At 51.3% G+C, this 141712-nt stretch overlaps 2 protein-coding genes across 2 annotated transcripts; one reads left to right on the forward strand and one right to left on the reverse strand.

Moving 5' to 3' along the window:
* Positions 1-24876: 24876 nt before the first annotated feature.
* IGFBP5 (insulin like growth factor binding protein 5) lies at positions 24877-51426 on the forward strand. The gene is made up of 4 exons (XM_064165568.1): positions 24877-26176; positions 44753-44979; positions 45142-45261; positions 45570-51426. The coding sequence occupies exons 1-4, from the start codon at positions 25846-25848 to the stop codon at positions 45699-45701; spliced, it is 810 nt and encodes a 269-aa protein (XP_064021638.1). The 5' UTR covers positions 24877-25845; the 3' UTR covers positions 45702-51426.
* Positions 51427-53990: 2564 nt separating this feature from the next.
* Positions 53991-116772, reverse strand: IGFBP2 (insulin like growth factor binding protein 2). Its single transcript, XM_064165553.1, has 4 exons — positions 116253-116772; positions 59692-59915; positions 58112-58252; positions 53991-55405 (listed from the first exon to the last, which is right to left on the reverse strand). Exons 1-4 carry the CDS (start codon positions 116653-116655, stop codon positions 55238-55240), a joined length of 936 nt encoding a protein of 311 aa, XP_064021623.1. The 5' UTR covers positions 116656-116772; the 3' UTR covers positions 53991-55237.
* Positions 116773-141712: the final 24940 nt, after the last annotated feature.

A 141712-nucleotide genomic window follows, 5' to 3' on the forward strand; every position in this document is an offset into this window, starting at 1 on the left:
ACTTGGCAGAGTGAGATAATGGTTGGACTTAGAACCAGACAATCATAGAATAATAGAATAGGGTTTGGAAGGAACCTCCAGAGATGATTGAGTCCAATCTCTCTACAAAGCAGGACCACTTAGGGCAGGGCACTTAGGACTTGATGGTCTTAAAGGTTTTTTCCCATTGAAAGGATTCTGTGATTCTATAAAAGCAGTCTTCTTTCTACATCTGTCCCTTCTGCTCTCGTTGTGAGTTCTGGGGACTTTCCCACTCTGTGTCACTTCATCTGGTCAAAAAGCCACAAACTCACCACAGCCACACTTGCCAAATGCACTGTGTAAGGTTCAGCCTTGTGGGTTTCCTCCGCAGCAAGGGGACAACAAAGATCCTCTGTGGGAGCAGACACACCAGCCTGCTCTCTCAGGGTGCACACAAAGGGGCATTGGCCTCTTCATTTACAAGTAGTTACGACTTCAGCCTTAAGCAGGATTACAGAACAGGAGAAAGATGCTCAGAAACGCCTGAAAGTACTTGGAGGAAGTCATTTTAGTACTAACTCCCCAGCTAACAGCCCAGGGGTACTGCCAGGAGTGTATTCCAGCTGCCACTCCATCTATCACGGAGCAGGAGGCTCTGGGTAAGGTGCAGGTGGCTGGAAGCATCTAGTCTCACGAGAGCAAAAGGCCAAGAAGTCAGAGAGGCTCTATCAGCACCCAGCACCAGAGAGCCCGAGCAGGAGAGCAGGTTTGACTGCACACACTCCGCAGGCGAGGAGCTGAGGGGGAGCACTCAGCTGTCACCCTGAGTGTGGAAACTTCCTCCAGGGTTTAAGAAACACTTTGTGGCCCGGCAGCTGTGCCTAAACACCCTGGTTTAACATCAAGCAACATTTCTCCTCTCATTCTGTTAATGGCAACCAAGAGGGAAGTGTTTGGTGCTCTGTAGGAAGGCTTCTGTCAGCCCCAGGAATAAAGAGACACTTAGAGGCTGTAGCCCATCCCAGCCAACATTCAGCTTCGAGCAGCTGCCAGGTTTGTAGGAAACTGTATGAGGACAGGAGGGCAGCTGAGCTGGGTCTGACCATGGGTATGCCTTGCTCTGAAGCCTGAGGAAGGCAAGAGCAATACAAGTACACAGGCTGACTCAGCTCTGACCTTTTACCAATCTCCACCTCATTACTTTGTCACTAACTCCCAGCCTATGCACCCAGAGGGTGCACAGCAAACTCACTGCTCTGGACTTCAGGAGAGTATATTGCAACCTCTTCAGGGACCTCTTTGGCAGAGAGCCATGGAAAAAACCCTGGAAGGAAGGGGGGCCCAGGAAAGCTGGTCAGTGGTCAAGGATCACCTCCTCCAGGCCCAGCAGCAGTGCATCCCAAAAAAGAGGAAGGCAGGTAAGAGTGCCAGGAGGCCTGCACGGATGAATAGGGAGCTCCTGGACACAGTCAGATGCAAGAAGAAAGCCTACAGAGAGCGGCAGCAAGGACAGGGAACCTGGGATGAGTACAAAGCAATTGTCTGTGCCAGCAGAGCTCAGGTTAGGAAAGCCAAAGCACAGCTGGAATTGAGTCTGGCCAGGGACAGACAGGGGAGCAAGAAGAACTTCTTCAGGTATATTAGTGAGAAAAGGAGAGCGAGGGGGAATGTGGGACCCCTCCAGAAGGGAAATGGAGAGCTGGTGACAAAGGATGTGGATAAGGCTGAGGTGCTCAATGACTTCTTTGCCTCAGTCTTCAACAGCAGAGGATCCAATCACAATGTCTAAGTCCCAGAGGGCAAAAGCAAGGCCTGGGAGAAGGAAGATCTGCCCACTCTGATTGAAGATCATGTTGGTGAGCACCTAAGGGATCTGAATGTGCACAAGTCCATGGGGCCTGATGAGACACACTCACGGGTCCTGAGGGCACTGGCAGGTGAAGTTGCTAAACCACTGCCAATCCTATTGGAATGGTCCTGGCAGGCTGGTGAAGTTCTGCTGGCTGGAAAAGGGCAAACATAATGCCCAGCTTCAAGAAGGGGAAAAAGGCTGCCCCCCGGAACTACAGAGCAGTCAGTCTCACCTCTGTGCCTGGCAAACTGGAAGCACAGAGACTGGATGGTGGAGCACTGCTGGATAAGGAATTAGCTGGATGGTGGCATGCAGAGAGTGGTGATCCAGGGCACAATGTCCACCTGCAGACCAGTGCCAAGTGGCTACCTCAGGGGTCAGTGCTGGCACCAGTGCTGTGTAACATCCTTGTCAGAGGAATCAGTGCAGTCTCAGCAAGTCTGCAGATGGCACCAAGCTGTGTGGCACAGTCGACTTGCTAGAGGGCAGGGATCCATCCAGAGGGACCTGGACAGGCTGCAGAGCTGTGCCCAGGCCAACCTCATGGCATTCAACAAGGCCAAGTGTAAGGTCCTGCACCTGGGTGGGTGCAATGCCAAGCACAGCTCCAGGCTGGGTGGGGAATGGCTGAAAGCAGCCTGAGGAACAGGACCTGGGGGTCTGGGCTGGTGCAAAGCTCCACAGGAGCCTGCAGTGTGAGTGCAGCCCAGACACAACCCTGTGCTGGGTGCAGCAAGAGGAGTGTGGGCACAGGGCAAGGGAGGGGATTCTGCCCCTTGGCTCTATTCCCCTCAGACCCCTCCTGCAGTCCTGTGTGCAGTTCTGGAGCCCTCAGCACAAACAGGACATGGAACTGTTGGAGCCAGTCCAGAGGAGGCCACCAAGATGCTCAGAGAGCTGCAGCAGCTCTGCTATAAGAACAGACTGAGAGAGTTGGGGCTGTGCAGCCTGGAGAAGAGAAGGCTTCCAGGAGACCTTGGAGTGGCCTTCCAGTATCTGAAGAAGGCTACAGGAAGGCTGGGGAGGGACTATTGACAAGGTCTGGCAATGACAGGACAAGGAGGAATGGGTTTGAACTGGCAGAGGGGAGATTGAAACTGGATGTTAAGAAAGAGTTCTTTACAGTGAGGATGGTGAAACACTGGCACAGGTTGCTCAGGGAGACTGTGGATGCTCCCTCCCTGGAGGTGTTCAAGGCCAGGTTGGATGAGGCCTTGAGCAACCTGTTCTAGTCCCTGTCTGTGGTGGGGGGTTGGAACTGGATGAGCTTTGAGGTCACTTCCAACCTAAGCCATTCTACGATCCCCTGTACTTCTCCACCCATGACACCCCCCAGTCATGCATCTGACAGACCAACTGCACGCCACAGCTGATTCTCACCTGTCCCACCCAGCTCCCCATTTGATGCCCACCTCACAGGTGCCCACTTTGGCTCCCATGCATCCTGGTGGATGGCTGTGTACCCCACTGCCCCAGTACTACTGAGGTATGGCAGCTGTCACCTGGCAGTGAGCCAGGGCATTGGCAGTGAACGAGACACAACCCAATTCCTTGGCCACTCTGTCCCAGTGCCCCAGCCCCCCTCTTTCAGAGTTAATACTCCACATGGTCTGCACTAGACAGGTATTCAAGATAAGACAGAAATCAGCTGATGCATTTTGGAGTCATGAACTAGCTGGCAGTGCTGTTCTCTGAGACCTCCTTGTGTGCACCAGAAGAAAAGTCACTAAGCACGAAGGAAGGAGACAGCTCAGTGTGTCAGAGCACAACACCTGGTCCTGCTGCTGCTCAGCACAAGTGAGGAGGAGGCAGGAAAGTTTTCTCCAGGCTTTCCTAAATCAAAGTGTGTGACTAGATGAGGATGGGGAAGAAGTTGTCCCCTGCCAACACACACATGCACGCTTGTTTCTTTCATCCATGTCTCCTCAAGGCAACCCAGCTCCTGGTTAAGCCCAGTTCTGAGTCACTGGGGTGCAAATTCAACCAATATAAAACACCTCATCCTTTAGAACAACCAAAACAATAAAAAAAAGAGCAAATAAGCAGAAGAGTTGGAAGGGAGGGGGGAAATGACAGCCCCAGAGATGGCCATGCAGGAGGCATCTCAGCACCTTCTCTCTGCAACAGGCTGCCCTGGCAAAATCTGACATCCCACAGCAAACCCAAAAGGACTCACGACTGCTCCTCAGAGATGCTACCCAACCCTCCCCTCCTACGCACGCCAGGAGACTGCAGAGGGCTTTGCACCTGGCAGGGTGAGGCCTTTTGGGTCTTGGAGGGAACATCCCGCTTTATGGCTGAAGATGAATGGCAGCCATCTGAGCCTTGCCCCACGCTGTGCAGGGTGGCAGGGCTGCTGTCTCAGCTGCACTGGCCAGTTCTTACAATGGTGCCATTATCCACCAGCCATCTGGCAGGCGAAGCCTCTGTTTTTAATGCAGCCAGCCCTGTGCTGGCAGATGTTAGGTAGAAAAGGAGGTTGGCGGCAGGGACGAGATTTGACATCTTGTCCCCTCCGCCACTTGGTAACATTCCTTTGGCTGGTAAGTCTGACAAACCAACACCGGGAGAGGACTGCTAGCAGAGAAACGCTTTGCAAGGACGCGGGCTCAGGTGTTTGTCACCCACTGCGGCTCGGGAGCCCACAAGGAAGGGCCTGTCTGGTACAGCAACCAGGGGAAATCCGGGCTAGGTTAGTTGTTTGTAAGCAGGCAGGAAGGACACAGGCTCCCAAATAGCCTCGAGGGTCGCTGATATTCCTGGCTATTAAAAACCCTCTCACGAGTGTCAAGGGTGATGCCATGGGTGTAGTGCTGAGGGAAGGCAGAGGGGGAGTGAAGGCCTTCAACATGTTATCCTCACACAGGTCTCAGGCTGTCAGCAGCGGCTGAGCTGCTCCACAGACTTCTTCCCTGGAAGGAAGAGTGCATCCTTTCCAAATATGGCCTGATTGCCTCAGCTGATGATGCTGTTATTCATTATTTTAAGACTCAAAGCAGGGATTGAGGTCCCATTGTTCTCAGCACCGTATTAACAGAATGAGGATGAGACAAGCTCTGGTAACCAAACCCAGCAGCAGAGGGGCTCCCCTACACCCTCCTCTGGGTGGTCTCGGCAGCCCTTGCGCTCTCCAGGAGAAGCTGGGCTTGAGTGGCCAGCGCTTCTGCAAGCATCTCTGTGCTACAAGGCAAGACAAAGGGGGACGCAAGCAGGCAGAGGAGCTGCCCAGGGCACTTGCCTGCACCATGGAGCTGTGCTCCCCTCCAAATGGGCTCAGTGGCTTCTGCCAAGGGCAGACTCATCGCGAAGCTTGTCCAAACACAGCGTGTCTCACTCGCCGAGTTTAACGTGACGCCTTTTGGTCTGCAATTCCCCTAGCACCTCTCAAAGACTCATGGATCTGATTTTGGCAGCTCTTCAGTGGGCCACATGTTTGGCTGATCTGGATGATGTGATTGTTTTTGGGAGGACTTTCCAGGAACATTAAAATTGCCTGGAGGATGTGTGTAGCTGGCTGGAGTAGGCTGGTCTGAAAGCAGAAACCCATCCAACTGTGACTAGTTACAGTCCCAGGTGCAGCCTGTTGGTTGTATCCTGTCTTCAGCAGGGTGTGCCTGCATCTCCAGCTGGGACAGACACCCTGCACACAAACCCAACCTGGGAAGGGCGGCTGCAAGGAGACACTAGAGCCCTGCACCAAGTGTGTGAGACCTGATTTTGCACTGTATTATCTAGTACAAGAGAAGGAATGGGAGCAAGCCATGAAAAAGCAGCCTGGATCTGAATTCCCAGCCTGAGTGTGGGCCTGTAGCAACACTTCTCAGCTCACCTGCAGTGCTTGTGCGGCCAACAGCCCTGAGGTGCTAGTCCTGATATCTGTATATGTTGCTCTCCCTTTCCCTCAAGTCTTGGCTTTTGGACCTGGGAAAATGAGGCAGGCTTTGTCCCTGCTGCAGCCAGTTCAGAGAGGTGGCAGAGAGCTGCATGCCCCAGCACTCACAGAAGCCCAGAGGCAAGGAATATGGGGAATTCACTTCTGAGTCAGCTGGTGGTGAGGAAAATCAAGTTGTGCTCTTTGGGTTCCTTTCAGCAGGAAGACCTTGAGCCTGGACCTCAGCCCAAGGAGCTGTGATGAGCAAAGGCTGGATGTCACACTGGTTACTGGTGGCCAGAGGCACCAAGCCTCCCGGTCCAGCACTATCACACTGGCCTCATGGAGGATCAACATCGCTAATGAAAGATTCCCACTGCCATGCTTGGCTGATAAGGTGCCAGGGAAAGGTCTCTGTGTTGGGGTAGGTTTTCTGTCACTGACAAAAACCATTAAGAAAATAAAGGGCAGGCAGTACTCTGCCACTTCTCCAGATAAGATGGAAAGACTGATTTCTTTAAACTTACTTTTTGTTAGCAAGCTGTAAAATGACCAGCAAGCAGAGGATGTCTAAGTGGTGACATCAGAGAAAAATGAGCACAGTCCTTGTCCTCACTGCCTGCTCCTTCGTTCCAGAGTCAGTCCTTTCCCCAGAGGTCTTCTCAGCCAGCTCCCTCCCTCCGTCCCTCATCTCTCAGCATCCACTATGGGCCTGTTCGACTGTGCTCCTCACAGGAGTGGCACAGCCAAACCTTTTGGCAGAGAAATACCGAGCTCACGAGGGGACACCTTTCACAGGAGTCTTCCCACACAAACACTCGAAACTTCCTTGGAGCCTCACCACATTTCTTCCTTCTTTGTAACAGGCTTCAGCAAAACTCATTATCCATCAAATCCATGTGTCTAAGATCATGTAGTAGGAATCCTAGAGCATGTGTCAAAGTGGCTGCCTTTTGCTGTTGGATGTCTTAGCTAAAATGCAAATCAGTTGTCACTCTCTGTAAAAAGACATGGCACTAAGCTCTGCTGTGCCTCCTTCCTCTCCCCCGCGCTACAAATGCACAGGCAGGCAGGATGGCCTCTCCTACACACGTAGAGATGTTGATAGCTCAGTCAGGCAACAAGACTTGGCGAGGTCCTCATGTTTATAAGAGATTACAAATCTTGCAACTCAAAAACTGCCAGCCACATGCACATGCTGCTGAATCACTCAGCTCCGCATGGCTGGGGGAATCCACCAAGCCTAAGGACAGCATGGGGACCCAACAGAAAAACGGACACCAGGTGGAGCATGAAAAGTAGACTGATAGTCGGGGCGGGGGGGGGGCGCTGGCCAGCTAGAAATCCATTTGACATTGCTTCAGGAAGGAGCCACGGCACATTTCCCTACCAGTTTTTGCCAGAGAGACATAAGAATCTTATTTTTCTATGTCATCATGTTCTGGTTTTCGAACCACCAAAATCCAGGTACACTTAGGTTCTCCTCCAATGGGCTGCCAGAAGTGCACTCAAGAGCACCTGCCTCTTGCACTCAGACCTGACGGGTGGAAGTACTCTTTTATTACCAGCAGTTACATCAAGGGGAAAAGAATTACTTGTCGCAAGTGTGAGTTACAATAAGGCAGCTGATGCTGGATCTCCAGAGACAATCAATACAGCTCGGCTCGGAGAATAAGGCGACTGCGAGAGCCAGCAGCCAGCGGCAAGGCTGCGAGCAGCCTAGGGAACGGCAAAGCCAGCAGTCACTGCCTCTGCTGGCTGCTATCTCACGCTGAAAGAGCTGAAGACCTTTGGTCACTCTGTGGGCTTTAACCACAAACTGTGCTCTCAGCAGGAGGATCCAAGTCCCATGGGCTTCGCATGCCCTGCTCTAGTGCCACGAAGCACTCCAGTGCACTGCGGGCAACTGATCCGGACTGCTTGCCAGCATGTCGGCTACTCAGAGCTGATGCCTCAGACACGGGCACAGCAGTGCTGTCTGGGTGGAAGAGGACACTCCTCCGAGGTTCGCCCACCTCTGCAGTTCAACCCAACCACTGGCAATCGTCTGGGTATGGTATTTTCTCCTCCTCTGGCAGGAGAAGGTCTAACTGCTGGAAGGACGACCTGGGAGCCAGCACTAAAATCATCAGCGTGCGTGCAGATGGCTGCAGTGGGTCAAAAGTTCAGGCACTACTGGAAACAAAAAGTCTCCAAAGCCGGGGTTGTGTCGCACAATTGCCCAGCGCTTGATGGAGGAAAGCATCGTTCCCAGAGCTGCTGCTCCGTCTGCCCCGCTGCTTGTGTGCACGGTTTGCTGAAGAGCTCTGCTTTGCAGCACTAGGGCCAGGACCTGGGAGATAACATAAGGCAGAAGCAGCACACTGTACAACGTCTGCCAGGAACACCTGGCTGCGGGGTGGAAACTTCACCTCCTCACCGCTATAATGGTGTGCGTTTATTTCTCCCTCTGGGAAAAGCAAAAGCAGTTCAGAGCTGTGCAACAGTGACAAAAAACAAAACCAACTGTGATTAGTGATGTGGAAATGCTCCTCCAGGGAGGAGACTCTGGAAAACGTGGACTGGTTTAAAATAAAGCAGGTGCAATACACAACTCTGTCCAAAACAGAAGCCAAAGCCCCTTTCGAACAGGTTTTCCTCTCCTTAGGGGAAAGAAAAGATAACCACTAAGCTGCAGGGCTGCTCCCAGCGGAGACTACCCCCACCTGCTTCCTCCTCCCTGAAACTTACTGTCTTCAGTAGTCTCAACGGTCTTCCCATTCCCCACTCTCCCTCTCTGGTCACCTGTGTTGTAGCCTATGTGGCAGCTTCTCGAGTCCTCAGCTCAGCAAATATCTCAGCCACAATCGTGACCACACGGACATATCTCCTACGTTTTGCCACCACCTCTCTCTCCTCTGCCTGCTCGCCTGCTTTGCCTGCCAGCGTGCTGACCGTGTGGGGCTGGCCATCCTCATCCTGCCGTAAGCATCCCAGGGGCTTTCCCGTGCTGTCCAGCTACCGCAGCAGGCTTCACAAGAAGCTGTCACCAGGCTCTGCTCTCCTCACGTGATGCACATCCAGCAGATTAGCTGCAAGCACAGATGGCTCTGCACGGGCTGCTAATTAGGGATGATTCTTTTTTATCTGGCCACTGGGGCTTGTCCTGGACAGGGGCTGCCTGATTTCTTTCTCTTTGACTTCAGAGGGCTTTGTAAGAAGCTAACAGGCAGGACTCAAGGGCTGGCAGACAAGGCCTCGGTGAATGCCTCAATCTGCACGACCTGTTGGGGGATTTGTGACTGTGCAGTCAAGCACTTTGGTGGCTTTTTAAGGACCTCTGAACTTATCTGAACCAGGTGGAGCAGTTATGCCAGATGCACAGAAGTGGGACCCAACAACCCTCCAGTCCCCAGGCCAAGGATGAAAGTGTATTTAGAGTAGAGATGGCTGCTCCTCCCAACAGCTGACCCTCTCTGTCAAGCTCCTGAGTACCAGGGATGAACAAACAGGCTAGTGAGTGAGGAGCTACCTAACACCCATGCACCACTCTGCTCTGCTGCACTCCAGTGAGGGTGGTGCAAGGGACCACCTCAGGTCGGAGCAGCTTATGTCTCCTTACAGGCACTTCTTCATCACTGCCTGTCCACAGCTGTAAAGCACAGGCCAAGATGGTGTGCAGAAGTGACTCCTAGGTGCCTTTGAACAGCATTTTAGGCCACTACAGCTCCCACCTCCCTACTCTTCTTTCTTCCCTTCCTAATTCACCTTAGCCTCTCTGGTTGAGACAGATTAGAGCACAGTGATAGGGCAAATGGTAGGCAGAAGGAAAAGCTATTGTTCATCATCCAGATGGATAGTAAGACAAGGGTGGAGACTGGAGCTGTTGCAGAAGAAAAGCTTGCTTGAAAGCGAGGGGAGAACAAAGACAGTGCCTGTGAAGCCATAAATGTCACAGTGATGGAGCCTCCCACAGCAGGGGAGCAGAGAGAAGATTTCCAAGCAACAGTGGGCTCCAGCTTCACAGGAGGATCAGCTACATCAGTTCCTTCAAGCCTGTAGCAAGGACCAGGCTTTGCAAACTCTTCAGCACATGTGGCCGCGCTCCACAGCTCATCCCTCCACCTCCCTTCCCCTTGCGGACAGTCTGCTGGTGGTTCGTGGGAGGGCTGAGATCACAGTGTGATTCTTTCCTACATTAGCCTTCAAGAGGGAAAATAACCATCAACTGGGACATCCAACACCCAATAAAACTGCCTTAAAGAGACTTCTTCCAATATTCCCTGGACTTCACATTTCAGTTACACATAGGCACAAAATCATCTGGTGGCAAGGGCATTTTTTATACAGGTAAGGCTCTCAGTGAGCATTTCCCCAGGGGGAAACACCTTTGGCAGAGGAATGAACTGTCTGGTTGCAAAGCATCGTGCAGGTAGTCCTTAGATGGCCATGACCAAACCCCCTCCAACTTGGAAACCTGGAATGAAGTAGTCAAACTAACGGACCTTCGGCTCTGCTGTCGAGTAGCATCTCAGCAGGGGAGCATTCCTTTGCCCTTCCCTCGAGCATCCAGACATCATTAGCATCCCTTGTGTGCAGAAATCGTCATCAAGGACATGACCTCATTGTTTCAGCGGCTGCACAAATGCAGCTAAAAGATGGTCTCTGCCCCCAGAGAGCCCATAATCACGTGTAAAAAGCTGGATGGGAAACAGTTTGATTGAAAGAGAGTGTAAAGGAATAATAAGATAATAGTGTAATATGTCCTTGGCTTGCCTCCCTTTCCTCAGCGTGTTCCTCTCTCAGCCCTGATGATGTGATGTCTCATTTACAGTTCTCGACATGCAGGCAGTACACATCCCTGCATCCACCAGATCAGCTATCCTACTCTGGAGTCTGCCTGATAGAAGTCATCTCAGCTTGTCTCTCAGCTAAATTTCCTTTCCTTCCCCATGCTGTGGCAACCACCTCCACAACTCTTACTGGGAATGGCCCAGGGACATGCTTTCCACAGGCTAAGCTTAGAAAACGCAGGTATGAGCTGGCCAGCTAAACAGGGAATGTTTGTTATGCCCAGTGTACAAGGCTAAGAAGTCGGGGCTAAGACTTGCCTACTGCCACAGGGAAAACCAGTGTCACAGACAAGGGACAATGTCTCCTCTCTAAGAGTCAGACCAGAAGACAGAGAGAAGCACTTTTTCCAGGTCAGGATTATTCCTCATTACACATCTGCTGCTTTTTCTGACACATTATTCAGAATTAGTTGTCACCTAGGGGTCAGCCTGCAGGCATGTAAATCCTAACGTCCTGTGCTGTATGCACTTACAGGTCCTGCTGAGGTGTGAAGCATATTGGCTGCACATGCAAACAACCACTGCCACGCACAGTGAAGTCTTTTCAGCAAGCATAAAAGCTCTTTTTTCAACCATTACCTGGTTGGTGCTTGACAGAAATGGCCTGCAGCAAGTGCTTGCAGCCTTCAGCAGAGCCCTCTTAGCATAAGGTGCTTGAGCAGGACCAAGTTAAGTCCCAGATGTTTAGCCACAGCTGCTGATCCTTCACTCGCTACTGAGCTAGGGAGTAGTTGTTACTGAATCTTCACCAGTAGTGCCTTTGGCCAGCTCTGAATTTCAGTTTGCAGTTAACTCACTGGAGATACTTATCTGGGGGTATTTACCTCCAATGCCATGGCTTGCAGAATAAGGAACTTGAATCTGAGCATCACTGATAGCTCAGGGCTCTCCTTTGAATTAGGAGGAGCCATTCATCGCATGTGGGCTAAGCAATTATGATCAGCAACTTTAAGCTACAAGATCACATTGCCTAAAAATGAGGCTGAAAGGGCAGAAATGTCACTCTGTATGCCTGCACTTCTGTTCTGCCTCTCTGCTGCTGTAGGCTACCTGCAATGAGAGAGCAGAAAAGGGGGTTATTTTTTGGGGGTGGTAGATAAAGTGAGTGGGGACCAGTGAGAAGAGAACTGCTGATCTGCCCTTGAGCAGTGGGAGAAAGCACAACACAGTCTCTATAAAGTTTCCTCTTGAAGAAAAATAATAACAACAATAAAAAATCTTTTTGTTGCTCTACCAGAGAAGACTATAAAAATCTGCTCCTGCAAAGCTGAAGTGGATTTCACAGCCAAAGCGAGGTCATTCAGGAACTGGTGCCAGGTTAAGTTTTCACTTTGAACATTTTCACAGCTAAAGCAGCATCCAGAACATGTAAGAAAACACAGTCCCAGACTTTTCACTTTAAACTGCTTCTTACTTGAACTATAAGGTGCAAAGATGAGAGGAGGACCAGGGGGGTGGAGTGGTAGGGCTTGGGTGATTTGTTTATCTAGAAAATCTTTGCATCTGCTCTTTTGATTGAAGTTCCCAATGCTTTTTTTTTTCCACTCCAATTCCCAGCTGTGTAGCACAAAGCACAGGCAGGTCAACAGCCCTGACGAAGATCACAGAGCGAGTCAGTGGCTCTGGAGAGATCAGAGCCAGGACCCCACTGTGCACTAGGTCTTTGTGCTTCCCTCTGGTTTTAGAAGTCATTTCATCTCCAGGTGCTAAAACAAGGTGAAACAGGACAAAGCCCAGACTGTGACTTTGGCAGAGGCTTATGAAGGATGCAATGAAAATGCCACCACAAACGCTGTGACACCAAACACCACGGGCCAAACCCTGCTCAGTCAGATTCATGCTCAGGTGTACGGGCATTTTGGGTCCCCATGACTTTACAATGGCTTTTCAACTCACTGGTCCATTTCAACCCAGTCTGGCAGCACTGCAGGGTCCTTCAATATGTAGCATTTCTACAATCTTCATGAAAGCCAACAACCAGATAAAGGAGACAGCTGAAAATGGAGTACCTACTATAGGAAAAGGTAACTCAGCCACATCATTAGCCACCAGCAAATCCACCCAAGCCTGCCAGAGGTTTGCACAAACCAAGCACAGTTGTTGCATTTGCATGAGCAAGCCACAGAGGACAGGAGCTCAATCACCAGCACACACTCGTAGACTTGTAGGTCTCTTCCAACCTGCTTGTAGAATCAAGCAGGTTGGAAGAGACCTCCAAGCTCAGCCAGTCCAACCTAGCACCCAGCCCTATCCAATCAACCAGACCATGGCAGTAAGTGCCTCCTGCATGTGGCTGCCTGCACGATGTAACTGCTAGCACACTCCTCATCACAGCTGTCATAGCATCTTCTAAGCCTTGGGACAGCCATCACGCAGGCAAGCAACATACCCAGGCATGCCACCGGTGGCATCCCTCTCCCTGTGGCAGGGAGGAGATGACAACAGAAGTAAATCCCATAGATGTGAGCTGTGCCATGCCTCAGGACTCGGATGGTGCAGTCTGACATTGGGTGTTCAGTCTATTTCCTGACCAGACAACTAATCTAAGGTCTCTGCCTTTTCCCCCACATTACTATTTCCTTGTACTCATTTTAATCCAGGTTGTGGTCATAAAGTTTGATTTCTGAAATGGCTAATGGAAAAAAAAAAAAAAACAAAACATTTGGGGAGCTGGTCTGAGATACTGGGGGGGAGGGGGAAGCTGTTTTGATGTATTTGACAGCAGTGGATTTTGACTTGTTATTGTAGGGTCACTTGAAAATAATGGCTGGCAAGGGTGCAAGTAATTTGTAAGCCCTAAGCCACACTCATTAACTGTGGTCAAGTTGTGCAGCGATAGTAGGGTCTTTTATTGGGAGGTCACCGAAGGGTACAAGGCTGAAGAGAATGGATCATTACTGGAGGGCTGCTGCTGTTTATGAGCAGGCAGCTCGGCTGGGCTGAACAGGATACTCATGAAGACTGCCATACAAAACGGTTCCTTGTTGTGGTCATGCGCTCTGGGCTGCTAATGTTTGTGGGTGCACTTGTGTGGGCATGTTCAGTTTGTTTAGAAAATAGGGCATTGAAGCTCTTGATTCCTGAGCAAGGGAAAAAACATGCACAGAGTGAGAATTACTCCAACTGCACAAATATTGAAGGGAGAGAAAGAAAAATGTCTCATTTTCCTTTTGGCTTTAAATGACAAAGCCAAAGATGTGAAACGCTGGGCAGAGATGTGAGTGCCATCGCCTGAGGCCTCCATCACAGCAGAAGGCCACTAAACCAATAATCTTGCTTCCCTGACCTTGCAGACTCCTAACAAATGCTTTCTACTCTGTCAGGATTTGTTTCAGAGAACCAGGATGTGCAATCTGGTTCTCTGGTAACATCCTCACTTAACAGATTCAAGGCCAGATCCTGACATCGTCCCACCACTTTTATCACACAGTATCACAGTATCATCAGGGTTGGAAGAGACCTCACAGATCATCAAGTCCAACCCTTTACCACAGAGCTCAAGGCCAGACCATGGCACCAAGTGCCATGTCCAATCCTGCCTTGAAGTGCCCCAGGGACGGCGACTCCACCACCTCCCCGGGCAGCCCATTCCAGTGTCCAATGACTCTCTCAGTGAAGAACTTTCTCCTCACCTCAAGCCTAAATCTCCCCTGGCACAGCCTGAGGCTGTGTCCTCTTGTTCTGGTGCTGGCCACCTGAGAGAAGAGAGCAACCTCCTCCTGGCCACAACCACCCCTCAGGTAGTTGTAGACAGCAATAAGGTCACCCCTGAGCCTCCTCTTCTCCAGGCTAACCAATCCCAGCTCCCTCAGCCTCTCCTCGTAGGGCTTCTGCTTGAGGCCTCTCACCAGCTGCTCTGGCTGAGAGCAGATCGTGACACTTTTCTCCTTAATCTCACTCCCCCTTCCTGTTGTATTTTATTCTATTGTGCCCTGGAAACTCAGAAAGCTGTTCTGTCTTCAGCTGTCTGTGTAAAGAGAGACAGGATAGAGTCTGTGAGCATGTCTAGTTAGGTTTTACCTTGTTGTTTATCTTTACCTTGGTGTGGAAGAGTGTAAGTAAAGCTGATCAGGACATAGTTGAAGGATGGAGATGAAGGTCTTACAGGACTCTCACTGTGGTCCCTCCAATATCTTGCACCACTGCATTTGACATATGCTGAGACTTAGGAAGGTTTCAATGGACAGTGAGACACAGAGTACAAAGGCTGAACACTTTGCCTGCTCTTTGAAAAGATTTCAAGAGGCAGGCTTGAAGGTCTTCAAGGCAGTGATGGGAGATCAGGCAACATGAGATTCATAGACCTGGGGGCCTCAAAAAAGCATAAAGAATCTGGCAACCAGTAGTGGCTTCAGGCAGAGCTCGAGTGGCTACAGGGGCCAGTCACCTGGGAAGGCTGTTACAGTAAAGCTGACACTGGATCAGGCTGTCCTGAGAGATTTCTGCGGGAAGATTGCAGAGGCTGCTGGAAACTCCAGAAGAAGAGTGCAAATGGGCCATAAAAATGAAGGCAAGTGGGAGGCATGCTTTTTTCCCCCTTTGACCTAAATTTGGCTTATGTTACAGATGAAGTTCTTGTCTTGAGCAAGAATCTGTCACATTCTGGTACATGCATGTTGGTAGAGTTGGCACCATTGCTGAGGCACTTGTTTGCTGCACTACTTCCTAAGGTGGCAAGAAAGGACTCTCCCTACTGAGGAAGTCAGAGATCTCTGCTCCTTTTCATAACTGCCTTACTAACTGCCTGCTCTGCATGGCACTGTCCTCTCAGTCTGGCCTGCCAAGCTGATCCACCTTTCTCTTGAGTCTGTAAACTTTTGCTCCCCATTTTGCACAGACTGCTTCACTCCCATGTGAAAAAGGAACTCTCCTAGAGGAAGCCCAACATCTTAAGGCATCATTTACTCCAGGCAGAGGGATGGTGACCAAAAGCCCATGGATCCCAGTGGAACATGAGACCCACAGCTACAGAGAAGCTTTTCTGGAATTTCCTTTCCTAGGAGGGCTCAGCTTCCCTGCCCTGTTCCCGTTACCCTCCTCTTGCCAAGCAGCACATAGCTGGCTGGCATTTTCCTGTGCCTTCAAAGACGCGACATCACGTGTGGCCAGATCATGCCTCCAGTCTGGGTGAGTTCCTGCCAGCCTGACGTGCAAGGAGAATGCTGAATTAATTCCTGATGCCGTGACATGCATCACAACATGAAGATATCACCCACTGGCGTGAGCATGTTGAGTCACTGCACTTCCCCAGGCTGCAAAAGCACAAGAATCCTAATTGTTTCCCAGCACAAACTCATGAGGGTGCTGGGTCATGCCAAGAGACCCCTGTGCTCCACTTGACCTCACAATTAATTTCCTGTGCAGTTAGCACCTCTACAAGGCAGAAGGGGATCTGCCTTCCCCTGTCCATCTCTCGTCAGACCACCATGGCATGGCTGTGAAAGGGAAGCAAGAAGGGCCCAGGGAAAGCTGCGTGCCTGTTGAAGGCTGTGAGACTTGGCTCACAGGAGGCTGTGGAGACTCCCATCTCAAAATAAAAAACCCAAAGAGGGGGAAGGAGGAAGGAAGAAAACAAAAGGAAATGATGGTTTGGAGCAAGTTCAGACCTTTGATGACTGGGAGCCCAAGAGACACTTGCATGCTTAGTGCCCACTCTTTCTGCACTGGGCACAGGCTTCATTTTCCATGCCCACCTCTGGACTGCATCTGATCCTGGTTCAGCCACCCTCCTATGCATGCACTTTCAGCCATTTGTTTATCATTATTTCTTTTCATACTGAGTGAGACAATGGTAGGTTGGAGGAGTCAGTCTCAGCCCACTGGACTAGTCTGTTTGAGGTCTGCTCATCAGAGGTGTCAGGAACTCTTGCTGAGTCATCCATGACTGATGTTCTGCTCTGCCAGGATGGGCAGCAGGGCAGAAATGGGAGTCAGGAGAATTCCTGGGGATTTCTTGTTCACAGGGTGAAAATGCCTCTGCTCAGCAACACGGCAAGGAAGGGAGTTAGGGTAGCAGACTGGTAGCAAGGGCCTACAGCCCTAAGTACTTTTGTTACTGTTGCACAAGCAGGACAGCAAAGGACACCACTGCTGCAAGCCCTTTGTACCAGGGAGATCCTTTGCAAACATCACCTGTGGCTCTCTGCTATGGTGCCTATGCCTATATGCATTAAGGGAGCCAGCAACTGGAGAGCAGTGGGAGGATGATGGAAAAGAGGAAGGCTGCTGGTCCTGGATGGAGAGACAGATAATTACTGCCTTTGGGATCATGGGGGACAGGTAAATTGTAAGGGGAGCTGTAGCATGCCGTACAGTATCTCTTGTTAAGCCTATGGTTTGTCACAGCCAGGAGAGTTATGAATTTTAATTCAAGAGGCAGTATTATTTTACCTCACCCTTGAGGATGGAGATGAAGTGGATGTTGTGTAAGGCTGTTTTCCCACTGGTAGGTGGGTGTTTCTGCTCTTCCCTGAGTGCTGTGCCTGATAGGCAGTCTCAGGGAGGGCATTTGGTATAAAGCACAAAACATATCACATTACAGGTGTGAATACGTGGGATGCAAAGCTCTGGTGGGTGAAGTGAGCTAGCTCTGAAAATGCAAATAACTGGGTCAGTGACAAATTTTAATGGTTTTGAGGTTTGGCATATTACAAGAGTTTGAGTCCCCACACCTCTGGACTGGAGAGGAGAGGCGGCTTTGAGCAGGAAATGTCATGCACAGACTGTGAGAGAAGGTGACTTGGACCACGCTGCAAGAGCTCCTCAGGGATCTCAGCACTGCAGGAGACTGGTGAGGATGGTGGCCTCGACGGCACTAGAAGAAGGGGCTGGCTGGAGGAAAGCCAAGTGCTTTTGACATCTCTGCTCTCCCCCGTAACTGCTGCACCCCTCTGGGTAAATCAGGAGTAGTCTCCCAGGGGCTGCTTCAAACAACTGCGGTTGTCCATGAGACCCATCCACACGAGGGCATGTTCCCCGGAGACCTAAACGAGGCATAGCTCAGCCCATAGCCAGCAGATGACATCCCATAATTGTTATGTGCCTTGAGTAAGAGATTTAGACAGCCACGCCCTGTCCTGCAGCCCGCAGCCTGAGCTGTCAGGGGGTCGGGTTAATGAACCATGGCTCTGCAAGGCAGCTTTAGAGGAGAAGGCGAAGCGGCAGGCGGAGCCAGGACCCGTTCACAGGAGCAAGGCTGCAGTCAAGGGGCTGAAGCCATCCATCCTCTCCCTCCCACTGGGGAAAGAAGGGTCCTAGCACAAGCTGCAAGTCACAGAGGACTTGTTTTAAAGCCCGAAATGCGCACACAGGTTCTCCTGCAAGAGCTGATCCTGCTGCTTGTCAGCAGGGTAACTGCCTGGAAAAGTGTAATTATCATAAATGTAATTAATAGTGATCTGGGAAGATTGTAACTTTCTTTCTCTCTTCTTTTCCCAACCCCCTCCTCTCCATACTTTCTAATTGTGCTTTTCTTGGCAACCTGAAAATAGTAATTTGATGCAAACGCTGGCCACAAATCCAATGGAGCTTGATAGGCTTTAAACGAGGGGAGGGGGCAGGCAGAGGTGATTGCTTTAATAATGGCTCTTGGAGAAAGGCCATTGATGTGTTTTCATTACGTGGAAGAAGAAGAAAGCCAGAAAGAAAACAAGTGGCAGGGCAGCCATCAGAAAATAACTATGAATAATTATAGAGTGGGGGTGAGGGGAAGTCCAGGGAATTCTTTGAGGGATATAATCATGAGCCCACATCCAGGCCAGTAACTGGCAGCTGAGAAGAGGATGTGTCCAAGCAATGTTTGAGGGCCCCTCTGGATTGGGTCCATCTCCATTCAGTCTTGCATGAGCTTATGCCCCCATCACACAAACTCCTGTCCCTGGTGTCTCAGCAGGACCCCAAAGTGGCAGACACATTCCTGACCTTAGAGTGTTCTGCATACCTTCAAGGACGAGGCTCATGTGTGTAGCTGGGATGGGGTGGAGGCACCCAGCACCAGAACAAGGGGACACAGCCTCAAGCTGTGCCGGGGAGGTCTAGGCTGGATGTTAGGAGGAAGTTGTTGTCAGAGAGAGTGATTGGCATTGGAATGGGCTGCCCAGGGAGATGGTGGAGTGGCTGTGGCTGGAGGTGTTGAAGCCAAGCCTGGCTGAGGCACTTAGTGCCATGGTCTGGTTGGTTGGCCAGGGCTGGGTGCTAGGTTGGGTTGGCTGAGCTTGGAGCTCTCTTCCTACCTGCTTGATTCTATGATATTTTCCTCTCACAATGAGGATGCTGAAGGTCTAAGCTGCAGCTTGAATTAGGCTGGTGAGGATCTTAACTGTCCTTCACTATAACTGCACTACTCAATGTGTTTAATGAAGGAGAGTGTACAGAGGCATCTCACTAGCAGAAAGCTCAGCAAGAAGTCAAGCTGTGACAGGACAGTTTTCCTTGGTCAAAAAGGCTACATATGGGAAGAGCCATTTCTTCCCATTCCCAGCTTCCAGAGCAGTTCAGATGTCCCTAGGAACTTCTGTGATGCCTCAGCAGAAGAGAGCTTGGTTTCTGATTGGCTGTGGGATGCTATGTCACGTCCAGAAAGCCTCCAAACCCCCCATACCCACTTCTGCCAGTGGCACAGCCAGACACGCAGCTGTGGGGCTCCCCGTGAAGATCACACCTCCCTGCCTTTCGGACTTGCTGTCTTCCTGGTGGTGGCAGTGATTCAGATCAGAACATCTCCAGACACGTGGCAGCGCAAACGGAAATGAAAAGCCCAAATCCATTTTGGCTCATGCACAGAGCAGGATGGAATCCAAAGGGGTTGAAAGATGAGAAAAAGAAAAAAAAGTGAAATCAGCAGGGCTCAAGAGGTTACTTTCATGCCAGCTCCTTGGGCACTGTGCAAAGGCTCAGGAATGAACCTGCACAGCAGGCTCGGAGGGAGGTGACAGCCATAGTTAGGAGTCATGTCCTCCGGGTAAAGCAGTGCTGCCAGCTCATGGGGCCAGGCAGCAGGTACATGATCACAGAGGCAGAGGGCATCTCACCTCACACTTAGCACACCACGTAAGGGATCTCTAGAGTTTTGGTCAGCTTCAAGCATATTAAATCATTGTTCTAATACTCTTAGCAGAACCTATAAAACCTGATAGGCTCAGAAAGAACCATCCTTGAGGGTAACTCCTGCTTCCAGGAGATGCATCTTCCCCACCACAGCAACAATCTGTTGTATTTCTGGGTCACCCATCACCATGGCACCCATCTGTGCAGCAAGGTTTTTAAAGCTCCTTAGTCTGTGCCAGAGATGCACAGCAACCCCCTCTATTTTACTGCAGTACAAAGTAAATAGACAATACCTCCAGAAGACAGCAGGCCAGGGTATCTGTTCCAGTTTCCCAGAAACCATCTGAATTTATACCCTTCCTTTTATTGACAACTTTTCTTCTTCTGGTTATCGATGATGTTTCTCATTTGTTTTTATTGGATGCAGGTGTTTTCTGCACTTCAGCTGGGAGCATTTTCCCTTTTCAGCCAATTCCAGATCTACTTTGTGTCTTGGCCACCTTTTGACTGCAATACTGGAGAGGCAGAGAAAGAAAGAGTGAAAAAGAGGATGAGGCTGGGTTTTGCTGCCTCAGTGGATGTGTGTTAAAGCGTTCTAGTGATTTAGCCTGAGGCCAGAGGAGAGGCATTGTCTGAAGCGAAAACAATTAAACACTAAAAAGAATGTGGGCAGCAGACAGCAGAAGAAGATGGAGGTGGAAACCAAGTGTACCACAGGGACATTTCCAGCTTGCAGAGCACTCCAACAAGGCCTTCAACTGCTTTCAAAGACAGTCCCCTGGCCTCACCCAGTTCCCTCCAAGTTATAGAAGACTCACCAACCCTGTTGTGCAGATAGTGGAAACTGAAGCTGCTTTTGAAACCCATTCCCGGTCACCCAGCATCTCTGGAAGAGGACCATCCTCCTCCTTAGACCCAGACTGCATTTTCCTGATGCCCTAGGGAAGCATGTCCCCATACACAGGCCCTGACACACATGGTCAGGGCAGTAGGAGCACTGCATTACTCGTTGCTTGACCACCACACACGTGTGATGTGGTAGGCACACTGAGTTACCCGGGGGCCAGTCTCAGGTCCTTTGAGAGCCACTAGCAATGCAATGACCTCTGCCCTCCACTTCATCCAGAAAGATGCAAAGAGGAACCTCTGTGGTCTAGTCCAGATGAAATATTTGGGTTTTCCCCATTAGCAGAAGCAGCTAATTTTGTCTATGCTCAGGCAAGAGGAGTTTGTGCCCTGGGTTATTTCCACCTCTTACCATTTAAACATCCAGTAGAGCCTTTACGTTTCAGTCCTCCTGAGAGACTCCAAGGACCTTGCAATACTCAGGGTTTTATGTCCTTCACTTATTGAATGCCCTCACCTCACAAGCCAGTTTTGGTGGGCCACAGGGAGGTGGAGGCATCCCACTCAGCGGCGACTGCTGGAAATCCTGGCAGCCAAGCCTTGGTAGTGTGGAATGGAGCCAACACAGGCCTGCAGAACACCCAGGCAGGGATCTGGTGAGGGGAGACTCCATTTCTACATGCGGTTTAAAACTGATACCCCCAGGAGGCGTGTTAGAAAACGAAACATTGATGCTGTCTTCACTAGCAGCATCGGTTCCTTTGGTTTTTTAATGACACACATATCTGCTTGCAAAGAGATCATTTCATTCAGCCTAGCCCTTGCTGGATGTGGAAGGAAGTCCTTGGAGGTGACTCTCCAACGTATCCAGTATGCCACCTAGCCCTCACTAGCTCTACTGCACCCACAAGCTTCCCATACCTACCGGAGAGGGACTGCCAGCACGAAGCTGTGAACACTTGTTGGGGTTATCACCACGAAGCAGACGGCATTGTCCAAGGGGAGGACAAATACCTTGGGAAGAAGTGCATTTCGTTTTACTTCTGACATTCCACCCAATCTCTATGCAAAGTGAAGTATTGTCTCAATATCTGCATCTGCTGTTGCTCATCTTTCTTCTGCATCAGACCTGACCCATCAGTTCCACTTTGGCCACTTGACATATTTCCCTCTGTATACTAGTTTGGTTTTTTTTTTTTTTCCTAACAGTGCTTCAGGCACCTGAATTTGCAACTTGGTAGTGGTTTTTAATACCTGCATGTGGAAAAAAAATAAATTAACATCACAGATTCTGCTGCAGAAGCATTGTTTTGCTAATGAGTTCCATATCTGCATGAAATGGACAGTGGTTTGGGAGGGAGAAGGGAAAAAATCTCACTCTCGTATCTGTGACTCAGCCTTTAATATTTCTAGATTGCCTGGACTTGTTTGATGCTCCAAGTGCCTCTGAGACACACAGATTAACTCAAACTGACTAAAGCATATGTCCTCTCCTCATTATCATACCCAGGAAAGTCAGTGCTCTTGCACATTACAGAGAGTATCTGGGAAGCAAAGAATGGTAGCTGCTGTCCAAGTAATTCTTCCTCTATTTGCAGCAGAGCCATCTGCAGCACATGGAGCCTAGAGCAACGAAGCACATCGGCAACCCTTGGTTTCCAAACCTTGGTTTCCTCCAAGTGCTCACTGTTCACTCCCCTCAAATAAGAAAACCTAAACCATTATTGTGATCTCCCTTGCAAGGGCACAAGGCAGGAGAAATGTGATCTTTGTTAGTTGGAGGCTCTCCTACAGCTCATGAAAATCATCTGCAACTCCATGCCCGCTTCTAGGCTTGGTGATTCAGGTGGTAGCCCCAAGATCATCATGGCTGATGATCTTTACTTTCACAGTTCAGAGGAAAGCCTGCCATCAGGACACATCTCATGGCTAAAATCTTGTTATCTTCTGGTAGAGGATATGACTGAATTTCCAGGCATGCTTTCATGGATGAATGTCCTCACAGCACAGGAGCCAAGTGAGGGTGGCTGCAAGACAACTTCACACCACCTGGATTTTAGCCTGCTCTGAAAGTCCAGGAGAAACTTCCCGGATAGCCCGAAATTAGAGCAGCTTCCCCAGGGATCCCTTGTAGGATCTCTGCCCTGCGGCAATCCAGCCGTGCCCAAGCCTCCTGTGCCAGGGCTTGCAGCTGGGCTTGATGGAGACAGTTCTCTACATGCCTCACCATTTTGTTTCTCACAGGTTGGAGTGGGAGTGAAACCTCTCCTCCACCTCTCTAGATACTGTCTCTATATCAGGTATTAACATAGAGGTTTTTAAGAGGTGGATGAGAGAACGAGGAAGGCAAATTCTCTCCTGCCCTAAGCCCTCTCCCAAAGTGCTTCCAGATCTCCAGGTGAACAGTGCTCACTCGCTGCCTGCTTCTATTTTCTGCAAAGCATCCATTCAGATTCTCATCAAAACCAGCAGCCAGATGCAGCTGATACACCGTAAAAGACCTCAGTGTCAGCAGGAGAAGCCATTTTAGAACTCTCCTAGATAAAACCCCAGAGGGCTGCTTTTCTTACTGTAAAGGTTACTGGTTTGTTGTGGGGTTTTTTGGTGGTAGTTAACTGTGATCTAAGCAAAGATTCAAGCAGTATTAAATAAAACCTAAAAAAAAACTTCTTAGTAGAAAGGGGGGAAAGGAAAAGGAAAAAGGAAAATTAAATTAGCAAAAGACCAAAGCAAAAGAAAGAAAGAAAAAAGAACAAGCTTAGAAACGTGGCTTTCTTTTTTGAAGGGCAAGAAGGAAGAACCGGAGGGAGTTGATCTTTACTAGAGTCCACGCAGGTTAGAAAGGCAGGAAAAGAGGGCACACCTGAGACGTGCAAAAAAAGCCCCGTGGGTGGAAATTTTGGAGAAGAAGGAGTTAATGCTTTTAAGCGACCATGCCTCCTCTTACCATAGATAAGGGTGCATTCTAGTGGCAAAATCCATGCAATGCAGCTGCACAGATGACTGATCTCAAAAGAAAGCTGGAGAATATGAGGCTTTGGAGGAGTGTGCGCCTGTGTGGAACGGGGGCTTACTTGAATCATACGTAAACCTTATCCAGAACTGGCTGATCCTTTTTAATTTCCAGCTCCCCTGGTAGGTAACCCTGTGCTGGAGCCTCTGAAAGAAATCCCACCCCTTCGCTCAGCCATTCCTCCCGGCCGGGTTCGGCTCACCGGGCTGCTCCAGATACAACATCCCGGGGCACGGCTGCCTGGGCGGGCCGTGGGGCTGCACGCTGCAAGTTTGGAGATTCCCTTCCCCACGCTTCCAGCCTCCCCTCTCGCAGCAGTGAATGAGCACTGAGAGGCAAGTGCAAAGGACCACGGCCCAGAGGGCTGTAACCCTTAGGAATGCAGCGGTGGAACAAAAGACAACGAAGCCCAAGCTGCCCAGGGCAGAGGATAAGCACTGCAAAGCGCTTTTCGGTTTGCAGGATTTGGAGTTTTTTTCTTCTCCCTCCCCACTCCGTGCAGGGCAAGAGGCAGGAGAAGAATGCGCTAAAACGTGCAAATTTGACTTCACATGGCAAAATTCCCCTTGCTTTCTGGCATGCCCTAAGCAACAGCGAACGTTTCCAAAGAGGAATCTAACACAGTTCTTACAAGCAGCCCAGCCCTCCCTCCCGCTCCCAGCCCGACTGCGTTAACCCTTGCGGTTTAGGGGTGTCGGGGTACACCCTACGACTGCACAGTCTCCCTACAATTTTACTCCTCGCCCAGAGGCAGAGTGGTAGGAGAGGAGAGCTAAGCACCCTGCACACACAAAGGCTCCTTCCCGGAGCAGGGCAGCTAAGTGGCTCCCTGGCTCCCCTCCAGCCATCTCCCTCCTGCGCTCACCTTTGGAGCTGACGGGTAGGTGCGCGCACCGACCGGCTCCCCCTTCCGAGGCTCCCCAGTCCACCAGCTACCCAGGCAACGGAGGGGGCTCCGTGCCTCACCAGCGCGTACAGCGTGCAGGATCAGGCCCTGCTAATTCGATCCCTCTCCCCTTTCCTCTGCCTCCCAGCCTCCCTGCAGCCCAGGCTGCCCTGCAACCCCTTCGCAAGCACTTTTCTCTTTTTTTATTCTTTTTTTTCCCCTCCTTAAACCATAAAGATGTGAACTGTCCCCCTTCCCCCCATCCTCGGCTTCCCCTCCCCCCTCCTCCTCCCCTTGTCTCTCCTCATAATATTATCCTTGATCACTGCCCGGGGTTTGAAGCCCAGAAGTCAGAAGCTGTGCACCCCACCCCCACCAGCTCCAGTGTGCACTGATAGGGCCCTCGCTGCTGGCACCTAGTCAAACTGAGGTGTCATTGGGATCTCAAATTGCAGCTAGGGGCTGGCAGGCAGCCAGAGGCAGTCTATTTAAAAGACAGCCTGTTCTGCAGTATTCAGTCTCTTTAGAAACTTCTCCAGGGGAAAAGTGTTGGGAGATCTACAAAGTGGATTTTTCTCCCCCCCCTCCTTTTTTTTTAACCCCCTTCCCCGTTTTTTCACCGCTCCTCTAGAGACTTTGCAACAAAACACTCAAACTTTGCAGAAAACTTTTTTTGCCTTTTTTTTGCCTTTTTTCTCCTTTTTTTTTTCTTTTTTTTTTCCCCTTTTTTTCTCCCCTTTGCAAATCTTGGAAGAGGAAAGCGGGAGGGTTGAACAAGAGACGATCGAAACACAACTTTGCTTCGTATCAAGCTTCCCAGAAGCTCATTGCGTCGGGAGAGGCTTTTCTCTCCTCCTGCAGAAGAAAGAGGGAAGAGGAGCTCTGCATCCCCCCTTCCTTCTCCTGTGGGTTTTCGGTTGTTGGTTTGGTTTTTTATTTCCCCCCTCTTTGACTGCTTTGATGCATTAATAGCAGGACACTGGTTTCCAAGGAACTTTGCTCCCTTCCTAACCTGTCTCCTAGCCCTTTGGGAAGAGCGTGTGTGTGCGTGAGTGTGAAATCGCCGTCTCACCTCCCCGAACCCCCCTGCTCCTCCACCCTCCCCCTACAACCTGTAGGCTGTGCAGTCCCTGCAGGCTTTCCTCCCCTCCTTCCCTCCCCCTTTCTTTTCTTTTTTTTGCGCTCCTGCCGATCGCGGTGTGGATTCCCCCCTTTCGAGGAGAGAAAAAAAAGCTGAAAGAAGGAGAAAAGGGGGGAAAAATCCCCACATCAACTCGAAAGACAAAAAGCAAACCTAGACACGTCCCCCTCTCCCAACGCCAAAGCAAAGCAGGAAGGTCTCGCAGCCCGAGAACAAATCCTAGAGTGGGGCGCCTGCAAGTTGGGGCTGCGCTTTCCGCCCCTTTTCCTTTTTGATTTTTTTTTTTTGTTGTTGTTCTTCTTCTTCTTCTTTTTCGGCCCCCGAAGGGGCAAGAGGGAAGCAAGCGCCCCCTGCTCCCGGCAGGCCCTCGCGCCCCGTCCCGCAGCATCCCCGCTGCGATGCTGCTGCGGCTGCTGGTGCTGCTGGGCGCCTGCCCGGGGCTGTCGCGGTGCCTGGGCTCCTTCGTGCAGTGCGAGCCCTGCGACGGCAAAGCGCTGTCGCTGTGCCCGCCGCCGCCGCTGGGCTGCGAGCTGGTGAAGGAGCCGGGCTGTGGCTGCTGCCTGACCTGCGCCCTGCCCGCCGGGCAGCCCTGCGGCGTCTACACCGAGCGCTGCGCCCGCGGGCTGCGCTGCCTTCCGCGCCAGGGCGAGGAGAAGCCGCTGCATGCCCTGCTGCACGGCACCGCCGTCTGCCTCAGCGAGAAGAGCTACCGCGAGCAAGCCAAGGCCGGTGAGTGACCCCCCGCTGCTTCCAGCCTCATCCTCGCAGATGCTTTTCCCTCTTGCCGCCTCTTTTCCATCTTTCCGCCTGCTTTTTCCACCCCGCCACCATCTCCCGCCTGCATTTTCCCTCTTTCCGGGTGCTCTTCCCTGCCCCTCCGCTTGCTCTTCCGCCGTTCCAGCTCCCTTTCCATCTTTCCGCTCGCTTTTCTACTCCCTCCCGCTGGCTGCTTTTCCCTGCCTCCCCCCACCTCCGGCTGCTCGCCCATCCTTCCGGCGGCTTTCCCACCTTCCCAGGTGCTCTTCCATGCACCCGCTTTTGCTTTTCTGCCTTCTCGGCTACTTTTCCATCTTTCCTGCCGCTTTTCCATCCTCACCCTCCCTAGCTGCTCTCACATCGCCCCCTCCCCCGCCGTGTGCTTTTCTGCCTTTTCACGGCTGCGCTTCCATTCTTCCGTTCCCCTCCACCACCAGCAGCTGCTTTTCTGGCTTTCTGGTTAGTTCTACATCTTTCTGCCTGATCTTTCTCACACATGAACACACCCCAGCTGCTTTTCCATTTTCCCAGCCATTTCGCCGTTCCTGCTTCCCTCCCCCCGCGCACCCCCAACCGAGCCCTCCGTTGCTTTTCCATCCTTTCTGGCTACTTTTCCACCACCACTACTTCCCGTTACTGCTTTTCCACCCGCTCAGATACTTTTCTGTCATTCCAACGGCTCTTCCACCTCCTAGCTGGTGTTTTGGTTTGTTTTGTTTTGTTTTGGTTTTGTCTTTTCAGCTGCTCTTAAACACACACACACACCCAGAAGCGTTTCCATCTTTGCAGGTACTCTCCTGCATCCTCCTAGCTGCACTTCCATGCCCCTCTCCGCTTTTCCCAACCTTCTTTGCACCCATGCCCTGGTTGAACCTCATATTGCATCATCTCACAGCCTTCCTTACCCTCCATCATCACTTCTGGGTTGTCTCATCCCCCAGGAAAGCTTTTCTTTTCCCATTTCACAGCTGCACCTTTTAGTCACAGCTGCATTCCAGTGCTTCCCCAGATGAATCCTTTACATCTTTTCTACATCTCTGTCTTCACCTTCTCCCTGACTCCTTTCTCTCACCACATCCTCCACCTTGCTGTAGGTTCTGAGCTGGTCTCTGAAGCTTAAGTTAGAGGGCAGGGCAGGACACTGTTTTGCATCCACCTGCCCCATCCCCGAAGTCTTCAGCCACCCTCAGGTTTGTTGCTCAGCTTCCTGCTTTCTCTTTGCAGTCATTGCAGCCTTTTCCTTCTGGCTGCCTGCTGCTAGACATCTTTGTTGGGTTTTAGTGCAGGGAGGAGAAGAGAGCAGGTGCATTAGGGATGGGGAATCTACAGTTGGAAAAAAATGATGATGTTGGTAATGATCGGAAAGAATAGGTTAAAAGTGAGCACAAAGGTCTGGCATGGTAGCACCAGTGCAAAGCCAGGCTTCTGAAATGTTTGCACTTTGCACATGACAAAAGCATGAGAGAAGGCACTCCTCCAGTCTGGCACTCCAGAGTCCATTCCTGGAGCCTGTAGCTCCTGCACAGACACTTTCCATATACTGCTCCAAATACATCTGGTTTTCTGTCACGGCATGGAGGGGAGGCAGGGAGGGTGTCTGCATGTTCAGGGAACTGCAGAACCACTCAGCCAAAAAAATGACAGAAACAAGACCCCAACTTTGTTTTGGTCCTTGAAAAGTAGTTTTCACTTGTTAGCAGGCTTCTGCACAATGGGAATCTGTTTCTCCTGTCAGAGATCCTTTATGATTTCTCTCCATTCTGTGTGCAGACAGTGGTTGTGTTACTGTACTCCATCCTTCAGATCAAAACCAAATTCTGTGTGTGTGACTGCCCTCAGGTGACAGCGAATGGCCAAACTCCCCTAAGATCAGCCAGGAACAGCAAAACTGAGCTTGAGTTTCTGAAAGGGAGCTGGAAGGAGTGAGGGTTGGGAGTGTACCTGCACAGGGAGCAGAAGGTGAATCCAGGAAGCAACATTCCTGCCACGGAGTCCTGGAAGCCAGGCAGTAACCCAGTGGTGTGGAGCTTGGTGAAATATCCTGGAGAGAGTCATCTCTGGTGTTTATTTACTCTGAGTGCATGTGCATGGCCAGGGGCAGGCGGTGTGGTCAGAAAGGCAAAGCCTTGCAGCTGAAACCCAGCAACATCTGGGAGAGCAGGGCCGATCCTGATGCTCACGGCAAGCGTGCCCTGCGAAGGCCAAAAATGCTTTGATAGTTGGCTCCCAGCATGAATCTGCCTTCATTCCACCTGCCTCCCTCTTTCCAAGGAAACTGGTCCTTTAGCAGGTGTCTCATACTGAAACTTTCCTCCAGGATTCCTGCTTTTGGTTTTCTTCACCCACTGACTGAAGGAGAGATAGGAAGGAGGTTACAGGTCTGTTGCAAAACCAGCCCGCTGGCACCACTTGCAGTTCCAGTTTGGACTCCCCAGGTGCCGCAGGGGGCTCTTTTTGATGGGTTTTGTTCACAGGCAGGAGGCAAGCCTGGATCAGATCCGTAGGCTGCTTCGAGAAGCTGCAGGGGACCAAGGGGCTCCTCCTGAGACTTCCCTGACTGCAAAAAAAGAAATAAAAAATAAATCAGAAATTCCTGAGGATGGGAATGGAAAAAAAAAAAACCAACCCTCTCTTGGCATTTGAGTGGTAGCATGTGAGAACAAAGTATATTTTCATAGGCGTGTTCCTAAGCAACGGGGCAAGGAAAGAAATGAAGTTTGACTTGAACTTTCTGACCTCTGCCAGCTTGGATGGCAGTGCAGGGACTGTGTGCTGGGGAAGCTGGCCTGGCCCTTCCATCTATCAATGACCAAAATTGGCCCTGAGTTACGAAACGCTGCAAAGGATCAGCAGTCTGCAAAATAAACCATGTGCCAGCGTCGGGGACTAGATCAAACTGAGTTTCTATCTACTGCTGCTCGGGGGCTGGCCAAGCGCACCATCACAGATGCTCTCCTTACAGTTGAGGTGGAAGTGCAACAAGCAATATTGCAAGACCCCGGGGACAGGAGGCTGGACTTGGCTCTCCTGCAGACCAGATGTCTTGCTTATGGACAAGAAGCTCCCAGGTACCATGCCTCAGTTTCCTCATCTATAGGCTTGAGCACAGCAGTACTGAAAAACGCTGGAGCTGTTGGGCAGAATGTCCTGATCTGCTGAGAGATCAGAAATCAGAGCAAGTGTGGGATTATAGGCGAGGCTGGTTTTAGGTTGACAGATGTGTAGGTACTGACAGGAGGGTCCCTGTAGTCCTTCCTGGCACAACAGTCAGACATGGTCCTTTACCAAAACCCAAACATTTGGGCTGTAATTGACTGTTCCTGGTAAAAAAGCCATGAATGAGCTTCATTTATGGCACACGCTGCAGGATTCTGGGTTTTCTCTGTTTTGTTTAGGTTTCCTTTGAAACACACCATGTCTTTCCATTTTTCACCCCCGTGCTCCTGCCAGACTTCCTTCTGCTGAGACAGCAAGGTCAGGCTGAGCTCTGGGGATCGGAGGGCACAGATTGGAGCCTCCTGCCCTAAAAAGGCTCGTGGAAAAACAAAGGTTGTCAAATATTTCCTTCTCCTCTCGCATTCCTGCTCTCTTTCTAGAGAACGAGCAAGACTTGGCAAGTTTCCTTATGAAACCCCGAGCCAATGATAACCAGGAGGGGAGAGGGGGAGGGGGGTATGCAGAATTAGCCCTAAGAAAATCATCTTTGCTGCGTCAGCTGGAAGTGGGTGGAGGAGGAGCGCTGCCGAGCCCAAGTTTCCTGCCGCTTGTGTTTGGTGCAGTCCCTTATCCTTCCCCGACATTCCTCCCCACCCTGTTTCTCCTTCCTGTCTCTTCTGCTCCCTGTCCAGGGATGTGGGGCTTCAAGGATGAGTGATGGGGATGTAGTGGGGCAAGTGGGCAGCCCTGTGCCAAGGTTCAGGGCAAGGGTGAGGGTTAAGTCAGGGGTCATGGGAGCAGGGCGCCTGGGACATGCCCGGGTGCAAACGTGTTGCTCAGGGAGGAACCCGGCTGGTGCTGAGCAGCAGGTCCTTTGTGTGAAGCAGCTTCTGGGCTGTCAAGGTGTGAGCTAGTAGCAACAGGCCTGCAAAGCTCCAGGTCCAAACCAGGAAAATCTCCACTTTTCTTTTGATCTGAAGTTTTAACAACACTAATAATACTTTAAATTAAAAGACAAGAAAGTGAAATCCATCAGGTGGCAGCGAGAGCGCCAGGTTCCTGCGGTGTGTGCACAGAGGGCAGGGAGGGATGAGGTGCTTCAAACAGGAAAGGAGGAGCCTTGGCTGGAAATATTTTTCAGCAGCCTGGTTTCTAAAGGAAGGAGCAAGAATATTAAGCAGTTGATACAAATGAAATTCCTGCCGGGTGCCAGCAGAGTTCACCAGAGCAAAGACGTGGCTCTCTGCATGCGTGCGTGCATGCATTCATGTGGGAGAAAGCCGGTCCCAAGCTGCCGTGCCACACTCTCTGCCCTGGACCCACTCCAGGTGAACAAAAGGAGCCCCTATAGAATCTGCACTGCAGCAGAGAACAGAGGCTGGCCTTAAATTGGACCCTCTGCCAACCAGAGAGATGCTGTCTGTGCCCCTCCTCACATCAATATTTAAGCACCAGCGTCCTATGCACAGATGACTGCCATGGTTTTAGCATGTTGGTGGCATGAGCAGAGTTGTGTGTAGTTGGAAGTGTTGGCACGATTGCAAGGTGAAGTGTCCCATTAGGCCGGGAAGAGAAGGGCAAAAGGTATGCTGTGCCACTTTTGGGATAGCCTCTCGTTTGCTTTGGTTGTGTAGTTTGGCACTGGTGTCTCAGGACATCTGTGGAGGGAGGAGAGAACGAGATGCAGCGAGCAGGCGCTGCCTCGCAAGGAGCATGGTGCTCTGCTTCCTCCTAACGTCTGCTGGAAGTTTTACCCACGCTAAATCTAAAGGCGATGCAGATGTAGAGGCAGCTGCGGGAGCTATTACAGCAGTGGCAGTCCCCAGCTCTCTTCACTCAAACTGAAAAAGCCTGGGAGCAGTCTGCTAAGGGGGATGGGAACCTCAACCTCCCCTCTGCTCAGTGGGGCACATAACTAAGAACAGTTGCAGCTCGTTGCACTCGTGCAAAATCACACAGGAGATGAAAGGGCCCACGGTGCAGCAAGTCCTGCCTATGTTTTTACCAAGCACTTTGTAATGCAAATTCAAGGTGGGACATAAATAAAAGCAGAATTTGGCTGGAGCACACCTGTCCCTCCACGTGGGCTGCCGTGCAGCAGGATTAACATGCACAAGGCAGATAATGCATGTCAGCATGCACACACAGGTACCCATGTTCACACGCCCACGCACGCCGGCACAACGATTTCATGTGTGCAAACACACACATGGAACATTTTTGTCTCTGGGGGAGACACAGCACACTCAACCCTTGCTTAGGTGCAGTGGTGCTTACAACTGGCACATCAGTGCTTTGCTGGCAAGATCAGATATTGGCATACAGACCAGTTTGCCCTGTCCTCGCACTGAGGGCTGAGAAATGAGGTGCAGCAGCTGAGCATATTGAACAAGAGGAAGCAAGGAAGCAGAAAGACAAAATATTCCTCCCAGCCGTCTGTGTGGATCCAAACTCACCTTCTGTGTTTGGAGGTGGGTTGTATTTTCTGGATTGACTAAGTCTGTGTTAGTTAAGTACTCCAAGAGATAGCCCAGTGAAGGTGTGGAGAGGTTATAGCTTTCAGAGAGGCAGCCAATGTTTCTGCCACAGTGCCTGGTAGCATTGGTAGTGGAGATGGGACTTGGGGCACTGAGTGCCCTAGGACCCTGCAAACTTCTCTTTGTCCAAGCAGCAGCAACTGGCCTTTGGGAAAGAGGGGAAGAAGAATCAATTTAGGAAAGGTGGCAAATTTGCTGAAAAGTGGTAAGCTGAGGGCTGGAGAAACAACCTCCAGAACTGAGGATGAGAAAGAAGCAGCAGGATTTGAAGAAATGGTGCATGCAGTGGTCAAAAATTATCTAAAGAGTTTGGCCTGGATGAACTCGCCGGCAGCCAGCATAACCACCTAGTCATTTGTAAGGAGATGTTTTACAGGTGAGAAGATAGATAATACCTGTTTATCCTCAGGACAGCCGCAGACAAAAGCACAAGGAGGAGAGAGAACCCTGGCCCATGTGCTGTGATGCTCTAAGACCTGGACCCTGTAATACCATTTAGAGAGTTCACCATACTGCATCTTCCTGAAGCAGTGTGCAGGGCTGCCTGTGGGTCATACATGGTGGGATAGGAGCTGTGCCAGTGCTTCTGGCCCCTGGGACTGCCCATGTGAGATCACTAGGCAGGAGTCATGCTTTGCCCGTCTGGGAAGGATCATGTATCTGGTGATGGCGTGCAAGCTCCCATCCTCTCTCACCATTCAACCCCCACAAGACACTCTACTGCTTCAGATGTATAGCAAAGGCAGCTCTCAGCAAGATGTTGCTTTTGAGGTGGCTCTTTGATGCTAGTGATCTGAGGGGAACCCTTGGTGGTTATGTCAACTCACAGCTCAGTTAACTCTAGCAGGAGCCAGTGTAATGTATTTGAAGAACTTTGGGATTCTTGGTAGTTTGATACGGGCAAATTTCAGCCATTTCCCTGCATGTTTTGGTGGATATTCTGTCTGCCTGTGATGTCTCCAGGACAAGTGTATTAACTGCTCTTCAGTCCATGTCTTTAACCATCAGCTGCGCTTGCAGGAAGGTCCAAGCTTCCCTGGCTGCAGAGACTCTGGCCAACAGGCTTAACCTTGAGGAGGCATCATAGACCCTTGCTCTCCCCATTGCCCTCATCCCTGCTTTCCCCATCACCCTCACCCCTGCTCTCGCCATTGCCCTCACCCCTGCTCTCGCCATTGCCCTCACCCCTGCTTTCCCCATCACCCTCACCCCTGCTCTCGCCATTGCCCTCACCCCCGCTCTCCCCATTGCCCTCACCCCTGCTTTCCCCATTGCCCTCCCCCCTGCTCTCTCCATTGCACTCACCCTTGCTCTCCCCATTGCCCTCTCCCCTTCTCTCTCCATTGCCCTCACCCCTTCTCTCTCCATTGCCCTCACCCCTTCTCTCTCCATTGCCCTCACCCCTGCTCTCCCCATTGCCCTCCCCCCTGCTCTCTCCATTGCCCTCACCCCTTCTCTCTCCATTGCCCTCACCCCTTCTCTCTCCATTGCCCTCACCCCTGCTCTCCCCATTGCCCTCTCCCCTGCTCTCTCCATTGCCCTCACCCCTTCTCTCTCCATTGCACTCACCCCTGCTCTCCCCATTGCCCTCACCCCTGCTCTGTCCATTGCCCTCACCATTGCTCTCATTCTCCAGACTCCTTTGATATTCCCATACATTTTCTCTGTGCCTCCACCCTCTTGGTGTTGCCTCCTTCACACAAAATGTGTGTCAATACCACCCCCACCCCTGGCACATCACTCCCTCTTAGTGTGGCAGGGCTTGATCCTGCAAGATTCTGAGCACCTTTTCACTAGACCCAGAGCATCACAGGCTTCCAGGCAGCTAATCCCCTTCATGGGAGCCAGCTACTTCAGTTCCCAAAGGACTGAGGCCAAAGCCCAAGATGTGGTTGGCTTCAGCAGGATTGGGAAACTCTTAGCAGCTGCCTGGCCTGAGGGCTGTTATTGCAGTTGGGTTTGTTTGCCTGTTGGTTGAGCACAGCTGGCTCACTGGTGGAGGTATGTTGATGGAGATAACCAATCTGGTTGCTGTTAAGGGCAAGAAGGTAATCTTGGCAGATACTTAAGGAAATGATCCCCTAGTTAAATGGAGAGGGAATGTATCTTAAAGGAAATTTTGGGGGCAGAGTTGCCCAACAGTCATAACACTTTTTTCAGGAACAGACAAAAGAAACATTTTGTTTTTCTGAATTCAGGCAGGATTCACCCTTGGAAGGCAATTAAATCAACAGACCCTCTGCTTCGTGCTTAAGAAATCAGATGTTATGCTTTGGGCTAAAAATGAGCAGCTAGTAATTAAACAAGCCAGTGAACAGCTACGGAACCTGCCTTCTACTTTTTAGCTTAAAGGAGAAGCTGGAGAAGGGAACAAAAGAGGTTTCTTAGGGAGGGACTGCACGTCCAGCAGTCAGCTGTAGTGCTGCCCCAGCCACGTGTCTGTCTTAATACATCTTAACCGTGTCTAAGCACCAAGTGACATGGCAGTCCCCCTGCCTTGGCCTGTGAAGAAAGAGCAGAAGGCATATTTTACTGCATCATTTCGTAACTGTTGCAGTGTTTAGTTGGTTTTGTAATAGCAAAAGCAGCTTCAGGCTACAGGAAAGCAACAAAGTGAAGCCAGGCCTTTGTCAGTCCAGAAAGACTCTAGACCTATGGCAAAGGGTTTCATGGAATTTCCTACCCCAGAATGGAAGTCTGTGCCCTCTGCTCCACCAAGGGACCCCTGGTGCATTTTTAACATCCAAAAACATCTTTACTTTGCGTTGGACCAAAAGGAGTTTGTTGGTGCTAGAGTGCAGGGAGGGAAATGGCTAGGGAAGGCAGAAGTCTTCCGTTAGGAGCAAGCTGGAACAAGTGTCTGCTTGCAGTACTGTCAATGTGAACATCAAACTCTTGATACTTTTTTTGTGGTACTGCTTGGGCAGACTAAGAGATTAAATAATGACTAGGCCATATGAGGGCTTCCTGAGAGAAGGAACCATTAAGAAATTAGAAGAGAGTCCTGAGGGCAGAGGTGGAAATCTCATCACTGTCAGATCTGGCAGTGCATGTGACAGTGTGTCATCAGGTGCTGACACACAGCTGAGCAATAGATGATCTCATGGATCTTTTTCATCTGGTTTAAGACAGAACAGTGAAAGTCAGGCTGAAGGCCTGGAAATTAATCCAGGCTAGGCTGGAGGGTGCAATCACAGCTGCATGCCTGAAATACTTGTGGTGTTGGACTAGTTCTCATCCTGCACCCGACACAGGTGCATCTCCAGACTCCACCTGATGTGTCTTCGCCTCTCTTTGCACTGCAATAAGTGTTTGGTTTTCCTGTCTCTTCCAGTTACTGGCTGACAGAGATTATCAGAGCAAGGGGACACAGCCTCAAGCTGTGCCAGGAGAGGTCTAGGCTGGATGTGAGGAGGAAGTTGTTGGCAGAGAGGATGGTTGGCATTGGAATGGGCTGCCCAGGGAGGTGGTGGAGTGGCTGTGGCTGGAGGTGTTGAAGCCAAGGCTGGCTGGGGCACTGAGTGCCATGGTCTGGTTGCTTGGGCAGGGCTGGGTGCTAGGTTGGGCTGGCTGAGCTTGGAGGTCTCTTCCAACCTGATTGGTTCTGTGATTCCATGATCAGTAGCTTCAGTCAGGATGGATCTTGTGATGGTGACCATCAGCCTCCACTGAGAGCAGCCTCTTGCAGGTTCAGTTCTGGTAGGCCAGGTACAAAAGCTCCTGCTCGGTATAAAACTACATCAGATTTAAAATTCCGACTCGAGGTTTAAGCCACTTTGATCTGTAAGCAGGTCAAGGAGCAGCACAAGCTACAGTGGCTGCCTCTGTGGTAGAACATCCTCTTGGCGAGATCATCCGCTTTAGTATAGGTTCTTTCCTCTCAATTGCATGTTATTCTTGGGGTAAAATGCTCCAGTCTCCACAGTGACATCTCAAGTGTTGGTGGCTGGCAGAAACACCTTTTTCTTCTTATGGCTGTGTTTCTAAGGCCTTCTTAGGATCTGTCTCTACTATGACTTGTCACACTTGGCTTTCAGTCACTCAAATAGTGTCAGCATCCTGGCAACACCTTGCTTTTGAGTCCAGGTTTCTTCACATCTCACTCACATTGACACCTACATTCAACTGAGTTTTGGAGACCCACCCCACATAGTCCAAGGGCACAAAACTACCTACTCTTCCTCCACAGAGATGTTTCCTCTCCTCCACCACCACTGTTTAGTTACCTCCATCTGAAAAAGTCCTCCTTATCACTCTTCTCCCTCACACAATAGAGTTGATGGATACTGTTAAGTTTCTCTTCCAACACATCACACCACTTAATTACCGTTCAGAAGACCTGAAGGATTTTCCTGTCATTTTGCCACAGATAAAGCCCAGGGAGGAACTCTGACAGCAATTAAATTATGCTTGTTGGGAGCTGCCTGAGATTTGCCTCCCTTTTATTGTCAGTTAGGCAGAGGCTGTTGTGCAGCCTTCTTCCCTGACTTCTCCTGTGCTCTTTTCTGCTTTCAGTTCCTTGACACCCCAGTGGGTTTTGCTGTCTTTATTACAACTGAGGGACTCTGCCACTCGGGCAGCTTTGATGGAAGAGATGCAACAGAGCCTGACTACTTAAAGGAAAGAGAAATATGTTTTCATCACTGTAATATTGAAAGATGATTCATTTAGATTGTTCTGGGTCATTCTTCAATTCAGCTCTCAGCTGCTTCTGCACTTTCAGCATATGGAATGTGGAATGTGTGTAGTCTTCAGGTTTTATCTTCCTATCATCAGTGCATCAGCAACAGGAACATCTTGATGTAAATCTGATCCCGAAATACTTCCTTCTCCTTCACTTGCCTCTTCAGTCCCCTGGAAAATAACTTTGTTCAGGAAATGTCAGGCTGACACAAGTAGCTATCTAGAAAGAGAGTACCTAAAATGTTTCAAGATGGCTTATGTCAGCATCATGTAATTGTATTGGTGGATGAATGTTCATCATCCTACTAGAGGGAGAAACTCTGGAAAGCTTCCCAGCTATTTTCCTGGATAAACAGATTGGGTTCCCTCTTGCACCAAAATGGTTGTTGCTAGGCACCCCAAGTCTCTGGCCACACTGCCTGTCCACCACAGGCTCAGACCTCCACCTGAACTTGATATCTCCTGTACATGCATTCCTGCCTTCCAAGCCTCTGTGGAGAACTGTTCATAGCGAGATTTAGGAGCTCTCAGGAAGGAGACAGGTCAAAGACAACAGTGAGGTGCAGTCCTAGCTTGTACATACCAGGTCAGAACAAGCCCAGCCCTCCATCTGACACCCAAGCTTGTCTCTTCCAGCACAGCATAGTTGCTTGGAGCCTGCTGAACTAACAGGTAGCAGTATGTGAGGAGAGAGCTTACATTATGAAGCTTCCCATCTCTAAACCTGGTTTTCTCAGTGCTCTAGAGAGTGGCTTCCAGGGAGTTTTACTTTGTGGCTGCAGCAAAGAAGGGCAGCTCAGGAAAGTATCATTTGGCACACAGCAACACAGATCCTTCCATACAGTTCAAGTTCCCACAGCTGTACCTCTCCCACCTCTGCGGCACTTGCTGGCACTGCGGAGAAGCGGTGTTGACCCAAAGATGAGTTCCTGCAGATAGGCTTTGTGCTTCCAGAGCAGACCAAAACAGGAGCTGGTTCCCTTGAGAGCTCCTTTCCCACATGCTGAGCTGCATTTCTCCCCTATCCAGCTCTTTATGAGGACACCGAGGTCATCAGGACAATGATCTCCCTTTCCCATGAATGCTGTGTGAACCTGGGGGCCCCCCAAGCACCTGATATTCACGCTCTGCCGGTGAGCCCAGGCTGATGCAGCAGAATCTGCATCTGCAGGTTTCTGCTGAGGAGACAGAAATCTCCTCAGAGAGAGCAGGTCTTCCAGGCTAGTTCAGCAAAGCCCAAACAATAACTAAAAGGAAAAGGCCACAATATGGCACATCCCTCTGCCATCTATCCCTGCTTGCCCAGGGTCTTCAGGTATTCCTGAGCTGTTCTCAAGGGTTCTCTGGCCCTTGGCTTAATAAAATGGAGATAAAGCCTTAAACTAGAGTTGAATGCTTCCAGTCCTCTGGCTGCTTTTTCTGTCTCTTTGAGATTGGTCCCACTGATCCGCATCCTTCTCTTTAAAGAGGCCTCTGTGGGACAAGAGAAAGAAGTCCCAGCAATTTTTGCCATGCAGTCAGAGGGATCTGAGGTGCTGGGATACCTCAGAGCTCTCTTCTGAAAGCTTGTGTGGCTTTCGGGCCATGGCCTCTGATCACGTGTCTTTGATAGAGGATTGGGCATGGTGGGGCACAGTGGGTGCTTTTGTGGGTGCTCTACAATGCTTTGGCTGCTAAAGACTTCCATCCACACTCTGCAAATCACAGAAGTGCTTTGCTGCCTTTGGCAGCTGTTAAGGTACCTAAGTCCCAGTGAAGGAAAGAGGATTTGGGCTTACTCAGCGTTGCTCCCATGTGTGTAAAACAGTTTGGCACTGCTGCCCATGAGAGCTGTGTCAGAATCTGCAAGGGGACAATACTGAAGAGGTAGTGGGATTTATCTTTCCTAATTTCAGACCTTTGGAGACCAGAGCCTCCCCAGATACGCTGTTCTACCCTAAAATCATCACTCGAGCCAAGTGATGGGGCTGGTCACAGTGTGGAGGGTGCAGCACCTCTGCAATGCCTTAGACACGGAGCTGAGCCATCCGACAAAGACTCAGAACCTCTGTTCTAGCAGATGGGCGTTATTGGACACAGATCTGTTGTAAATGCCTGTTGTGCATCGCTGGGGCTCGGGCTAGGTGGGGTGGCAGTCTAAGCAGGGTTGATGTTCTGCTGTCATTCTCAGCGTGTGGTGTCTCCTTGCCGTGCAGGCACCGCGGGCTGCTCCCTGGCCCTGCCGTCCGGGCCCGCAAAAGCACTAGAGTTCGTTGGAAGTCCAAGGCACGCTGCAGCTGGCTCTCCGGCAGCCAACACCCTGGGCTAGCAGGGGGACTGGCCAGAACCTACATCCCTGGCTCTGGCTGCCTCACCTCTGGTGGGTGCCAGACAGCCTTGGGCTGGGCAGCCATCTGAGATCACTGCCTGACTTCACTGGGGCGGTGGTCCAGAGCAGTGACCCCAGCCCTGGGCACTGCGCCTGAGCCGGCTCCACTGCCCAGCCTCCTGGGTCATTTAGCACCACACTGGGGGTTGTGCCTGCAAGTGGAACATAAATGAGCTCTTCCTCGTTAGGCTGTGAAAGCTGCCTTCTGTCTGGGCTGATCCCAGCAGCCTCCAGGGAGCTCAGGAATGCTTTTCTCTTCAGTTCTGCTCTCCATCTCCCAAAGGGCGAGAGATGAGCTGACCCTCCTCGCTCTGTGTCCCTTGGGAATGCAAACACGGTGGCTGTCCCTGTCTGCTGAAAAGGAGGGAGGGACTTTTATTTTCCCATCGTGGTCACAGGTGCTGAGGAGCAACTGCATATCCCGGGAGGTTTCAGCACGGGTTGGGCACATCCATCTCCTCTGGAGTGAGTACAAGTGAGGAGGGCAACCTGGGGAAATGAGCAATGGGGTTCTTACCAGCCAGGGCCCTGAGCAGGGAATTCCTGTGTAAGACCCAGTCTGAAGACAAATAGAAACATTTCTGACATGATTTGTAAGTGCAAAAGCTCTTTTCAGGGACAACACGAACACTGCCCCTCTCCTAGCCACAGGGAGCCTAGGGAAGCTGCTTTGTGTTGCCCATCAAGAACGTGTACCATAAAGACTGGGGGAGGAAGGACAAATGGAAGGATCTTGTCCTATCAGCAGGTACAGGGAAGAAGACAAATGATTAGTTCAGCAGTCCTTGGCTCTGCCTCTGTATGTGTGTGAAGTCTAGCAGGAAGTCCTAAGAATCTAGCTCGATGTTGGGCAGATAATGGAGCTGCCATTGATAGGAGTCTGCAGCTGCTTGTGCTGGGGAGCTGTTATGGGTGAAGCTCAGAGGGAGTGCTTGGATCTGGCTCTGATTAGTGCTCAGGGTCCCTGTCAATGGGAACTGCAGAAAAAATCCCTCCTTCTCCAGCCTCTCCCTTCATATTTTCCCCCTTCTGCGCTGCCAGCATTGGCTGCCTAGGGTGTCTGATCTCACGGTGCTGTCCCTCCTCCTCCTCCTCCTCCCCGCAGACAGACAGGGTGTCAGGTCAGCTGCTCGGGGCTGCAAAATGCCTCGCTGCTGCAAGCAGCAGTGGAATAGAAGCTGGACCTCAAAAACCGCTGCCACCACGGCCCAAAATCACAGGGAGCCCGACGGAAAATCAGGGCTGGGGAGTCACCCGGTGAAGTCCTGCAGATGAGGGTATTCCCTTCATGGGAATACTGGGAAGTGGCTGTTTGTCCTGGAGCTAAATCCTCCTCCGGTGGAGAGCAGAGACGTTGCACACTGCTGCACGGCACTGTTTGGTTGGAGACACTGCTGTTCTGCAACCAGTGCTGTTTCAGCCCTGGGCAACAGAAGCCTTAATTTCCATCTTACAACACCTCACACCTCTGCAGAGCAGCAGCTGAGTCTTGGAGGCAAAGGTAGGGCTGGCAACTTCTGAAGGCCTCAGTGCCACTCGCCGTCATTCCAGCGCTGTTTAACTGAGATCCTCACCAAGTCTTTCCCCAGCACCCCCGTGTCAGTGGTGTATGCCGCCAGTGCTCAGGCTGTAAGTCATAGTGACAGCGCTAACAATCCACAGGGCTGCTCAGCAGGGCTGCGCTGTGCTTCTTCCTGTCCTCCGTAGGTGCACGTGGCTTATTTGGGGGCGTTGGAACGGGACAGCAAGTCCTTTAGCAGTGGGCTGTGGATGTACCACACACGGACCATTAGCAGCAGCGGTCAGTAGATACTTTTCCTACCTTCCTGCCAGAAACCAATGAAAACATGTTCAGAAAATCCACGCCTCCTAGCCACTGGGAACAACCCTCCTGCGCCCCTCTGCAACATCATCAAGCAGGGAGGTGGTGTTCCCACACGCCCCACGCCCACATATGTACACACGCACACACCCTGTGGGGACCTCACACGTGTCCAAGACATCTGGAGCACAGAAGCACCCGGACTGGATTCTGGCCCAGGGGCAGGAAGGTGCACAGGCTGCCCTGGGTGATGTCTGTCAAGGTCAGCAGGCAGCCGGACAGCAATGATTTGTAGCTTCCCAGAAGCCCTGCCTGGTGTTTTGCCACTCTGTGTCTCTTCTGAAGGGGCAGGGTGAAAGGGTTGCGAGAGGCTCCCGCTCAGGAGCGGGGAAAGAGCACCAAGCCCTTAGTCTCGGGGCAGAGGACAGTGCATGCTCTGCTGTGGGTATTTCAGAACTGCAACATCAGCAAGGCAGTCCTGGCCCACTTGTGAGAGGAGCATCTCCAGATGCTCAAGGTGTCTACAGTCCAGGTCTCACCTCCAGGCTAATCAGACAACTTTGACTTGACCAGCGAGTGTGCCCCTGAGCCTGAGACCGCTGCAGAGAGGCATGGAGATGTGAAAGCCACCCGCCTGCTGCTTCCCGCTGTGCTTGGGCTGCCCTGCCTGCGCCTTGTGCCCGCAGCTGCAGGGCAGAGGTGGAGCATGCTCTGCCTCCGCGAAGAGCCACCTGCGTGAAACCCAATCACTGGACTGGCAGGGCAGGTGCCCGTGGGCGGGAAGGGCTGTGCAGCAGGCCAGATCCCAGTACAAGGGAGGAGCAGCTCCAGCCTCCTTCCTAAGCTCCAGACAGGCACTGTTAGCACTCGTTCGGGGAAATAAGGCATTGCTCCTGCTACGTCTCCTCGGGAGCAGAGGTGCGGTGGTGTCAGTGCTGTCTGCCACAAACCAGTCTGGAGTGGCAAATGGAGGTTAACGAATGAGCTGGTGGGTGAAGATGGGCAGGGGCTCTAGAGATACCTCCGTGGGTGTCTGGTTCTGGATGCAGTGAGCGGGTGGCTGCAGGTTAATGTGTATGAGCCAGACAGAGGGCATAGTTTGGGACTGTGCAGGTGATGCACGTCCTGACTGCATTTCTTCCTCCCATTGGCACCAGGAAGGTTCTTCACCAGTTGCCCAGAGCTTGTCAAGTGTTTATGTGTCAGAAATCTCTGCCTTTCAGTTTGTCAAAACTGGCTTGTTAGTACCAAGTTAGGGAACTGATAGTTAAGTGCATGAACAGGACCTTTGTCAGCCTTGCTTGCTGAAGGAAATTTGGCTATAAAAACCATCAGAAGATGGAGGAAAGAGATCCCCTCCAAGGTATCCATGAGTTCCTACTGGGAAATAAAGACCTAAAGCAGACACCACTGCTGAGCAGCAGATGGAGGAGTCCCACTAAAGCCATCCTTTGTTGTATTAGCACTTGAGCAGAGACCCGCCTGTGCCAAAATGACAAAGGGATTCAAGTTCCAGCCCTGCAGAAAACACTGCACTTGGGCTGGAAGCTGGGAGCTTTCAGCGCATGCCAGCCCACGAGTCCCTCCATAGAGTACTGGGCTCCTGTGGCTCCCATCTTGCCTTGTGGAAAGGGCTCCATGTTAATCCCCAGCTCCCAGCCCGCTCTGCATGCCTGGCAGCTTGCAGGAAGCAGAGGGGCAAGGTGTTTGCAGAGGCTGAAGCTGCTGAGTGTATGAGCAGGCTGAGCTGCTGCAAGCACCTATTGCACTGTGACTCCTGGGGACTGGACACGTCGTGCTGTTTTCCTGACTTAATCCTCACTGCCTTGTCCCATTTGTTTGTTGTTTAAGGTTTGCCCATGTGGCTGTGCCTCTCCTGTGTTATTGTATAGTTGCCTGTTCTGGTGCAAATCTTCCTCTCTCCTGAATTACCACAGGGCAGCCCAAGGAGATGCCCTAGCTCTGCCCTGTCTGGCCCTGGCAGTCGGTGCCAGAGGGCATTCCTGGGACAGATCACAGCATGTCATTGCTGTGGAGGGGTTTAGTCACTGTGGATGTCTCTGGTCTCCTTTCAGATCTCGAACTGCCACAATGTCTTTGTGGCAAAAGATGCTCTTCTGTTGCACCTTGTACAGAGTCATTTCCTCGGGGACGAGGTCATTCCCAATTTAATCACTCTCTCCTCTATGCCTTGCCTGTCAGTAATAGAGGAGCCCTGGCCTGCAGGGGCCTTGGAGACCTGCAGCAAGCTCAAAATGTCAAACATAGGGGTGTCATGGGGCAAAATGGCAAGAGGAGCCCCTCCTCGGGATGCATGCAAGTCTCAGGGATGGTGTGCATGGGTTATTTACGTTGCTGTGGGTGATTAGGAGGGTGCTGAGTCAGGGATGCTGACTGAGGCAGGGGGAGAGGTTGCTTTAACAAATGAGTGGTGGTGGAAAACTTGGCAGTTTTGCTGGGAGAAGACAGATCCATCTCGGCTAGGAGGAAGAAGAGACTGGTCGCCATGGCAGGCTTGGGAGCTCAGCGACCACCCTGTCACCTCAGACACCTTCAAGGCCACCCAGCTGGGGGAGCCTGTGACAGGCTGGTGCTGCCCTCTGCTGCTCAGCAGCGCCTTCCTCTCTCCCTCCTGGCCGGGTGTGCCCCAGGCACCCCTAAGCAGACCGCTGAGGCAAAGCTATCCTCCTTCCCTCTGGGGTGCATCTGGGCTCCAGGGAGCAGCCGATCTGCACGGAGGCTTCTGATTGCCTTGCTCAGGAAGTGCCTTCCACTTTTATTTTCACCTCAAGCCTTTTTCTTTAGTGCCAATAGTGATGTTGTGAGGAGGGGCAAAATGAGTGCCCTTCTGTCTTCAAGATGGGGTTGCAGGAGGGGATGAGCCAGGTCCAGTGGCACTGCAGTGGCTGGAGATGCTGTGCAGGGAGGGATTTCATCCACTTTCATGCTTTTCTGCCCACTGTGTGGGTCTCCTCATGACTGCCCACTGGCCTCAGAACAGACCTTGTGTCAGCAAAGTGCTGCTGGGAATCAGGAACTGGGAGAGCAGGAGCCTCGGGAACCTTAAGCTCTGTTCAAATTTGGTCCAGAAATAACCCTTTTTCACTGTGGTGGCTGTACTAAATGTCACAAGTCATCTAAGTTTAGACTATCACCAGCTGTCCTATATATAACTGTGCAGGGCTCCTGACTGCATCCTGCTGGCACAGCTCACACTGGGGCAATCTGGGGTGTGTCTGGGAAGGTGACTGCCATGGGGAGAGCCTAAGTCCACTCCTCCCTTGCCACTAGTCCTGTCAGTGACAACCACAGTCAGGCAGCACCACTTGGCAGCATGACCGCAGGCTTGGCTGGCTGCTTGGTGGGTGCCAGTGGACAGGGGCTGGTTTGGTCTCACGCCTATGGAGCTGTGGGGTGAGGACCCCGCAGATCTGTCACTTGTCAGACACATCTCCAGTGTCACTGCCAAAGGGTAAGCTCAACTGCCTGGTGGCTTTGCTGCGTGACTGACCCTGACTTTGGAATGACCTCATCTCTGAGCATCCCTGGATTTTGCTCTCGCATCTTGCAAGGTGGAGCAGGGTGTGAATTTGTCACTTAATGCTCTCAGCATTGTTAATGAGGAGCTTCTCCCACAATGGGTGTGCAGTCCTTCCTGGGCTTGTGCTAACTCTCCCGACAGTCTTTCTGCACTGACACACTGCAGACAATTGTGGCCTTGTACGCAGGAGCCCATCCTGACCCCAGAACCCTCTGTGCCCTCAGACACTTCCCTGTCCTGAGCTTAGGGGTCACACGAAAGCCGAGCCAAGTCCCGCAGAGTGGGATAAAGTCAGGGCTGGAGGCAGCAGTTGGGAATGGGGTTTGTTTGATCATTTGTTTCCATCTTGCCTGGTGCAAGAACGAGTAGGAGGCTCTCCATGCAAAAGCCAGCCCCAGCCAGACGGTGAAGACCTGACGCTTTGGTGTCTCTTCCTTTCCAGAACGGGAGTCCCGAGAACACGAGGAGCCAACCACATCAGAGATGGCAGAGGAGACCTACCCGCCTAAGGCCTACCGGCCCAAGCACGGGCGCCTCTCCGAGCTGAAGGCTGAGGCCCTGAAGAAGGACCGCCGCAAGAAGCTGACCCTGGCCAAGTTCATGGGCATGGCGGAGAACACGGCACACCCCCGCGTCGTCATCCCTGAGCTCCGGCAGGAGTTCGAGCTGGTGGGCGCCTCTGCCTTCCCCCGGGGGGCTCCCGCGGGCAGGGGCTGCAGGAGGGCTTCGCTCCCCTGGGGAGCAGAGAGCAGGGCACCCAGGGGCGTGTGTGGCTGGAGGCTTGCTGCAGGGTGATCTCATTCTCACCCTCCATCTTCTCCCTGCTTGCAGGGCCCCTGCCGCAGGCACATGGAGGCATCCCTGCAGGAGCTGAAGAGCAGCCAGCGGATGGTCCCCCGAGCCGTCCACCTCCCCAACTGCGACCGAAAGGGCTTCTACAAGAGGAAGCAGGTAAGAAAAGTGCTTTCCAAGTCGGGGGTCCACTGCCCTGGATGAAAACGATGGAGGTTTTTTCCTCTGCTGGGCTGGTGAGGAGGTCGCTCTGAGCATGGGCAGAGCTGGTGGCGGGTGGCCTTGCTGATGGCTCTGAGTGCCACCTGGTCTTAGGTGGACATCCCGAATAAGCTAGTGTGGGAGGAAGAAGGTTCAGAGAGCTTGAGCTGGGCTTGAGCACAGGCCTGATCCTGATCGCCAGCGCAAGGCAGTCCTGTGGCAGCTGGTGGCCGTCTCCTGATCTCTGCCCTTGGGTGTCTCCCCAGTGCAAGCCCTCCCGAGGCCGCAAGCGTGGGTTGTGTTGGTGCGTGGACAAATACGGAATGAAACTGCCAGGGACTGACTACCTGAGTGGAGACCTGCAGTGTCACGCGTTCGACAGCAGCAATGTGGAGTGAAGTTGCATCCCCTCCCTCTGTCCCATCACACATCCTGGCTCCCTTCCACCCTCCCCTCTGCACCTCCCTGTGCCCCGGGACTCCGATTCCTTTCATCTCATGTAAGAAGAAAAAAGAAAGGAAAATAAAAAACAGAAAGGAAGAAAAAGTAAAAAAAGAGAAATGGAAGAGAGAGAAGATAAATAAAGAAAGGAAAAAGAATAGAAAAACAAAAAAAAAGGAAAAGAGAAAAGAAAGAAGAAAAAAAATAAAAAGGAAAGGAGATTAAAATAAAAAAGGAAAAGAGGAAAGAAAAGAAAAAGAGAAGAGAGAAGAGAAGAGAAGAGAAGAGAAGAGAAGAGAAGAGAAGAGAAGAGAAGAGAAGAGAAGAGAAGAGAAGAGAAGAAAAAAGAAAAAAGAAAAGAAAAGAAAAGAAAAGAAAAGAAAAGAAAAGAAAAGAAAAGAAAAGAAAAGAAAAGAAAAGAAAAGAAAAGAAAAGAAAAGAAAAGAAAAGAAAAGAAAAGAAAAGAAAAGAAAAGAAAAGAAAAGAAAAGAAAAGAAAAGAAAAGAAAAGGAAAGAAAAGAAAAGGAAAAGAGAGAAAGGAGAGGAAAAGAGAAGAGAAGAGAAAAACAAACCCTGTAGAAACTGAGGACTCGGAATCTACAGCAGCCTGTTGACGAGGACTTAGCAGGAAAGGACAGAGCCAGAGACAAATCAGCCATGGCCGCTCCACCATCCCGTGCCTCCTCACACCTCTCCACAGCACTGCCTGTACGCCCCTGCCATAAGCAGAGGCCACTCTGATGCAGGAAGCTTTCCAAGTTGGTGATTTTCCAGCAGGGGCTTCAGGCAGGTTAATTTTGTTTCCCAGGTCAGATAGTTGTTTTCTAAGAAAATGTCTCAAAAGCAAATGTTGTGGCCTCCAGTGCTCCCCCTTCTCACTGTGGTCCTCCAGTGCCTCCTGCCCACATTGCTGGGACTCACTTGAGTTGGTTTGATTTGACTTTAGTCTCAAATGACCTTCCAAGATGCAGGCAGATTTTGACATGTTGGGAGGAGTGGGACTGATGACTTCGTGTCTGGAGATGGCCCAGGGAAGAAAACAGCTACCGCTACAGCATGAATACCCACTCACCCCAAAAAGTATTCATGGACTTTGGCAAGAAACCATTACAAACAAAAATAAAGATAAGCCTCCTCCGTCCAGGTCCTCTTGACCAGGAGGTCAGAAATTGTTTTGGCCAAGCGGGACTGACTGTTGTCCACCCAGGTGTGGAAGTGTTTCTCGCCTCTGTGTGTGTGTGAGCTGCATGTGCACGGATGTGACTTTTCCTCCTTGCAAAACTTTGCCTTGAAACCTGCAATCCAGAGGGATTAACTTATATTAACTATAAGCAGGGGGAGAGATGCTGCCCCCCCCAAAACAATCACAGTAACCTGCTGGACTAAGGGCTGCATCTGACCCAACCCCACAGATACTCCATTGCCGTCCAGACAGCAATGTGAGGACAGGGGGATCGGGGCCAAAACTCTTCACTGCCCTTTTGCCACCATGAGGAAGACCAACTATGGAGGAGTCTTTTTTTAATTATTGATTTTTTTCACAGCCAAAAAAGTTGTTTGCTCCTGGGGAAGAAGTACAATAAGCCTACGCCTTGTCTTGTCTTGGATTTTTGTTAAGACTGCCTTATAGCCTTTTCCATGGGTGGGGAAAGTGCTGGTCTCCATCCTTTCACACTGAGGATACTGCTCGTGCTGCCATGACCGATTCCTGCCACCCTACAGCAAGATCCTGCAGCAGGCCCTTGCCTTTAACCTGGGACACAGCTCCATGTTGAGTGGCAGCAGCCACCACATCATGGAGAGCCACCACAACTGCCTCAGATATGCTGGGACAACCCTCTGCTGCCTTCCTGACTGTTCTGGTTTTAGGTTTTACATTGGATTTTGGGGCTGTCACCTCCCATTTCCTCCTGACAAGGGTCTCAAGGACGTCAGTGCTGGGAGGAGATCCTGCGGTGAAGGAAAGGAAGGAAAAGAAAGTGAGCCGTAGGGTCTAGGTGAAACATTCACCCACTGGGGACAATATCCTGCTGCCACAGTTGGAGATGGCAGCTGGTGCTGGTCAAAGGACATGGCTGATCCCAGAGGGAAGGCTTCTGCACCCCTGAAGTCCCTTGGAGCGTTCTGGAGCTGCATAGAGAGCAAGAGGGGGCTGCACTGCCACCACGTCTCCACCATCAGGGACAGAACAAGGAGAATTCCACAACCAAGATGGTCTGCTGGAGGCTTCATCACCAGTTGGACACCCTAATAGCCTGGGCACCCTGCAGTCCCCCCAGCAGGGTGCTTGCCTCTGGACTTTGGTATTTCCCTTGGAGTTACATTGGGAGTGAGTTTTGTTAGTGGACTTCCATGGAGACTCGGTGGGGCGTGCTTGGATCTGAGGCTTCTTCCCTTGCTGAAAAGAAGGGAGAGTGCCGTCAAATGCAGATCTGCCAGGAGAAAGGAGAAAAGGAAAAAACAAAGCCTGCTGGAGCAGTGTGACCCTAGGTGGGTGTTGGGGCCAGGCAAGGGACCCTTCAGGCTTTGCAGGTGCAGGGTCCCTTTGACCAGAGTGGTGGGTTAATGATGTGCTGAAGGTGGGGTGAAGAGGGGGTAAAGAAGGCAGGTGGAAGAGGAGGAGCCTGTGCCAACCCCAAGGGCCACAGATCACCACTGTCACCACTGTCTCCCATCTCTTCCACTCACTGATCCCTGTGCAAAACCTCCTGACTGTTATAGGCCAGTACCACCTTTCCCAGAACCCTTCTCTCCTTCTCTCTCCCTCTTTCTTGCTTTTTTGTTTGTTTGTGTTGTTGTTTGATTTCCCAAAACTTGAAAGCCTTTGGCTGCAGAGAAAGGAGATGTGCTGTTGGGGCAGGATGGGCATGGGCAGAGGGACAGCAGCTCCTCACGGACCTTGTCTTTCGGGGCTGATGCTTTTTGCAGCAGGAGGGCCAGCTCACAAGGCCCGCTGGTGGCCTCCTGATGTGGCCACCACAGTGACACTGGGAGGGGGAACACAGGGTGCCTCCCCAACTTCTCCCTACAAATTGACGCTTAGCCATGGCCCCGTGAGCCCAGAGCACCAAAAATCCATCCTGCGCAGCCTCCCTCCCTGCTGCTGCACATCCAGTGCTCAGATGGCGCTGCCTGTCCTGTCCCCATCACCCTGAGGGGAGGAGGATGCAAGGACGGGGCTGCACTGCCCTCGACCCCCCACTAAGCCACCTCTGCGCCCAGGACAGCTGCTCCCTTGCACGCTCCTGGCAGAAAAGCTGTTTGCAGGCTGCACTGGTGTTTAGGAGAAGAGTTGGAGGCTGGGTCAGGCTGGGGGTGAGAGCAGGTTCAGAAGAGGTTCACCCTCCCAGGGGCAGCAGTGATGAGGTGAGCACCCAAGCAGCACTTGGAGTGTGCAAACCAAAAGCGTAGATTTGGGATCCGAGGAGGGCTTGGTGGGCAGTGGGAGCAGGGCTTGAACCACACGGGCAAGTGCTGGCAGTTTGCGCATCGGGGAGGAATGAGGCTTGGGGGGTCTGCAGCCATAGTGTTTGCACCGAGCCTGCACTGGTACCCCGGATGCTGGCTGGGAGAGAGAGGAGGAGGAGGATGACGCAGGGGTCAGGACAGCCTTTCCACCACATGTGCCCTGGGAGCGGCGCGCATTGGCTGGGCTGCCCCTTGTCTGTACTGCAGTGGACTTGGAGAACCACTAACTAGTCCAAGAGCATTTTGCACTATTTCTCTGCTCTCTCTTCTTCTTCCCCTTTCCCGTCAAGACGTCGATGTTGTTGGGTTGGGATTTTTTTTTTCCTGTTGTTTTTGTTGATTTATTTTGGTTTTTCCCAAACGGAGCATTGCATATTTAACGACAGACAGTTCACCTTGCTTCCAGACCGCTGTCCTGGCACCGGCTAGGAGCCCTGCCTCCTGGGCCCCGACCCCAGCCCCGCCAGCCCCTGCCGCTGCCGGCGGGACGGGCGTCGCCCAGCGCGTTGCGCCGCGGCCGCAGCACGGCCGTTAGAGCACACGAGATCCGATTCCGAGGTTCCTGCCTGGTTTTTCTCTTTAAGCAATACTCACTACACATTTTACGGTAGCTTTTTATAGCTTTACATACATACGGTAGCTCTGTTGTTGTCGTTGTGTTTCGTTTTTGTTCTGTTCTGTTGGTTGGTCTTTTTTTTTTTTAATCTTTTTTTTTAAATATTTTTTTTCTTTCCCCTCTCCCCTCCGGTAAATAAGGAAAAAAAACAAACCAAACTAAACTTACTGGTGGAGGGAAAAAAAAAAAGAACAAAACAAACGAAAAAAAAAAGGAAAAAAAAGGCAGTTTGTGAAAAACTGACAATGGAAGAAGAGCTTAATGCTCTGTTTAGCATTTTGTACTTAAGGAAAAGAAAATCTCACGTTTTATTAAAAAGTGAAGATTGCTGTATACTATTTATTCAACTTATAATTTATGTTACTCTTTGATCTTTGTCTTTTCTCATGACAAAGCATTTATTTAATAAAGTTATGCATTCAGTTAGCTTGTGCCTGACCCTCGTGGAGCGTCTGCATGCTGGGGCCTGCCAGCAAACTGCTCCTGCCCCCCAAAGGATCCCCTGGCTGGCCACACTGTGCCCTGGAAAGCTCAGCCAGATCCACAGGGGTGCTGGGGAAGATAGACAGTGTGGGGTAATGTGGTGGTATAGGATCACAGAATCAGTCAGGGTTGGAAGGGACCACGAGGATCATCTAGTTCCAACCCCCCCCTGCCATGGGAGGACACCCTAACCTAGATCAGGATGGTAAAGGTTTAGGAGAGCTTTTGGTGCCAGAGCAATACGGTAAGGCAGTGGTAAAATTGCAGGAGGAGTGCAGAGCACCTTTAAAGCAGAGCTGCCCTGGGGGGTTTTAGCAGTTTCCTTGCATGGGTGTGTCAGTGGGGCACAGCAGCCACGCTCGCTCAGGTTATGGGAGGAGAGGGTCTGGCTGAGGCTGAGGCTCCAGCTGCTAGCCCAGACAGTTTGGGACTGGACGTGATGTTTGAGCCTTGGACCTTTCTGGTCAGTGGAGAGAGACATCTCAGTGTGCAGAAGCATCCTTGTGCCATTCCTGGGCAGCCCGGACAGACTGTGGTCCTCAGACACCTCACGGTAGTAGCCCTTGGTGGCCCTTCCCACCGTCCCATTTACTCCCTGGTGTCACACAGATACGTCCTTCACTTCCACCCACAGAGCCATGCCTTTTCATTCTCCTGCACATACCTGCACCTCCTTCCTACTGTGGTCCTCCCCCCTTCCACCCACCCAGGCTGCCAACATTGCCCCATGTGTCCAGAGTAGGCTGGGATGCAAAGACACCCACTTTGGTCCCCACTGGGAACCATGTGTTGCTAGGGGTGTCCTAAAACTTCTGTCCCGCTCAGGACTGACTCTGCACCACCCAGAACTGACTCAGCAACCTGCTTTTCCCTGATGGCTTTTTCACCCCATAGCATGGATGGTGCCAAACCTGCCACCCTGAATGAACAAGGCAGGGATCTGCACCCCACTGCCTCCCGTGCCACCTCACAAACTGGGCAGGCACTCCAGGCTGCAGGAGCCACGTAGAGCCACAGGCTGCAACTATGTGCCCATATATAGGGAGCTGTACATAGATACAGTCACAAAGTGACACTAATTATATTCTTTGTATTAAATACTATTGTTCATATTACAGTGGTGTGTAGTTTCTGTGCTCTACTAAAGCTGCAGTTTGCCAGTGCAGGTCGTTTTGTGCCTGCACACCAGAGCTGCTGGAGTTTCAGCTAGTACCCTAAGTGCTGCTGGCCAGGTCCCAATGCCCAACCACACACCCAATGACCCAGAGGCACAAAGCCAGGCTAGACAAAACCTGAGAGCCAAAACGCAGGCAGTGACCCCCATCCAACCCCTGTACGTACACATGTTGCAATGCTGGGGAAACCCACAGAGAACCTTTTTGCTTCCTTTGCCTTACTGCTGTCCATCTGCCCCACTGCAAGCTACCTTCACTAGACTGGGGGCTGCTGTGCCACCTCAGTCCTTGAACCAGAGAATGACCCCAGGAGCAGCCAAGTGCTGGGCTAGGCCAGCTTTGTCCCTCCAGCCTTCTCTGGGCAGCACCTTGCTTAGAGCATGCTCATGCCCCATAGTACTTGTAATTCCCCACTCTCCCCCAGCATCTCCTGAGCCACACTGACCTCCAGCAAGAGACACAAAACAGAGTGGCAATAGATCTTGGGCTTTCCTCCTTTTCCCATGTTCTTCAGCTCGCATCCTACTCGTCCTCCACAGCCCCATGCTCTTTCTGCCTCTTGTCCCCATGTATTTTCCTGGCACTCGTTGGCAGTGCACAGCCCCTCAGCATGTGCTAGTCCCACTCAGCATACTGGTGAGGGGCAGGATACACCAGATGGGGAAGCAGCCCAGTGGTTTTGCCTTCCTTTTGAGAGGCCAAAGGCAAAGCACAGCCACCTGGATGCTGGTTGTCAGGCCATGCAGGACCTCCCCTTCAGTACTGCAATTTTAAGTGAATGCAGCATGGGTTGGTTCTTTTATTATTCCTTGCCTGGCTGTGGTGCCTCAAACAGATGTTGTGCCATCATGCTCCTTCATGCAGCACTTCTCACCCTGAAGGAAGTGCAGGACCTTCAAGGGACCTACCTGTCTCCACAGCCCCACAAACAGAGCAGCTCAGCCAAGGGTCAAGCCAAGATCAATCTCACACACAGCCCCTGCCTCCCTGCACCTTCCTAGCAGCTTGTTCTAGGCAAAGAATTTATATGGAAGCACTAAGGCTGATTTTTTTTATCTGGCTCAAATTTTGCTCTCCTTGAGCAAGCAAAGGAGAGAGCCCTTGGAGGGTCCCCCCATGGAGAGTCTCTCCCCCTGCAATGTCCTGCTCAGCCAAGGCAGCTTTTACATGGTGTGAAGAGGAGATGAAATCACAGCAAGATGCTTCAAGGAGCCTGGGTGATTCCTGGAGCACAGGTCCATCTGGTGGTTAATAAGGAGCACACTTGGATGCAACTGCCAACTCAAGAAGCCCCTGAAATAGCAAGACCGGGAAGCTGGAAAGAGCAGGAAAGTGGGACACAACCACCCTTTTCCACCAACTCTAGCTCCCGTCAGGCAGAGGTGGCCTCCAGGCGTGTGCTGGCCAGACGGACTCAAGAGGACTTGTGGGCACAGCTGCATTTTGCAGGCTCATAAAGTACCATGTGTGGAGCAGGAAGATAGGGCCAGCAGATGAGTGACACCAGCTCCACCCTGCTTGTACCACTGGGGCAGTAACAACGAAATGCCCAACTCCCACTGCCACTGGTCGGGCACAGTGTTTACAACACCCCCTGGACAAAAGCTGGGGAGGCCCAAACTCGGGTGGGATGCATCAGGCAAGGAAGTGCGTCCCATGGCCAGAGAGGGAGTGGGGAGAGGAGAAGGTAACAGGTTTCTGGCACCCCATTTAATTTATTCCAACTTTATGCAGCTCAGCTTTTCCAAAAGAGAAAAACACAAATCCCTTAATCCTAAACAAGACAAAGAGTACAAACTGCTGCAGCTGGGAGCCAGAGTGTGCAAGGCTTCCATGAAAAGGCAGAAGGCCCTCTGAGGTGAACAGAAACGGGCAGCAGCACCTGCACAGTCACTTGGCTTTGCAGGCATGTGTGTCTTCTTTCTCCCATGTGCTCTCGACTCCCTCTCACACACACCCCCCGTGCACACAGCTCCACTCCTGACCTTACAAAGGATCCTTTCACTGGATCCTTCACTGCCACATCCAACCCCCCCACCAAGTCACCAGAGGCTTCATTTGCTGAGACTGCTCATGCCCTTTGCACTTGGGATCTGAAATGTGGGCCCAAGGAAGGGCTATGGGTGGTGGGGATCCCAACGCCTCCAGCCTCCTCTGATGCGTCTGGAGCGTGCTAGGAGTCACAAGGGCCTGGCCCCATGCCTGCAGGCTGCCATCGGCCAGGCAGCACATCATGCAGACACAGGGCACTCCCTGACAGCACTCGCACTCAGCGAGGCACCTCCCTCCACCTCACCCTGGGGAGGACCTGGGACCTCAAAGCTCAGAAGCATCTGCCAGAAACTGAGAGGTATTTTATTCCCCTTCCCCCCTGCCTTGATTTCATTTAGGGAAAGCTTCAGACTTCTACTGTAAGGACAAGGGCTTCTGCAATTGCTTTGCAAATGGTATCCATAGTAAAAAGGAGAAGGAAGAAGATAAAAAATAAAGAAAATAATAAAACCTTCTTGCTTAGGTGATGGGGAAGTTATTTATTCTCAGCATTGGTGTGTTCTGTACAGAAAGAAATCAACAGGTGAAATAACAGCAAAGACATCTCTCCTTGGAGCAGCATGTCCAGCACAAGACCTGTCAGAGCACCTGGAATCACTTGGATTTAATCTATGCACATGTGTGTGCAGGCAGAGGGGTGCATGTGTGTGAGGGCCTTTCCAAAGCAAGATACATACTGTAATTTACTTACAAAAGTGTGTGCAGAATAGCAGATGCTCACTCCAGTCCCCAGCAAAAACGAAGGGACAAGGGCAGCTGCTTGGGAGTGCAGGTTTTAGATGGGTTTTTCCTATCTAGAAATGAGAGAAAGAGAAAGGGAGAGACACTCCCTGGGTTGTTATTCTAAATCTACGTAGGCATCCTTCCACCCAGCCCCAGCAAGTTCACTTTAGCTCCCTCAGCATAAGCTGATCCTAAGAAATCCTGGGCAGTAGCCCTTCAGACTCCCTGGAAAAGCAAACGTTTAGCTTTGCTGTCACCCACAGGCCACATCCTCCCAGACGAGGGGCTGAAGCCTGGTCCTCGTGGGGCTGGCCTTGCCCCAACACCAGGAAGGAAAGCACCCAGGAGCATCTGGTGAGGACTCTCAGCCTTTTCCATCACTAATGCCTCCTTGGAAGATGCATCCCAACTGCATCCACATGTTCTAGCTGGGAAGTTTGGGGCTTTCCTCCTTCCCTCCCTCCCACACTGCATCCCATGCCAAGACTTGATGGCTAGGCTGGGGCACTGGGGACTGGCGGGATGCAAGAGGCAGGAGACACAGTATTTACAGTCTTTGGTCTTGGGGAAGGGAGAGAAAGAGGGGGAAAGGGTGAGGTTTTTCCTTTGCTTTTTGCCCCACTCCTGCCCACGGCAAGGGGCTTTGTGCCCTGGGAGGAGTTGGGAGCGCATGGCGCTTTGTGCTGGAGGCTGCGGGAAGATGCCGCGAAGCAGCAGGGAAGGCAGGGCCACAGGGTGAGGGGCAAAAAAGACCGATCTCTGACGTGGGTTGGGTGAAAGACTATGGGAAAGCAGTCCCTTCTCTTTGCAAAACACCACCCCTCCCCCAAAGGAGCTGGGCAGCAGGGGAAGGAGGGCAGCACGCAGGGACCCAACCCCAGTCTCTTCCAGAGCCTAAAAGGACATGCTGAAACCCATGTAAAATCCAGCACTGGGGCCACAGTTAGCTGCCTCCAGCAAGCAGGACCACGTCTGTCTACTGGCTCCGCAGGGCATGTGCTCCCCGGTCCTCCTGCTCGTGGGCTGTGTAGAAGAGGTGGCACTCAGGGTCCCCGCGGATGGTGGGCGCGCCCTGGATCACCTTCCCGTGGATGGGGTCCACGCACCAGCACTCGCCACGCTGCCCATTCACCGACATCTTGCACTGCACAGAGAGGGACAGGGGAGGCATGAGCTGAGGAAACAGGAGGACAAAACCCCACCAGCCTGAAGTCTAAAGACAGGACTTTTGCCAGCAGTTTGGCACTAGTTTGATTGAGGCAAGATTCAGCGATGCTGCTCAGCACCACCATCGCTGCTCAAGTAGCCCACAGGGAGGAACAGATCTCTTCCTCCAGGGACTGTGCCAGGGACAAAGTCAATTTTAATGAACCACAAGTGTCCCTGAGACACACAGTGCTCTGTCACCTCTGGATGAAAGCACCCCTGAGGGAAGAGGGACAAGACAGACTGGAGCTGTGGAAGCTTCTTACCTGCAAACTGGGCTAAACAAACAGAAATGAGAGCAAGACTCCCAGAGCCAGAGGTAAACATGTTTCCAAACAGGGTTCTGCTCTGTCTCAGAACAGAGGGAGGGACCACAGAGCATCTGGACTTGGTCTGATTAGAGAGAAGTTTCTTGCCCTAATGGTTAGTATCCACGCCTCGTCTGGGTGTCCTGGTTTAACACACGCACTTTAAACCTGATGCTTACCCCTCCATCCCCAGCTAATACACCACTGAAATGGGTGTAGTGGGAGACAAACAGGTTACTCCAGCGGGCCAGCCTCTGTGTGCGCTCTGTAAAGCTGAGTCCAAGTAGTTTTTCACAGCTGGACTAAAGTCAAAATGCAGATTTGTTCATGGAAGAAGCAGTACCAGAAAAGAGGAAGAAAAAGCCTCCCCAGCAGGAGAGTGCATCCCAGCTCACTCCACCCAAGCACTGGCCCACAGGAGGTGGGAGCAACTTGGAGTGCTTTTGTTGGCATCCACTTGCCAGCAAATGAAAAGGAGCTGATGCCCAGCTCTGGAAACCCTGATAGAGGAAAACGGGCATTGCTTCTTTTGTTTGCCCTTAGCCAGGCCAGGCTAGCAGGGAGAAGTGAAGTCATTTTGTCTGCCCTCTTTTTCTGCAGCAGTGACCAGCGTGTAACCCACCTGCACCCTTCAGCATAGGCTGTCTTTTTTCCAGGAAGGAAGAGCAGCAGAAACTGTCTTTGCTTTTGTGGCACAGGATCACAGGACGTTAGGGGTTAGAAAGGACCTCCTGAGATCATCGAGTCCAACCCCCTCTGCCAGAGCAGGACAATAGATTCTAGCTCAGGTCAATATATTCTAGCTCAGGTCACACCAGAACACATGCAGATGGGTATTGAAAGTTTCCAGAGAAAGAGACTCCATGAGCCCTCTGTGGAGCCTGTTCCAGTGCTCCATGACCTTTACAGTAAAGTTCTTCCTCACATTGAGGGGAAACTTCCTGTGCTGTAGTTTACATCTATTGGCCTTGTCCTACCACAGGGCACAAGTGAGAATAGGCTGTCCCTTCCTTCCTGACTCCCAGCCTTCGGGTATTCATAAACATTTATTAACTCCCCCCTCAGTCTTTTCTTCTCCAGACTAAACAGCCCCAGGTCTCTCAGCCTCTCCTCACCAGGCAATGCTCCAGTCCCTTAACCGTCCTTGTAGCCCTCTGTTAGGCTCTCTCAAATAGATCCCTGTCTCTCTTGAACCAGGGAGCCCAGAACTGGATGCAATATTCCACGTGTGGTCTCACCAGGGCAGAGTAGAGGGGAAGGAAAACCTTGCTTGATCTGCTGGACACACTCTTCTTAATGCACCTCAGGATCCTATTGACCTTCTTAGCCACAAGGGCACATTGTTGTCCCCCATGGAGAACTTGTTGTCCACAAGGACTCCTTGGTCCTTCTCCATGGGGCTGCTCTGCTCAGTCCATTCCTTTGGAGCGTGCTCATGCTGGGGGACCCAGCCAGCCCATGGGGCTCTTCAGGGCAAGGCAGAGAGTGAGGCTCTAAGTGGGAAAGGTTAAAAAGAAGGGACAGAAGGAGACTATATCAGAGCACCCCACTTTTCTTAATGCTCCTGATGAAGGGGTAGAAGTAGCCCTGAGAAAGAGGCTCACCCACTAAACCAGTAGGTTTTCTGGGGTGCCCTCCAAGGGCTCCATTGCACATAGCTAGAAGGATGCTCACAGTTAGGTACTAACTCACACACAGCTGCCAGTTGACCCTGGACACACTGATGTTTGCTGCCCAAGAAGTTCTTCCTGGCCTTTCCCCCCATGCCTCAGGCACTGACACCTGCTGGTTTGGCATGAATGAGGCCAAGAAGTAAGAATTCAGACATACATTGAATTGTTTGAGTTCTTTTAGGTTCCCTCCTGGAACTGTGGGTTCCTTTTCAATTTGTGGATGAACACCAGTGGCTTCCAGGTAAACCTTCCTGTCCCCAGAAGTGCTTTCTGCCTTGTTTGCAAGACTGGACAGTACTCAGCCCCTCTCTGATTTTGCCCTGTAGAAGGACCCATGAAAAGAGATCTGGACAGATAATAATAAGCATCTCTCATGGGGAAGAGCTGAGCTAATCTCCACCTCTGGGCTGCCTGCAGACATGCAGAGATGTGGGTGTTACATTTGCACATGCCAGCTCGTGGCTGCAGAGTCACCTGGGTGTTACTAACCTGTCCCATGAGGTGTTTGCTGCTCACCCTGCACCTCACAGCCTGTGTGTGTGCCATCAGGCAGACCTCAGCTCTGCACAGCTTCCATGGCTGCGCACGGTGGGGATTCATCTGGAGCTGAGGGCTGCTGCTGCAAATGCAGCCAGCCACGGGGCTCTGGTTCTCCCCACTTACCTGTTTGAGATTGTACAAGCCGTGCTTGTCACAGTTGGGGATGTGGAGGGAGTAGAGGTGCTCCAGGGGACCTCGCTCGTCTGGTAGCCGCATGGTGGAGATGCGTTCCAGGACCTGATCCAGCTCCTGCTGACAAGGAGTCTGAAAACAAACCAGAAAGCACAATGAATTAAAAAGCCAGGACAACAGGAGCATGCAATGGCAGCAGTTGGGACAATGGAAACACCAGTAGGGATGAACACCTGTCTGCACCTCCTTGTGGCACAGGTTTACCACTGGGTCCCACTGCACACTTCACCTGCAGGCAACCAAAATCATAGTCCTGTACATGCCAACGCGTGGAGATTCACAGAGGGAGACATGTGCAAATGTCTCCCATATGCCTCACATGGTGAAAGGCCAACATGATGCTAGGTCTCAGGGCCTAGAGAGAGGGGAGGAGCTCCGGAGGTGCTCCCACAGGTCCCATTGGTGGTGACAAGTGATGTGAAATGGGACTAAACCAGACAGATCAGGTAGGCTTTTGTGAACACAGGCCAGATCCCACACCTGTGATGCAGTTTTGGCCCCTGAGTGAGACTCAAAGCACGTGAGACTCTAGGGAAGTAGAGAGGAAGCCCTGGGAACAAGAGCATCCAGCAAAGTCAGCTTCTGGAGGCATCCCTCTTACTCCATAGTAGCCCCAAACCAGGGCTCCCAGCCCAGCCAAGGCAGTCTGGTTGAACTACAGGTCATGGTCAGAGTGAGTCCACACCTCTGCTTCTGCGGTGCCGGTTTCACTCCGAAGGAGCAGCAGGAGTGTGGCAGTTCTCTGGCTGACAATACCTGCATCTTGCTCTGATGCTTTAGCCGTTCCTTGGCATGAGGGCTCTCTTTCAAAGCCCCTTTCTGTACCTACATTCCCCAGATGTACATGCACTATAATCATGGACCTTTGCGAGTGTACTTTCCATCCCCAGCTCCTTTTGTTGCCTTGATCAAGCTGCCCACTAGAGGGAAACCACGACCAAGGACTGCAGAGCAGAGACACAGGGATGGGAAGGAAGACGGGGAGGACTCCGGGCACTCACGCTGCTAAGCGACAGTCCATCCTCGAACGCTCTGAACAACTCACACCCCTCCCCTCCACTCAACCCGGAGTAAGGCTGCCCAGCAGCATGCAAGCATGCAGACATCCTCCTCCAGCCTCCCAAATCCCACTGGGACATCCCTGGCACTTGCTTAGGACCAGGGGTTTGGAAATCTGGTCTGTGGGCATAGGGCACGCTTGCATCTCTGTGGAGGTAGGTGTGGAGCCAGCAGGACCCCTCTTCTTCAGCTCTGCCGTCAGGGAGTGAAGGTGCAATGCCAGTAACACCTCTGCAGCACATCAAAGTCCATCCGATGGTGTGCTCAGCCCAAGCGCCGGCCAAAACAAACGTTTGCTTTTCCTTTTTTTCTCTCCCCCTCTCCTGTTTTGTTTTGTTTTTCTTTTCTCTTTTCCCTCCCCTAAGACAGTTTGCCGCAGATGTCACCAAGGCTTCTGCAGCCAGCATGGTCTAGGCGAGCCCGCAGCTGCCCCCATTAGCTCCCCTGCTCACCCTGCCCGCAGACAGCCGCGACTTCTTGGAGTCCTCGTGGTTGTGGTGGGGTTTGCCGACTTTGCCCATCTGCCGCTGCTGCTCGTTCACCTTCTCCCTCATAACTGCCAGCTCCTTCATGCCTGTCTTCATGGGCTTCCTGCCGCCGGCTCCGCTCAGGATGCCCGGGGTGCCATCCACGTGGTTCTCGGCCAGGATGCTCTCTGCCCGCTCGTCGCCATGATCTAGAGGGGACAGGGAGGACGAGGCGGGGGTCAGGCTGGGCAGGAGCTCTCTCCAGGCTCACCCGTCCTGCCTCGCCTCCAGGCACGGCTGGCTGCCAAGCCATAGAGTCTCTGCATGCAAAACATTTAAATCGCGTTAGCCCTTTCATCTGAAAGGTGAGAATAGAACCTTTCATCCCGCAGTTATTCCCACACGAAAAGACAGTTTGGAGAGCAGGGGAAATCGCTGCTGGAGGAGCTTGTTCTGGTTTTTCTTTGACCTTCTCAATTACTTCCCGAAGAACATAATTTTCCCATCACAAGTCCAGTTGGGTTAGGGATGCCAAATGCACTTTGATTCCAAAACTTAAAACCACAGTGATTAGCAACAGTACCTTGAGTCCATCTATCATCCCCCAGAGTACCTCCAGGAAAACTTACACAGTGTTAGTGTGCTAAAATAAATGCTCAGGCCTGCTTTCAAACATGCCTTGCCTCTGCCTTCCAGCCACCCTGACTGCCCCCAGAGCCACCGCAGTGACTGCCTTCCCCATACAGTCCTTTGCATCACTTGGCACAGTGCATTACCCATCTAGCTTACAGCTGCTTCTTCACTGGGCCACTTCTGCTCTCCGTGGAACAGCCCCACCTGTCCCAGCCCAGCTCTGCCACGGCTGCAAGCCAGGAGGCCTCCAGCTAATTCAGCCATTTCCAAATCAGTTAGCAGAGCTCCATGATACACACTGGACTTCCCCCACCTCCTCTGTTCTTTGCTTTGTGCATTTTCCCAGGTCACCAGGTGCCATTTCTGAGAGCAGTCCTTCCCAAGGCAGGGCACGATGCTGCAGGCACCAGTCCCTTGGACTCTGCGGCAGCAGTAAGAGCAGATCTCAGTTCCTCCTGCTTGCCCCAGAAGGTAACAGCTGACTCCTCCTTAGTGCCTAGTCTGATCTGGCTGAGCAAGCACATCTAGCTCTGTAGCTGAATCAAACACTGAAGCTGCACCTGCTTTAAACAGGGCCTTGGACCAGCACCTTCAGAGGTCCTTCCCAGCCCAAACTACAGTTCAGCCCATGGGCACAAACCCCCTCTCACCACAATAACCCAGGTTAAGCAGTTCCACAGGTTCCACACCAGCAACAGACCAGGTCATTCTGGCCCTAAGGCGGTGACAACCATGAAGTGATTTTTAGCATATGCCATTTTAGCATATCAACATTCTCTCCAGCACCTCTGATTCCAGCCTGTGAGCACTTTGGAACACAGGCTTTTATACAGAAGAGAAAAAAACACACCAAACTCTGCGTGACAAGAGGGCAAGCAGCACCTTAGTTCGTTTAGCAGCACTCAGTCCATGGATCCTTCCTGCTTCTTGGAAGACCAAGCATGGAGAGCATTTAAACATTTTAACATTTTCTTGTTTCTTTCAGAAGCTGCATCATGATGTTTTGCCAGGGCATAGCTCTACTGTCATATGACAGAGAGTGAAAATGATAATAGCAAGTGCTTTTTTTCTGCCATGGCTTTCTAAGCTCTTTTTGGGTGCTACAGCTCCTGACTCACACAGAAGAAACCAGAAGAAGAGTTTGATCGGAACTCACTCAGCAGACATGCAGCTGCCTGCAGACTGGTGGAAAGAGAACAACCCAAGTCGACGGGATCAAAGAGCTACACTCCAGCCCAGCCATCCACAAGAGACCATCAGCAGCTGCTTGGGGACACGTCAGAAGGCTCATTCCCAATCTGGACTGCAGAGCAGCAGTAAAGGCACTTCCATGGCTGGAGACTGTGTCTGACCCACAAGGTTCAAAAGCCACCAACAGACCCATCCCTCTTTTTGAACTTCCTCACCATTTTGGCTCACATCTCCCATTTTCCCAGAAATACTGAACGCATTTGGTCTGCAGGTTTTTAGGTGCTTAGGTAGCAACTGAAAAGCAAATACAGGGCAAACCCAATCTGGCAAAGTCCATGACTTTCCTCAATACTGGTTCCAGATGAGAACTGGGACCAGGTTTGATAGCCAGATGGGCAAGCTCAAAGTCTGGGCTGCTGCCTGGCAGTTGTCATCTGGCATTCATCCTAGGAGCTGGACAAGGAATATTTTGAGCAGGAATCTTCTGTTTATACACCAGTCTCCCCCTTAATTAGAAACACATAGTGAGGAGAGAGGGCCATGAGGCAGTCCTTCAGACTGGATCAAATGAAAAAGCACTGTGCAAGAGATGGGCAAGGCTGGCCAAGCTCTGATCTTCAGCAAGCTGCTTAGGAGGGCTTTAGCCTTCTGACATATTTCATGCTCCTCTCCTTGGTGTCACACTAGGCCATCAACAAGAGCAGAAGAACAAGGGCAGCAGCAGGGCATTCCAGACACGCTGCAGTCCTCTGCTTCATTCAGAAAACGGACGGTGCAAACCGACAGCAAAGCAGTAAGCTGAAAGCAGAGCCTTCCCCCATCAATTCTTGCTCCTTCCTGCCTCCAACTAAAATATATAGACATCTGCCCAAATAAGCAGTGCAGGAGTAAATGAAGGCAAGCTGGTAAGCCTCCTGTCAGCTGATTCATTCACAAAACCTGCTTCTGATAATACTTTTGCTCATTTTTCTCACTTGCCAATGCTAACAAATGCCAGCCCAAAGAAAACCACCGATGGGAGCAGAGTGTGCAAGCCCATGTGCCTGAACACACCCAGTGACAAGAGAGATTGGTCTTGGCTCTCCAGGCACCATGACAGGAGCAAGCCTGGAGCACAGGAAGGTCTAGCTGCTATGAACTGAAAGCTCTCCTGTCCAACCAGCCACAGTGAGCCATACCTTCAGTCGGCTGCTAAGCTACACTGATCTACCTGAGCACCCCTTCACGGTCTTTCCCTCTCCCAAATCAAGTGCTGCTCTTAGGGGGAGCTCTACTGACTTCGGCTAGAAAGTACGTCTCAGTCACTGGGGAAGGGAGATAGGACAGAAGAGGTTGGCCACATGTGCAAAGCACTGGCATTTCCTTCATGGACAACCTTCAGGCCCAGGAGAAAGCTGAGGATCAGGTATGATGGACCTTTCAAAAAGCAAATGGGCCAGGCAGAAATGATGAGAGCAGAGACATCAAGACTCGAGGCCAAGAGAATAGAGAGCATGCCACAAGCCAAGCACCACCACTTACAGCCAGATAATGCTTGTTACTGCTGCTCCATAGGAGTGAGTTTTGCTTGCTTGCTTATGGCTACCCATGAATCAGTGAAGTTCCCCACTGAGCCTAGCAGCACGGGATGAACAGGTATGCAGCCTGCTCAGCTGCACAACCCTAATCCTCTTTGTCATCCTGGAAAACGCCCTGTTCGCTGACCAATTCCAGTTCACGCCGAATGCCTCTGGGAGCAGCAGGGTGCCAGACTCCACAACAACTCTGCTTTGTAGCGCTTCCATTTTCTTATGGCATGTGGAAAACATCTCCTGTGCTATTTTGGAGCAAAAGGTAGGGTGGGACCAGCATGGCAGGAATCAAAGCAGATAGCTGAAGTGCTGCACACTACTGAGGAGCCCATGAAACACCTCTCCCCGTGCCAAGAAAATGATTTCTTTATGGCCCTTTTCAAGGAAAGTTCTCTCTGCCTTTAATGGGGCGAGGAGTTGGCAGCGGTGCAAGCGCGTTGAAGTGGCCATCGGCTGAGGTCTGTAGGGGAGCTGCACAGTCTCGCCAGCATTTTGAAAAGCAGCTACCAACTTCCAGTGCTGGAATTCTGGGGAATCTGCTTTGGGATATCTAGGCACCTCCACTGAGACGGCTGAGAAGCACAGGGCTTAAAGACGACCTGCTGCTGCCAGAGCTGCAACAAATAGAAAGTGACACACACGAAAAGGCAGATGCCTGAAGTTAAAAACACATCTTTATCCCCTTGAAGAGCCCTGAAGCATATCTGGGTTGAGGGACAGGATCAAGGTACTGGCACTCACTTTGAGAGAGAGCCAGCCTGTATCACAGGGAGCATGCACCATGCACGGACCACAGCTACCCTCTCCAGTGCTGCTCCTTCTCTGCTTTTGCTTTCAGGGTTTCACATGCATTTGCTTATCTGCCTGGGGCGTTTGCATAGCACTTACCTAATGATTAAGGTCTCAGACCCATAGAAAATTTCACCCAAGTGGCCTTCAACACCCTGCCTAGCCCTCTGCTGGCCTTAAGTCCTGGCTGTGTCCTAGGCTGAATGGGGCTTCTATCTCCCTCTCACAGCAACTGCAGTCTCCAGTGGCCAGCACTTTCTCTCTGAAGTCATCAAAGCACTTTGCAGTTCATTAATCACCCTGGAGAGAGAAGTATTCATCCTAGATCGCACCTGGTAAAACAGAAAGGCACGAAAAAATCTGAGAGCGTTGCCCAAAGCCATGCAGGCAATCAGTGAGCGAGCCCAGGAGCCTGCGCTCCTGCCCTGGCACCACACTGCGCAGCAGCAGACGCACTCCGGGCTGCAGGAGTGCAGCATCCAGACGGCTTTTCGCCCCGAGAAGTGCTGTCTGTCACACGTGGCTTCTTTTCTCTTCCCCCCTCCAACGCTTTTAGCCTTTTGTGGCTCTAAGTTCTGCTATTTCAGAACAATTTTAGTGCCTGTTCCAGGTTCTGCTTCCCACTTTTTATCTTAACAAGTAAAGTTGCCTGTCCTGAGCTGCCAAACCCCAGCACTTGTCCTTCGCAGCCCGAGGGCAGATAGCGCCTTTAAACCTGACCTTTAACATACACAACAGCCGTGGCCAGAGAACTACTTGCAGAAAGGTGGGGAAGGAGCAAACAAACCCAAGCTGCAGCCCTGGTGACCTCTGCCTCACGAGTCTGCAAAGCATTTCTAGGAAAGCCCTGGACAAAGGTTCCTGGGCAATGGCTCTAGTGCGAATTTGTTGACCGGGAGCTCAGATACCTCAGAAAACGTTTGCCAGCAGGGATCATACCAGAGCAGCAATTTCCTCACCGCAAAGCTGCCAAGAACAAAGCACACCCCGCCCCTGTCCCCGGCCCTCCGACCCACCCCGTACCAAAAACGACCCGAGGTTTGCCGACTATCACTGCCAAACTGCAAAGCACTGAGCCGTGCCTCAGCATCCGTCAGTGCTCAGCTGGTGGCAGAGGGGAAACGCAGCAGCACCGGGCATACCGAGCCAGACTGGATGCACGTCTCCGGGGCAGACACAAAGCAAAGCAGTCGCTCAAGTTCCACCCAACTGCACACGAAAAGAAAAATAAAAGGGGGGAAAAGGAGTGTCTGGGAAACGCCACAGAGAGAACACCAGCAATGGGTTATGTAGGAAAGGGGACAATGGGAAGAGGAGGGATGCAGAAGGCATCTAAAGTAGAGAAGAAGCCCCTGTCCCAGCACATCTCTCACAGACGCAGGTGATAGCAGGAGGAGCAAAAGAAAGGACACAGTTAAAGAACAATCTCTCCCTAGCTCTCCTTGCTGGGAATCAGCAGTTCGGGAGCCACAGGGTGCATCTAGACTGAGTTTAATAGCCACTGACAAGCCTAAGAGATTCTTTTCTAGACTCAACTCCTAGTTACAAGTGGATACCTCTTCCTGGATCCCTCTCTGCAGCCAGCAGCTGGAGAGCTGGTAGCCTTATCCGGTTCTGCACAAATGAGGATGTTTAAGCCCTTGGTATGATTGCAGAGGACAGCCCGGGGGTGCCTATGCGACCCAGCGTTTGAAAGGGCTGGCAGGAAGGTTGGTCTCCCAGATCTCTCAGATCCATGTACTCCTATGAGACACAGAAGGAGATCAGCTTGGAGCATTTCTTCATCTGCCAAGGAGCTCCTCAGGGTGAGTTTCCAGGACTCTCTGCCTGTCCCCAGGGTCATGTCAGCTTGCCCAGTAACAGTGAGGCAACTCACTCGTCCACAAAGTTCCTGCATCAGTCTCCAAGAGCTTGTTTTAGCCCTGTGAGATAAGCTGTCCACAAAGCACTCTAAGATACCCTGGGGCGGAGAGCCCTCGGGCTCTGCAAACACCCTTCTGAGATCGTTTCAGTCCACGTCTACTAACAGGGAGAGCAGGCCTGGTGAGGGAACGGCATGTTCTGGCTACGGGTTGCTTAGCAAGGTCCTCTCCCTGCCCTGAGCAGCTGGCACCAAGGGGTGATCCAAGGGGCACCCAGTGCCTTCCTTTGGCTCAGTCATCCTGCAGGAAATGCTTTATGCTCCTCCAAAGTGCTGGGGACATGGACTCGGAGCAGTGTGGCTTTCAGCAGCCTGCTTTGCTCCCTTTTTTCTGCCCATTCTCTGGTGGCTGGCAAGACCAACTTTCCCTGCTCCATCCACCTATGCCCAGAGACAGGGGGAAAAAAAAACCAAACTTCCCCTGTAGTCCACCTGTGCCCCATCACACACAAACTCCTCTGGCACCCTGCAGAAGGAACTGAAGTGATACCGATGTCAGATGAGAGAAGAAGAGGGACCAAGATGTCCCTTCCCCTGGGCTTTATTTCAAGCAGTTTACAAATAATGATAAAAATAAATAATTAAAACCAAACAAATACCAAAACACTACAACCCCCCCCATGTTTGTAGCCTGGCTTCCCAAGGACACAGAACTTGTACAATAAACCAGCCTGCCTCTACGTGTTTCTGCACGTGTGTTTGCATGACTGCCTGTCTGCCTATTAGTCCTCCTCCCCCTCCACTTCCCAGCCTATCTCCAAACACGTCAGCAAATGCCAGCTCCATCTCAAACACAAACACAATTCTCCAAAATAGCAAGTTTCCACCATTCCATGGAAATGTGAGGCCAGGCTGAAGAGATAAAATAGCAGCATTTGTTTTCTCGACTGATGGGCTGTGCAGCACATCACCAGTCCACTCTGCATGAGCCCTGAGAGCACAACCCACCCCTGTGGAAAGCCGGATCCAGCCCTGCTGCTGCCAACAGCAAGCCTGCAAGTGTTGTTTGCAACATCCTGTTCCCTCCTGCACCAGCCGTTCACTGCGTGCCAAGGACGATAAGGGAAATCACTGCTCAGGGCTCTGACAAATGCAGAGGAACGCTTCAAGTCCCTTCATTTACACAACTTCCACTTGCAGTCCTGCTCTGCTTTTACCTACATCTTCTGCAGCGTGCAGTTCAGCAGTGGCTCCCCAGACTCACCTAAACGCTGAGGCTGAGGAGCCAGTGGGTCTCACCTCACGACAGATGAGAGTGGCTTTGCACAGGCGTGAAGGCCAACAGGAGAAGGACCTTAGCGTGTTAGGAAGGTTTTGCTGATTGAAGCTCTCCAAGCTCACTGCTGCCTTAGAAGCATTCCCCCTCGTTAGCGAAGCGTATCTCAGCCCTTTGAACATGCTTCTCCTATTAGTGCTCTGCGAAGCTGCAACCTTCCCAGCAGAACCAAACGAATTAACTTCCAAGCTTAAATTAATTGCACTGCAGCTTCCTGATTTGACCCTGACCCCATGTGCAAAATCGCCAGAGTAGCTGCTACTTAATCATTAGAGCCTTCTGCTTGAACGAAATGAGCTGATAACCTTACTATAAGACTAAACCTCTGCTCTCCCTCCCTGCTCACTCCATGCATCCATGCACCAGACTTCCAGTATAAGCTTGCCTCTGAAATTCCCAGTTCCTATGAATTTCCAGCGTGAAACAACAGCACAAAACCACCTCCTTCATTTCCTAAAGGTTTTCCTGTGGTGTCTGAATTACCTTTATTGGTCCAGTTTGGTTTAGGATACACAGGCTCATCTCTGGCTCCAAGTCCAAGCCAGCTGGGGCTTCTGCATTCAGACTACATGACCACAGAAGAGTTTTCTGTGAGGGTGCCTGCATCTTAATTATTACAATGAGCTAAGATGCTGCACCTCTCATTCCCACAGGAGAGCTACATGGGCCAGCAGAGCTACAGGAGCAGTAAATCTTACCAAGGCTGATACCCAGGTATGACACTCTGCATCCCACCAGAAAGGGCTGATGAAGGACTGATGATCTGATGAACAGATCAACAAACAGGAAACTCTTCTCCACCCTCACATTAGACTCTTCTACCTCCCTCACACATTTTGGGGAAAAGCAGAATACACAGGACCAGTTCAGACTTTTCTCCTGTTTTAAGATGATTACCATTCTAGCTGCAGGCAGTGACAAGCAAACACCAAGGTGGCTGGTGGTGGACCGTGAAAAATCAATCTGAAGCTGCACCAAGGCAAGATATGCTACTGGAGGAAGTGCTCACATCTGTCCATCAAGATCTCCAAATCCATGCCATGTGTCTCTGCTCCAAGGGGAAGATGCTGAGGGAAATTCTATGCTCTTTATCATACAAGAAGCTAGAGTAGATAGCCTAGGGGTTGTTTCTGGCAACATCTTCTGGCTCCAGAAGGCCTTAGCTCACCAGAAAGATGTTCTCTGGCTCCAGAAGCCCAGCTGTGCCCTTTGGTACCCGTTTGCAAACCCCATCAAGATCAACAGTTGGTGAGGAAGCAGGTCTGGACAGGGCATGTCCAGAGAAGCCTATAGCAGAGCATTTCAGCATGACTTCTGGAAAAGCTCATTCAGAGCAGTCAAAAGTCTGACCTTCTACCCTGCAGAAAGGTGGGGAAGCTTGAAAATTAATAGGGAAAAATACCCCAACAAAAAAAATACAAACAAACAAAAAAAGACTTAAAACCCACAAAAGGTCAGAGCAGTGCCCCACTCTGTGTGTGCAAGAGCTGTCTCTTGCCTACCCCTGGTATTGCTCCACTCCCTTCTCAGCCACATTGGCTTCTCTGGTTATGGCTATTGCATGCAAATGGAATGAACCTGAGCTAGATTTCAAACAACATCTCCTTTTCCCAGAGTCAGATTTCCAGACAGCAGTTCAGTCCAGGGCTCCTCTCGCCACTCACCCAAATTTCACTGCACATTTCCTCAAACAAAATACACTATTATTACAGTAAGTCCTCCCTATTCTCTCCTCAAAAACCTTACCAGAGCCCAACAGCACTTACTGCCAGTGCCACTTCAAGGTCTGCTGAACCTGCTGACCCCAAGCAGCCCCTTAGCCAAGCACAAATCCTCACATCTGCTTTTCCCCCAGCAACCTGCAGAGACAAAGCACAAGTGCACCCAATAAAACCAGAGCACTGAGTCGTAGTTGGAAAGCAGTTCAGTTGTGAGTCTCCTCTGGCCTTCAGCATCTCCCTGATGCCTCCAGCACTCACAGACATTATCGCTCCCTCCTCAGGGGAGTACTCAGTTGCCTACATTCAAGCCTCTAGCTGAGCTGCTCATAGATTGTGGTTTTCGTCACTTGATGTTCAAGCTAAACAACATCTTAATTGTTTCAGCCTTCTTCATCTGTTCTTGGGGTTCATAAAACTCCGTTTCATTAGATGCTACCACACCTATCAGTGCTTTAAGGCAAGCACATCTGGCTTAACTGAGCACTTAGTTCTGCAGTCACTCTGCTGGATCTCTTTAACCTGTGTCTTCTCCTTCTCCTGGATAAGGGAGGAGCTGAATTTGAACACTGGTGTTAGACTCCATCATGAGATGGAGTCTTGTATGTGTATTTATTATGCATCTTTACTATTCGTCTTACTTGGTGCGCTCACTGGAATAAGGCAACTGCCACTCTCTAGGCAGGGAGTCTTTACAGATCCAACAGTGCTACTGGAATAAAGAGGAGTTTCACCCAGGTCAGACTTGCAGGGTGACATGTGTGTACCTGCAGCAGTGCCATGAAGGGTTCAGACTCACGGACAGGTTACCAGAAGGCAGCAGTTTACTGCAGACTGCCTGATCACTAATAACCGTTTGTGGCAGAAAACAGCCATGCACATGCAAGTAATGCAAGTTACGTTTATGGGTCCTTCAGTGACCTTCGCCCTCCAGAGCCTGCAGCAGGGCCAGATCAATGCCACTGGGCCTTCAGAAGAGGAGGTTTCCTCCCACGCAGGTGGGAGGGAAGCATTAGGAGGCAGCCCGCTGCTGCACTCTGCTGTCCCTGCTTTGGTCTCTCGCCTTTATAGAAAAAAAGGGCTGGATCTCACTTTGTTTGCAAACCACTCCGTATTTTGGGCCACCCATGAAGTTGCCCAAGCTCCCACCTCAGAAGTATGCAGACTCCCGCTGAGCAAAAGGCAGGAAGAGAGTCATAAAACTCTGGCAGAGGAAGGGAGAAGAGAAAGGGGAGTATCAGTCAGCTGCATTCCCGAGGAGGCACTGCAAAGCTTAAAAACCAGACCACCACAAAACACAAGTGCTGGAGACAGCCGCGATAAGCCAGCTGAACTGCTGCAAGCAAAGCGGAGCGATGCAGCAGTCACCTTGCTGCTTCAGCAGCTCCAGAAAGCACTACATGTGTGCCCAGCCAACAGGCACAGCACCGAGTTCCACGGCACGTTTGCTGTGCACCTGATCTGCACAGCACCCTGGTGGGAGCATCTGCCTGCCACCGAAGGGCCTGAAGACATCCAGGCTTGTGGCAGTTCTTTCAAGGGGAGAGCTGGTGGTATGTGGTAGTGGGATGGTCCTCAAGTTAGAGCAAACCACCCACTTGGCCTGTTAACAAGCCAAGTAGCAAAAAACCAGCTTCTGCAAGAAAATGCCAGGGCATCCTCTGGCTTCAAGGGCTGGTGTTCACATGGACCTCTCCCAAAACACTGGACAGCTTTGGCTGGCTTGTAGCACACCGCCCAGGTAAGTCTCCACAGCCAAAACCAGCTGGCTGCTCTGCAGCAAGCATCACTCATGCCCTACGCTGCAGGTGTTGCACAGTGTGCGAATGACAGGTTCTGGCTGCCCTTTACACCTCTTGGTACAGGAAAAAGCATCTCACTGCTTTCTGCAGCATTTTTGAAGCTCCAAATTTGCAGAACAAAATGTGGCAGTCATTTAAGGGCAAGTCATTCTCCAGGCATATTATGGTCTGGCGAAGAAGCACATCAAGAGGGCCACTGTAATCTCTCAGGAGCGTTAAGATATGAGGCTGTCGTTAGAACTGTCCTGAAGTGCTATAGTTAACCCACTCTTAGTGTTCTCAGACAAACCACCACAGCTGAAGAGCACTTGTAACTGCAGTCATCCTAGGGGCAAGAGGGAAAGAGCAGGAGAGACAGCAGGGAAACATCATCCCCAAACACCCACATGCCCTCTGAGGGCTTCCATCAGCCCTCGGAAAGAAAATGCTGCTGCATCATTCCCTATTGGGAAGCGATGGGCACATGCACTCATCTCCATCACACTGGGTCCATAGAACTCCATTTCATTAGATGCTGCCACACCTATCAGTGCTTTAAGGCAAGCACATCTGGCTTAATTGAGCACTTTACTGCTGCTTTATCTCCACTTTCTGAACAAGCCTCAGGGAGAGAGTTTTGTTCGGTTTGGATTTGGTTTTATTCTTTCTTCCTTTCCATATTTTCCCACTGAAACCTCACCTGCTGCAGGAATACTAGCCCCTGTGACAGCTGCTCACATGCTGGGGGGCTGCTTTTAGTGAAGTCTTCCCTCTAGACAATGAAGCTCATCCTAAATACTCTGGTTCATGTGCTCCAAAGCTGAAGCCCTGCAACATACCAGTCCTTCCCTCCCACTCTCCCTCTGTCCTCTTGGAGGAAAATCAGTTACTGGCGGAAGGTGTTGCAGTACATGCCAGGAAGAACAGAAAGAAAAGAAAAAGGATCTTGCTGCCCCTGCAGTCTCTGAAACTTTGCCTCTGCCAAGTTACAACAAACAGGAAAAGAAGAATCAAAACACAGTCTCCACGTCCCCCTCCATCCACCCAGTGAAGGCTGCACTAGTGCCAGCTACTGCTCACAAACAATTATGCTGCTAGCCTCCTCTGGCACATCCTTCCAGGTGGCCTGAACAGCAGAAAAGCCCAGCTCAGGAAGCCTGCATCAGATGCATATGGTGGTTGAAATCCCTTTCAGGAAGTGCAAAGCTCCTTCACTCTCCCACACAGGGAAAGGTTACCTGCAAGCCGGTTTGCCAGCCCCTATACTGGAAGATGCCTGTGTTTCCAGTGAAAGAAGCCAGGCACACAGTAGCTGGGAACAGAGAGAAGTACTGGCTGCAAAGCTGGCACTTTTCCCACTAAGCCATCCCAAGTGCTTTGTAGCCACTGGGAGAACAACGGAATTGGTGCCTCTTGCAGGAAGGAGTTCAGAAACCATTGCTAGGCTGCAGCATCCTCCCAGGGACCCATGCCCAGCATCTTTTCACAGCTTTCAGGCCATGATCTGGCATAAGCAGGTACCAGGCAGTGTCTCTGAAGCCTATCATTAAGTTACTGCTCCAAATAGTGTTTCTCTCACTGCAGAGTGAGGCTAGGACCACTCAGCAGGCTACCTAGCTCTCGCCAAGTACCAAATGCACAGCAGATGCATTATACATTCTGATGCTAACACGGGATGCAACCAACACATGCAGACCAGGAGCTCTGTACCTGCTAAAAGCAGGACAACCTGCTGAAACCATGACTACTGCAGCTGCAGGGTAAGTAGCTAGATGACCACTTCCACTGGTCTTCTCCTCAAATGTGCTGCCCTGACCACCAGCTACTTCTCCTAACCCCCACACACAAGGGAGTCCCATTCGGCCAGTCTTGTAAGCTACTGCTTTCAACTCTTCCGATGTCCTGCCTGTCCCTCTTCCTACGAGAGTAAGATATTCAAAGCCCTGTCAGCTTTCCAATACTGAGTTCCAGTTTGATTTCATGCTGCAGCGCTGAGTCCAACCGTCTTTTATCCCTGCTGCCTGGTATCTTTTCTTAGATGTCCAAACACCAAAGCCACCCTTGAAGCGAGCAAAAAGCAAGGCGTACTAGCAGCAGCTGAATGAGCTACCCTGGGCCCTTCTGCCACAGTCCAACAACACTTCAAGCCCAGCAGAAAAAACATCTCAATAGTGAAGTGAAAGAGGGTCAAAGTGTAATTAAGCTCTTCACTTCCTATCCCAAGCTGTTCGCGGGTGCTGCTGTGGGATCCAGAGTTCCTCAGGCACTTGTTTCACAAGAGAAGGAAACAGTCCTGCTTTTATCAAGATAAGCTCTTCTGGATCCCTCCAGAGGGAGGCAGTAAGCAAAGTACAATTTCTGAACCTCTCCCTGTTCCCTTCTCTTCCTCCAGCAAGACATCTTCCCTATTAAAATAATCCCAAGGAAAGACAACCCAAGTCATCCTCACAAGGACATCCTATCTTCCATGATTAGGGAAGGCAGAGAATTTAGATACTGTAGTACATAACTGGAGAACTGGAGCCTCTGACTCTGCGTCCTTTGCTCAGGAGCTGAGTATGGCTTATGTACAACCCACATTAAACCCCCTTCAACTGAAAGCCATGGAGAAGGGGCAGCATAGGGAATCTGCAGGGCCATTTGCCAATGAAAGAAAGAATGGGCTGTGGCAGCTCCTTGTGCAGAAACTAAATCAGTCCTGAGCCCCAAACATAAGCTGACCACGATGCAGAGGTTCATCCGTGCAGAGGCTTGTTGGGGTCCCACCACATCACTTTTCTTCACATCTCCCTGCCAAGGCACCAGTGCCCTCTTGCAGCATCAGCTGTGATCTCCATGAGCCACCAGCAGCTATAGTGGTGGTCAGCAGCAGATGGCAGGAGGAAAATAAGGACTCTGCTCCTGGAACCCAGTGGTGCAGGAATTTTGAGGGCCAGAGGCTGCACGCAGACCCTCCCCTTTCATACCAGCCATCCCTCTATGAATTCCTCTACTTTCTTTCAGAAACCATTTACATCAAGGGCATTTCCAGCTTCCCCCACCAGTTACTTTCACGGTTCAGTTCAGTGCCCTGCTCCCCCAGATGTGCTCTTTGAGCTTTTCACAGGGTGCCAGACAAAGCTGAAAAGTAGTGACTGTCTCGTTCCTGCCCCTGTTCCCTGTCTTATGCCTCTCCACCCCGCCCGCAGGGGCGAATCAGCAGAGAGACCTGAACACCCAGGTGCAGGTCTTCATACTCTGCTGAAATAGGTTCTTAGAAGCCCTTAAGCACAGGGTGACCAGAAAGCAGCATGCACCTGCTGTGTGCCACGCAGGCCTCCGTCACGCTCCCGCGCCCCGCTGCAGCCCTGGGGCCAGGCTGGAAGCCAGGACGCCTCTCGGGGGAGCAGAAAGGACAATGTCCGGCCTTTTCACCAGCACAGAAGGACCTGGCACAAGCCCAGGGCACGGGAACAAAGCCAAGGCACATGGAAAGCAGCAGCGGCAGCTCTTAGCTGCTGCCCGTCTAACTGGAGAGCCAGGGTGCCCCCCAGAGCAAGGGGCTCGCCGCACGAGGTGCCCCAACACTGGCAGAGACCCCCCAGCGCCACCCCTGCTGCCGCCTCCACAGCCCCTCAGGACTGTTCCTCAAAGGCCTGCGAAGCCTGCTGGCTGAGTCCCAACCAAAGCACCTTCTAATGGGATTTTGCAGGTTTCAAGGGTATCAGTGTCTAGCACAGGCTGATGTAATTAAAGAGACATCCGACAGACAGTCTGGCTTTGATTAACTGGCTATTTAACTCTGAACCTTACGAGTCCGCTCTGAAACTCCGCAGCAAAACCCTTCCTTTTTGTGGCTGCTTCCTCCCTCTCCCCACTCCTGCTTCTCACAAAGCCCAGCTGTGGCCTCTCACACTGCCACCTCAGCCTCACCATTTAGCCTTGCTAAATAACCCTTGGTGGTGTCGGGCAGGCTGAAGCTGGAAGGCTTGCTGAGGGTTAAAAGTGTGTTGCTCTTGGCAAGCAGATAACCCACATTTTCAGTGAACAAGCCTCAGGAAGGAGAGCCACATGCACTTGCAATCATCGTGCTTCCATCTGACTCTTCCTGCTGAATACCAGGGTAAGAAAATCCTTGGGCTGCTCTCACTCCTATTGGCTTCACTGTGTTGGTCCCTATGCTGCCACAGACCTGCTCACCATCAAGTTCTCCCAAACCAGAGACATCTCCAAAGCTGCAGGAGGAGTTACAAACTCTTTTCACTACAACTCCCTCCTACATCCCGTAGAAAGCGTGTCTGGAGGAGCAGCAAATGGGTAGCCCTGGAAGAAAGGCTCTGTAGTAAGCGGTCACACTGAACACCTCGCAAGAGCAGTAAGGCAACTTGTGCAGGGAGAGCCCATTCAAAGACAGGATTCGCTACAGCAGCCAAGACAGCAACACTGGCAGGTCCAGTTTCACTGGAAGCAGACTGGGTCATGATCCCAGCAGAGGAGGACCCCATGCAGCTGGGTGAGTGAGCCCTGTGAAGTTTGTCAGCCTCATCATGCAGCAGCCCAGCATGCTGAGAAGAGAAGATCAGCGAGTTCTGAGCTGTAGCTGCTGTTTCCATGCACAGCCCGAGGTGCACAGTGCACCACATGGGCCATCCCTTCTAGATGTGCCAAGAGAATTAGCAGAGCAGTTCCCCTGTCTCTGCATGAAATGCCACCAGAGGGTATGTCTTCCCCTTGCTTTGAAGAAGTAGGAAGCTCCACCATTTCCAGACTGTTTCAAAGGAGTAAAATGCATCCAGCACCTCCAGACCTCTCCAGCAAAGTTGTACAATCCCTGCTCCAAATGCCCCCACAGCAGCTGAGGAGATGCATGGAAAGACTAGAGATCAGGGGGGCAGGACTGCACCTCTTCTGAGCTCTGTGGAATACTATGGAAACTGATGGCTCAGCAGAAATATTTGAGGGAAGTGTAAGAAAAGAGACTGTAAACAGATAATCAATAATGAAAAGCAAAAGTGAAGAAAACCTATAAAGACATTTCACCAGAAGCTTCTCACTCGTTGCTAAAAATACAGCTGTAATGGAGGGATATCAAAGAAAGCAAGATAAAGTTGCCAGAAAAAATATCAGAGGGAAAAAACATCATCAGGGAAAATTGGATGCCACCTGTAGGCAAAGACCAAAAAGGAACCACTGACACTTAGAACCATAGAATCAAGCAGGTTGGAAGAGACCTCCAAGCTTATCCAGCCCTGCCCAACCCACCACACCATGGCACTAAGTGCCCCAGCCAGCCTTGGCTTCAACACCTCCAGCCACAGAGACTCCACCACCTCCCTGGGCAGCCCATTCCAATGCCAATCACTCTCTCTGACAACAACTTCCTCCTCACATCCAGCCCAGACCTCCCCTGGCACAGCTTGAGGCTGTGTCCTCTTGTTCTGTTGCTGTTTGCCTGGCAGCAGAGCCCAAACCCACCTGGCTACAGCCTCCCTGCAGGCAGCTGCAGGCAGCAATGAGCTCTGCCCTGAGCCTCCTCTGCTGCAGGCTGCACACCCCCAGCTCCCTCAGCCTCTCCTCACAGGGCTCTGCTCCAGGCCCCTCCCCAGCCTTGCTGCCCTTCTCCAAACACCTTCCAGCACCTCAACATCTCTCTGCAATGGAGGAGCCCAGAACTGGACACAGCACTCAAGGGGTGTCCTGAGCAGTGCTGAGCACAGGGGCACAAGAACCTCCCTTGTCCTGCTGCCCACACTGCTCCTGAGCCAGCCCAGGATGCCATTGGCTCTGCTGCCCACCTGGGCACTGCTGCCTCCTCTTCAGCTCCTCTCTCCCAGCACCCCCAGCTCCCTCTCTGCCTGGCTGCTCTCAGCCACTCTGGCCCCAGCCTGTAGTGCTGCTTGGGGTTGTTGTGGCCAAAGGGCAGAACCCTGCCCTTGGCCTTGTTCAGTCTCATCCCAATGGCCTCTGCCCACCCATCCAGCCTGGCCAGGTCCCTCTGCAGGGCTCTCTTGCCCCCCAACAGCTCCACAGCTGCCCCTAGCTTGGTGTCATCTGCAAAGTTACTGATGCTGGACTCAATCCCCTGGTCGAGATCATCAGTAAAGATACTGAATATGACTTGGAGAGCTAGATTTGAAGCCTTTGTTTTAGAGCTGGTGGGTGAGGGAGGAGAGCCTGAGTTTGCAGAAGGCACATTAGAACACAGCTCTTTGTTTGGTGGGATGGGTTTCATCTGGAGTGTGTGCAAGACAATAAACAGGAAGTCCCACAATGACATTTTTATAGAGCTGCTCTGCAGAGTGGGGCTGCATTTAAAACCCAAATTTAGTTTAGCTTGGTGTCATCTGCAATGTTACTGATGCTGGACTCAATCCCCTGGTTGCAAATACTGAGCTGTTATGGAGGTGAAGACTATTTGCTGGGTGAGACAAAGATGGACAATCCACATCACTGGCCACAGGCACAGTTTACAAAAGCATGGTTATAGCAGCTCCCGTGGTGAGTGATTTTAAACTGAAAACAATGTTGTTCTGTAGCACTCCAGTCAAAACAACAGCTCACACAGCAAACATCTCTTGTCTGAACTAGACTCCGTACCAGGCTTCAGGACAGAACACCACCCTCTGGCCTTAAAGCTGTGAAAAACAAACCTTGGAGCACCAGAGATGGATGTCCCTAGGGGAAGCTCTGACACGGCATGGGCTGACCACTAAATTGAGTACCTCCAGCATGGCGCAGTGCTCAGATCCGACCTACCACTGTGGAATTGGTGAGCACTGGACAGAGGCCTCTAGATGGTGATGCCTTAAAAAAACAGCCTTGATCAACTGCCACGACAGACCCATAAATCAGACACACAACTAGGCAGAGGTGATACGAAACAGCCTGAGAGCCAGACAAAGGAACAGGCTCTTAATAGAGCATCAGGTGGTGGAAAATGTGAGAAGTCAGAGAAGTCATCCAGACAAATTAACTGGAAAATGGGAGAAGGCTGATGAATTTTTGGCGTTGAAACAACCATCAGCCTCCCTGGGATGTTCCCAGAATGAAACTGTAGATTGAGCTATAAATAATCTGAAGTGCATCTTGCTTCTTTGCCCCAAAGGCAGCACAGCCATGCTGGGGGAGCCTGGGGGTAGGGAGAAGCAACTGTCTAAAATCCAGCCTTCCTGGACTCAGAGGAATAAATCCCTCTACAGCAATCTACAAAGGAGCACTGCAAGCTGGGAAAGAGCCTTCTGGAGACTTTAAGGGCACTTGAGGCTTCTCAGTTTCTCTCCTACCCGCTTTTGTTTCATTTGCAATTAAAGTATCCGAGATGCCAGCCACCCTTTCCTCTGTTTTTGTTGCATCTGTTGGCCTCAGACAAGGTACCTGATCCCTCCCCTTGAGCAATCCATTATCTACCAAGGGCTTCCCAATTTTACTACATTATCTAGGTACTGGCATTGTACGAGGGCTTTGTTCTAAAGTCTTCCCCCGTTTCCTCACTGCAAATACTCACTTTATGAGCACTTGCCATTCCTCCATCCCCAAATCCCCTTTCAATGAAAGTTTAAGGTCACAAAGTACAGATTTCCTCATTTCTGCTCCCCTCAAAGCTGGAGTGCTTTGGCTTGGCTGCAGGGCAAACTCTAGAGCTTAAAGCAAACAAAGATATAGGACACTTCTGTTATCCTAAAATGCCGAGCACTAAAATCACAGTAAATAAACACAGAGAAACTCACTTTACATCAGAAAATGCCATGCTGATTGCTTTGCTACAACTAAAATCTATTGAAAACAAACCAAACCAACCCAGAGAGGCAGGCTAGGAGCCCTGCACCTAGCAAACAGCATTAGGAGAGACAGCCCCAAAATCTATCTGCATTCTCTTTGTAAATCCATTACAGTGACTTAGGGCGAAACAGGAGCACTGCTTCAGCGCACCTCCAGCTGCACTTTGAACCAGACCCCAACGTCTATTCTGAATTGTGCTTTTTAATGTGGTGGGTAAATACTGATGTTCCCAGGGCCAGACTCCTCCTCTGCCACCCTGAAGGCACGTTAGCATGACAAGGTCAGCACGGCACTGCCCTGCGCTCTGACAACTTCTGCTTGGCCCACGAGCAGGAACAAAAGTACTCGTTCTTGTTTAAGGAAAAAAGAAGTCTGCCCCGGGGTTAGTGCAAGGGCCTCCTGAGCCCGCGGATGTGAGACTTGCCCCACCTTTCCTTGGCAGCAGAAAATCATCTGCCCTGTGCCTAAGGTTTCACCTGGAGAAGATGTCCTAGAAGGACAGTGCTCCAGCCAGCAGCAGATGCTGTGTTTCTAGACGGGGTACAATAGTCACGGTATGTTGTCCTCCTGCCAGCACTCTTCTCTAGCTCACCCTGCTCTTCCCCCTCCCTGTCTTTGTTTCTTTCCCGTATCTCGAGGGAGCAGCCAAGTTTTCCCCTGCCAAGTCCTCCCCGTGACACATGCTCCCACTCCCCTGCAGCTCATCTCTTGCACCTGCCCACATCCATTTTGTTTCAAGCTCACGACTGCAGCCAAGGGCTTGCCAGCTGCTTTCAGAGGGCTTAACACTTCCCCCACCCTTGGGAGGATTCTCTCTGGATATAGGGCGAGCCTGCAAAGCGGGGCCTGAGTGGTAGTCCACCCTTACCCTGCAATCAAGTAAAATACACAGCTCTTAGATGTCCACTAAGACATTTTGCTAGCACAAGTCCTGTTCATCAAATCCTCCAGCCCATCCCAACATTCCATGCTATTCATTTCTTCCCCACTCTTGACTCTGCCACCCTCCACATCACTTACCCTTAGGAGTTGTCCTGAGCTCCCTCTCCCCATTACAATGAACCCAACTCGGCACAATCGCAAGTATTCAACACCATCAGGTCTAGGGTTTCTGCCACAGCCCGAGTCCCAAAACCACTGCCAGATATATCTCACTTCTTACCCCTGGAGACCTCTGCAGCCACATCCCACCATCCTCACACGAGCCTCTGTTACTCCACCACGACTTCTGAAATCGACTTCCCTTGTCCCTGTTTGAAGGATTAGTTTCCTTGCAGGCATTTGTGTCCACTGCCCCAAGGGAGATCACACAAAGCAAACCACCAACCCTTCAGGAAAGGGCAGCATATCAGGCAAAAGTACGGCCCCAGCCTGGCATGACCCACCTTGGCTTCATCTGGCTGGTATTTACCTTCAAGCCATTTAGTACTCTGTCCTCGAGAACTGAGTGTCATCCACAGCTCAGAATGGCTTACAGGACCTGAAGCACTCCCCCACCTCTGATGACCCGAAATCCTGGGTGTTCCTGCCCTCTGCCCTCCAACTGTTTGCAGGAAATTTAGTTCTGTGACTCTGGGGTTTTCTCTTTGGTTCTCAAGGCTTCCATGTACTCATCCCCTCCTGTACCACCCCACAACTGCCCCAACCACTGAGGAAAAAAGCTCAGTTAACACTAGAGCCATCCATCCATCACCTTTAATCTTCAGCTGGCCCTCACCACACAGCAGCTTCGAGTCTCTTTGTATTTATATAGCTGAGAAACCTGTTGCTGTTTGGTTTAATTCCTCTGCCAGGCCTAACACAGCTTGGCTTTGGCAGCTCTCCTGTTACCCCTGCCCCTCCTGACCTCCAAGGCACTGCTTTTCTGGCCCAGTTTTGGTTCCATTCCTCACAGACACTACAGGACAGCTACCCTCCGCAGGGATCCACTGCGGCACAGCTACCCTCCGCAGGGATCCACTGCGGCACAGCTACCCTCCGCAGGGATCCACTGCGGGACAGCTACCCTCCGCAGGGATCCACTGCGGGACAGCTACCCTCCGCAGGGATCCACTGCGGGACAGCTACCCTTCGCAGGGATCCACTGCGGGACAGCTACCCTTCCAGGGATCCACTGCGGGACAGCTACCCTCCGCAGGGATCCACTGCGGGACAGCTACCCTTCGCAGGGATCCACTGCGGGACAGCTACCCTTCCAGGGATCCACTGCGGGACAGCTACCCTTTGCAGGGATCCACTGCGGGACAGCTACCCTCCACAGGGATCCACTGCGGGACAGCTACCCTCCACAGGGATCCACTGCAGGACAGCTACCCTTCCAGGGATCCACTGCGGGACAGCTACCCTCCGCAGGGATCCACTGCGGGACAGCTACCCTCCGCAGGGATCCACTGTGTGACAGCTACCCTCTGCAGGGATCCACTGCGGCACAGCTACCCTTTGCAGGGATCCACTGCGGGACAGCTACCCTTCCAGGGATCCACTGCGGGACAGCTACCCTGTGCAGGACCCACTGCGGGACAGCTACCCTCCGCAGGGATCCACTGCGGGACAGCTACCCTTTGCAGGGATCCACTGCGGGACAGCTACCCTCCGCAGGGATCCACTGTGGGACAGCAACCCTGTACAGGACCCACTGCGGGACAGCTACCCTCCGCAGGGATCCACTGTGGGACAGCTACCCTGTGCAGGACCCACTGCGGGACAGCTACCCTGTGCAGGATCCACTGTGGGACAGCTACGCTCCGCAGGGATCCACTGCGGGACAGCTACCCTGTGCAGGACCCACTGCGGGACAGCTACCCTGTGCAGGGATCCACTGCGGGACAGCTACCCTTCGCAGGGATCCACTGCGGGACAGCTACCCTGTGCAGGACCCACTGCGGGACAGCTACCCTGTGCAGGGATCCACTGCGGGACAGCTACGCTCCGCAGGGATCCACTGCGGGACAGCTACCCTCCGCAGGGATCCACTGCGGCACAGCTACCCTCCGCAGGGATCCACTGCGGGACAGCTACCCTGTGCAGGGATCCACTGCGGCACAGCTACCCTTCGCAGGGATCCACTGCGGGACAGCTACCCTCCGCAGGGATCCACTGCGGGACAGCTACCCTCCACAGGGATCCACTGCGGGACAGCTACCCTCCGCAGGGATCCACTGCAGGACAGCTACCCTTTTTAAGGTGGCTGTTCACAGATCAGCAGAGCCCTTTCCTGTCCTGCCTCCCCCCTTCGCTGCAGATGCCCGGTCCAGATAGCTGCTGCACCTCTGGGTTAGAGAGAGGCTCTACATTTTCTGCACTCAAGCTCTCTGCCCAGATGACCTCACTCCCTCGGGTTTTCATTTTTCAGAGTCTGCCCTTTCAGAGACAAGTATCCTAGTTGCAGAGCTACTTTTGTTTAGGCTTCCATTTAATTTAAAAGGAATCAATTTTATGAGCTGCAAGTCCAAGGCTGCTCTGCACAAACAGGCCCTCCTGTAACATCAACACCAGTTACCAAAACAAAACCTAAAATAGCAGCTCCATTTGCCCGTGCTGTTACTATTTAATGAGAAAAAGCCCTGGGCTACCCTGCCCGGGGATGTCTGTGTTTTACCTCATTAACAAGGTGTTTGCCAAAGTGTGTTCCTAGACACTAAGATGCATTCCCTGTGTTCCCATGGCAATGCTCCAAGTGCTCCTATCACCAGGTTGTCTCTCAAAACAACCACCAGTCCATCAAAGACACAACTGTACCACCTCAGACCACTGTGTCCACGGCCTCATCTCCTAGAGGAGACAAAAGCAGGTCGAGATCAAAGACTGACTGAGAGGATTTTAATTTCCCCAGTCTCCTCCTGAGTGTTCATCATCCTCCAGAAGGTAGCTCCACAACTCTACTACGGATGCTGTGAGAGTGGACATGCTTTCATTTGGGTAGCCTCTGACCTCACAGCTGTGATCCTCAGAAGAGACCCACAGAACACCTTCAAAAGGCAAGCTTGGAAACAAGCATTTACAGCTCTGTTAGGACCTAGAGATCCTGCTGCCAGCAACACGATTGGCTTTCTTGTCTGTTGCAGTTCTGCCCTGCCCCCTCTCAGCCAATTTCAGGTTCAACAGATGGTAAGTTCTCTCTTTACTCCCCACAGAAGGAATTTCCTTCATTTGTGGAGGTTTTGCTAGCACCCATATCATAGGCAGGTATGAACTACCTTTCTCTTCAACACCTTACCTGATCAACCTGTCTCGTTAAGCTTTGAGTATCTGCTCTCAAGCTGAATGTAGCTTTGAAGATCGAGAGTGATTTGCCGTTGGAATGGGCTGCCCCCGGAGGTGGTGGAGTCACCGAGTTCAAAGAAAAGACTGTGCCAGGCACTCAGTGCCTCGGTCTGGGTGACTGGCCAGGGCTGGGTGCTAGGTCGGGCTGGATGAGCTTGGAGAGCTCTTCCAACCTGCTTGGTTCTGCGATTCTAAGATTGCCCTTTCTGCTCCGGACTTCAATTTGGGTACCTGAAAGACTGACCACTGGCCTACAAAAATCATCCTTCCCCACAAGGCTTGCCTTGCCTGTGTCTTTAAACTGCTACAGCTAGGACAACAGCACTACCAGTCCACAGAGCCTACATGTTAGTGCTTGTGGTATCACCCACTCGAGGACCTTTGGCTCCTGACGACAGTGACCCAGACACTCTTTCTTTCTGAGGGTATTGTTAGAGAAAACAAAATACTGCACAAAACCCTTCCCTGAAGACCATTTAAGTCTCTTTGCTGCTGGTGTCCTTATCCGTCATCTAAGTCAGGATGGTGTCTCAAGTGTGAAGGACTGAGTGGACTTGCTGGTGGAACTCACAGGCTCTGACATGCTTCTTCAGCAAAACTGCTGCCACCCAAGAAAGGGCAAATGCAAATGGAAGAGGATGAACTGGACTTCCATAAAAATGTTTTCTTGTAGATTTGCTTTGTTTCTGCTCCCATTCCAGTTTTTGTGCACTGTGTTTCAGAGTGAAGTCCTTGAAAGCAGCTAATGTGACCCTGGCCATAATCTTCTTAAGGCAGTTTATGCTGGTGTAATATAGCTGACTTGAGGGAAGTCAATCCTGACACCAAGAAGGTCCCATAAACAGTCTCAGGGCCGAGTTCATGAGCTGGGATTCAGCAGAGTTGGATTCAAGCCCTCCTGCCCCGCTTCCCTCTCCTCAAGAGACCTTGAAGAAGTAATTTCATCACTTTGCCCAGCCATACACATCTATAAAAGGGGATCATAACAATCTCATCCCTGACAGAATGACTGTTAGCATCAAGCCAGCTCAGATAGAAAGAAGTCCTTGTATCCATGGCAAGGACAGTTATATAGCCATGCTGAGTAGATACTTAGGTGCAAGTTCCTTGCTCTGACGGTGGCTGTGCTTTTAGTGCCACAGAAGTAACTGCACTTGGTTTTGTCATGCTGTTATCTCTGCGGGTACAGGTTAAAATGAAAATCGGGGGCAGGAGTCAGGTTTCTTCTGCAGCTCTGCAAAGGCCAGGGCTGTTCAGTGAAATCTGGAAAGAGGAGGGTTGTGGCAAGGACCTCATTTGCCTCACTCCAGAGATTACCTCTTCACAACAAAAAAACCCAAACCAACCAACAAACAAAAACCCCAAAAAAGCAACCCAAACCAGCCAAAACTCATGCACTGTAGCTGCTCAAGCTGAGACAAGGGCAGGCATTAACCCTGAGCTGTACACCTGACTTGCTTTTTATCTCAGACTATGCGGATTAGGCAAAGCTGGCCCCATGCAGAAACCCAGAGGAGAGAGCTGCTTCTGGCTGCTCACCCTGGTACAGCTTCCACCCCAAACCCCCTGGCAGGGTAGGAGAAATACAGCTGCTTCCCCACAGCACCAGACCGCATCACCTTGTTACCTGATGAAAAACCTTGCTTCTGCTCGGCACCAGCTATGGTAATTACCAAGTGCTTCAGAGGTTGGACGCTCCTCAAACCCCTGACTTTGAGGCAAGGTTTGGGTGTGCCTTCCCTTGTAACAAGAATCAGCAATTTCACAGAAGTAATTTGCATCTTCTCAACCCAGTCTTTTTTCCTATTGCAAAGGTGTACGTGCCAGAGCACACGTGAGCCTGGGCACCTAGGAGCCAGCAGTAGTCCCCAGCCTGCCCTTGAGAAAAGTCAGCCTGTAATGAGCTATTTACTCACAGGGAGAAAGTTGCTTCCAGTCAACAAACAGCTTCAGAGGTACCACAATTTGGTCTTGAAAGAATCGTAAGGCCCCAGGAGCAAGGGTGACACTTTGCCTCCCAGAGGAAATAAATCTACCCTTACACCTGAGCCACTTCATCAAATGCTATTGTTATCACCTAAGATTTATGTGTTGACCTGAGGTCCCTTCAGGACAACAGAGTCCCAGCACACAATCTGAACAAACTCATTTAGAGATAAGCTTGTCTCCCAAAGTCTTCTTTGTCAGTCAGGCTTTAAGGAAAAGGCTCTTTGCTTCGTCATCGGATTAGCTAATACAGATCTTCAAGCTCTGGTCCTGAAGCTGAGCTCCCTCAAACCCACCTGCTCCTGATGGAACTTTCTAGGGTCTGACTCGAATGCTGCAATATGCAGCCACACTATGAAGAGCCCTCCAGACCAGAGCCTTCATTCTCCCTGAATTCAAGGTTTAGAAGTTCTCTGAAATCAGTACCACACTATCAAAATGCTTACATACAGCAAACATGTAAGCTGGACAAACTGAGGGTCTTAAAATCATGCAGGCATCAGTGGCAGAGCTGGGAAGAGAGTTCCAAGCTCCTGATTCCAGCCCTTGTTTTTTCCACAGTGGATAGCATAGCTCCAGGGTTAGGCAGCTTGACTTATGCAAGGCTGGACTGGCTGCTCCTCCCACCATGAAGAACGCTCTTGCCGGCTCTCCATCTTACGGTCTGGATGGCCACGGGTTTGGAACGAGGACAAAGCAAAGACAAAGGGACAATACAGGGGTATAAGATGGCAGTCTGGTCTCTCGTGCTGCCTTATCTCTTCAGCTGTTTATAATCTCTTCCACAAAATGAAATAACAAGAGAAGCAATGACTTGAATGCAAGAGTGCCTCGCTGAAGCAACAGGGAAAGGTAAAGGACCCTTGCCAAGGGCAGTGGAGAATTCTCTTTCATTGCTTGCATGAATAAGTACAGTAGCCTTTTACCTATTCTCAGCAATGCCTTCAGGCAGGCTGCAGCAACAAAAAGAAACCACCCAACTTTATATTCCACTGATCAGTATCTGTCAAATATCAGTTGCTCCGAACCCCTTTTCCCTTAATGATCTAGGCCAGCTAAGCCCTCTTCTACCACAGCTGTTCACAAGCGCATCTTGGAGGCATCTCACACGCCCAGAGAAAGCAGCACCGACAGATCAGCTGAGAAATACCCAGATGGCCTAAAGGAAGGGTAAAAAGGCTGCATGATGCAACCTTGTGCTGAAGTAGACCTGCCCTAACCAGTTTCCAGCCAAAGTAATTTCTTCACAGGGCAAATGACTTTCTTCCTAACATGGATGCACTAACATGTCCAGAGGCAGCTGCCTCCGTGCTCCTGCTGCCTTGTCTGCACCACATCAGTTACGTCTAACGTTGCTTTACTTCTTGCCTTAGGCATCTACAGCTCTTGTTTCAGAGGACACCCTTTCTCCTTTTGTTTCCCTTCTCTGTTTCCACATCTTGGACAAAGCCTCTTCTGAGAGCAACATTAGCTTGTGACCCTATCGTTCCTTCTGCCCTGACACCAAGTAAGCGCTAGTTGAAACCCATTCCATAACAAGGATTCCCACCTGATGAACCTTTGGGAACTACAACAGATTCTATAGCAGCATACCCTGAACTTGAGGCTTGTGTTATGTTGCATGATCAAGAAACAGTTAGAGAAAGGGAAATGGTATTAGGGAGCTGAGGAAGGAACCAGGAAGCTCTGAAAAACATCGACCTGCCATCAGTTGGGGTGGAAGAAGCAGCAACAGCTCTCAGGAGTATGCAGAGAATAGGAAAGAAAAGGTTTGATGAGCCAGGAAGGAATAATTGCCTTTAAACAGCCACATTTCTACCAGAGTACTCTTGGGGCTAGGGGAGATGAGGCCCATTTTGGTATCTTTCCTGCCCAAAATTACAGTGAACTGGTGGATCCCCCAGGGAGCAGAACCAAGGAGGCTGGCTCTCCAGGGGACTGGCACACATCAGTGTTTTTCATGCAGTTCTCTGACATCAAATTCATAGGATTAGAAAGGTCTCATCTCTGCTAATTTTGACACAATTAATAACAGACAGGTTCAGTGGCTTAAAGACTGTTACCCTGAGCATGCATGGACCACTGAACCCAGGCACTGTCAATACTTGCATTTAAACCACACTGAAACAAATCCCCCATAGCCAGTCTGGAAAGGCTGACAAGAGACTTTTGCCTACCATCAAATCTTTCCTTTCTGAGCAATACACATCTCCAAAGTCCAGCCTAGTATGGAAGTTCCCAGAATCAAGGTGGGGTTGGAAAAACTGCTGTGCTAGGCAGTAGCTGTATGCCACTGCAGCTGTACAAGGCAGAGACAGAACAAGGATTTGGCACATCCAACTAACGGTGTCAACGGGCCAGTGCATCTTTAGGGACTGCCTCCCCTCTAAGAGTCCCAATGCCCACAGGAAATGTGGTAACACAAGGCAGCCCACAAGGCTCCCCTTCCAGTCTTCTTCTTTAGCTCCTCATGCTTGCTGCAGAGTACGTGACCTTCGTGAGGGGAGCAGAGATGATTCTCACCCCAGGATAAGCTCGAGGGAGGCTCAGAAGACAGACACTCCTGCAACAGGACTCTCAGCAAGTCATCTCTCAGAACCAGAATCAGTAATTTAAATCCCCAACTGAGGAGGTGTCTGAAAAAGCCAAGGCATAATAATAATGACGACGATATTTGTAACTGCTGTTGCTTGTTATCTTCCCAAAATGCAGCTCTGAGCCAGCATCTCCCAGTGAACAGTTCACATGCACTAGTTCTCTCTTAAAGTACCTGTTTAGCCCTCATCAGAGACAGCACTTCCTTCTTGCAAGCAGCCTTAGGGATTGCCAAAATGATTTAAAACCATAACAAATGAGAGCTCTTGCAGGTGATAATCAACTCCCTCTTGCCCACACTTCACTCTCAAGGTCTGATTTTTGTGCTCTACAGCTTCCAGCTGGACCCATCAGCAAGCTATCAATTGTCCCTCATATACAGGCAAACAGGTAATTAGGAAAATGACCTAATTAATATTAATACACTGGAGCCACAGAACAAAGCTTGATTTTTAAGTCTGGGGTTTTTTAATGTAGCTTTTCCCTGAGACTCTATTTGGGTGTTGGCTGTTGGTTCTCTATGTTCATGACCAAGTTTCTGCTACAGCAGACATTAGGAGGTACAGTCCCACCACCCACCAACCACTTTCACAAAAGCTGTAGGGAAATAGTATCTCAGAGCACAATCCCTCCAGTGAATTTTCCACTTCACAAGTTTTCAGCGTAGCCATAGAGACAAAGACAATCCACACGTGCCCACACACAGGGCTCGTTTGGAGGAAAGCCAGGCCAAAATGGGACAGCCAGCAGTGCTTTAGAACAAAAGGAGTCGACCGAGTGCAAGGACCATGACTGCAGTTCATCACGACAGAGCCAGCAGTGCATGGCACACCTCAGAGACGCTAAGGGGGCAGGATCTGCACTTTGACTATGACTAGATGATGCTCTGGACGCATGAAGCTTGCATGCATGCGACATGGATCAGAAGTGTTAAGATTTGGGCCTTTTAAGGGGTGGAGAAGAGACAAAGAGCGGGCACAGTGAACCCAACCTCATGAAACACACGCATGCACTTGTCTGCCCTAAGCAAAGGTGTAGAGAGCTTGGGCGTCAGGCCCTGGAGAAATGCAGGGCATCCTGCCTGCCCTCCCTCCCCATGCCTGGGGCTCAGGCAGCAGCAAGAACGAGCGGGGCCAGACATGCTGTGGAGCGGCACGGGGAAGCAGAAAGCCAGTTGTGCACCCCAGAGAGCCTGCAGGCAAGGCTTGCTCACCACCTGCCCCCAGCAGCTGCTGCAAGGAGACATGGTTCCTGCATGCACCATGCCAGCAGGGCAGCACTCCAGGGAAGGGGCAGAAATGGGCAGCCCTACACAAGAGAATGGGATGTTCTACTGCCAACACCATCCAGCCCCAGAGGTGTTTCTCACGTGTCCAGGACTCCAGCAGATCCCACATGGAGGAAACCCAGGGACAGCACTGAACCAAGCAGTAGGAATTAGGTTTGAATTCACTTAAAGAAACTTTAGGGCCCCAAAAAACACAGCAGCAGTTTGGAGGATACTGCCAGCTGTCTGGGCTGGCCACACTGCAACTGAGCAATTCAGGGGCACCTTCTGCACGTCAAGGAGCTCCCAGCTCCTGCATCTGGAAGGAGCAGTATTTGCCCCCCATGCCACAGCATCCAAGAGGCCATCAAACTGGTCAGTAATCAAATCTTCTCAAGTGCTCTGCTCTCCTCAGGTTGGGACACTTCAAGGAACACTGCCAAGGCTGGCATTCTCTGGAAAAACCCCACCACACAACACGTCCCCAGGCTGAGCCCTTCCACAGCCAGAAAGGCAGAGGAAGAGTAGAGAGAAAGGAAAAGGCTGTCAGGATGGAGGACAGCACAAAGAATGCAAGTACAGGCACACTGACACCCCTGGGAAAGGGGAGGTGAAAGAGGAGGGGGTCTGAACGCAGCCCAGACCTGCTGCTTAGCAGCTGAGATTTTAACACCCATTGCAGAAGGAGAAATAAGAGGCAGAAATCAGCACAAGGAAAGATGATGGTGTTGGGTTCAAAGCCTGTGCTGCACTACAGGAAAGCAGCAAAAGTCATCTTTAGGGAAGGGTTGATTTGCTTTGCTATTTCAGTTTCTATCTTTTAAAGCAGCTCTTCAGACTCCTAACCTCAACTCCAGGAGATGTACACCCTCCCCTCAGTGATTTTCCTGTTCCACCATCTCGGTGCATCTTCAGGGCATGAACACCCTAGACAAAAGAACAGCAAGTCAAGTTGTTATTTTCTCTGCTGGAGCTGTTAGGGAGTCTAAATCACATATTTTTGTGAACAGTAATGGCTGGCTCTGCTCTCTGTAGCCCTTTCCACTGATCCTTGTAAGTGTTGAATGGGAACAGAAAATGAAAGAAAAAAATCATTACCCTGTCTTGCAGCAGCCCAGCTCCAGCCCACATCCAATCCACTGCTGTGCCTCAGGGCCAGCGTGTGGCCAGGCATCACTCTCTGCATGGCTCTTTCACCAAAGGCTACCCCACAGCTCAGACCTCCCCTCCCCTGGCAGGGGAAGACATCAGGAGCCACACTCACCTTTTTCTCAGAACACCCTCATCACTCCCATATCTCTTCTGTAGATACTCTGCAACCACTGGGCCCTACAGCAAGAACAAGGGTGCAGAGGGAGGCTGTGTCACCGACCCATCAGGGTGCACATGCATGAGGTCCTCCTGATCTGAAGGCAACTCTGGTGCATTTGGGGCAGCATAGGACACTCACATCCCATTCAGAATATCCTTCTAGGCCACTAGCTGAGCCATGGCAGCCACCTGCATGCAGTGTTCCCAGGAGTCTCAACATATTCTGCCACTTGTTTCCACTTTAGTTGGTTCACACAAAAAATCAAGCATCTGGGCTGATTTAGGTTAAGCCACTTCCCTTTGCAGCTGGAGTGGAGGAAGAGCAGGCTTGTGCTCAATGGCTCTGCTTCTGCCAACGGGAGAAACCTCTGCTGGGAAAGAAGCTGATGCTCATGCCTACACTTGGCCAGCTCCATGCAGGCCCTCTGGAAGTGGAGGATTATTTTGACACAGAGCCAAGGAAGCAATAATCTGTGCCAAACGATGCTTTTAGACTGATATGTAGCACAAGTAGGTTCCTATTCAACACTTAACAGGTGTGAGCCCAGGTTCCTAATGCAGAAGGCAGAGCTCTCTCCCACACCAGGATAAGCACTGAACACCTGTGTCCTTCATTCGAAGCTGTTTGATCAAAACACTGAGCTCAGCCACCACCCATCTGCACCCATGCTACTGAAGCCTTTCCCAACACCTTTGCACTGGGACTGTTTGCAGGTGACAGCTGCTGAGGATCAGGAAGTCCTCTGCTTCTGAGCTTTCTTCCTGCAAGGAATGTGAACTGCTTGGAAATGCTAACGGCTTTCCCACACAGATCCAGGGAGGGAAGCTCAGACACCAGGCAACCACAGCCTCTCAGAAAAGAATCTGTGATGAAAAATGATGGCTCTCCATCCTGGCAGGGGCAGCCTGACACGGGGAGAGTCTCTAGACCCACATTCTGCACTGCAGCCACTGGCTCCAAACAGAGCGCTGAGAGCATGGGGGGTTGTGGGATCAGGATTGTACCTACACGCTAGGACTTAAATATCTCAGTCAGTGAAGAGACTCAGCAGGAGCCTGGTTAGGCTGGTGGACAAAAGGGAGGGGGCAGGGGAAAACTGTGACCAACTGAAAATTCAGCATGGATTGTGGAACTGCATGACTAATCCCATTCAAGCCAAAAAGGATCCCTGCAGAAGAGTGAGTTCGCTCCAGCCTCTCAGCTCCACTTCATGAAAGAACCTCTAGAGAGGTGGGTCTGTGGTTTGGTTGGGGTTTTTTCTTGGTTGGGTTGGTTCGTTGGGTTTGGGGTTATTTAAAACAACCCAAAAAAGTTGAAAGCTGTAAGATACAGCTGATCTACCATCAGAAGAGAGAGCTGGGGGAACCAACACACAGGCCACACCAGAGACAAACTTCCTTACCCCAGCTGGATGAGAAATCTGCTCAAAATGGTAAAGACACTGAACTCATTCCCTCTTGTTAAAGACAGCTTCTCATTAATGAAAACAATGAAAGAGATGAGGAGAAGGAGAGAGAGGAGAGTTACTGAGTGGCACGCTCAGAAGCGAAGCAACTCCATCTCTTGAACGCCAGGGTGCAAGCCTGGAACTGTCCAGCACGAGGACAGGACCCTTCCCGCATTTCCTGGGTGCCACAGCAGAGTTAGGCTTTTTCCACAGGCAAAATCTGATCCTGCAGGAACTGCTTCTGGTCACACCCCCAAGAAATGCTGTGTTCCCACACAACCCTACAAGCACCCAAACTGACCCAGATCGAAGGCTCATCTTTGCCCTGCACCCTGTCCCTACCAGGGCCAGCTGAAATGCATGGGAGGGTGTTCATACTGGGCAGCACCAGCAGTGACACCAACTCCCTGGGGCTGATAGTACCCTCTCAGCAACAGCCAAAGTGGCCTTTTCTCAAAGGCAGCAGTCCCCAGGAAAGGAGGAGAGGTATTCAAAGCATTTCAGCTGGTAAGAATAGGAAACTGGGATGAGAAGTTGTTGCAGGGTTGGCACTGGTCTTTTCTCCCAAGAAAGAAGTGATAGTATGAGAGGAAACAGCCTCAAGTTGTGTCAGAGGTGGTTTAGGCTGGGTACAGAAAAATAGCTTCATTTCTCTTCTCCAGAGGGTTGTCAAGCATTGGAACAGGCTGTCCAGTGAAGTGGCTGAGTCACCATCCCTGGATGCATTTAAACGTGCCACAGGCAGCACCTAAGGACACGATTTAGTGGCAGGGCCAGGCTTACAGAGAAGTCAGTGATCTTAAGGGTCTGTCCCAACCCAAATGATTTCATTATTTCGATACAGACAGTTCACTGGTGCCCAAAGGCAGAGCCACCATCTCAGAAGCTGTGCTACCCATCAGTGCATCCTGGGCACTAGCATCCACGCAGATGCCCTCATGGCTATATGGTAGCTGAACCCACACTGCAGGCTTCCTCTCCAAGCAGACACTTGCAGGGCCTTCCCTCCTCTACCTGGTCAGTGATTTGCACCAAATGTTCAGGAAGAAAATCATGGTTCAGCCCTCTGCACAAACCCACCTGCAGGGAGTTGGTCAATGGATTTAAAACCTAGTGGGAAAGAGAAAAACCTTTATAGGAATCAGGCTAAAATGCATTCCCACCAGTGGGATCCTCAGGAGCCAAGCCCACTGGTTTCGGAGCTGACTCCAGTATGAATTCCACATCATATTTTACTCTGTTTGCCTAAAACCAGATCTCCAACTGCCTGCCAGGACCTCCTAATCCATTGGCTTTGAGGTCAGTACTGCAGCCCACTCCAGAAGTTCCTCCTCCCCTCTCCTGGGCAGACTCAGCTTTTCCTCCTCTTCCCTAGACACCACCCTGACAACTGCTTATTCACCATTTTCCACCTTCACCCCAGTTCCCCTTACTTCCTCTTCTTGCTTCCCACATGGAGGTAGTGAGCCATAACCCCCATCCCAGCCAAACTCACTTCCCATTTCGTGCCGGAACAACTGGCTGCTTATCATCAGCTCCAGGACTGTGCACAAAGCCTGGAGAAAGGAACAGGATGGCAGGTTGGTTGGTTGGTCGGTTGGTTGGTTGGTTGGTTGGTTTGCAGGCTGCTATTCACGGGGAGGTTGGGAGATCCCTGTTTCCCTGCTTGTGTGGGGTGTAGGGATGCAGGAAATGGGTTCAGGGCTGCCTCCTTCTCTAGCTCCTTGGTTGGCAGAAGCAATTTTGCAGCTCAGTGCTTCACTTCTACTCTGTGCAGCTACAGTGCTATCAGGAGATACTGCTCCATGTGCTCCCACCTCAACCTACTCAAGACAGTGCTCAAGTAGCACAACCAAGCCGCTCCATGCTCCTGTCCAGCTCAGCTGGAGCGTGACCAGCAAACCCCACAGCCTGGCCCACAGCTCAGCAGCAGCTGTGCTGCACGAGCACAAACCGAGGCGTAAGCAACACCAGCATCGCCTGCCCTCAGCATCCAGGGCCCAGCCAGCCTGCAGCTTCAGCCCAGAACACGCTCTGCCCCAGTGAATCACACAACCACCCCGGCAAGTCCTTTCAAGACCCATCAGTCACCAGAGGGAAAAAAGTAAATTACATGCACACAAAGTAATTAGAGGTGTAACCCTCTCCCCTCCCTGGGTGCAGGCTGAATGCGCCCTTTGTCCAGGCATGTTTGCCTTGCTAAGTCCTGCCTCGGGACAGCTTTCTTGACAGAAAACAAAGGTTAATTAATAAAAGAAAAAAAACAGAGAAACTTCTCATTAAAATGGCCACCCTCTCAGCACAGCTCTCTACTCAGACTGGTCTCTCCTGGAAACAGAGTTCTGACCCACGGCCATGACCCCTGCAAGAAAGCCACACTGCACACAGCCAACTCAGGGCCATCTCCAACGATGCAGGGATGGGAAGCCAGCCAGCAGAGTGGACCCAAGACACAAAAAGGTGCAAACTCGAAGGCTGTTATCCACTTCACCCACTGAAATCCCAGCCTCACTGACCGTTTGACTCCAATTACATTACAATCCTCCCTTGGCAGCTTGGTGGCACACAGCCTGTGAGCTGCTGTAGCTCTCCCATGCCCCTGCACCAACGAATCTCGAAAGTATGTTGCAGAGGATAAGATATCGACTCCCAGAGATGCTCTCCTTCCACTCCTCCTCCCCTAAGCAGCTCAAACCACAGCAAACCTCACTTTCAATTTACCACCTGCATTATCAAATGTACAATGGAATTCTCTCACTACAGCACAGACAAAACAAAGGTAAAAGTCTGCTTCAAACCTCTCTCCAACATCTCTCCCGCACACGCATCCAGTTTGCCTTAGACGCACGTGAGCACCTCTGATCCTGTTAGCCAGAGAGAGGTGATGAAAGCACACACATGTGCATGCTCATCAGCCAACTCATTAAATCTAATTAGACACTCTTCCATGGGGAATTTTGAAATGCATATGCAGCAACCACTGCACAGTGCTCTTTCCTCAACCCTTTGGATGTGTGAGCATAATTACTCACCACATGAAAAATAGGAGCCAGTAAAGAACTTAAGGGAACTGTCAGGCCTGCACATTAACAGAGGTGCACTGTTTTCCAGTCAGTCTTTCTGCTTAAGGGACAAGAACAGTGGCAGCCACACAGGGAAAGAACAGCACCCAAGCCTCAAAGCTGGATCCAAGTCTCTCCAAGAAACTGACAATGAAGAACAGCAGAAATTCTCTTTGGCAACACTATCAAAGGTTCACCCTGCTGACGTTCTGGCGGGTAAGGTGTGCAGCTACGTCTGATGGCAACCAGAGCCATCAGCTTTGGGAGCCCACATGGCCAGCACAGCCCCCTGCCTGGTGCAGTGGAACCATCCCAAATCCAATCACATCAGTGCAGACAGACATCTCAGTGCACATGGCTGTGTGTATATATAGATATATATATAAAACTTCAGGAGGTTCAACAAGACCAAGTGCAAGGTCATACAGCTAGGTCGAGCCAATGCCAAGCACAAATCCAGGCTGGGCAGTGAGTGGCTGGAGAGCAGCCCTGAGCAGAGGGACTTGGGGGTGCTGCTGGAGGAGAAGCTCAGCAGGAGCCAGCAGTGTGCACTTGCAGCCCAGAAAGCCAAGCAGAGCCTGGGCTGCAGCAGCAGCAGTGTGGCCAGCAGGGCCAGGGAGGTGATTCCCCCCCTCTGCTGTGCTCTGATGAGACCCCATCTGGAGTGCTGGAGCCCCTGGACAAGAGGGATGTGGAGATGCTGGAGTGTGTCCAGAGCAGGGCCAGGAGGATGCTCAGAGGGCTGCAGCAGCTCTGCTGTGAGCACAGACTGAAAGAGTTGGGGCTGTGCAGGCTGGAGCAGAGGAGGCTCCCAGGTGACCTTGTGGCCTGCCAGGATCTGAAGGGGGCTACAAAAAAGCTGGGGAGGGACTTTTGAGGCTCTCAGGGAGTGACAGGACTGGGGGGAATGGAGCAAAGCTCGAGGTGGGGAGAGTCAGAGTGGCCATGAGGAGGAAGTTGTTGAGCAGGAGAGTGGTGAGAGGCTGGAATGGGTTGCCCAGGGAGGTGGTTGAGGACCCATGGCTGGAGGTGTTTAAGGCCAGGCTGGCTGAGGCTGTGTGCAGCCTGCTCTAGGGTAGGGTGTCCCTGAGCATGGCAGGGGGGTTGGAACTGGCTGCTCCTTGTGGTCCCTTCTGACCCTGACTGATTCTGTGACTCTATAATTCTATGATAGGTGGTTCTCTGGACATGTGACATTGGCAATCTCATGTCAGATGCTTTGAGATCAGGAACACAGCTAAGATATGTCACAGAAAAAGTCCCAGATCTGCATAACAAAAATTTCCCTAATCCTTCCCAGATACACTTTGGGTCAAATCCAGCTGCAGGCAAGGATAATGGAAAGGCTCCCTCTGACCTTCTGGGGGTTGGATATCATCCTCAGTAGATGCACCTGCATAGGCACAGCTGCAGCTAAGTGTCCTGTGCAGCAAGTCTGGAAGCCTCCCTTGTGAATACAAAGGGGTTACAACTCTCATGTGTCAAGCTGCTCCCTCTTTTTTTGGCCTTGCTCTTTCAGGTATAAGGACAAAAAAGAAAACAGATACACACAAAAATCTCCTTAATTAAAGTAAGAAAAAAATCAATTAATACAGTGGCCTAAACCAACCCTTACTCATTACTTTTTGTTTTTCTTGGTAGTTAAGCATCTAACTTACATTTCTATTGCAGACAGTAAGAAATGCAAGCCCTAAACCACACAGGGTAACAAGTGCCTGCCTTGGCTTGGTGCACATGGCTGCACTGACTTGGTGATTATTCCCATGTCAGACTCTTGTAACTGACAGCTATGGTTTCAATTTAAAAGACATCTGAAATAAATGGTGAAATGTGGCATATAAACCGAGAGAACAACTAGGTGTGAAAACAAGGCAATGTGATGGGCTGGGAAACTCTCTACCCCCACCAAGTAAATTTACCAGACCAGCTCAGATGGCTTGGAAGTTAGATGAAGCTGTATTTTACAGCAAGCTAAATTTACAAGCACATATTTGGTGAGACACTGGCACAGGTTGCCCAGGGAGGTTGTGGCTGCTCCCTCCCTAGAGGTGTTCAAGGCCAGGTTAGATGAGGCCTTGAGCGACCTGTTCTAGTGGGAGGTGTCCCTGCCTATTGCAGGAGGTTGGAACTGGATGATCCTTGAGGTCCCTTCCAACCTAAACCATCCAGTGGTTCTGTGATATTTACAGGTATTTACAACTAGAGATCATTATTTACTATTTACACATAATACAGAACATCCAAGCCTCCTACCTGGGCAAAGGAAGCCCAGGAGGGGTCAACACCACCTTCTTCCCTCTCCCCAGACAGAAAACCAGCAAGACTCACATGGTTCCTGGTCAGTCAAGGTTAGTATTCAGTTATGCACAGAGCAGCAGTGAAGGAAGTGGAAAGCAGAAGGCAAGAGGAGCAAAGAGTAAGAAGTAGTTTATCTGTTGGCTTTTAAAGCCAAGTAGCAAACCAAGGAACGATGCAGACTTTATCACTGCTATTCTTTTTACAGCAATGTCCTGCTTATTCAGTCTCTATTCAAAAGAATGTCCAGAAACAACTCCTCTCCTCTTTATACTTTGGAACCAAAGCAGAGCATTAGCTCTTGAACTGCTACACCCCCAAAACCATTTTCACCAGTAAGACCTCTCAGAAGATCAAGACTACAGCAAAGTGGTACAGCCACTCCGTGGGAGAAAGAAACTGTACTGACAGAAAACCCAGCACCATAGAACAGCAAACCAAAACACTACATCCAACTTCCCATACTTTCTGTGACACTAAATCAAACTTTTCATTGTGGCTTGTGACCAGAGGCAGAAGTGACATCTTTTCAATGCTGGGTTTTTTTTCCATTTTTGGTCTGGAAACATCAAATTGTAGTAAAGGCTTTAAATAAAAAGAGAACCTGTAAAAACTGAGACAAGACAAGGAGAGGCTCAGCTGTAACACAGACCTGGCTTTGCTCTGCAGAAGCGTTGTTCCAGCAAGAAAACTGAAAGGAACGGAAAGCAGACTTTTATTCCAACTGCTGAAAAATACAGATGTTAGTCCTAGATCATATCCTGTCAAAAACAAAAGCCTTCTTGAAAGTCTTGGAGTCACAACAGGTTTTTAACAGAGACAGAGAGAAGCAGCCTGAATATAAATAAGTGTCCAAAATAGGTCAGCTCTCTTTCTTGGCCACTGAGGGTTGATACTTTTCAATTGAGGTTAGCCTGGGTGGTGGTGGCACACATTACAGGGCTGGAGGCTGAGCCCCTTGGCAACTCCCAGCTCGGTGCAAGCCCCAGAGCCGCAAGCACAGCCCCGTGGTGATGCGCTGGGCTCCAGGCACCAAGCTCCGCCAGACGTACTCAAGGCAACGGCTGTGACCTGCGCAGTGGCACCTGGATTGCCCCGGACGGTATGGGGTTCATCACAACCTCACTCCCGTTCCAGGAGGTAAAGCTAGATGTCCACAGCCTGCTTATCAAGCAAGAAGTGTGCAATAGAGGGGAGCTTCTGCAGCCCCGGCCAACACCCAGGAGCTCAGTGCCTTCAGCCCCAAAGATCAGCTCTTTGTGCCAGGGCAGGGCTGAGCCCTGCACAATCCAGCTAAGATGGACAAAGGCATTACCTCCCCGGGAGAGGCTATGACCCCTTAAACCAAAGCACAGGGCGGTTTAAGATCCAAAGGACGGGCCCTGAGATGCAGTGAACGCGGTTCACAAGGAGGCCAGTGCAAGCAGTAACCCCAGGGTGCAGGAGAGCCACAGGTTTTCTCTCCATCTTTTTTCCCCCTTTCTTTTTATTGCTCTTTTTTTTTTAAATAAAAAAGCCCCAAGAGTGAGCAAGTAAACTCTACAGCACTCAGAGGTAAGTAAGCCTGCAGTCCAGCTCGGCTTGTTTACCACCAATGAAGAGCCCATTAGCAGCACAATGAGCCTGTTAAAAGCACCTCCAGAAAACGATCGCTGGCAAACCAGGATGCGCAGGCAAAGATTTCTCTCCCTTCGAGTGGACCCAGCTCACTGAAGGGCTCAGGACCTAAACAGAGCAGCCATCCAGCCAACCTGCACAGGGTTTCCAAAGAAGCAGCTCCCAGAGAAAGTAACCTCAGCAGGCTCAAATGCCACCTCTCTGCGGTAATGAGCACACGAAAGTGCCCCTCACACGGGGGCAGCCAGCAGAGGAGGCTGTGATGCTCTGGGGCTTCCCCAAAACTTCACACTCCTGCCCAAGGTCTGACACAGCAGCAACAGGTGCTGACTCAGCCCCCCCCACCCCCATCGACCCTGCCTTAAAAGTAGCACTGATCTAAAACCAAAAGAAGGCATGGCATGAACCGCAAACCGCCTCCTTTAGGGATGCTCCTCACATGGGCACTGCTGGCACAAGAGGAAAGACCTACCTTTTCCCCACGTGTTTTAGCATAACTGCTCTGAAAAACAGCCCAGCTCCCAGCCCAGCCCTGACCAAACCAAACATAAAACTTGGGCTTGCCACCTGCCACGCACACCATTCAGCTGTGGAGCCCACAGCAGCACAGCTCGGACCTTGCAGGCAGGACCTCAGAGTGCCTCTTCTGATCACTGTCCCCACGTGTGTGCAGTTAAGGTGGTTTTATAATACTGTCCCTCTTAACAAACCTCTCTGGCAACTGAGCGATCTGGAAGCTACTCTAAACTCAGGAGCTGTGTTGCTTTTCCTCTTGAGCCCAGCTGACTTAAGTGGAGGCTGCTCCAGCCAAACAACTCAAATGCCCAGAACCACAGCCAATCCCACCATTAGCTAGGCAGGGAAGACATGAAGGTACCACTTTGCAAGCACGTAGCCTAATTCAGCATCTCCCCACAAAACAGTGGGGTGTCTATGACTCCTCTATGAGTAGGGTGGTTTTGCTTTTCCTCCGTGTGAGCCCTGACAACCCCTTCCACAAGTCCAGCCATGCCCATCTGCAGCACCACAATGGGAACATGCCAAGGAGAGACAGACGTTGAGAACAGTGTTATTTGTCAGTCACTCACAAGGTGACACAAGAGGACTTCAAAAGTAGCCTCAAATATCCAAGGTGGGGATTTAGACTGATCTTTTCACAAGAGAAAACTTTCACTTCCCATGTCCACACGGGAGAGCAAATGCATTCTTCAGACAAGCACTTGACCCTCCAGATGTGCAAGAATGAAAACTGGGTCACACAAAGAGGTGAGAGAGCCCTGGGCTAAAGCCTCCCCGCAAATACAATCTCTGGACACAAGAAATAAAAACACACATCCATACAGAAGGTCCATCTGCACTGCTGCTCTTACTCATAACTCCCCTACAGAGCCAGGAGCACTGAAAATCCCCAAACAAGATCCAGGGCCCGTGTCAGAAACAGGCACCACCCTCAGGCTGGAGGACAGTGCCTGGCCACACTGCACTAACAGACACACGTCCAAGGGGAGAAGAACTCCTCTCAGCCTGGGAAGGAGAAACAAGCAACCAGCCTTACTCCTGTCTTACATCTACATGCAGCTGGGACTTGGTGGAGACAACGTAATCATAAAGAGCTAGACACAAATTAGTAGCTGATGCTTTTTCTGGGGTGATGTTCAGCTGCTTCAGCTGAGACCATCTCCAGATGGAAATAGGTGAGAGCCTCTCAGGGTCTCTCTTTCTAAAACCTGTGTCATGGTTTTAAAGCTGAGCTCAGGAACTGCCTCCCCACTGCTGACAAGGCCACACCGATTAAACCAGTAACCACTGTGGTTACACTGAGGAAGAGTTTGGCCTGTAAAGGTCTATACTAGATCTGTCCTTTTAACACAGCGAAGGAGCCTCTTCAAACTGAGCCACCAAAATGCAGCGTGCTTCAAACACCTTACAGGGGTGGTGGTGGATGTGGCTATGGCAGAACCAGCCATAGCAGAGCTTTGCTGGACCACTCTCTGCAAGCAGATCTCATCAGCCGTTGCTCACGCTCAAATGTCATCACCTCCAGCCCCAGCAGAGTAATGCATTCCCCCATCATTTTAACTAAACAGCTTGTCAGTGTTTCTTGAGATGCTAAAATCAGACTCAAACCAGTGACCTGCTCCACTGCATCCAAAACATTTGGGGGGGAGAGGACAGGAGAGGAACTTTGTTGCAGCAGATCTGACGGCAGATGCACTATCGCATAGCCTGTGCTGCTGTAACGTGATGCCAACAAGGTACTGCCCGCCCTGCACCCTGCCGCTGCAAGGGAGTGTGCCAGCACAAGCATCCTGCCGGCTGCTCCAGATGGTTTAACACCAACACAACCATGTCCTCGGGCTGCATCTAGAGCACAGCCTGCCAGCAGAGCTGGACATGCACACCTCCAGTGCCGACAGCCACAGAAACCGAGTTTTGGGCTGCCCTCCTTATGCCAGTTTTGGGTGCAGGTCTGCTCTCTGAGCCAGCGTAGAGGAGGTGGGGTTGCAAGCCCCAGGAGCTGCAATAAAGAAGAGCTGTGTGTCTGGCAAGTGCGAGGTCTCCTGGGAACAGCTCTTCTACTGGGCTCCAGATGCTGTGGAGTGATTGCTTATATGAAGGCGGAGGAGGCCTCTTTACTGTTTCTCATTTCCTCCTTTTTTGCTTCCCCCCCGCCCCCCCCCCCCCCCAGTTTCCTGGTTTTGTTCAGATGCACAAGAGAGTCATTCATCATTTTTCTTCCAGCACAAGGAGCGCTCTCACCTCCCCCTCACCCCTAAATCCCTCCCCACCAGAAAAGGGCATGCGTTCGCCAGCCAAAAAGGCTCGCAGCGGGGAAGGCAAAGCTCCCCAGCTCCCGCAAAGAGCTCCAGCACAAAGGGCCACATTCTCAGCTGGGCTCAGTGGGTGCCAGCCCCCAAAGGGTGAAGGCCAAAACTCAATGACTGCAGAAATGCTAAGTCAGAAAACGGATATCGGCGGTGGAGGAGAGCAATTTGCACCGGTTTAAATTACAAGGGGCAGAGCAGAGAGGAATTTGCATGCTGCGGAGACAGCGCCTCAGGTAACCCGGCCAAAAGGGCCAGGAGATGAAGGTCCGCGAACGTCTCAGCCCAAGTGCCCTGATGGTCATTCGAGTTACTGGGAAAACCTCCTTGGCAGAGTTACCCTCCTTCCCTCTCTACAAACAGGGCAGGCACCGGTCCAAGCGCAGTGCAGGTGCTGGGTCTGCACTGCTCTGTGTGACAGCAAGAATGCATCCCCACCTTTGGAATGGGCTCCCAGGAAAGCCCCGCTCAGTTTGCAGAAGGGAGAAAACGGGTGGTGAGAGGCAGACGTTTAACCCACCTGGATATCAATGACATCGTCGGGAAAATATCATCACAGAGCTTCGCTCCTAAGTTCACTTGGGTTCACAATCACACTGCTTTCTCCATAGCTCCTTGACAGCCTCTCCTTTACCCCATCTCAGAAGGAGAACATGAGGACTAAAACGTCTCAGTACAGCTGCGAGAGAAAAGACAGCCTATCTCCAAATGCCCATGACAAAGACAGCAAGTAGCAAAACCTCCAAGCAGTTCACATTTTTGCACACAACTTGATAAAGCTACTGTGAAAAACAGGACAATGCAAACACCTGGGGTCTGTCTGTCTGGTGACCTGGCAGAAAAATAAAGGATATAAAACCATAAACCTTTAGAAAATGTTCCAGGTTTTGAGTTTGTTTGGGTTTAAGCAGAGCAATAACAGTGACCAAGTCAAAAGGGTATGCCCATGGCCAAACCCAAGGCTTTGTTTTGGCCATTTCAGAAGGAAAAGAAAGAGAGGACTGCGGTCAGTCCTGTGGCTGGCTGGGTGGAGGGGAGCCTGTATGCCCACAGCTCTGCTGAGGAGGCACATTTATGGTGCCACTTCAGCACGAAACACAAGCCACCATGAGTCCAGCCACTTGGTACTGAACTCTTCCACACCGAGCTGGAGACCCTACAGCTGCTGCTGCTGAGGTTCCTCAAGCCATGCTGGATCACTGCACTCCTCCAGGCTCTTCCCCAGACAACACATGCTTACTTGGACTGGGTATTCGGAAGACATTCTTTACAGTGAGGTGGTGAGACACTGGAATAGGTTGCCTGAGAAGCTCTAGATGTCTCCTCCTTGGAAGTGTTCAAGGCCACATCAGGTAAGGCCTTGAACAACCTGGTCTACTGGGAGGTGTCCCCAGCCATAGCAGGGGCCTTGGAAGTAGATGATCTGTGAGGTGCTTTCCAACCCAAACCATTCTATGATTCTATTACACCAACTGAAATGTCATTCTTTTGCAAGACCCAAGTGTTACAGTGCAGGAGCCCAGCCAGCCTCTGTTGATGCCTCAGGCAAAGAGAGTTTAGGGCCACTTTCTGTCCACCCTGGGCCACCAGCTAAACTGGTGGCATGCTCTTTGGGGCACCCTCTCTGAGTCCAGCTCTTCAGTGCCTTCAAGCCAATGGTAAATTTGCTTAAACGGTAAACTTCTGTTGCAACATCTTTGCAAGCTTGTTTTGAGGTTGCTTTGTGCTACCAAGGAGAAACACCCTATTTCAATATTACCTGAATAAAACCTTACATTTTGACTTTTTCCTTCTTTTTAATGGTTTGGCATTAAGTGCTCAGCCCCAAGCCCACACCAATTATGTAGACTCCATTGCACACCAAATCCAGAGTCTGTCATCTCCACAGCTCACAGCCATGTTCACTCAGAGCTCTGCACCTGACCCTCCCACCCTGGCAGGATAGCTCCTGACACCTTTTTTCTCTGGGGCAACAGCAGGTTTCTGCAGGTCTTCACTGAGCCAAACAGGTTAAAATGAGCCTGCTTGCACCCTCCAGAAAACGTGCAAAGGGGTTCCCAGAGCAGGCATGGGCACATATGATGAGGCTGCCAGAAATGCAGGCAAAGGATACAAGAGAAAGAAAGAGAGCACAGCTCTTTGTGGCAGGAAAAAAATTAACCTGATGACCAAAAAAACGGAATGGGAAAAATGTACAGGGCTCTAGGGAAAAAAACATCAGCAAAGGAAGAAGGCAAGAGGAGCTGGGATGAATGCACATGGTCGGCATGGCTATAGTGATGCACATTTTCTTCTCAGCACCAAGTCGATCCTAGAGGCTCCCCCCAAAAGCCTTCTGCAATTCAGGACAAAGTTCCTCACTCATCCTCAGTGCAGCAGCTGCTGGATCATTCCCTGCCCCTCAGACTCTAATCCCACAAAAGCCCAGTCTTCTTCTCTTGGAAAGAGTATTAAACTAAACTCAGATCCCAAGGAATTCTGCATTCAAGCCCTTCAGTGTTTTCCTTCCCCTGACATCTCCATACAGGTGACACGAGGCACCATTGTGGTTTCTGTAGAGTTCATCACTGGAGCAGCTAGCAAGCTGTCCAGTCTAAGAAAGCTGCTCTTATGGGGCACAATGTCATCACTCGGTCTTCCAGGACCAAAGAGTAAGTATTCCTAAGAACAATGTGCCCAGCAGTACCTGCATCAGCTTCCTAGACTTCCAGGGGGAGCTTTCACAATGTAGCAGAAGCCAAAAAGAGGTCCTCAGAGCCAGATTGCGCCTGGGGGCCCAGAACGATAGCTGGGGAAGGATGAGACGAATTACATGAATAACAAACAGCCGGATGCCAACCCCTACCCCACACAGCACAGGAGATGTGGGAGGGAATTGAGGGCTCAAAACCCAGATGAGCTCCCAGACGAGGCTATTCCAGCTATGGATCTGCATCTTGGCCTTCTCAGGGGCCAGGAAAAGCCCTGCACATTTGCTTTAGAAAGGAGCACAACAGTGGAAAGCCTCCACTAGTAGGAGAGTTTTCTTTCAGCGTGACCTGGCCTGTCCTGTGCATCCGCCACAAGGGCAGCGCTGCCGGGAGCCAGCTCACTTGCTCGGGGAGGAGAAAGGGGAAGTTAATTTTCACAGCCAAAAGAAAATAGGGAGTTCTTTTCAGACGGCAGGAATGTTTAGTCACTTGCAATTCTGCTTCCTGGGTATACCTCTCTACAAGAAAGACCCTGGACAGAAGTCTCTTCAAGCAGCACCACAACGTGTGTTTGCCCAAACTTTGGTGTCTAAACCTGTTCCAAGGTCCCGGTGCTGGCTCCTTAGGGAGCTGTGAGTCTTTCAGGGAGGTTCAGTCTCAACTGCTCTGGGCCTTGGCAGCCTTAAGGCAGATGCGTGTGTCTAGCTGGAAAAAGAGCAAACCTGCAGCCCTGGCTCAGGGTCTGACTCACCAGCTGAAAGCAGCTAATCCCCGATCTCCCCGTGGCATGCAAGCCAGGACGCGACCGCAGGACTGCACTGCACCAGCCCCTGCGAGGTCAGGGTCGGAGTGCCTCCGGCTCGGAGAACAGCCACTCACACCGTCACAGTGGGAGCTGTGACAGTGACCCTACATCATGGCACTGCTCCTGCAGCAAAGCTAGCATCCCCAGCGGAGCTGCCCAGCCCCATCGGGGTGCTGGTGTCTGCACCAGTCGAGCCCTGCCAAGCTGTGGCCGCATGCCCTCCAAGCACGGTGCCTGCCTCCCCGGATGGAGAGAGATGGCAGCAGCTGGGCTCAGGGTTCCCGCAGCACAGCGCGGACTGCACGCCCTGCACCAGCCCCGGGCAGCAGCGGCAGGCAGCCGGCCCGGCTCAGGTCGTGCGGACACCACTCGGTCTGCGAGCTCAGGGATTGCCAAAGCCCAGCCTGAGCTGCTGGCTGCTCGTGGAAGTACCGTTCTTGTTGTGTTGCCACACTAACTGCCGCCTCGCCTTGCAGACACTTTGTGACACAGAGAAAACAGAACTGGGGGGGAAATCCTCTAGAAACAAACACAGGCTCACGTAAATATTTATAGGGGGCATTTCAATTACAGGCAGTTTGTTCAGCCATCTGGGACACTTCATCTCTGCTAGGGCAGATGAGTTGCAGGGGGAAGGACTGCTGAGAACTACAGCCCAGAGGCTGAACTCTCCCAGCACGTAACTCGGGAGAAATACAGACCTGGGCAACGCTGTGCTTCTGCTGGACACAGTCCAAGTGATGAGACCTCCCTCCTTGCCATGGCCATTGCTCCCAAATACAGGCTCCTCAGAGAGGTTGTGGAGTCTCCTTCTCTGGAGACCTTCAAGACCTGTCTGGATGCATTCCTGTGCAACCTGCACTAGATATTGGTCCTGCTCCGGCAAGGGGGCTGGACTCGATCTCTGGGGGTCCTTTCCAACCCCTAACACCCTGTGATCCTGTGAGCACGCCAGGAGAAGAGAACAGGTAATGAAGTAGATTTGTAAGAGAAGTCCCAAGCTGATCTTGTACATGGACATCTTTCTATCCCAAAGCCTCAAGCCACTGCAGCGTAGAGATGAAGCGTTGCTTGCCTCCCCAGTACTTGAAGTACACCACTGCTACAAGTGGCAGCTCACCTCACGAAGAAGGGACCTCTGTGAGCAGCCAGCAGCGCAGGCTGCTCTGGAAATCCCCCAACCACAGGCTGAGCAGTGCTGGCAGTGTGATGGGTTCCCCACACACAACGTTCACTCCATGCTCTTTCATAAATCTGCCATTCGTGCACCACCTGAGGCAGCACTGTGGGCTCGATGGACCTTGGACCAGGCTGGTCTGCTGCCTGGAGAGATCTGCACTATCCAAGCCCTTTCAGCACGGTCTGAATTTGGAAAGGTCAGTGTTAACACCTGCAGGACCAGCCAAATGGCCAGGGGTTAAGGTAACAAGCCCTTGGAGCCAGGCTGATAAAAAGAACAAGCAGGAAAACTGAGGAAAGCAATGACTGACGTCAACAGCAAACACTGTTAGAAAGACAGCAGCTTTTACCTGTGATGTCAGAAGATCTGTGTCTTCATCTTCACTCTTTCCCTCTTTTCCACTAGGCACATTCTGTTCATACCAAAAACTCTAGCAGCCCTTTGTCAGCTCTGCTGGCCTCAGTCCTCACAGGATGAAGGTCTCCACTCTCCAGAGGACAGAGCACCAACCAAACCACACTTTGTGCAGTGGGACCTGCAGGAACTTTACCACCTCCCTGGTCAGCTTTGCCATGTTTAACAGACTTCAGCCAAAAAAAAACCGAGGGAAAAAAAAGCAAACAAGTCAAGCCTTGGTTCACAAAGGTAGGGTTGAGCAGAAAGGAGGAGCTAGGCTCAAAAGGAGCACCCTCTGCCCAAGTCCAAGTACCTGAAGCAACATTCATAAAGCAAATGCTGTAATGACCAGCAAGCTGCGTGCAGTCTGCCCCTCACCAGCTGGCAAGTCTCAAGACAGCATCGGTGCTTTTAAGAAGGGATTAAAATAAAAGCACACTGAGTCCATGGACAACCTTTGTTTAAAATCCACAGGAGGGGTGATAAGTTTCGAAAGGCTGAGTCCCCACAAGCATAAGCCAGGGAAGGTTATCAGCTCTGGGCTCCCAGAACATTTACTGAATCTCAGGCTATCCTGAGGAGTCTGAAGCAGGCCTCCCCAGAGACCCACGATGCCGTGTTGTGGTGCATCCTCCATCCAGGCTCACATGCTGACCACCCCTGCCCCCTTCGGGACCACAGACGCAAACGCTGTCCTTGCAAGGCAGGAATGGTGACATGGACACCTCTCCAATGGGGAGAGGAGGCTGAGGGTCTGTAGCCTCCACTGGGCAACTTCCAAGGGTCAGGTCTGAAGACTACATCAAACTAACTGTGGGATCAGTTAAGGAGCCTAGATGAATCACTGAGAGGCTGGGGCCCTGCAGTACCTGCAATCGATCCAGCACTTGGGTTTAGATCTCACCTGGCCCAAAGCCAGAGCAGGGGGAGCATGCCTAGAGGAAGATGCCAGCACTCTGTGCCTGTCCCCATGCAAAGGCTCAGGACACCAGCTCTTCATTTTTAGTATTATTTCCATTTCTTTGTGTAATGAGCTCAGTGTTTCAGGCAGCCCTGGAGGAGCAAGGACATGTCCTGTAATAAAACTGAGGAATTCAAGTGGAACATCTAGCCATTATTGTGAAAGTGGCCAAATCTTGCAGTCCTGACAGGCTGCCACAGTGGCCCTTAGTCTGGCTGTGGTCACAAGCAGGATTCCTGTGGCCTCCAGCAACACCCAACCGGCCCCTGGGGCAGAGACTGCAGGAACCAGAGTGGATGTTGTTTCCTCACGCCAACTCCCACAGCCCAAGTGTGACTACACCAGACCCTCAGAGGACTCGATGCCAAATTCCTTCAAGTGCCCCCAGGCCAAGCATGCCCTAGTCATGTGCACAGAGTTCTGGGCCCTCCTAAACCTCCAAGATTAGCCAGGTATTCTGGCATTATTCAAGCTCTGCAGACCGCTCACTTCCACCTTCCCAGCCTTGGCCATGCTTCCAGCATAAAGGTGCCCTGAAAGGAGCAGGGTACCAAATTCATCCTGGAGATGTCAGAAGTCACATTCTCACTGCCAGGCTGAGATTTTTGGGTCCCATCTGCAAGCAGTAGGAAACTGGGCTCCCCCACAGAGAAATTCCAGGCAAGAATCTCATCAACCAAAATCCCTCAACAATGCAGAAAAGCTAATGGAATCTGTCTCAGTCCCTGCACGCTGAGGGTGACAGGGTCTGTGGGGCCTGGCAGCAAGAAACAACCATGGCATACAAGTATTTTAGTCACTGAAATCAACAAGGAGAAAACAGCCCAGAGTGTCAACAGGCAGCTGAGCTGTTGTGTAAGATGGCACCATTTTGCCATAGGCTGGCTTTTTTGGGCTGCTCTTTAAATTCAGTGATGGATTAGAGGGTTAGGCCCTAAATGGTACCTCTAGTGCTGTCCCAGTATCCAGTCTCAGAAATGGCAATATTCCCTCCACGCCACTAGACCTTCTGCCCAGCAATGACCTGTGTAAAGGACTCTCTGGAACGATGTGGGCTTCCAACAGCCTAAACAAAATCCTCCCAAAACCACTTCTGCAGAAGCCATGGAGGCAGCACCCAAGCATAGCCTGACTCCCAAGCAACTTGCCAGAGGCAAACCAGCCAGATTCTGGCCAGATTTACTGGTTTTCCTCTTCTGCCTTCACTGGGGCGGCTCAGAATTTGTCCTCCTCCCCTTGAAAGCAAATCTGGGGACTTCTAACATTTTGGCACTCCATACCCTGCAGGAGACAGGTCATACTGGAGAACACACATCTGGTTTTTGGAAGTATGGAGAAGGTGCTGGAAGACACTCAAACCCACATAAACACCTTCAACAACTGACTGCAGTACCTCCAGACTAAGCAGCAAGCACTCCTGAGATGTGGACAACAGATGCCCACCCACGCTTTTCCACTTCCAAAACAGCAAGAGAAAGACATGGGAAGGTTATCAGACAACTTTCTCTCCAAGCCAGGAGAAGCTCATTAGCATGAACTGCATCTTCAACAACCAGCCAAAAGAGCCTCCCATCCCTGGAGGTATTTAAGGCCAGGCTGGATGAGGCTCTGGCCAGCCTGATCTAGGTTAGGGTGCTCCTGCCCATGGCAGGGGAGTTGGAACTAGATGATCCTTGTGGTCCCTTCCAACCCTGACTGATTCTATGATTCTATGAGAACTGACTGCCCTGGCTGAAAAGCAAGATCTTATGGGGAAATTTCTCTGTGATCTTGAGCAAAAAGACTGAGCAAAGCTTCATGACTTTCCCCGACGTTATAGGACTCTCCCACCACCACCATCACACAAGTGACTGCACAGCACGTCACCTACTGTAGGCATCCTGCATCACCTGGCTACAAGGACAAGCTGCAAGGAGGCACAAAACCTGATCTCTAAAATTGCCTCCAGCCAGATAGGTATTGGAAACATGATTAATTTCAAGGGCAAAGCATCAGAAATCTCCCATCCCACCTGAGCTAGTTTCTATCTGCAGAAAAGGTTAAGGGAAAGCAGTGATTTCAACACCACCCAGTTCCCACCAGTGCTTTGTGTCACTCTCAATTACAGCCCAGAATGAAATACCAAGAAACCGATCCTGGCAGACGGCAGAATTAATGGGATCTTTGACTACAGAGAGCACCAAGCAGCGACCTTGTTCCCTTACCAGCCAGGAGGCACAGCACAGCTCTCTTCAGAACAAAAGCTGCAACGCCAAGGCGTAGTTTAAGGCTCTCAGAAGTGGCCTGATGTTTCCCAGTGTGCCAGTCCACAAGAAAGGCACACGGTGACCGAGCCTTTTCTTTCTAAAGCAGTTTATTTCTACCACAAAGCAGGAGACTTCTGCTGCTATCTAGCTAAATTAGGTGTGGGGCACAACACTGAACAGAAGACGACGACACCAGAAGCTGTCAAATGCTGGGCTGCAGCAGAGCTCCGATAACTTGAGCACTAAGCCCTGGTTGTTAAGCCTTTTCTTAGGATAGCTACCACATCACGTCCACTTGTAATTAGATGGCAACTCACACATACAATGAGGTCATGCTTGGCCAGTTCGTGAATGAGAAACATCTCTCAGCTTGCTGGCAGCGACTGCTGAAAGCAGGCAACGATGGTTCAGTCAGACTGAGCCTGATAAAGGCAGTTTATCTCTGCAGAAGCAGTAATAAAGCTAGATTTTCAAGCTGCTAAACTGACAGGTTTCCATCCAGAAAAGTGAAGGCTTGGTTGGGCTAGCTCCCTATCATGGCTCAGCTCCCCATCGTGTCTCATCCACAGTCCAGACAGAAACAAAAACCTGGATTAGAGGACATTGAGGGAGTGGGGCACAACTACCACGAGATCTGTTCAGCAGGGATGGAAAGCAGCACAGAATAACCTGCAGTGTGTTAGGGCCCCACACAAGGGTTTGTCCATACCAAAACCATTAGCTCCCAAATACCACTGCACACTCAGCACCCAGGAGGCAGCATGTTGTTGCATGGTGCACAGCAAAGCAGTATGTAACAAAACTCCCTCCTGCAGGCAGACACAAGGCAGTGACACAGCTTTCCCCACAAGGCTGCTGCCGTCGGGGGAAGCCTTTCTCTTGCAGAGGACAAATCTGTTTCTTCTGGTAGATGCAAAGAGTCGGCAGTGTGTTCGGTAGGTGTTGCTAAGGACATCCTCAAAAGCAGTCACACACACTGCCTGAGGAGGCACCTCCCCAGGGAAAGGCCAGGGGTGAAGATGGGTGGGAGCAGATGCAAAGACAATGGCTTTGCATCCCTCTGATATGTAAGGGGTCTGCTAAGCAGCCACTGGATCAAAGTTATGAGTTTCACTCTGGTTCGAGGAAAGAAACCAGGATTTCTTACACCTGGAAACTCAGTACACCACCAAGCTCAGCCCTCCTCTAACAGAAATGCTTTACAAGCACCCCCAGGTTTTACCCTGACCTTCTTACTCTGCCTAGAACAAAACATCCTCCCTGAAGGAATCACAGCCTCAACAAGGAAGGCAGACGTGACCATGCTCAGAAAGCTAGAATCGACCAGCCCAAGCAGAAATACAAAGACTTCAGCAGGGGAACTTCTGTTCCTCCTAAGTGCTGAATGCAGGACCAGGAAACGCAGGTATAGGACTGCTGCTGGCCATCAGAATGAGCCTCTGCCTTCACAAACCTGGTTGTATCTGGGGGTTACGGCGACAGCTGCCCATTAAGCAGACAGAGCAGTTCCAGATCTTACTGCAGCCAGGTCTAGTACAGACACAAGCACACCTCTTGCATTCCAGTTTTCACTGTTTTGCCTTCCAAATTGTTTACCTCGGCTCAATTCCTGGATGTGGATAAAACAAACGACATGGACTTTCTCACAGATGGGGCTTCTTGCTGTTCCCTTGACAAACACCATGCTCAGCAAGTGCGAGCCTGAAACCCAGAGGAAAGGAAACAACGGCAAAGGGCGAGAAGGAAACAGATCATTTGCCAAGGGACAGCATGAAAACACATTTCTCCTTTGGGCCAGAGCCTTAAAGTCTTCCCAGGCTTCCCCTTCTCTCCAAGCCACCATTTTCATACTACCATCACTACAGTCCCATAACTTCTAGTGGCACTAGGGCAGAGAGAAGCAGTATTTTCAGGAGGCTGCTCCACAAGGTACTATTTGTCTTCATACTTAAGAGGACAGCTAGCTCAGGACCAGGCCCAGGTGCCACAAAGGCACTTAGGGACCCAATCCACCTACTTGTTAAAGCTCCAGAGACAGCTGTGTGTTTTTTCACCCACATGCCATGTTCAGAGTTATTAATTGCATTCCACTTCCAAGGCAAGGAGCCCTGCAGATGTTTGGTTCATCCTGGGCAGAGCCACTGTAGTGGACATGTTAACAGGCTCTGTGGATTTGATTCTTGCAGTTGGCTTCCCTGGTGTCTCATAATGTCCCAGCTTGCATAAGCCCTGCTGACTGCCTGGTTGCAGCACTTCAGAGAATCACCATGGAACGGCTTAGGCTGGAAGAGACATTGGAAATCATCTAATCCAACCTCCCTGCCATGGGCAAGGATGCCTCTCAACTAGACCAGGTTACTCAAGGCCCCATCCCACCTGGCCTTGAACTTGTTACTATCTTCCCTCTTATTCTGGTGCTCAAAAGGCACTTAGCACAGCACAAGGACATTCATAGCGTGGCTCTCCCCTACCCTCTCCCACATTCTAGCAATGCAGTGCTTTCAGGTGACCACTGCTGTGTTAGATCTGGCCAACAGGGTGGGACCAAAAGGACTGATTACACACATGCACACAAAAATCATGATGGATGCTTTGTTTCCCTATAAAAGCAGGAGAAAAGCAGAAGCCTTCCTCGGCAATTGAGTGGACATAAAAAACGCACTCACAGCTTATTGGCAGGCTTTGCAAGTTGCTGTTAAAATTCCACTTATGCTATCTCCAACCTCAGAGTCTTCTGTGTTTTGGAGCAATACATTAAGCTGTCTTTTAGCAGCTGACTGCCAAGGGGAAATGGAGGTTTTGACTTCTGACCCATAAGGAAGGATGTGTGGCATTTGGGGCTACCCAAATAAGGATTTTACAATTAACTATTTTGACACTGGTTTTGCATCGTGGGAGTTCAAAGTGGAATCCCTGACCAGGTGAATGAGGCAACCCCAGCTGTGCAAGTTCAAGTCTGCCTGGGGCTGCATTCTTTGCACAGCTCTCTTCCCATCTGTAAAGGATACTCTGCGCTGGCACAGACTGAAAAAAATCCACATTTGTTTTAATGAAGAAGTGAGATTCCACAGCAGGGCTCAATAGCCAGTAGCAGATTCTGAGGCAGATCACGCTGAACTAGTAAACACATCCAAAGCAGCAAAATAAAACAATACCACAAACTCAACTGATCTTGGAGGTCTCTTCCAACCTGGTTGATTCTATGATTCTATGATTCTATGATCCTCACTGGCAAGGAGACAAAAAAATACCCTTAACGACTCGGCTTTGAACAGAGGCTCAGGAACCTCTTTTTCCAAAGGGGAACAAGTTTTATTCCTAGGACCTTGTCCCCATTAGAAGAACACAGATGGTCTTCAGCTATCCCATAACCCGGGCAAGGCAATTCAAGGTATTTACCCACATGCCTAAGAGCAGCCCTGCTCCACTTCTAGCACAAGTTCCCACCTTGTAGAGCAGCACTGGCACCCTGATGCCTCTTGAGCCAGCTCAGGTCATTGATCTGATAAAAAACCAGTAGTTTGTTTCCTGGAGCTGCCTTTCTGTAGGATTGGCTCCGGTGAACCAGCACTCTGAGACACACGGTGAGTACTAAACCCAGCAGAAGGAAGGCAGAACATGGCAGCTGAGAACTGGACAAGACCACACAAGCCTCTGATTCATTCCTGATGGCCAAAGCACAAAGCAGCATCCCCACCCTCCAGCTGATATTGGAGAGCTTGAGACAGTTGTAACGGTGCCTGAAACACCTCTCAAAGCACATTCCAAGACCCATTTTATCCTGGGCCACCCTAGAACTGCTTGGAGAAAAGATGGCTATCAGGGACTGGGACATTATCTGCCAGCACACAGACTGTTAACATAAAGTACAGACAGCACTCACTGTGCCCTCGGTGTCCTCAGGCACATCATTTAGTCCATCTGCATGCCAGTCTCAGTGAGGTGCTGAAAAACACAACACACTTGAGACTGGCATGACCTCTGCCAGCTATACACACAGAGTAACAACCCTCTGTCCCCAGTTCAGGCCGTTCCAGCCAGCAGCACGTAAGGTTTGTTGCACGATGACCCCAAATAAACTCCACAAGAGTGTGGTGCACTGGCATCTAAACTATTTCAGAGGCCCTGATCCCTGGAGGTGCTGAGCCTCTGTATCACTCCCACCATTGGTGGGAGTTCATGCACTTGCCTCCCCAGGGTGGATTGAAGTTCTCAGCCTGATTTCCACAGACTGCTGCTATTTTGTTCCAACATTCCCAACATCTTCAAAATACCCAAAGCCTCTTGTGCAACAAGCAACATCCCCTGCTTCCTAGCTACATGGCAGCTTGTGTTATTTTCTGCCTACAAGGATTTCAGGGTTGGCTTTACAGACCTAAGTGGAAGACTAAACAATGCTGGAGCCACAGCAAGAGAATTTGCAGAGTTTTATTCCATGTTTCATTTGGGCAATCCTTCTGCCTCTCATCAGGGACAAAAAAAAACCCCAAACCCAAAAAAAAAAAACCCTTGCCAACCTCTTAATTTAGGAATAGCATGAGCTCTGCATTCCAGCCCTGAATCAGCCGAAGGACTCTTTTCAAGCTGGAAAGGGGAAAAAGGGCAAATACCTCTAAGCACAGTAAAAAGGAAAAAGAAAAAAAAAACCAAGCAAGCACTCGACACCTGCCTTTTGCAGGCAAAAACTTGCTCTCCTGGGACTCTGGAAACTATGGAAAGGGAATTCCAATCCCTGCTCTTGGTGGGTGCGAGACTGCTCTCCCTGTCACTGCTTTAAACCAAAAGCAAACAACTCTTCCCCCCTCCCCATATGTTTTGCAGGCACACTGCAGATGGAAGTGAGGATATGAATCCGAGTATCAAGTGAAGTTGGCAGATTTGGAGCTTGGGTTTGTTGTGGCTTTGTAGTTTGCTGGTTTTTTTCTAATCAGTACAACAACCTGTTAAGAGTTTAGTAATCTGAAGGGAGCAAACCCTTTTCTGCAGCTCCTCTGTCAAGACATGCTAGACTGTGAATATTCCAGCTGCATGCTTCATGTCATGCTGGTTAAGAATGAAAGATACAGTCAGATACAGCATATCCATTGTACTGCAGTAAAGATAATGAAATCAAGCAAAATACCCAATGGAGCAATGTAATTCTGAAATAAAGTCCATAAAAGCAAAAAGAGCAGCACTGACTCAGAAAATCAGCACTCAACTCATCATTGCAGTGCTCTCTGCCATCCCTCCAACTTCTTGTAAAAGCATTAGCCTGGAAGTCAGCGCCAGGTTCCTTAAATCTGAATGAACTTGTCTTCTTCTGCAGGGTATACAATTCACTCCCTTGACACTCAGACTCCATAGTCAAGAGAGATTTCACATCATCGTGTTCTCCAGACTCCTAGCTCTCCCCATCGCAGCTGGGCAAAGGAGGGAGAGCAGGAGCGGGGCCAAGGAGTGGCACTGCAGCAGCCGTAGCCTAGGCGCCTGGAAACAGCAGTTTGCAACGTGCAGTCTTCCCTGCTGCTGGTTTTGCTTTCCTCCCCTCTCTCCATCTCTCCCCACCAAGCGGAGCAGCGTTCGTGGGTACTCAGTTGTGCTCCCATCCTCCCGGCGAATAAAGCAGGGAGGTACAGCCCGCTTTTTAAATAAAGCCCCAGCGAGAGAGAAGAGGGAATCCAAAGTCGTGCTGCTGAACTAGTTATGCAAACAGGGGCACAGCCCCAGCCGTAGCCAGAGAAGAAAAAAAACAGCAAGGAGACAGAAGTCCAGAAGGGATTACAAAAGAGAAATTGCCGTTTTCTACTCCCAGACCTCTTCGGCAGTTTTCAACATCCCACACCAAGGGCAAACGCTTTCGGCCGATGGCAAGGGAGAGGCGGCACGAGTAAAACCAAGCTCTGCTCTACCCGCATCCCCAGAAGCGCTCCCTCCTTCGGCAACTGCAGCAACAGGTCAGGAGCATGTTGGTGTCTCCGTCCTTGGGGCTGTGGCTTTCAGGGACACTCCTGTTTCCCCGGCACCCAGTGCCTGCATCACGGGCCCACACCGGAGCCGGGGCACCGGAGCCGGCAGCAGCGAGCTCTGCCGGAAAGGAGGCCACAGGGAAGAGGGCTCCTGCACAATAGAGACCGCGCAGCCCCTCAGCCACCTTTTTGGGACTGGCCGTGATGCCTCTCCCCGTATCTCTGGGTCATCCGTTACACTCCAGGGTTACCAAACCCAAATCTGAACCTCCACCTGCCTCCACTCCCCAAAGGACTCCGCTTCCCACAGCTGCATTCCCCCACACTTCACAGGAGTTTTCTTCTCTAGAAGATCTTAATCTCCACCTTGCCCCTGAGGCCGTTCCCTGCGCTCCCCTTTTCCATGCCATGGAAACCTCTCTAAACCCTGGGATAGCTGCCCCCCAAAATATCCATTTTCCCCATTCCCCAACGGATGCATTCGCGCTCCTTTCCCCCTCCAGCGCAACTCTCATTCCGGCCCTGTGCCCCTTCTTGGACTATCTCGCAAGGGTACTCCTTCCCTGCCCTCCCACGGGGCCCCTCTGTCCCAAGGGGACCCCCTTCGGGACACTCTTTAGTATTCCTTTGTCTCCTAGACGTGCCAGTACCCCGCTGCCCCTCTGCTGCTCCCTGGCCCTCGATCCAGGGTGCGCGGTGCCCAGTGCTCCCTGTCCGGTGCGCGGTGCACAACGTCGGTGGCCGCTGCACACTAGCCGGTGCCCAGCACTAGGTCGCCGGCTCCCGGTGTGTGGTGCCTGGTCCGAGATGCACAACGCCAGCGCCCAGTGCCCGGCACCAAGTTACCGGCGTCCGGTTGGCGCTGCCCGGTGCACGATGCACAATGTTAATGCCGAGTGGCCAGCATCAGGGCACCGGCCCTGTCCTCGGTGCCCGGCTCTCGGTGCCCTCTGCCCGACCCGCGGTCCCCGATGTCGGCTGCGCAGGGTTGCGCGGTGCCGGGTGCTGCTCACCTGCGGGGCGCTCGGCGCTGGCGCCGTACTCGGTCGTGTCGCGGCGGCGGGCGCAGGTGCCCTGCCCCTGCACCAGGGCTTGAAGGGGCAGCTCGGCGCCGGGGTCAGGGTAGCAGCGCAAGCCGGCGGCGCAGCGCGGCGTGTAGACGCCGCACGCTTCGGCCTCCAGGCGGGCGCACACCGGGCAGCACCCGCAGCCCGGCTCCCGCACCAGCTCGGGGCAGGGCGGGCGGGCGGCCGGGGGGCAGGCGGCCAGGCGCTCCGCCGTGCAAGGCGGGCAACGGAACAGCACCTCGGGCAGCGCCGGCCCCGCCAGCGCCAGCGCCGCCGCCGCCGCCACCACCAGCAGCCGCGGCCAGGCAGCTCGCGCCGCGCCGCCGCGACCGACCCCGCCGAGCGCCATGGCGGGACTGACGGGCGGCGAGGCCGGCAGGTGGACACGCCGCTCGGCCCCCCGGCGGCGCGGCGCGGAGAGGAGCGGAGCCGAGCGGCACGGCTCGGCACACAACGGCGCGGCGCGGAGCGGTGCGGAGCAGGGCCGGGCGCGCCGCGGCGCCGCCGGGTGCTAGAGCCGCCCCCGCGCCTGCCCCACCCAGAAGGGGTCGGTGCTGCCCCGAAGGGGAGAGCGTATCGGACCCAGAGGGGGTCGGAGGCTGTCCCGGAAGGGAGGGGGGTGTACCCCAAAGGGGGAAGGGGATCAGACCCAGAGCGGGGGTGGGGCTGCCACACAGGGGGGACGGGATTAACTCAAACACGAAATGGTGGTCTGAGCAGCGTGGGGCAAGGGCTGGCTGCAGCAGCAGTCAGGGTCTGCCCCACGGGGGATGGTGATCTGCCTCAAAAGGGGGATGAGGTCTGCCCCACTGCATAGAGGAGGGCCATACCCACACGGAGTGGAGGCCTTCCCCCACTGGGGAAGGGGGAAATTGGGGCTGCTGCACCCGTGGCACAGAGGGGGATGTAGAGCCAACCCCACAAGAGGGACACCATGCTGGGAAAGAGAACTCTCTGATCACCACAGCCACAGACAGAGCCAACAGAGCGACTGAGCCTGCTCTCCCCACACTGCCCGGGAAGGACTAGCCAGGCACACGCAGCTACCTTTCAAATCGGGTCCCATCATGGGCATGGAGGGGCAGAACCTGGGCACGGGGACAGTTTCACCATCCAGCCCCCTATCAAATGCTGGGGCTGGGACCTACCATGCCTTCATACGAGCAGCTCTCAGGTCAGGTGAGTCCAGGAGACTCGGTGCTCCATGCCCTTAGGGCTGCCCACATCTCCATCCTGGCTTCCCATATGGCATTTACACTCCCAGACCAAAGTCAGCTGCAGCAGGCTCAGTGCCACCCCTGTGGCACTGCCCTGTCAGGACACAGTACAACCAGGGGTGCAGAGGTAAAGCTCTTCTGGCTTAGGGGTTTTGGTGCGAAAAGCTCCTTTCAGATCCTGTCGCACTCCAGCTGCCCAAGTGTCACAGAGTACACAGTGGGTTTTAAGTACCAAGGATGTTAAATAGAAGTTACACTTTTTTACCAGTGAAAAGTAGTAACAACAAAGCCAAGGGGATGTAAATAAGCTACTGAAGCTGGGAACCTCAGTTAATACCAGCGTGGGGGCTATCGTTAAAACTAGGTACCGGGCAGCCCAGGTTCCCACAGCTCTGGAGCACTGAGAGTTAACATTTTCTGCTGTAGGGTTTTTGGGGGTTTGTTGGGTTGGTTTTTTTTTCCCAAATTAGGAAAAAAAAAAAAAAAAAAAAGAAGGCAAAATGCTGCTGGACTCATGTAGCACAATTTTCAGCACAGGATTACTCATGACCCTGGAGTTATACAACAACAGCTTTGTGGGATCAACAAATGTAGGGTGGGACAGGGGGATGCAGAATTCAGCACACTCCATGGAACTCCTGTGATACATCTTGGGACCAAGCACACAGTCTTGTTCGGGTCCCTGGCTTTTCCCAAGCAACATCTAGGGGTTTACAAGAGGTTAAGCAAGTGGGGTCCCTTTCAATGTCTGCCCATCATGCTGAAGATGATACTTCATGGAAGAGCTGTCCATTTGGTTTTGGTTTTTTGGTTGTTGGGTTGGTTTTTTTTCGAGGCACAACATTGCTTACTTAAGCTGAGTGGTGATTTCACCCTCTCCTTTTCACTTCTGGAGGAGTACGGTTCCTTTTGGGGTCCCTGTGGCAGCAGCATTCATTGCCGGTTGCAGCACTCTTTGCTCTGAGTGTAGGGGACTCCAAAACTCCAAGCCAAACAAAACGTTCCCCTGAAATTAGAATCAAATAACAAAGGTCTTTTTGTTCCACTTCACATTACAAAATCCCTTTTTGCATTACAGAACCCAAATTTTAGCCTGATCGACTGAAGACAAAAAAAAAGAACACCAACCTATAAAGAAAAAAGCCCAGCACAGACCTCGCGTTTGTTATTGCCACAAACTGCCAAGTGAGACACCGGGATGCACAGCCCTGCAGCCCCTCCAGAGCCTGCCTTTGAGAGAGACTTGCCAGCAGCTGTTCAAGAGAAAATGGAGCACGTTCGTTTTACCACACACTCACAACTTCTGGGGGCTGTGGGGACGGAGGCTCTCGGTACCTCTTGTATGATCTGACGTTGGCTTCACTCATGACTCACATTTGGTTCAATGAAGTATCTTCATATGACTAATGAATCTATATTCGGAGGCATAAGAGGGCTTGGGTAATTATCTGTTGCAGTTAGGTAAACGTTCCATTTTTTTAAAGCAGTTTTCCTCCTGTGTCAAATGTTGTGCCCCTATGGTCTGTCGTCTCCTGGTGCTTTAAAAGCGGCGCAGAGCTCTGACATCTGCTTTCTGCATGTGTAAGCACGAGAGATGGCCTGAACTTAATTATACAGCTAACCAATCCTGCATTTTTCACGTGGCCAAGAGGTCATTCCCCGAAGGACAATTTAAACCCAATTTTTCAACACGCACTTGATGCTTGCAGCAGCCTTTTTTGCCGGGGGCATTTACTGGGGTGCCGTTAATAACCCCTGGCGGGGCAGATTCCGTATGAGCACCGTCATCTAGGCTGCTTGTGCACAAATCAGTTCTCCACAGGGAGGGCTCGAAATCTGACGAGGGAAGAGAAGGGAAGGGAGAGAGGAGGGGGAGGGAAGGGGGCTCCTTCAGCTCAGCTGCCTGAATTGCAGGAGGACATAAAACATAACGGTCGTGGAGGGAAAGGAACGGTCCGCAGTTGAGATGTGGGAACGAGCCAGGATTTCCTGTTCATGTGCCTCTTTAGTAGGTGCTCGAGCAGTTCTCCTTCTTTTATCGCCGTCATTGTCTTTGTCTGCCACCAAAGCAATAACGCTGGTGCAGATAAAATGGATCAGATGTTCTCCCTGCCCCTGCTGCTGCAGCCCTCAGCCGGGAGACCTCTCCAGAACTGAGCAGAACAATAAAGAAGATTTTACAGCTGTTGTGGGGCTGGGGGGTGGCGGGGAGGCAGAGGGAAACCAGCTTGAGTGCCCGTGGCCAGCTATAATTTTTCCAGTGGGTCTTTGCTGACAGTTTTAGGATTAACAAGTGAGCTCTGTTCCCAGGCATTTACCCCTCTGGATAAGCTGGCCTGTTTGTTCTCAAGGGTTTATTTTACCCTACAAAATATGGCATTGCCAAACAGATGTAGGCTTGTTCCTAGAAAGGCAAATTATAACTGAAGCTGCATCTCACAGAGGCTTTAGCCCTCGGAATTGTTTGGAAATGCTACAGTATTCCTCCGACCCTTTTCAGGGCGGTTTTTTCCCACAGACGTGCTGGTCGATTCTTTTATGGCTCTGTCCTTTGTCAAGGATCAATTAGGAAAAATAAACTCACAAACAAAAAGTAGAGGCCCAGAACGGAGATCTTCTTGCTTCCAATGATTAAGAAGTATTTTACAGCTCTGGGTTTGGGGGGTGGAAAACAATGTGTCCTCCTGTGATTTTCTTTCCCTCACTTCTAGCTTGATGGGTAATGGAAGAGGAAAAAAAAGGGGAGAGGGGGGAAAGAGGAAAGAAGAATAAACTAGTCTTACTATTTTTAAAGGCCTCCTTTTCAATAAACTGACACAAAGTGCTTTATGGTGAATGCTAGAGAAAGCCTCCAGTGTCCCAGAGCTGGCACAGTGAGGGGCAGGTGGTGAAGAAGGAAGAGAAGGCTTCAAGGAGGAAGGCTGCGAGGATGCAGGCTGAGCCTCATGTCAGTATTTGGTGTCCAGGATCCTGCTTTCTTCCTGGAGATATGGCAAACTTTGTCCATGGTAAAGGTTTGCTGAGGAACTGGGACCTAGGAATTGCCAATGGCTCACAGCAAAGTGCATCGGGACAGGACAGCGAGGGCCTGCCCTCCCTTGCCCTGGTCTCCCCCATGGTTGGTGGGGAGATAAGCAAAAGGTTAGGGCAAGTCAGCAGTGGGGGCAGAGGAAGCTCTGCTCTGATCCCTGTCCTCTACAGGGAGGGGCCTACCTCTCCAAAAAAAGGAGCAAAAATGGCCTTAAAGTCCACCTCCAGAGATGCCAGGGCTTTTCAGGAGAGGTGTGTCTGCCGAGGGTCCCAGGCGATGGCCTGCCTCTGCTGGCCAGCACGTGTTGCCCTTCAGCAGCAGGTCCAGCATGTTGCCAAACCTTTGGGGCACAGATGCCCCACATCACACACTCTTGCAAGGAAATCCCACTTCACCTAAGAGCCCAGCTCCCCTTCCTTATGCTGGCCACTGGAGCCCTAATGGCTCCCTGTCCCCTGTTACATGCTCTCTGTCCTCCCAACACATGCTCCCTAAGACTGTAGGTCCCTGATGCTCCAGCCCTATGCTGCCTTGCTCCCCTGCTGCAGGAGCAGGGAGGGCAAAACTTAACCTGCCTCCTGGCAACCCAATTCAGCAGCTTCATGCACTGAACTGGGGTGGGAGAGGGAGTTTTGCAGGGCACTGCAGAGAGGAGGGAGGCACTGTAAGGCTCATTTGATCCAGCCTGCCCACAGCACTGGCTGCTCCCCAAGACAATCATGCTACAAATCACAAACTTTCTAGGTAATAATAGAACATCCCCAAACCAAGTTGCCAGCATCACCTCTTCTTCCTCCTCCGGGTTAGGTGCCCAGAGGTTTGCTGCAAACCTTACTTGTGTTGCCACAGCATGCAGAAGGGAGCAGTTTTCTCTAGTGCAAACCCAGATTTTCTCCACCTGATAGGCTTGGTTAGCAGAAGTGGTTGAACACAGAAGCAGGAGTGGTTCTTATCTGAAATGAACCTCATGTTTTCTCACTTGGAGGAATGAGCACACTGGCAGTACTTCCCCTGCACAAGGCAGAGTCAGAGCAGCACCACCTGGGTTGTTGCATGTGTTCCCAGCACACCTTCTGCCTGTCCCTGCCCTCCAGCCTTCACTCCTGGTGGTGACTCACTTTCGTTTGCCCTGCAGTTACACCTTAGCCACAGAACTCATCCAGCATGTTTTATAGTTCCCTCAACACTTACTCTCTGGAGCTTGGTCGGCTCCAGTGGGAGGAGCACAGGTACCCTGTGGAGTCCTGCAGCTTCAGTCCATACTCTTAGCTCTGCTGCTCCACAGGTTACACTCAGAGGTAGGTCTGAACTTAGTTAATGTCCCTGATCCCTCCTCTCCATCCTCTCATTGTTTTCTGAAGGTGCATCAGGCCAGCCAGAGTTCAGACTCCATAGAAGGGTCAATTATAGGCCACTTTCTTTACATTTACTGAATCTGAAATGTTTGAAGAGAGGCTCTAAATGCATCATCTATGAGCCTGATCCAGTAATTACAAATGCTTTTGCAGTGGTCCAGACTAGTTTGTTCAGGTTCCTCCAGGACTGACTAGAGATTAGCAGAGCTGTGCTAATCTCTAAAACCACACATTAGGTGGAAGGCAGTGGTGGTTTTCAGGCTCAAGGCCCAGATGCTTTGTCCCTGACCATCTCCCAGGCACTGCAGCAATCCAGCAGGGGAGGGAGGCAGGATGCTGCAAGTTTGCCTGGTCTGCAGTTGCCACACATGGCAGAGACTTGTGGATTTGCACACCCAGGTAGCCAAACTCCTCACTTGTCCCTAAGCATCCCTCAAAGATAGCTTCATTAGTTTCAGTGTGCAAAGCAATTCCAAACCAAGTAGCTGAGCAGTAGGGGGAGATGCAACAAGAGTTAAATATTGACATGGGCTGGTCATAGACAGTGACTCAGCTCAGAGGGATGATAAAACAAGGCCGTGGAGAACTTGTGTGGAGATTGTCCTTGACTTCAGCTGGTGCCAGGGTTAATAGCTGCTGGAGGATGACCTGTTGAGGTTGAAGGGGATGTACCTGAGGGAGGGGAAGACCCTTTATCTCAGTCCTAGCTAGCAGCACATCTTTGCAGAGCTACTCCTACTCAAAACATCTCTGTGCTTGAAGTGGGCCTTGGGTGGCCAAAGAAAAGGGCACTACTCATGGCTTTTTAATTACAGTTTCCCAACTGCAGTCCTGAGGGTATCAGCAGAAGGTGACCTCTCTGCAAAGACTCTAAAACTTCATCACCTTTGGAGATACTACAAAATCCCAGTCCTAACCCATTGGGAGTGGGGATTCATACTCTCTGTGTTTAGTGGCCACCAGCCCTAGCTGCTTAATGAGGACCTGCTCCTCTGGCCTCAGAGACCTCCCCTCTCCAGATCACTCAACCCTTATTTCCCTTTAGTGGTAGGAATGATCCTGCAAATTCACAAGCCTGGGCATAAGAGCTGCCACATTGCTTATATCTACTGAGTATTCCAATGTGTTCCTTGGTTTCCATGGGGACTTAGATCTCCAGGTAAAAATCAGATTCCAAATCCCTTTGTTTCAGTGAGTCCAGATGCTAGAGGGTCCAGCTGCTTGGAGAGGGCTGGAACAGCCTTCCAGCCCTGTGACCTAGTGGGAATAGGACCCCTGACAAACACAAGAGTCCAAAGATCCCTTTGATATTTACATTGACAGGCTTTCCCTTGGTGTCTGGTACCCCTTGAGCAGGGCAGCGGGATGAAAGCATTTCAAAGCACACACAGATGCTTAAGAATTTCATTAGCAGCACCAGCCAACATTTCCACTTGCTTTGTATTTGCTGTTGGAAAAGTAATAACAGCTTTGGAGAACCTACTCAGGAGAGAAAAATAGCTCTTCTCTAGGCATCATGCTGGGACTCTGCTTTGAGTAACAACACTGCTTGCAGGAATGGAGCCTAAGGGGGCTGCAGCCCCAGGAGGAGCAGAGATTGCTTACACGAGCCCGTGGAAAATGCTCGGGTGGAACAGTCTGAAGGAAAGGAAAATGTGGTGCAGCTACGTACCAAGAAAAGACTGCAGCTGCTGGTCTCTAGCTGCCTGTGCAAAGCCTCCTTAGGAAGAAACTTAACTCATCTCCTGGGATAATGAAAACAAATGCTGGGGGAAATCCAAGGTGTCGCCTGGGGACTAGACAGATCATTCAGATCCAAACCCAGAGCACAAAGCTGTCCTACAGCAAGGTAAGTATTCAAAAGTGCACTGTTATTTACCTCTAATACAAAGGAAATCCTGGGCCCTTGCAATCTCCTGGATGTTGAGGAACAGAAGCTACTGCAGGACTAGGGAGCATGCAAAGCTGTGCTGCCTTTGACCCCCTGCCAAATCCTAAACCAAGAATCTCCCCAGTCCCATTTCCCCAGTTCTGTGTCTACACTTCTACTGAGTCTGACTCACTTCTGCATGTGGCTGGGGCAGGTGGGAACAGAGCCAAGAGGTGAGGGGACAGAGCACCTTGCAGAAACAGATCCTTAACCCACGGCTTTCCTGCTCTCAGACCGACTCAGTCCTACCTCTGTACCTGTCTATTGTCAAAGGCAGAAACCACTCATAGGGCACCCTGGAGCAACACTCACTCTGTTTTTTCTGTCTTCAGACAAACCCTTTTGCCCTCCTCAGCACAGGAGAAGGCCACATATAAAAGTGTCTTTTTCTGCCAGCAGCAACAGATGCACAGCTCTTGTGAGCATCACATCTGCTTGATTGCTATCAGCACTTAACCAAGAAGTCACCATAAAAACACAGGGCCTCAACTCAGAACGTTTAACATATGCTTTCAAGCACAGTACCTGCCCAGGCAGGTGTGGAATGGGTTCATCTGGATGGTCTCAGTCCATGATAACACAATGAGCCCTCCTGCACGGGGGCAGTCCTGCAGAGATAGCCAGGCAGACTGGCAGGTGGGTTTCCCCTTGCAGGACACATCCATGCAGCAGGGTTCTTCCATTGCTTCAGTATGTTTACATGTGCCAGCCTCTGAACACAAGCACTGACATAGGGCCCACAAGCAAGACCTCTCCCCTCACCTTCAGCCCCAGCATCGCTGCTTGTTTCTGGCTTACCCCTCCAGACCCTCTCTGATTCTTGTTGTACAAAAAGAGATGGAGCTGGAGCTGTCCCCTTCCTTGTCCACATGGACACTCTGCTACTGAAAATGCATGCCAAAAGTAAGGATGCTGCTGCACCACTGCCCAAGGCTGTGTATTCCTTCCACACCAAGAAAAGGCCCCATGTGACCCATAAAACAGTAACTCCTGGAGTCATTCTTCAACCCCTGCCCAAGCAAACATGCTGTGCAAAGCAGATGCTTTGGCTAGAGACCTCCAGAGGTTTTCTTCAAAGCTGGAAAAGGTTGTTCAGGGTCTGCTCCAGTCCAGTTTTAAGTATCTCCAAGGATGGAGATCGCACAGCGTCCCTAGGCTAAACCATTCTCCCCATGAACTGGTGCTTTTTAATGAGTCAGAGCTTCCCTCACAGCAGCTGGTTCCTGTGCCCTCTCCTCTCTTTCATGGTGCTCCTCTGAAAGAGACCTGCTCCCTTCTTTCTGAAATCTCCCTTTGGATAGTCAAATAACGCAATTAGCTCCCTCTCTCTTCTCCAGAGCGAGCAAACCCAGCGCACAGTCTCCCCTCGTGGCTTGCTGTCACATGCCAGTTATTAATCAGATCTCCTATCAGGGGTTCTGCTCTCTCTCAGCAGCAGAGCATGATTTTCAGTTTATAGCTCCGTGTCTATTCCCAAGAATAGTTTACTGGCCTGATGCACGGTGTTGCTGAAGCCCTAAAATGAAGTCATCTCTTCTGCAGGACACAGCTTGCTAATTAACCCTTCACAAAAGCACTGCAGCTAAGATGTCGAAGGGCAAGCAGCAGCACAGCCCAGAGGCAGGGCAGGGGGCTTTCAGGAAGATAACAGGAGGAATTCAGATCCCAGGGCTGTCTGGGCATCAGAGCTGCATGAGCCAAGCTCTATCGTGTTGCTTTGAAAGCTAATGGACATTGAGGCTGAGGACACTCTCACTCAAGTAAACTAAATCTGGGTTTTAAATGCAGCCCCACTCTGCAGAGCAGCTCTATAAAAATGTCATTGTGGGACTTCCTGTTTATTGTCTTGCACACACTCCAGATGAAACCCATCCCACCAAACAAAGAGCTGTGTTCTAATGTGCCTTCTGCAAACTCAGGCTCTCCTCCCTCACCCACCAGCTCTAAAACAAAGGCTTCAAATCTAGCTCTCCAAGTCATATTCAGTATCTTTACTGATGATCTCGACCAGGGGATTGAGTCCAGCATCAGTAACTTTGCAGATGACACCAAGCTAGGGGCAGCTGTGGAGCTGTTGGAGGGTAGGAGAGCCCTGCAGAGGGACCTGGCCAGGCTGGATGGGTGGGCAGAGGCCAGTGGGATGAGACTGAACAAGGCCAAGGGCAGGGTTCTGCCCTTTGGCCACAACAACCCCAAGCAGCACTACAGGCTGGGGCCAGAGTGGCTGAGAGCAGCCAGGCAGAGAGGGAGCTGGGGGTGCTGGGAGAGAGGAGCTGAAGAGGAGGCAGCAGTGCCCAGGTGGGCAGCAGAGCCAATGGCATCCTGGGCTGGCTCAGGAGCAGTGTGGGCAGCAGGACAAGGGAGGTTCTTGTGCCCCTGTGCTCAGCACTGCTCAGGACACCCCTTGAGTGCTGTGTCCAGTTCTGGGCTCCTCAATTCAGGAGGGATACTGAGATACCGGAAGGTGTCCAGAGAAGGGCAGCAAGGCTGGGGAGGGGCCTGGAGCAGAGCCCTGTGAGGAGAGGCTGAGGGAGCTGGGGGTGTGCAGCCTGCAGCAGAGGAGGCTCAGGGCAGAGCTCATTGCTGCCTGCAGCTGCCTGCAGGGAGGCTGTAGCCAGGTGGGTTTGGGCTCTGCTGCCAGGCGAACAGCAACAGAACAAGGGGGGACAGCCTCAAGCTGTGCCAGGGGAGGTCTGGGCTGGATGTGAGGAGGAAGTTGTTGTCAGAGAGAATGATTGGCATTGGAATGGGCTGCCCAGGGAGGTGGTGGAGTCTCTGTGGCTGGAGGTGTTGAAGCCAAGGCTGGCTGGGGCACTTAGTGCCATGGTCTGGCATGAACAGGGCTGGGTGCTAGGTTGGACTGGATGATCTTGGAGGTCTCTCCCAACCTGGTTGATCCTTTGATTCTATATACAACAATCTGGCTTTTTGGGTAGCCACAACAGCCAGAACCTGCTAATTTGCTTTCCAGCTCTGTGCTGGATCCCTCTCTTCCAGCATCCAGTCTGTCCCAGTGGATGCTGCTGGTGTGGCTGCAAAGGGATGTCAGGAGTAAGAGTAAGTCCAGTTCTTAGGCAATAAAGCAGTTACTCACACTTTAACCTACCAGAAGAGCTGGAGTAAAGCTGGCTTTCATTGCTAGGGCTTTGCAGAAGAGCCTAAGAGAACTAAGGCCCTGTGCACTGCAGGCATTCAAAAGCAGATTAATACTTGATTTCTTAGAGCAGCAAACACAACCCAGTTCTGTCCCTGTAAAGGAAGCAAATGCACAACTGGTAACTGTTTTCCACTGTGTCTTTTGAGAGCTGAACTATCCTTTAAATCACTTTGATGATGAACACACACTGATTTGTCCTGAGAACAAAGAGGGAGCATCCTCCCCCCAGAAAACGACAATAGAGTATCTGCTTCACTTCAAACTTGAGGGAAAAAACAGTTCTTTTTAAACTGATCATTAAGTCTTAAATCTCAGCCAGGCCTAAGGGTAAACAGTGCACAAGCCCAGGAAAAAAAGGGGGTGTGATTAGAAAAACTCCATCGTGCAGCATTTGGGGTTGTTCTATCTGCCAGCTGGGAATGCAAGGATGCACGGACACAGGATAGCTGCAGAGAAGCAGCATGCACAAAATGAGCAATGCTTGTGCACTCCTGGGGCAGAACTGCTCCTTGCTTGTAGCAGGCAGGCTGAGGCAACCGCAACTCCTCCAGGGAATTGGCTTTTAAGACCCCAGGACCTGCGCTCCAAAGAGGACTGAAATCGACAAACAAACAACTAACTAAATAAATAAGAGAGAAAAAACCTTCAAAAGTCTCCCAAAAGCAGCAGGAAATAAAACCCATACAAAAAGTAACTCTTCTATCTGGCCGCATTACTAAGGCTGAAAATAGCTGCACATTTTTAACATATCATCCCAGCACCAATCCGGACACCAATATAGCAAAGAGCAAACTATGATGTCACTGGCCAAAAGATTATGGCAAGATGGAGCCAGGTATAGAGGAGAAAAAGGGGTTGGGTAACGTGATCTGGTCTGCTGAGATCCCAAAATAATCCCAAAGATCTTTCCTGAGCAATTTACTGGGTCTGCTGCTCTGAGCCTGGTGTGAGCAGCACAGAGAGAAGAGCTGGGCCAGGATGGCTCTTGGCTCACTTGACTCTGCCAGATGCAGGAGCTTGGTAAGCCTGGACTCGTCCCCAGAAATTCAGGTCAGCTCTTTTACAGTCCAGTGCTGCATTTCTGCAGGAGTGCACGTTCTGGGAACTGCAAGGGGAGGGCTTAGAGAAAAAGCTGAACATAGGTATGGCAGAGCTAGAAACCGCAGTGGAGAGTGAAAGCGTGAGCTTTGGAAGAGCCAGAGGCATCCCCTGTGCCACTCGTGCCTCTCTGAGCTGCCCGGCATTTCAGTGAGACAAACCTTTTCTACTTCAGTTCCTACTTCTAGCTTTGGGGGTCTGTCTGCCTGGAAGAGGTTAACGCTGCTTCTAGTGCTGCACGAACGTGCCTATGAGAGCAAGAGGTGGATGTCCGGAGGTACTGTCATCCTTCTGTCCAAGCAGAACTGCCCTGCCCCACGGAGAGGAGATGGGGCATGGCTGGCACTGTGAGAAGACAACTAGCTTCCAAATGCCTCCAGCCACTTAGCCACTGCAGAAACAACCTGAAGCCCCATGAATTTTGTGGGCCAGCCCAACCAACAGAGCACAAACACGGAAGATCTCCTAGGAAACCGCTTCTGCATCTCTTAATTTCGTGGGGCAGGTCAGGACAGGAAGATGTGTGGGACACAGGCAGGGTTCCTGCATATGTGCTCCACCTGCACATGAGCTCCCACGAGGTTTAAATCACAGCCGTGGGAAAAGGTCAGCTCCTCCAGACAAACTGCTCACAACAAAAAACAACAAACCCAAACAACAACAGAGTTAAACAAAAACAACAGTAGTGATAAGCACTGTAACATCCAGTCCTGCACCTGCATCCTTCCAGACAGGTCTTTCTTAAGACAATTTTCAGATCCCCCACTGCTGGAAATTCAGTGTAAAACCTATCCTGGTATGGTAGAGATGTGGTCCAACCATGTGACTTCCTATACCCACCACTGCTGCTTGTGTAAAACACCACGGTTGGCCTCTCTGCCCATTTTTCTGCTGCAGAAGCAAATGGATGCTCCCGCTCCAGCAGAGCAGCAACTCTGACATGCAGACAGAAGGTGTCATGGCCAGCACCTAGCCCTTTTGCCCTGAAACACAGTCAGTACTCAAAAAAGGGCAAAAGCACAGTGCACAGTGTGAGGTACTTGGTAAATCACTTCACCACATTGGTCTGAACTGTGAAGAGCTGCGAGAGATCAGCCTGCCAAATCTTCCACTGGACTCCTTCCAGATTACCCAAGCCAGCCAGGACAGCACAGCTTGGCCAGGAAGCTGACAGAATGGGGCATTTGCAGGCAGCTGGACTTCCCCTGTGTCTAGACTGACTTGGGGAGGGAAGACTGCTGCAGTCCATGACTCACTCTAGGCACCTGGTAGCATGGCATTGGCCTCTACTCTCCCCTGCAAAGCCCAGGAGCTGGGGTGGAGGAAGGTTGTGTGCATCGATCTGAGGAGAGCCAGTCCAGTCTGCACATAGGCCAGGATGCTAAGATGCTGCAGCTGGGGACCAGGTAGATGGCTGCAGCCTCTGCACCCAGCTCTGAGAGCTCAGGCAGACAAACCCACTCCATCACTGCTTCTGTCAGTGACCTGTTCTGTACCTAACTTGTGGGATCACAGGGAACATGAATACTCTATCTGAGCTTGTCCCCATGATGGGGCTCATCTGCTAGCCATGTTACTCACACAGGAACATATGCCACATAGGAGGCCCAAAACCCTGCAGGCAAGATCCGAGACTTGGTTCATGTCCTCTGAATGATCAGAGGCACTGTTCTGGTCCTGGACAGACATTCAAAGCCTAAGCCTAGGCAGGTCCTCTGAACATGGGTGGGTCAGAGCTCAAAGGATCTGCTTTCAAACCCACCCTTGAGCCAGCCCCACGGGTATGACAGCTACCAAAGCCTAGTGTGGGCCCAGAAAGTGTAGCAGAGCTGTACTTTGCTCTGGGGCAATAGAGCTGCCATCCTCTGGGGCAGTAATAAACTGTCCTCAGAAAAGAGCAGCTCAGCTGGTGTGACTGCTCTGGCTACTTCAGTGGGCCCAGCTAAAGCCACTTACAAATCACATCCCCTCCCACCCCTGACCCACACAGCTCTGCAGGCAGAAGTCTGCAGCATTGCACTAGCCAGCAGCGTTAGACATAACAAATGTATTTTTAAAACAAGGGGAGGAACATTTTTCAGGCCTAGGGGTAGAGGATGTTGGCTTGAAGTGTGGGAGAAAGTTCAAGGTCAAGCTCTCCTGCGTGCAAACCAGCTCCTCTGGCAATGCTGCAGCAGTGCCAAGGGTCAGTCCCTGTTCTAGCGTCCGCCCCACAAGTGTCCCTCTGCTGTGGGCACGCAGCTGGTCCTGGAAAACAAACTCTTCTCTAACCTGCTGAGGGCCTCAAGGTAAGGACAGCATCCGAGTAATAGCTGACAGCAAGCCTGCTGCTCCTGCCTTCCACACACCGAGATGCCCATCCCTGGAAGTCCTTGAGGCCAGGCGGGGCCCTAAGCCAGCAGGTCTAGCGCGAGGTGTCGCTGCCCGCGGCAGGGGGCTCGGGGCTGGGTGACTGCCGAGGCCCCTTCCAGCCCTGACCATTCTGTGCTTCTGTGGCGTGGGTGCAGCAGCTCATGCTTCTTACTCAGAATCTCAGCAGAAGGTTCAGACTTCTCAGTTCTAGGGAAGGCCTTCTCCCAGGTCTGGAGCAGACAGATGGACAAGCAAGGCAAGCGAACTGCGCATCAGTAAAGTGGATCATGTTTACATCACCTCCAACTCTTCACCATGGCTTTATCCCACTGAGAAGCCAATCCAAAGGACCCTGGACCACTCTGAAGGGACACCTATCCAAACCTGCTTTTGCAACAGAGACTGACCAAAGCCTTTTTATTGGTAGCAACCGTCCCAACCAGTCAAAGGGCTACTTTGTGGGTCGGGCTGCATTCAGTTGACAAAAGCAAGATCTCAGACCAGGCTGAAGTCCTATCTGCCAACAGACATAGTTTAATGAACCAGTTTTCTTGGCTTTTAAAGTATTTTAATCTTCTCCTCATTGGAAGAGAGGCAAGTGGTTGACTTTAGGGCCCTGATGAAGCTCACCCCACTCACAATACTTTGTTGATCTCACTCATTTCCCCTAGGCTGAGCCACAGCAGACACTGCCCAAGTTAGATCTGTAAGATGAAGCTATCTCTTCTCCTGTTTAGGTAAGCATTTTGTTGAGCAGCATTTCCTGCCATGAGCCTTCCCCTACAGGTATGTTTCCTCCCCTGAAGAAATGTCCTTGTGCACAGCAAATGAATCCCTGTTCCCTAGGCATGGTCTTGCTCCATTTTATTATGGCAAAAGGCTTTCAGAAAAAGTCCTGCAGGAGGAAATGAGCTGCGCTGCAGATGCTGCAAGGGCCTCCTGCCTGGCTGGCAGCAGTCAGCACGGCCGTTTTTCTCTTCTGCTCCTTTTCAGTGCTTTGCCACCCTTGGAAAGTACTGAGCAAGGTGCAGAGCAGAGGTGCTGCGAGTCTGTCCTGAGCTCTTTAGCTCCTCTTTAATTCGGCTAAATCCTCAACAGAGCATTTTTCACATTCCTGTCCAAAAGCAGTCCGCCACTCAAGAGCTGGCCTGATACTTGTCACTTCAAAGCACTCCTAACTGCTTTCTCGATGGTGTTCCCCGCCCCACAGGTGTCCCCTGCGCTTCCGACGGTTCTGGGGAGGCAATCGTGCTGGAGCAGCACTTGGTAGCCCCTCGGCGCAGCTGAGCAGAGCCCCGCAGGCGGCGAGCCAAGCTCTGCACATCTCTTGGGAGCGCATCGCCAGCACGGCTCCGTGCCAGAGTCAACACTTGTGCTGACCTTCAACTGCAGGCAAGAGCATCCCGTAGCAGAGACCATACCGCAAACATCTGTGCTCTCCTCACAGGTGAAACTACTGTAATGGAATGCTAATTGTCATCGCCCCGAACCTGCTCCAGGGACAGCAGGAGTGGGAACGGTGAAGTACAGGAGGAGCATGCTCCCCATCCAGACAGCCCGATTCCTGGGGTCCCTGGAGTCCATGCATTAACCAGACTTCAGGCCCTCCAGATAGGGCAGGGTCATCCCATCCACGGCAAGTTTCTTCACCCCAGGACTCTCTGCTTGGAGGGCATCTGATGAGCTGAGGCACTCCACCCTCAAGGCTGCCCGCAGAACCTGCCGAGGGCTGGCTGGCCTGCAGGGAACAGATCCTTCCCTTGATAGCTCCCTTGCCCTTCAGACACAGATCTCCTTTTGTTGGTGCCTGGTGATTAGAGAGCTGCTCGCAGTGCCAGGCTCTCCTCCGCTGCCTGACTCTATGCTGGGACATGCTGGCTCAGTGTCCAGATTTTTCACATATTTTGCTTTGTGGTTTTTCTTGCTGTGGTCAAGATATTTTGCAAAAGGCACCTTATAAATTGGCTCCATAAATACACATAAAGCATCGTGTTTAATCCTTCCTTTCACATTCTCCTTCTTGTTATTAAACTGCCCCCAGCCTACCGACTCCCTCCCCGCCCTGTCTTTAGGCCAGTCTAGCACAACTTAAACTATTTTTGGCTTCTACATGAAGACTGGAAAATGACTATTTTATTTCAAGGGAGCTGGGTTTGGACTAAAGTCAGGCCTAGTAAGTGGCTGAAGTGAAGAATGGCTGTGCACATCAGGTGCACAAAACAATGACAGCATGGCAGGGGTTTCATGCCAAGAGGTCTGGTTCCACACGACAGGACCTCCACTCCCCAGCCCTTCCTTACTGGAGCATTCTGAATGGGAAAAACTCCACAGAAAAGAGGAACAAATTGAGGGACAGAGATTCTAAAGGACCCAGACATGGGTTGAGCAGCGTGGGTACAGCCCTGAGGATAGGCAGCACTGGCTCACACCAGCGACGAGACTGTCTCCCTTTGTGGGCCAAAAAGGTACCTGACTGCAGTGAACAACTCCTAACAGGTGGATTCAGCCCCTCCAAAAGCCAAGGCAAATGCATGCCGGTTTGGAGTTAACTTCAGAGGAAGATCCATGAAGCCTGCTTTGGTTTCCTCCTTACCATGCCTTTTGCATCACCTCCAGCACCAGGCATGTTCAACCACCCGACAAATGTCTGCTCCTCTCATCAGTCTCCAGCTCCCATCTTCTCCTTCCAGCTCAGCTCTGCACAGCACCGATGGACCACCTCCAGGTCCTCCATGTGTTAGAGAAGTAACAGGACAAGGCAACAAAGAGAAGCAAAGGTCAAGTTGTGATGATAGCAGTTTAGCCTGCCCTGGCCTATGCCCTTGCACTTCATAGGTTTCCACCATCAGCTGAGAGATGGAGAGAAGCAGGAAAGCACAAGAACATTTTATGCCTGACCAGGTAATACCTGAGCACTCAGGATTTCACCTGACTCAGGTGACAGAGCCTCATCTGAAAAATGAGAACTAAACTTTGTTACATCCATTATAGCCACAGGACACAGTGACAGACTCATGCCATCCATAGGGGCAAGGGGGGGCACCCTCATCTGGCAAATGTCTGGGTGACAAACCCCAAGGATAATATCCATGCTCCTTAAAATGCATAAAGCTCCTAAACAGTCTCATCAGCCAAGATGTCACAGCAACGAGAAGAACCTCCCCTCTACTCTGCTCTGGTAAGACCCCACCTGGAGTCCTGCATCCAGTGCTGGAGCCTCTGGGACAAGAGGGCTGTGGAGATGCTGGAGAGTGTCCAGAGCAGGGCCAGGAGGATGCTCAGAGGCTGCAGCAGCTCTGCTGTGAGCACAGACTGAAAGAGTTGGGGCTGTGCAGGCTGGAGCAGAGGAGGCTCCCAGGGGACCTTCTGGTGGCCTTCCAGGATCTGAAAGGGGCTACAAAAAAGGTGGGGAAGGACTTTTGAGGCTGTGAGGGAGTGAGAGGAGTGGGGGAATGGAGCAAAGCTGCAGGTGGGGGGAGTGAGGCTGGAGGTGAGGAGGAAGTTGTTGAGCAGGAGAGTGGTGAGAGGCTGGAATGGGTTGCCCAGGGAGGTGGTTGAGGCCCCCTGGCTGGAGGTGTTTGAGGCCAGGCTGGCTGAGGCTGTGTGCAGCCTGCTCTAGGGCAGGGTGTCCCTGCCCATGGCAGGGGGGATGAGCTGGCTGATTCTTGTGGTCTCTTCCAACCCTGACTTAGAATCAGTCACTAGCCCAGATTTTGTTCCTGGAGCCCTAACCCTGTGGTTTATCTTTCTTAATGTTTCTTTAAGGATCACAGTGTTCTGGCCAAAAGACCTTTGGGTCAACCCCGTGGGTAAACGTGGGCATTTCTTGTATTCCCTAGCAGCCTCTGGCTGCAGTAATACCTTAGCTGTTTCGTCACAGGACTCTCATGTCTGGTAATATATCTTTTGGACTCATTTCAGCCTGCAAGCCTCCCAGTTCCACAGCTCTGCTGAACAGCTTTGTCCTTTTTCAGAAGGAGCTCAGCACTATGGTCTCAAGGTTAAAGCCCTGGAGGCCTGTGCCTAGGTCAGCTGGACTCTATTCCTGGCTCACTGCAGCATGGGCACCCCTTTTACCCTTTCCATCCCTCTGAGCCTGACAGGGAACCCAGAGGCCTGTGGTGTTTGCTAGACCAGAAATGCCTGTACAGGAGTGCATCTGTGTGCATCTGATGTGCTCACTTCTTCATTGGTAACCCAAAGCACCATGGCAGCAGTGAGGCCAGGCACAGCTCAGCTCAGCTGGCCATGTCCAACACGTGGTGAAGCTTTACTGCAAGGCTTGAAAAACAGAGAGCTCAGACTCTTCTGTCCAATAAATGAGCTTTTGACACAGCTCTAATTGTTTAAAGGTGGTTACAGGCCCGAATGAAGCTTTGTCTTCAAGGTCTAAATAATGAGAGACCCAGGAGCAGGAGATCGTTTGGTCCAGGGGTCAGGGACAGGCTGCAACCAGAGACAGAAAATCCAAGTCCACATGTTCAACAAAAAACAAGCCTTGAGAAGTGGGTATGGTGGTGACCTCCAGTGCCTTCAGGAAGAAGATGCACCAATCAGATGGAGAGCAGAGTCTAGTTCCCGCTCCGGGTGGCTTCTCTTCCCATCTCCCAGGTTAGCTGTCCTCACACCCTTTCCCTTGAAGGTGCAGGAAGACTGGAGCTGATGTGCACCTCAGTGAAAATCAACCCCACTGGGGCAGAAACCCCAAGGTTTGTGTCAAGGGAGTTGGCAACTCATCGAACCAGGGTGGCCCACTTGGGCTGGCAAGGTTGTGCCACTGTCATCAGGCAGGCTTTGGTGACACCTAAGTGTGGAGCTTTTGTTCCTCTCTAAAGCCTTTACCGCTGGTATGCTGAGCAGTTAGCCAAGCTGGCTGGGGAGAAAGGTTGTTGACATGTTTCTGCTTTTCCCTGCTAAACAGTGTGATTATCCTTGACCTCTTTTTAACATATTCCTCAGGTTTAGAATGGAGAAACAAAATCCCCAAGGCTCTCAGAAAAGGCACATCAATTTGTTTTAAAAGAAGGTCACCTCAGAGCTGGGGTATTTTGGTCAGTTTCCCACGAAAAGTCTTGGACAAAAAATCCTCAGAGAGAGAGATGCTCTGCTGAAATGCTCAGTTTCACCAAAAGGACTGATTTTCATCTCAGAAAAACATTTCCTGTAAGGAAATCAGCGTGGCTGATGAGACGTGGTTCGATGCAATAGGAGCTACTGGCTCTGCTGCTCTGGGACACTCCTCCTGAAACTGCCACTAAAGGAACATGAACCCTATAACCAGCTAGCTCAGCAAGCTTGACATGTCTTTGCTCTTTCTGTTACAGACAGGGATCTCTTCTTGCTCTTGAAAGCCTTCATTTGCAGTACTCAGCAGCTCAACAGTTTCCCCGTGCCTTCTGCTCATTAGTTGTATCAATGACAGGAGTGCATTGAATCTACATCCCTCTATGTGGGGGGATGTAAATTGTTCTGTGTATTTAAAACAGTGTTTTCAGAAAGCTTTGCCTTCATTAGATCCTTCAGCCTTTCCTCAAAGGTCCTGGTTTTGAGGCTGCTGAACCTTCATGCCTGCCTCCCATGGACAATATCTGATCTTCAGACACACTGATCCTGGAGTTGCCAACTTCATGAAGACTACTGTGGCCATAAATGGGAAGAGTTAGAAGCATGTGCCTCAAGCTTCCTCCAGAAGAGAAGACAGAAGAAAGGCAGGCAAATCAGAAGCAGCTCATCAGATGCTCTGTACACCAGCCTTCCCTCAGGCCCCTTCTTCTCACATCAACGAACTCAGAGCATGAAGACACATAAAACCCCCAGACACTCAGTTCAGCTGTTGACAGCTGTGGTATTTCTTGCTGTGCCAACAAAGTTGCAGGCTGCAGCTCTTCCCCAGGGCTAGCAGCACAAAGGAGTGGAGAGCCTAACTCACAAGACATTTCTGTTATTATTTTCTAACAGAACAGGGTTACAAACCTCTCCACCCCGAGGAAAGCCCTTTTGTTCCATGAAGAGGCCAAGCAGTCCTGCTGCTGACCAGAAGACAGGGAGGAGAGGCATATGGAAAAGGTGTGTTCCTCGAGATGCAGAAGCACTAGGACAAGGTCTCCCTTGGATGTAGACATCCTCTGCTTTGCAATTCCCATAGCTGGGTCACCCTATCCTCTCCACGGCCCTATCCTGGCAGCTCTGCTTTGCCATCCTCGCCTGTCCCGGTTCCCCACAGTGTTTGCCCTCTTTCAGCCATGAGAGAAAACCCTCATCTACTTTTCATCAGCCTGCCCTAGTCCTGCATTCTGCCTGCATCCTCCCTTCCTCTCCAAACACAGATGCATTTCGAGGCTGAGAAGCTGCAGTCAAACAGGAGGTGCCTTAGGAGAGGAGAGCTCTGGCAAGAAAGGGCCTTGCCATGCTGACTGGAGGCGCCGGCCAGCCAACAGCCCTGAGCACACAAGGAATTTTGACCTCACATAGTGACATTTCCTAGAACTTTAAACCTTTGTTGTTGTTGTTGTCGTCCTTTCCCTGGCCCTCTCTTGCTTTTCAATTTTCCACTTGGCAATCACTTTGAAATGATGCAAGAAAGTAGCTGCTGCTCAACTGCAAATTATTAATGAGCTGCCAAGCAGCCTGAGCAGGACGGCACGCAGGGCATTGCAAAATCAGTGTGCTGCCTTGGCACCGCTGCTCTGCCCACAGACACCACTTAGTGCTGCTCCAGAACCAGCTCTGAACAACGAAGGCACTTGCGCAGTGTGTAAAGGGAAAGGAGGAGAGGGAAAGAAGCAACAAAACCCCGCTCTCGGTGGCCGAGGGCTGATCCTTTAGCTGATGAAACTCTTCCCTAAGAGCATCAGTCACTGCTAAAGCAAATACTGATTGTTCTGACCTAAGGCTTGGCTAGAAATACTCTGGCTGAAGACGTCCTGCTGTAAAGTTCCGGTCTGATGAGACTGAGAAAGCCTTCAGGTGCTCAGAGCTACCTCTCTCCGCGGTTTCCTGCGACTTGCCACTAGGCAAGCTCTCTGTCGGGCCAGGCTGCCCGGCCGCACCTGCGGTCCTCCCGCGCTGCTGCGGGTCAGCTCGCAGCAGCTTTGCACAAGCCTTGGCTCCAAGGCTTTTCCGTGCTGGGCATACACTTTGCCCTAGACACGTCTCTGCTCAGAGGCCCTCATAGCTTAAATACTTGAGGCCAACAAAGATGCCGGGGGGTTCTGTTCCAAGGGGTAATTGCCCTCACTGTTAAAAGTTAACAACGAAACAATAATCGCAGACAGCTGGCCCCTTCATGCCTTTTGTAGCAGCGCTGCCACGGCTCCGCAGCAGGCATTGTTTGGGACTCACCCCAGTTCAGGAGGAATCCTTAGTCAGTTGTTTCAGTTGCTTTCCCAAGAGGGAACTGCCACTTCCCATGTGGCTCTAACCATGGTGCACCTTCCTGACATGCCTATCGCAGGCAGGGACCTCAGAGGCTTCATACTGTCAGGAGCTGAGCTCCAGACCGTGCTTGTGCCCTGCAGTAACCTGGAGTTACTGTGTCACGCACCTGCTGCTTGGTGTAACTCACAGCATTTCCTGGCCTCGGCACTGACAGAGACTTGGAAGGCTTTGGCCACCAAGTCCTCATCTCCAAGAGGCTACCTCGTGGCAGATGACCCAGGGCAAAGGGAGGCTCAAGGAGAAGCATAAGCATGCAAAAATCTGCAGCTAGATGCCCTCCAGCAGGGTAGGCATGGGTGGGCAAGAGATAGATTTAAATGAAACAGAGAAATGACCCCAGCTCCTGCAGCTGAGTTGACCACCCAGGGAGAGGCCAGCAGAGGCCTGACCGAAAGAGCAGAGGGAGGCTGATCAGCAGCGGTGCCAGCAGCCTGCGCCGCTCAGAATGCCTGCCTGGAGCGGAGTGCTCCGGCTGCCACAGCCTGAGTCCTCCTGGCAGCATCGATGGACCTCAGTTGTGCCCTGCTCATCCCAGGGTGTGTGTCCCCCCTCTACCAGCCCTAAACATTCACCTTTCAGTGTGCTGGGAAATGCTAACCAATGTCAAGGATGTGGGCTGCGAGTAGCAAGGACAACCTTCAGCAGATCTCCTAGACACTGTGGTTGATCACTGCCACTCCACAGCCTGATGCAAAACCAGTGCAGGATGATGCAAAGTATCACATGGAGCCATTCCAAGTTGTCAAAATCATTCAGTGCTGGGTGCCTACCCTGAGGCTCAGAAGGTATTCCAGACCACGAAATGTTCCTGGGGAGTCTGCTCCGCTAGGCAATTGCCATCGCCCCTAAAAACTGGTAACAAAATGATACTGGTAGACTGCTGTGCCTTGCCTGCTTTCAACAGCAACATTCCCACAGCCTAGTGAAGGATGCTTTGGGTTCACAAACAGCTTTTTGGACATGTTTGTGCCTTAACATGTTTTCTCATAGCCTACCTCTCACCTGCTGGACTCCACTCAGTGGAAGGCAGCCAGCCTACCACTTCCAATGCAGTAAAACCAATCTGCCAGCAGAATAACACACAGACCCTACTGGGTTTGTGTGGCAAGGTTTTGGCACCTGGGGGGCTACAGGGATGCCTTCTGTGAGGAGGTTCTAGAAGCCTTCCCTATGTGCAGCAAAGCCAACGCCAGTGGGTGCCAAGACAGACCCACCAGTGGCCAAGACCATCAGAGACAGTAGTAGCACCTCTGTGATAACATATTTAAGAAGGGGGAAATGTTGCTGTGCAGCAGCAACTGCAGCCATAGGGGAGAAAAAATATGTGAGAGAAACTACTCTGCAGTTACCAAAGTCAGTGATGAAGGAAGGGGAGGAGGTAGTCCCACCCAGTGCTGCAGCAAAGATCCTCTTGCAGTCTGTGGTGAAGAGCATGATGAAGCAGTGTGCCCCTGCAGTCCATGAGAGTTAATAATAGAGCAAATATCCACTTGCAGCCCACAGAAGACCCCATGCCACAGCAGATGGATGCCTAAAGAAGATGTGACCCCATGGAGAGCCCACACTGGAGCAGGCTCCTGGTAGGACCTGTGGCTCTCTTGGACAGATGAGCCCATGCCAGAGCAGATTGTCTGGCAGAACTTACGACCCCACAGGGGATCCACAGTAGAGCAGTCTGTCCCTGAGGGACTACACCCTGTGGAAAGAACCCACGTTGGAATATTTCTTGAAGAAATACAGCCATGGGAAGGAGTCATTTAGGAGAAGTTCATGGAGAATTGCCTCCTACACTGGAGATGCCTCCTGAGGAGGAAGGAGCAGCAGAGACATGTGATGAACTGACCACGACCCCCATTTTCTGTCCCTCTGCACCAATGGAGTGGAGGAGATAGAGGAATCAGCGTGGAGTTGAGCCCTGTAAGAAAGCAGCAGTGTGGGGAAGGCATCATCCTACTCTGATTGGCACCGAAATGAAACCAGTTCCTCCAAGTCAGGTCTGTTCTGCATGTGGCAGCAATTGTCAGGTGATCTCTCCCTGTCCTTACCTCAACCACGATATGTTCATTGTACCTTTTTCTCTCCTGCCCAGCTCAAGGCAGAAGCGAAAGAGCGGCTTTGGCGGGCACCTGGCCTCCAAGCAGAGCCAGCCCACCTCTCTGCCCCAGCCTGGGTAAGGATTAGCACTCCCTCACATTCTGGGTTGTGGAAAGAGTTGCTCAAAGCAGGCTCACAGCAACCCTTCAGACATTTCACTCAGTTATGTAAACTATTTTCCCTGCTTGGGCAGTTGGCAAACTGTGCTTTATAAGACAAATGGAATTTATTAATGCAAAATATTTATCAAGCCTTTGTACAGTTCTTTTTTTTCCAAGCAGAAATCTTTCATCTCTGCTGCCTTCTGAATGTTAAAAGTGCAGCTGCTTCAGAGCACGGCCACAGGCCAGAGTCTCTCTCGCCCCCATGCAACCCCTCTTTCTGCAGGTGACAGCAAGGCCTCCCTTCGACAAAGTGCCACCTTGCTGCAGGGAAGGCTCCTGAAGTGGATTCTCACAGGCTTGGATGATCTCCATCCTACAGATGAACAACTGAGGCAAAAGGCAGCACCGACAGAGCCCTCTGTGCTCAGCTCTCCACAGGTGGAAAAAACAAGGCCATCTGGAAGGCCTCACATCACCCAGGAGGATGCATGTAAGGTGAGAACGTATCAGGACAGAAGGGAACCGGTGGGGAGGGGAGGAGCAGCATATTGGCCTCATGAAGTACCCAGTCCTCAGCCATAACCTCTCTGGTGGAACAGAAGTAACACAACTGCCAGCCCTGTTGCAGTACCTGATGCCCTGGAACCCCCAAGTGAGCAGTGTGAAACGACTTGCCAGAGCTCATGGCCCATGTTGTTACAGATGGCACTGTCTCAGCATGCTGAGCACCCACTTGGTAACAACAATCCAAAGCAAAGCTTTTGGCAACAGCCAGGCTGCTGCTGGACTCAGCTCACAAGCCAGGTCCTGTGAGACTTCCCACCCACCCAATTGTTTGCCATCTCTGGCTGCTTGCTGCTTCACTTTGATAGCTACCTGCACAGTGATCCTGCTCTGGCAAGGGGGTTGGACTGGATGAGCGTTCGTGCTCCCTTCCAGCCCCTGACATTCTGTGGTTCTGTGACTTTGCAGCTCTCTGCTCATCCCAGAATGTAATGTTCTGAATGCAGGCTCTGTGGCCCCATAACCAGATTCCCTGCATCCCTTACTGAGCTCTTTCCATGAAGAGCAGGTAGGAATCCAGTGTCCCAACACGAAGACAAGCATCTGCTCCCGAGGTGTGTCCGGATGACTGGAGGCCAGGAGAATACACCAGTGGCAAAACCCAAGAAATCTGTACAGAGCTGGCATTTTAAAAGCACAGCCCAAAGCCTCAGCTGGTGTAACTGGGCAGTACCCTGCTTGTAATTGCACAAAACCAGGAAACCCAGGCCAGCTGTCCCTCTGCTGCCACGGGGGCAGGGACCAGCCACCGCCACGCACATCACAGCAGAGCTGGTTACGGTAGCTGAAATCCATTCTGTCTTCTGCGAAACGGGCTGGAGGTGTACTGCTAGCAAAGCCCCAGACGTGCAGCCCTGCAGGGCTGACCGTGCTTTTCTGCTGGCTCAGCACCAGGAAGCTTGGACACTGTTCACACTCTGAGTCAGGAGGTGAGTGAGAGAAAGCAAGAGAAGAAACAGAGGTGGGCAAAGGTCAAGGGAAACCAGTCCTTTGGCTCTCCTTGGGCAAGGTTGTCCCCAGTGGTGGCCAAGCAGGTTTGTAGTCTGAAATAGCAATGGATGTCAGAA

Source organism: Pogoniulus pusillus, chromosome 2 (genome assembly GCF_015220805.1).
Source record: "Pogoniulus pusillus isolate bPogPus1 chromosome 2, bPogPus1.pri, whole genome shotgun sequence".
NCBI lineage: Eukaryota > Metazoa > Chordata > Aves > Piciformes > Lybiidae > Pogoniulus > Pogoniulus pusillus.

Excerpts from the sequence above, each read along its gene's own strand:
- IGFBP5 (XM_064165568.1), top strand. The coding sequence starts at position 25,846 with ATGCTGCTGCGGCTGCTGGTGCTGCTGGGCGCCTGCCCGGGGCTGTCG. Across the intron at positions 26,177-44,752 it reads CCGCGAGCAAGCCAAGGCCG|AACGGGAGTCCCGAGAACAC; the intron begins GTGAGTGACCCC and ends CTTCCTTTCCAG. Across the intron at positions 44,980-45,141 it reads TCCGGCAGGAGTTCGAGCTG|GGCCCCTGCCGCAGGCACAT; the intron begins GTGGGCGCCTCT and ends CCCTGCTTGCAG.
- IGFBP2 (XM_064165553.1), bottom strand. The coding sequence starts at position 116,655 with ATGGCGCTCGGCGGGGTCGGTCGCGGCGGCGCGGCGCGAGCTGCCTGG. Across the intron at positions 58,253-59,691 it reads CGCGGCTGTCTGCGGGCAGG|ACTCCTTGTCAGCAGGAGCT; the intron begins GTGAGCAGGGGA and ends GTTTGTTTTCAG. Across the intron at positions 55,406-58,111 it reads GCTTGTACAATCTCAAACAG|TGCAAGATGTCGGTGAATGG; the intron begins GTAAGTGGGGAG and ends CTCTCTGTGCAG.